This window comes from Amblyomma maculatum, chromosome 3, assembly GCF_055883805.1.
Source record: "Amblyomma maculatum isolate TAMU_Amacu chromosome 3, ASM5588380v1, whole genome shotgun sequence".
In the NCBI taxonomy this organism is placed as follows: domain Eukaryota; kingdom Metazoa; phylum Arthropoda; class Arachnida; order Ixodida; family Ixodidae; genus Amblyomma; species Amblyomma maculatum.
Window position 1 is genome coordinate 163,908,994 of NC_139346.1, and position 142,434 is coordinate 164,051,427.

At 45.3% G+C, this 142,434-nt stretch overlaps 8 protein-coding genes across 12 annotated transcripts in view; 5 read left to right on the forward strand and 3 right to left on the reverse strand.

Moving 5' to 3' along the window:
• Window positions 1-17,946: 17,946 nt before the first annotated feature.
• On the forward strand, window positions 17,947-45,643 carry Rev1 (Rev1 DNA directed polymerase). Its single transcript, XM_084598467.1, has 16 exons — window positions 17,947-18,198; window positions 18,338-18,476; window positions 18,814-18,979; window positions 19,079-19,617; window positions 20,414-20,681; window positions 25,089-25,243; window positions 26,260-26,379; window positions 28,319-28,539; window positions 29,210-29,311; window positions 30,966-31,139; window positions 33,998-34,177; window positions 36,344-36,438; window positions 41,050-41,239; window positions 41,669-41,777; window positions 42,719-42,824; window positions 44,522-45,643. The coding sequence occupies exons 1-16, from the start codon at window positions 18,136-18,138 to the stop codon at window positions 44,637-44,639; spliced, it is 2,745 nt and encodes a 914-aa protein (XP_084454593.1). The 5' UTR covers window positions 17,947-18,135; the 3' UTR covers window positions 44,640-45,643.
• Window positions 45,644-48,308: 2,665 nt separating this feature from the next.
• On the reverse strand, window positions 48,309-55,021 carry LOC146196699 (ubiquitin-conjugating enzyme E2 J2-like). 4 transcript variants are annotated; one of them, XM_084598472.1, is made up of 8 exons: window positions 54,810-55,021; window positions 54,186-54,316; window positions 53,652-53,692; window positions 52,853-53,046; window positions 51,378-51,425; window positions 51,059-51,139; window positions 49,461-49,561; window positions 48,309-48,474 (listed from the first exon to the last, which is right to left on the reverse strand). In XM_084598472.1, the coding sequence occupies exons 2-8, from the start codon at window positions 54,299-54,301 to the stop codon at window positions 48,471-48,473; spliced, it is 585 nt and encodes a 194-aa protein (XP_084454598.1). In that variant the 5' UTR covers window positions 54,302-54,316; window positions 54,810-55,021; the 3' UTR covers window positions 48,309-48,470. The 4 variants fall into 4 exon arrangements, with proteins under 4 accessions (XP_084454598.1, XP_084454597.1, XP_084454594.1 ...); XM_084598471.1 differs by having other exon boundaries at window positions 49,386-49,561; XM_084598468.1 differs by lacking the exon at window positions 48,309-48,474 and having other exon boundaries at window positions 48,839-49,561.
• Window positions 55,022-55,180: 159 nt separating this feature from the next.
• Window positions 55,181-60,257, forward strand: LOC146196700 (beta-1,3-galactosyltransferase 6-like). The gene has a single exon (XM_084598473.1). The coding sequence runs from the start codon at window positions 55,399-55,401 to the stop codon at window positions 56,479-56,481; it is 1,083 nt and encodes a 360-aa protein (XP_084454599.1). The 5' UTR covers window positions 55,181-55,398; the 3' UTR covers window positions 56,482-60,257.
• A 1,962-nt stretch (window positions 60,258-62,219) lies between these two features.
• LOC146196701 (beta-1,3-galactosyltransferase 6-like) lies at window positions 62,220-65,402 on the forward strand. Its single transcript, XM_084598474.1, has one exon. The coding sequence runs from the start codon at window positions 62,786-62,788 to the stop codon at window positions 63,839-63,841; it is 1,056 nt and encodes a 351-aa protein (XP_084454600.1). The 5' UTR covers window positions 62,220-62,785; the 3' UTR covers window positions 63,842-65,402.
• Window positions 65,403-73,674: 8,272 nt separating this feature from the next.
• Window positions 73,675-84,151, reverse strand: LOC146196702 (NECAP-like protein CG9132). Of its 2 annotated transcripts, none has more exons than XM_084598476.1 (7): window positions 83,999-84,151; window positions 82,944-83,044; window positions 82,609-82,713; window positions 79,619-79,700; window positions 79,283-79,394; window positions 77,585-77,973; window positions 73,675-74,408 (listed from the first exon to the last, which is right to left on the reverse strand). In XM_084598476.1, exons 1-7 carry the CDS (start codon window positions 84,082-84,084, stop codon window positions 74,345-74,347), a joined length of 939 nt encoding a protein of 312 aa, XP_084454602.1. In that variant the 5' UTR covers window positions 84,085-84,151; the 3' UTR covers window positions 73,675-74,344. The 2 variants fall into 2 exon arrangements, with proteins under 2 accessions (XP_084454602.1, XP_084454601.1); XM_084598475.1 differs by having other exon boundaries at window positions 77,561-77,973.
• A 3,845-nt stretch (window positions 84,152-87,996) lies between these two features.
• LOC146196703 (high-affinity choline transporter 1-like) lies at window positions 87,997-105,535 on the forward strand. The gene is made up of 9 exons (XM_084597058.1): window positions 87,997-88,216; window positions 88,853-88,960; window positions 90,729-90,884; window positions 92,207-92,355; window positions 93,460-93,609; window positions 96,060-96,189; window positions 100,114-100,331; window positions 101,814-102,012; window positions 104,958-105,535. The coding sequence occupies exons 1-9, from the start codon at window positions 87,997-87,999 to the stop codon at window positions 105,533-105,535; spliced, it is 1,908 nt and encodes a 635-aa protein (XP_084453184.1).
• Window positions 105,536-117,590: 12,055 nt separating this feature from the next.
• On the forward strand, window positions 117,591-126,226 carry LOC146196704 (uncharacterized). The gene is made up of 7 exons (XM_084597059.1): window positions 117,591-117,638; window positions 117,783-117,840; window positions 119,294-119,388; window positions 122,287-122,421; window positions 124,282-124,323; window positions 124,463-124,516; window positions 125,756-126,226. Exons 1-7 carry the CDS (start codon window positions 117,591-117,593, stop codon window positions 126,224-126,226), a joined length of 903 nt encoding a protein of 300 aa, XP_084453185.1.
• A 2,098-nt stretch (window positions 126,227-128,324) lies between these two features.
• LOC146196705 (uncharacterized) overlaps window positions 128,325-142,434 on the reverse strand; it is a 16,131-nt gene continuing 2,021 nt past the window's right edge. The window contains exons 3-8 of the mRNA XM_084597061.1: window positions 141,399-141,490; window positions 140,782-140,808; window positions 135,554-135,658; window positions 135,011-135,058; window positions 130,788-130,841; window positions 128,325-128,534 (exon numbers count right to left, since the gene is read on the reverse strand). Of these exons, the coding sequence (XP_084453187.1) occupies window positions 128,379-128,534; window positions 130,788-130,841; window positions 135,011-135,058; window positions 135,554-135,658; window positions 140,782-140,808; window positions 141,399-141,490 (482 nt within the window). The 3' untranslated portion in view covers window positions 128,325-128,378. The remainder of the gene's footprint in view (window positions 128,535-130,787; window positions 130,842-135,010; window positions 135,059-135,553; window positions 135,659-140,781; window positions 140,809-141,398; window positions 141,491-142,434) is intronic.

A 142,434-nucleotide genomic window follows, 5' to 3' on the forward strand; every position in this document is an offset into this window, starting at 1 on the left:
GACAGCTCCTGACAAACATAATGTCAAGCCACCCACGACCAATCAGTGCGTAGCCATTTCTGCTGCCAGCTACCACCTGCCAGCGCCATGTTCGCGATGTTTACATCCCAACGCCGACAACGACGCCGACAAAGCCGACGCCGGATTTTCCGGGGAACGGGGCATTTAACGCTATCGTGTTAAAAATAGAGTTGGTCTCTACCTACACGCTACCGTATTACAGTCACAAAGAAAACACATTCACCAAAGGTGGAGCTCTTATATGACCGAAAAGAACAGAAATTTAAATTGAATGTTTCACAACCAGCGTCCCATTTCGCTTGTAAACCGTGGCGCGGGGACACAAATATTTTGCGCACGGATCTCAGGGGCCAGGTTACGCCGCCACTCACTTCAAAACGGCTGTCTAGGAGTCGGACCCCTTCTTTTGTTCTTTTGTTCGTTCGTTCGTTCGTTCGTTTGTTTGTTTGTTTGTTTGTTTGTTTGTTTGTTTGTTTGTTTGTTTGTTTGTTTGTTTGTTTGTTTGTTTGTTTGTTTGTTTGTTTGTTTGTTTGTTTGTTTGTTTGTTTGTTTGTTTGTTTGTTTGTTTGTTTGTTTCGGTGTAGACGCCACGAGCTGAAACCCTATAGCGAAAAATCTTTAAATGCAACTGTATCAAAAATAAATTCGCTTTTTGATATATTGTACAAAAATAAATATTCCCTGAAGGGACCACGTAACTAATATTTCGTTAGAAAATTTAGTGGAGTTATCCTAGGCGTTCCTTTAAGACATTAACGGTCCGCGGCAAAACTACGCGCATCAGGATGCATGGTACGGAGAAAACAGCACGCGAAAGCGGCTTGAGTTAATCTACTCTGATTGACTTTTGTATATTATATGTTCTAGCGCAATAAATCAGGCGGGCATAAACGTAGAGGTGTTTTAAAATGTAGCCAGACGATGAAACATACTGATCGTAACTGAGAGAAACACATTCCCTCCATGCTTTCACCCACTGCGTAGTTCAAGTGTCCATAGTATTGTGAACTAGAATATATTCTAGTTCACTATAGTTCATACAGAATAAGACGAATGTATACAGCACCTTTCCTGCCCTTATAGCCAGTTTTATAAATTACTAATACGCGATGTACCAAGAGGCGAATATAGGCGACAGGGCACAGAACTTCATCTAATCTAACTCTAAGGAAATGATGCATATGAAGATTATGTAGAAAGGAAGAAAAGAATTTAACAATATACACAACGAACAGCTATCACAGAGAGAGTTAAGTTGGAAGGGGAAGTGCCATGTCTTGTCGGTCATGCTCGTATTTCAGTATTGCTGTTTTTGCTCATGCCACAGTTATGAAGCTGTTGTGGAACCGGCCATTCGCAACGTAAGGTATATCTCATCTTTCCTTTTGCTGTTGCACCACTACGTCTCTTTACTGGTTTTCCGATTGGACTTTCTTCCGGTAGCAGTGGAACTGCAACAGTGTCGAAGGTGGACAGAAGGTGGACAGATGGTGCCCTCCACCTTGGGTTTACGTATTTTGCGGGAAAATAGAAACAGACTGCAAAATAATTTTACTTGCCATACGACCGGACCGTGAATTTGACCTTCACTTGATCGAAAGCGACGGCGTCCTTTAGCATGATCTTGTCGCACAGACCGACAGGAAAAGGACCATCGTATGTAGCCCCAATGGAACACATGACGTCCAGTTTCTCTGGTAGGGCATGACCTGAAGATAAAAGTGAAAGTACCATGAATCCGCATCAGCCGTCACCAGTGATTTCTTTTTTTCCTCGCTCATAAAACTCGGTGGAATACTAGACCTTGGTGACCCGACGGACCCATTGCACTCATGGATAGGCATCACTCTCATATTCAACGGCATACGCGGCTCAAGCTTCTTAACACTAGACACAGTGCACATAACATACACCCCGCCCCACTTTCCAATGTCTACTTCAGATAATTTTATTTCCTACCACAGACCTCGTTGCAACTCTTTTCGATGATGACACACGAGGCATCCTGTCACGTGGTCTTTGACGTCTTGCCGCGGAACGTAACTGCCAAGTGAACTGCCAAGTGAACTGCGACGTCTGGGAACGTACGAATGGAGCCTCTACTCGTAACACACTATAACTCGTGAACACATCACCTGATTATAGCTGTGCAAAAGCCCCGCCCGAAAGCCTGTTGTAGTTATGTCACTGCCAATGTGGCCAGTAATGCTCCGAATAACATAGCACGAATCGTAGTCCGATAAACGAAAAAATTAAGCTCATTTGTTGAAAGCACTCACTTGCTTCGTAGAACGAATGTACATTTAAGGGCAACATTTAAAAATTTATAGGCGACTGCAACATTTTTTATTATTCCATGACACTAAAGGATTCAAACCCTCCAGTGTTTGTAAAGTTTATGTAAAACATGCCAAGGTTCCTTTCTTTTTTTTTTTTTGCGGTAGCATTCAAAATAATGACGTTTTACATGAATAAAACTTAGCAATGAAGTAGTGCTTGTTTTTATTGCTTGTTCGTTTTTATTTAATCAACTCAATATTTTAAATGCTAGAATACTAGAAACGTACCAGTACCGGACGTTACATTATCTTGCACCCATCAGCATGTGCTGTGCTCTTCAGAAAAGTCTTCAGAATATGATGACATAATTGGCATATGCGTCGTCATTTAAAATGCTAGCCCAAAAATACTTCCCGTGTTTCGCCCGCAAGTTGCACACATTCGGCCCATTCATGCTCGTCGAACTCTTAATACTGCAGTTGCTCTTTAAGGCTGCAAGTCACTACTTGGAAAGTAAAACACTCCATCTAAATGGTAACGACACAAAACAGCTGTCGCGGTCGCACACGTTACAGTTTCTAACAATGCCAAATCGTTTTTTTTTTTTTTGTCATTCGAAGGCACGCACCTATAACATTTGCGTATTACATTGTCAAATACCCCTCTTGGATGTTACTTGAATGAAGAGCTCTTTACAGGAAAGTTCGTCACTCCTTACAGGGAATTCTGCAGCGGCCAGAGCTTGCCGCCACTGAACCTTCTTTCGCAATAAACAGCGTTTAACCTATGATCGCTCTGCAAAACACGGGTAGCTATTTCTTTTTCTACTAGTCTGCCTTCCTCGATGCAATATGGGGTCGTTAACTACAGTAATACGGACTAACCAAAAGCGTTTCGACAGCAAATGACCCTACAAAACACCATGCATCGAGACAATGGCCCCACAAGGCGCCAGGCCGTGCTACCCGCCCTCCCCCCCCCCCCCCCCCCCTTACCCTCTTTCACGTTTATACGTACTTCGCACTTCCAAGGCAATGAAACGAAAGCAACGAGCGCGAGGGGATAATGGTCCCACAAGTGTGTCGCCCATATTTTACTATGGGCTTAAACTTCCCTTATTGGCCGCTATATCTATGTGTACGTATGGTTCGCGTGCTTACCTATCGCCTTGTAACTGATAGTTCCAGTCGGAGATGTGAGGTTGATGATATCTGGTGCGGTGTCATGCTGGCTTGTCTCGAACCTGCGCCTTCTCGTCGATACCTTCACAATGGTCTTACTGAGTAGGTCTGTCCTTGGAGACGCTGGCACAACTGAGACATTTCTGCTCTCACTTAGTGGCGAACTGGTGTAGCTTTCCGAGTCAGAGTCTGAACGACTACGGGAATGTGCATTGCTTTTGCTACCTTTTTGGGTGGTGTTTCCCACTGCATCGGCAAAATGTGTTGTCATCGTTTCAGTCATGGTAGTACTAGTTACTTCAGTCACAGTATTCGGCTTGTGGTTTTCCGCCAAAGGTCTGAGCTCAGTGACCTGGTCCCCTGTACTCGGCACCGCCGTTACCCGAATCATGGTTGCATCATTAGAAGTACCACTTTGAAGTTCTCTTCCACGGCCGTGGGGAGACAAATTAAGGTCTGAAGATGAAGATCGTGCTGAGTGATCACGGGTCTCGACGCTTTCTTTCGCCGCGGTTTGCGCATAAGTTGAGCTTGTCTCTATTTGTCCATCTGTTGGGGGTCGACCAGAGAGATTGTTCAAACCGAGCGAAACCGAACGCAAGTCCCCGATTGGCGTAACCTCAGCCAAAATCGTGCTGGTTTGGTCAAGTGCACCATCTTTCACGTTACTGCTTACATTGAGCTCCTGGGGGGCGTCTCCGAGGTAAGGTGAGGGCTCTGAACTTCTGTTAACAGCGGCCAAGCCCTCATTTCCCGTGGCATGTAAGTGTGTTTCTACCGTAGTTTCCTTCTCCAACGTTTCGGGAAGCGGTCGGTTAAAGGCAGCCACATTCTTCTCACTGCTCCTACGGTTCCGTCGAGATGTGCCAGACAGAGCTCCTTGAGGCTTAGTAAACGTATGGAAAAGACCGCTGCGTACATAGACGCCTTGCTTGCTTCTGTCTGCGGCGGTGTCATCATTGTCTTCAGTGTCGTCATCATCATCTTCTTCTTCCTCTATGTCGTCTTCGTCGTCGTCATAATTCTCATATCCTCCGTGGCCAACCGCAAGATCCAAATTTCGGCTCAAATTTTTGTCTCCATTTTCAGCGTTGGGGAAAAGCGATGGAGACTCGCTAGCGGATCCAAAAAACTCTATCTCACTGACTTGCGTTTCGTTGTTCGCTTCCAGAGGATATTCGTGCTCGCTGGGGGGAAACTTCGCTGCAGGAAGATCGTTTTCTGAAGGCTTACCAGCGTCAAGTTTCTCGGTGCTTTCTTTTGAATGTGAAACGGCCACTGATGGGGCTAGGGATGATGACAAGCCACCACTCAGCGTGGATGTGCTAGTTTCGTCACTCAAGTACAACCTACTCTCAGGTATGCTTATGCGGTCTTCATTGCTGGGTGCGCTCTCACCTTTCGGAGCATGATTTGAAAACTTGCGGAAGGTCTCATCATCAGAGATGTTGACGGCCAAGGGAAATTCTGGTGGCGTGCATGCAGCCTTCGTTTCAAAAATTTGTTCGGGGACTCTGGAGAAGCGGTCTGGTGAGCGTCGTTCACTTTCCGGGACAGCAATCTCAGTTACACTTCCGTCTCCGAAAGTCATTGCTGCTGGCAAACGTTGTGGTGTTATGTCGCTAGTGTACACTTCAGCGTTTACAGGGTGTATCGCCTGGCTGCCCTCAGTACCACGAGGTTGTGCCTCACTCCTCCCTTTCAAAATTACTTTACGCGACCATCTATTGTTCACTCCGTGAGCGAACAACCAGTCGAAAAGGTCCAATGTTGTGGTGTCGGCCTCTATAGTCTTTGTCAGTCCTTTATCGATCCCTGCTTTTCTGATACCGTTTTCGGCACGCGTTGAAACAGAGAGAGATTCCGGAGAATGCAATAATGTCGACGCTACCGGTTCCATTTCTTCGCTTCTCCCTGCTCTGCGTGAACCGCCTCCGCCATCGTGGGAAGGCGTTCCGCAATGCGATGGATTGAAGCACGACTCGTTCATTGATCGAATATAGACCCCCGTATGCAGGTCTTTTGGAGACGATCGTGCCGACCAGGTAGGTGCTAGGCTCGTTCGACGAGCATCCTCGATGCGACCGGTAGGCATTTCCGGCCTCTTTGCAATGATCTCCCACACATGTTCGGCCAGCTTCTTGCTTTCATATCGTTTGCGTGCATCCTGGTCGCCTTTACTGACCACAGGTCTTCCAATTCCGGTTAGGCTCGTGGACTTCGCCGAAGTCTCTCTGCTGATTGCCGTGGTCGTTGTGCGGCGTTTCCTCACTAGACGTCTCGCGAGGCGCTTTCCCTTAGGCCCTGTCAGTCCCGGGAGCAGTTCGAAAGGGCCACCTGTCCGCTCTGATACACGCGGTGGCTCTGGTTCTAGTTTTCGCGTTGCTCGAGTTACTGGAGCCGGGCTGGTCCAGTGACCCTGTGGCCTCTTGCGGCGGCGCTCTCCTTGTGCGTGCTGCTCCTTGAAGTAACGCCGGTGTTCGTGGTGGGTAGCGGCTCTGGAATTGTGCGAGGCCTTCTTCGTGACGACGCCGTGGTGTCCGAAAGACTGCGGCGCATTTTGATGCTTCGCAGCGACGACGACCTCGTCTTCGTTGGCGGTGGCTGGCGGCACTCTGGGCGAGCTCGAAGTCGCGCTCGGAGTTTCGGAGCTCGGTGAGTTCTCGGACTCCGTTACCCCGAAATGCGTCGACGCCGCGATATGCGATCTCACTGCAGAGAAAAATAAAAGGCGCCCAATCTGTAGCTAATCATGCTCAGTGGTTGCATAATTAATTGTTATTCGTACGAAAACATTACACTACGTGACGCTTAATCCAAACTTAAGTTTGTGTGTTCCCTAATTGTCCTTGAATAGCAACAGTCAAACGAGGAGAAAGGAGCCATCAGAGTGAATTCGAATCCAGGTATTTTTCGCGGGGAAGTAACCGCTCCGCGTGTTCTACTGAGCTGTGAATTTCATGTCTTCATCGACTTCTAAACACAAAGCAAAAAAAAAAATGTGAGCTGACAAGGCTAAGCACATGCTTTTAAAAGCATGTGCTTAGCCTTGTCGGCTAAGCATCCATTTTGTTTTTTAATATATCGTCGTCGCCAACCCCTCTCAAGACTAGGCCTGCATTTGTGATAACGCGACGACCATCAGGGCTTCAATAGGAAGCTGTAGCGCCACCATAAGTTAAACGTATGATACAGCAGAGTTTAGAAATTTTAACATAGCGCGATGGGTGATTCGTACCCGTGAGCCCGCTCGGAGCATACGCGCTTATTGATCCCTACGCGGCAGGTCTGTGGCCGATTTCTAGCATGTGGCGCCATCAAATACGTCAAGGCGATCTGGACATGCGCAGTGTAACGTGCTGTGGCGGATCACAGTAATAGATCGCGGATCACGCTACGTAACATTCTCTATTAAAGATGATCCAAGAACATAACAGGCTGGCCACCCCGTGCCAGCCATCGGATCAAGACAACGATATAGCCAGGATAGAATATGGGACGACCCCCCTGCGTAGAAAAAAGAGCATCATGCCGGCGATGCAGCCCCCGAACTATTTGAACTTACAGGGCGACGCAGAAGAGACCACCATGAAGAAGAGCGGCAGGCAGCCGATGATCAACAAAAGGAGAGGTAGGTTTGCAAAGATTAGTCTGCCATCAGGGTTGTCATGCGGGGGAGAAACAAAAAAGAAAGAGTCAGCAGAACGAAATGGCCTGCTGCCAAGACTAGTCCAGAAATGTCGCGTTAACTCTTGCACAGTGCTTACTCCAAATAGGCGCAGTGGCCCAGCTTATGTTACATATCGATCGCCCTTAAAGAGCTATTTTTCATTAACAGACACGTCAATGCAAGGGGGAACAGCGCAATCTACACACGGACAAAAGGGGAGGACGAGACACACACAGCGCTTACTTACAACTGAAGGGAGCAGTTCCTGTCCGGCTGCTGCACCCTAGAGGCCCAAAAGGTCTTAACGCAGCGCACCCGGGCTGCGGCAAACGCCAATGGAGTGCCTGTCTAGGCATCCCACCTAGTGTATATACCTCTATGTATTATAATAAATGTTTTCACCACCACCACAACCTTCGGGAAAAAAGTATTGGAGACCTTTATTTTGACGGCGCTAGGAAGCTGTTGGGGCACGTGCGTGCGCTCAAAATGCGGGCAATGCATGCAGTGTTTTTTCTGAGCAGAACTGTTTACTTTCAGATGCACTGCAGGAGAGCCACTCCAGGGACCCGCCAAAGGTCTCGACAGATCTGAGGAGTGCCACCTTAGACGGCTCCAAACCGGGTGTTTTCTAAATCTCGCCATACTAAAACACATGGGCCCGACATTCACGGGTAGGTACAAATTCTGCGGGCAGTACGCTGACCTATACCACATGGTGTAGGCCTGCCAGCAAAATACAAAAATAAAAGCTATAAAACAGCCAACTAGGGAGGGCTAGGAGGTGGCCCAGTCCAGCTCGGACCGGAGGCCCAGTGTGTCCCTGTCCAGAGAGCTCGGGCAGCGGCGGCGGCCAATGGCGTCCCGGAATAGGGTCTGACACTCAGCTCCACAACCAAACGCACCTCCCTTCCCAAATCCAATCATCGTAAATAAATGTTTTCTCCTCCTCCTCCTTACGCCTACAGTAAATGTCTCATAATAATCTGTCTCAGATTTCGTTTTTTTTTTTTTTCTTCTGCGCAATGCAGTGCTTCGTATATATACTTACTTTCTTAGACGGCTCCTGTACGTCTTCCACACAGGTTCTAAACAAGCCGAAAAGAGATTTCTCGTTTACAAACACGAATGGGCGATATTTTACTGCTAGCCCTACGACTGACAAAACGAAATTTGGAAACTACAAATGTCGGGGAGTTCGAGAAGCTAAACGATCTGCCTCGCGCAAGCGCTTTAATCCAAGCGAATTTCCGCGAAGGTCCACTCCGCAACACTGTGACATTGGAATACGTGCGCACTCAGTAAGCAGTATTGAAGTAATTCAGGACACGCATGCATATATAACATTTAGTTTCATTTTCGTTTAATTTGGTCCTGTGCTATTTTTAGCTGCTCCTGGTGACGTTACGTATGCCCTGGGGAATGACGTCACACTGGTTGTGGAAGAAACACGCCCGTGGTTCCGTTTGCTTATACCATAAACGCACCGTATATATATGACCAAGCAACAGCGGTGAACCGTCGCCATCACCGGCGGTTCAGAGAACGCGCCCTAATTCCATTTTATAAGAAAGGTGCAGTCGTTGCGTCACAAATTGTCAGAGAGCATTAACTATGATTGGTCTCTTCTTTCCCAACCTATAAATTTGTTTTAGAAACAACTTATGCCATGATAAAACGAAATGAAACGTTACATGTTAGAATCTCTGATTCTTCAAGCGCTTGGGGAAACACACAGCAAGCTGATATGAAGCACAAGTAAACAAAAACAACAAGTTTACTATTTGAAGTGTAACAGTAAACTAGGTTAGTTATTTACCTCTTGTAAATAAAGCATTGTTATCTACAACTCAACCAGTGAAAGTTTGCGATCAACTGGATAAGCACCGCATTTCTGCCAATAGAATTTTCTTTGCAAATAATAAAAAATCTTGCTCGGCTTTTTGTTGTCCCAATTTTTTTAATGGCTTTGCGCGTTAGTGTCTGCAACATTGTGCGAATGTGTGCATCACGCAAACAAAAGACAATAATATAGTTATGATGTTCACTATGATAGAGAACTGTTTCAATTGCGATAATCGCCGTACTACTACTATACTCCGCTGTACAGAACCAAAACTGAGCACTTTGTACGGGATTGTTAAACAAAAATTTTAGCAGGTAATGAACGTACCTTGTGTGTCAGCTTGGTTACTTCCACCTCGCTGAGCGTCGACTTCTGAAGTAGAGATAAAAATCCCCGTCACTAATATACGTCGAGCGACGGTTAAAAAACGCTTACACTTCATACTGCAATTCTTGTGCCAGCGGTTCATTTCTCAGACGTCACTTCTCCGGCATCTATAATTAGCCTCTCTAAATGTGCTTTCTTTAAGAGCTATACTAAACCCATATTCAATTTTTCAATATGTTATCTATGCTAGCGTTTAATACTACCCCTACACTTTGTGTACCCAATGGGGCAGGTCGTAAATATCATGGTGAGTTCGTGGGGCCCTCCTGCCTTATATTTCCTATTCATTACGACCTCTGTGACCACATTCTATTCCACATTCACCTTGACGTTTGTGTTTTTTACTCAGGATCTCAAATTATGCTCTTAAATACTCGCGTCGCCTGCCAATCATGGTTTGTCGAGTGTTGTTGGTATAATTGGCAGGGGACATCCGGGCATTGATTGGCCGGCAACTTGCGTGACGTCATGAGACCACATGACCCTTGGGTGCCTAGTCGGACAGGCAATCCGTGTAGGCCACGCAGGTACGTTAAGTACGGCCTGGTTGGAGCGGGGCTTTATATCTATGTCGAGGGGTTTACGACTGTATGTTAATGAGTATGTGCGAGATAACAAGGGCGCAAACTAAGAGAATAATGATTACAGAGTAGGAAAGGGCATGTCTGTGAACGGCAGGCGTGCGAGAACGAACATCTGCAAGAGAAGCCGCGGAGAGGAAGCCATTAAATTAGTTGCATTATGCCCTTAAAGGCGAAGCGTAAGAGTCCCCCAAATTTTTGCTGCACGTTTGCGAATTTTTCCCTATTTCAAAAAGCTTGAGTAAAATTTTATTACAACAAATTTTTTGCGGAGCTTCGGGAAATCATCTTGGGTTGGTGCAGTGTTTTCAAGCATGCTGCAGGGTAAAATTTTCTGTAACTGATAATTTTAGGTATAATTGAGATGATTATAATTTACGGCTTGAAACATTACTGTGCAGGGATGTCTGTTCTTGTCTGGCAGTCAGCAACGGCGTTTACCATCGCGTATTAGTGCAGTTGCTCTGCCAACCCATCGGCGTCTCAAAAGGCATTACATTTAATCGTCTGACCTTATCATAGTTCTCCTCTCTGAAGCCAAACACAGAGAAAGCATCGGTCGCTATTATGGCCTTCGTCAAAACGTAGTGCGCCCCATCCACCGGCCCAAGGCACATACGGCATGATTTATGGTCCCGCACCCGAACTACCGTTGGGAAGATTGCGATGACTTTGCAGACAGCGAACAGCACCATATCGTTTAAGTAACGTATACTCACGGCTTAATTTCATATTCGGAAAACCGACTGGGCTGGTGTACGCGCGCTGTGATGGGCTCCGCTGCCTTCTTCTTCTCTTCTTCTTGTTCTTCTTCTCTGAACGGACATTGTGTCGTCGACGTCACATGAAAGTTGGGCACATGCGCATGAGCCGCGGTGGGGGTAGTTATAACGTTCTTCAATGCAAAAGTGACCGTGTGCTGTACAATATCAATGAATGTTAAAGAATCCTAAATTGCCGACATGAATCCAGTGACCTCCATTGCGGTGCATCTGTACTTGCTTTCAGTCCGTCCTTTATTATTAAAGTGAAAGCCTTATGTGGCTCACAAAGCTTAATATAAAATATAATGTGAAAATAAAATAAAAGAACTGATGATACGTCTAGTAAATGTCCCAACAACAGCAGCAACGTTCACAATTTCACATTTCTCTAGTGCGGGTTCTGCAAGGTTCTCGGTGTTTTTAACGTGCGATTCAGCTGCCCACTGAGGAGTGAACAAATTACTGCGCATTTCCTTTTCCCATAACCCAACATGTGCAAAAAAAAAAGGTAGCAAAAGAGAACCCTCATTTATTTCTTATTACGATCTCAAATGGAAGGAATCCTTAAGTAAAATCAGGCTCGTTGTATTCTTCAGTTCTTCTGCACCCTTCGAGGTGCTCGTTTATTTGTTAGGCGACGTGTAGTTCACACGCAAAGAGACGGAATTTTGTCCTTCGTTCAGGACGAAGGGCTTTTCTATTCGCAACGGCACCTCCTATCCCTCCCGAATCGGATCTAGCGTTCAGCACTACACAAGCCCAGACTTGGCTCTCTCAAAATGCGTTCAAGAAAGCCGCTGGACTAATACCACTCACTCATTATAGGCAGTGATCTATACATTTTATGCGCCGAACTCTCTATCTCCTCCCTCACCAACCCAAACGCAATCAGGCCTGCGTGGTGGATTGGGATCGATTTAGCCGCATCTGGCAAAAAGGCCCCAGACAGCATTGCAGACCTGGAGGCCTGGGTGGCTTCACTCACACAGAATGTGGAGTCAGCGACATCCACTATCCGGTCAATAAAGAAAAAAAAAATCCACTATCCTGGAACCAGAGGACACTTCGACTGTGGATAGTCGCCTTCTCCGCATGTGGGAAGCACACACTAGCCTTCAGAAACGCTGGCTGTCCCAAAAGCATAATCGCCGCCTCAAACGCCGAATTTCCCGCCTTGTGAAAGAAATTGAAGCTCATACAAGAGACCTCACTCACCAGCACTGGGGGAAGGTCTGTGACCGCGTGAGCGGTAATCTAGGCCTTAAAGACACCTGGTAGCTTTACGCTACCTCCTTGATCCTGGGTACACCAAGGCCATGCAGCGTAAGAATATCACCCGCATTATTCATCAGCTTCCACTAGATGATGACGCCCTTCTTCAGGCCTTAAAAGACCAGTACATCACTACAATACCTTCCACCCCCCTCCCTTCCTACACCGGTTCTCCCAACTCTGCCCTTGATGAGGAAATCTCCTCAGCTGAAGTCAAGGCGGCGATGCACCGCCTCAGGACATCAGCTTCGGGGCGGACCGAGTCACAAATAAGATGCTTCGTAACTTGGATGACCCGTCTGTCGATGCGGTCACGGACCTCTTCAACCAATGCTGGTGCACGGGAACCCTTCCGGCCCAGTGGACGCACGGCAGTATAACATTTATCCCTAAACCTGGCGAACCACTCGACATCAAGAATCTCCGACCCATATCTCTCACTTCTTGTCTTGGCAAACTCTTTGAACATGTTGTGCTCGCACGCCTCCAGAACCACATAAACGACCACAACCTCTTCCCTGACACAATGGTCGGCTTCCGGTCACATCTTTCCACGCAGGATGTTATGCTGCAGCTGTCAGAAGACGTCCTTCAGCCCCGCCATGCAAAGCACACCTGAGCAATTCTTGCTCTAGACCTCACAAAGGCCTTTGATAATGTCCGTCACGCAGCCATTTTAGATGCTCTTTCATCGCTTCAAGTCGACTCGCATGTCCACCAGTACATATCCGCCTTTATTTGTCACCGCACAGCAAAAATCACAATCGGCTCCCTCTCATCTCCATCTTTCAAGCTCGGTAGCATTGGCACCCCACAGGGCTCTGTCCTCTCTCCACTGCTTTTTAATACTAACCTTATCCCCATGGCACACGCCTTCAACCAAATCCCTGGCCTGTCCCCTTATACGCCGATGATATTACACTGTGGACCACCACAGGTAACATATTGGCGCCATAGAAGATACATTACAGGCCGGAGCAGACATTGTTGAATCGTTTACCGCAAATGTCGGCTTGGCTTGTTCCCCTACCAAATGGGAGCTTCTCATACTCCGACCTCCTAGATGTCGGACAGACAGAGGCCCTCCTCCCCCCATCTTCGTGACAGTTGAAATTAACACCCGGAACCCGGATACCAGAAGTGAACAACATCCGGATTCTTGGTATCCTGATACAAAACAACGGCAAGAATACTGCAACCATCACTAAGCCGACGGTGATGGTTTATCAAACAATCCGTCTCATTCGCCGCATAGCCAACTGCCATCGTGGCATGCGCGAGCATGACCTCAGGCGCCTGGTACAGGCATTTGTCCTGAACCGTGTTGTGTACTCGCTCCCCTACCTCTTCCTCACGCGGGCGGAGGAAGGCAAGGTTAACACCCTTATCCGACAGGCATACATAGGCCGCCCTCAAGTTACCCCGCTACACCTCCAATGAACTTCTTCTTCCCATGGGTATCCATAGCCCCCTGGCTGAGCTCACGGAAGCCCAGTTGGAGCGACTATCATCTACCCTCACCGGCCGCAACATACTTGCTCGCATCCATCTCTCACCTCCTGGTCACTGCTCTACACAACATACACTTCCCCCTGCAAATATGCATCCTGGGTACCATGTCGCTCGCCGCGAGGCACGCACAGTATCTATTTACAAATACTATGGCTTCCAGCCAGAGACCGTTTACGTAGACGCTGCCTCATACCCATCCCGCCCTGTGTTCGCCCTCAGCGCTGTCTCCAACTCTTTGCAACTGGTGGAGGCCGGTACAATTTTGCCTCCACTTCCCTGGAGGCGGCGGTTGCCTTCGCCATAGCTACTACCCGAGCCACCACCATCTTTAGCGACTCTAAATCCGCCGTACGGAACTTCGCCCGCGGTCGGATCTCTGGCCCAGCCTTCCGGTTCCTATATAACCATAGCTATAACCACCCGTCAGTGTCATGTCCGTGGTTTTCCGCTCCCAATGCCGACGCCGCATTTTCTGCGTAACGTGGATTTTACCGGCATCGCGTTGAAATGCTGCTATACACAGTCTGCTTTGAAGCATCGTATCACCCTAGCAGTAACAATTAGGGCAACTAGTGAGACACAAGTAATTACTTTTTTTTCTGCTGGACTATGACGATCATATGAGTGCGTTTACACAAAAAGCACAGTGCAGGCAATCATGTTCAGAATTGCTGGACTGTGAAGGAATACGTGGGAATTTCCTCAGCTCAACCTTTTTCGCGACCCTAAGCGCGATCGAGTTAGATGTATAGACCGTATTCAAAAAATGCTGCCAACTACCCAAAGAAAATGTAAACGAGCAAGCGACGCCATTTAGGAGGACTGGGATCACAGAATTGCTGGTGCAGAACATGTCGGCGGCTTTCTCGGCTTGGCGGTCCTTTTACGTCAACATTTTTAGAGAAGCTATGTGAGTGACCCATAGGGCCATTCCGCGTTGTCTACATTGCCGAGCGACTTTCACCGGCAGCGAAGAAATTCCCGATGTTCTCGTATGTCAGCCTGTCGACAGGAAGTGCACTGGGCAAGATTAAGATTTTTCGTTATGAAATGTCACACTGGAGCCTTATCTGCACTTGGGCTCTATTCGTATGCGGTCTTTTTGGGTAGACGATTATATCGTTGCGGTAAAGGCCATTGCGGGGCACGCATTGCATGGACGATGCCATGCCACGACCCCATGCTCAATTAATTATGAGTACGCCTTGGTGAAACTCGCAGATTGATAATGTGTTTAAGACTGTCCAATGGCGTACTGCTGTATTCTAGTTCACTATACATACTACTGAGCCAAAGGACACGGCCGTTTTTCTGATGGTGTAAAACGGAAACACCTTTGTGACGAGATTTCGGGACATGTTCAAGATCCGTAAGTCCTCAAAATTTTAATTCTTAGCCCTTCACCACTTAGCGTTTCATAGTCTCAATGTAGTTTCGGAAAGTTAAAAAAAAAGAAAAAAGCAAATGACCTAATAATTTGCGTTCCTGCTCGCATTCCTGGGCGTGCTGCATGATAGCGGGCATTCGGCAGAGTCACGGTCGATCCATCACTGCCGATGCTGCACTGGTGTACGCCATCGTTTGGACTATTCGTCTTGGAAAATTCGATCTTCGCAAAGCATGCCAAGAGCGAACAGGCGACCACGAGCGGTAGATGACCAACTTACGCGGTCTACTGATACTCCGTGGGGTTAAGTATAGGGAGCTTGCATAAAGTGATGCATGCTGGGTAATCCGCCATGATGTTGTCGTTGGCAGCAGACGACGCAGCACGGCCCTGCCGCACAGCCTCGTCTGTATAGATGGTCGTGTAGTGCGCGCTGACGATGCTGGCGCGATCGGGCAGCCGACTGCGAGTTCTTCATGATTCCAAAAATACGTCTGCACGAGGGCGAGAAGGCAAGGGATTCCTCTAAAGACGCCGACGCGAATGGCTTGCATGGGCCAACACACGCGAGATCAACGTCAACGGGCAAGTAGTCGACGGGCGGCCAGGTCCAGATGCATAGTGCAATCAGTCGTTCTCGCGTAGCTTGAACGGGTCCGCGTCATACTGCTTTGGATTTCTTCATAGCGAGCCCGATTTTTCGGGAACAGCGTTGACGCGTACGTTTCTCAGGAGTCTGCCGACAATTGCACGCACGAAAAGCCGCATATTTGCTCGGTGGACCGTCGAAAACGACAAGGCACTTGCGAAAATTCAGCCTGGCTGCACTGCCTGCTGTCTGCTGTCAGCGACATCATCATGGCGAATTACCCAGCATGCATCGCTTCACCCGTTCGCCTGTGACACTTCGCAAACGAAAGAACACAGGAAACTTGCATAAAAATCAACCGAACGTTAAGGATAAAAAACGTGCACATTAAGCCGAGCGCCAGACGAAAATACAAAATAAGAAACAGCTCACTTTCGGCTTTTTCTGCGATCTATTACCTCTCGAAATTAACCGGCGTGCGACTCGCTTCACATTCTCGCTCCGAACGTGATTTGAGGGAGCAGCCGACTTTCGTGCCTTTTCTATTTCGCTTTCTACAACACTTGAGGTCGATCAGAAGGATAAGGCCACGCGCCATGGATGAGAGCAAAAGCGAAAACAAATTTGTTGCGGCAATATATTTTAATCCACCACGCAAATTTGACCACACCAAACAAATATGGCGAAAACGAGATAAGTGGAAAAACAGGAGTTAAGAAGCGTACTTGAAAGCGCGAAACATGTCGGATTAGCATCAGATTCACGCGTGAAACTGCCGAAACTGCTCGTGAGTAGCAAAAAGTTTGATTATCGTAGTTCAAATTCAAGATAAAGATAACTTTATTGCCGTCGATTTAGAGGCCCCTCCGCCCCTTCAGGAAGACCCTAGGGGGCCTCCAAGGGAGAGGGAGAGGGGGACGTCTTTCGCAAAGCGTTCCGTGCCAGACGGATTACTCGAGCTTGCTGCTCCGGAGCCCGGCTCCGGAGGAGGGCATTCCAGATTTCTTTCTCTCTGATTCCATCAATATGGCCGGGAGAATCGGGGCATTCCCAAATGATATGATCCTGATTGGCTATTATCCCGCATTTGGTGCAGAACTATGGAGGTTCCTCTCCCTCCCCGTATAGATAAGATGGAAAGAATCGGTTTGTTTGCAATTTTCTCCAGTCTCTGCACTCGTTAGGTGTGAGAAACCGATCTGAAGGTGGGAGGTGTAATCTTTCATTCCTGTATGCAGCCGTGGTTTCCGTGTACGTGATGAGCGGATCTTTTGACCCGAGTTATGGTGATTTCATGGCCGCCTGGGTGTATATATCTCGGGCGAGACTGTTAGCAGCCTCATTGCCTGGAATCCCCTCTTGAGCCGGGACTCACATGATGGAGATCTCTCTGTCCAAAACCGATTGTCCAAGTATACTAACAGCTTCTTTAGAAACGATCCCCTTATTGAAGTTTCTTACTGCTATCTTGCTGTCGCAAAGTATGAATTTGGCTTTGGTGCTCCTGCAGGCTAACGTCAGAGACACAGTGGTCAGAGCCAACGTTATCAGAGCAGTGAGTGAGTGAGTGAGTGAGTGAGTGAGTGAGTGAGTGAGTGAGTGAGTGAGTGAGTGAGTGAGTGAGTGAGTGAGTGAGTGAGTGAGTGAGTGAGTGAGTGAGTGAGTGAGTGAGTGAGTGAGTGAGTGAGTGAGTGAGTGAGTGAGTGAGTGAGTGAGTGAGTGAGTGAGAAGACTTTATTTACACCGACATGGACCTCGGGCCAGGGGCTCAGCCAGGGGGAAGTCTCCTTGCCGGCTCTCCTGCGCCGTGGCCGCAGAGAAGGTCTTGGAGTAAGCCTCCTCCGCCAGGCGCAGGACGATCTTTTGTTCATCCACATTTGGGCTGCGGATGTAGGACTCCCAGGTAATTTGATCAAGGGGATCAGTTTCTTTAGCTCCCGGAGAATCGGGGCATTGCCAGATTAGGTGATATTGACTCAGAGGTACGTTGCAGAGATGCAACCCTCTGGGTCCCCTGTCAACTCATTATGCAGAGTAACATGAGGAAACAAGCGATTGACCTGAAGTTTTCGCCAGGCCCTGCATTCTGGGGGTATTAGGGACCTATCTGGTGGTGGATAGATCCTTTTGTTTAGTCTGGGAGTCTCAGCGAGCTCCTTGTAGGTGATGAGGGGGTCTTTGTCTCCGGGTAGCGGGGTCTCTATGGCCCCTCGGGTGTATACATCTCGAGCGAGGCGATGAGCAGTCTCATTGCCTGGTAGACCCTCGTGAGCTGGAACCCAGATGACTGAAACCTCCCGGTTTAGCGGGTGCTTTCTCTGTAGACTGGCCGCCTGCTTGGAAATTAGGCCTTTGCCGAAGTTCCTAACCAAAATGCGTTGGTCTATTTTCAAGTCTCGCGCCACGTACATTTCCGCCTCCAGAAGGCGCAACCATCCCAGCTGGTTCCTGTTTCCTGTGTGGCAGACAAATGTGCGGACTGGAAGGATGCGGAAAGGCATGCGGGGGAATCTGCGCGCTCGGCGATGTAGTGAGGTGTTGAAGTGTCTCCAAAATGCAAAAGCGGCCGCGAGCCGGATAGAGCGCACGCCCATTGCGCGAAACTTGGGAGATGGTCCGCCTGCTTCGATGAGTGACCCCCGGTGATGGCAGCGATGGGCAAGCGATCGAGACGAAAGCGATTCGGCCCCACGGGGTTCGAGGAATTTGTGAGAAGCGCACCTACTCTTTGCATTCAGCTGATTTTATGGCTTTACAAACTCGTATATGCTACCTTCGAAATTTATAATTTTCTATTTCTCTGTGGTCCCTAATGCGTGAACCGTATTTGCATTTCTTTTTCTGCAGGGTGGTTACATGTCCGCTAAAGTACACAAGTTGGAGCAGCAATTTATCCACGATGCACTGAATGAAGGCGACTCGTCTCAAGAAGCGCAATCAACCGCTATATTCAGAGGAATTAGTGTCTTCGTGAACGGCTACACGGGTAAGTGTCCTGCGACCGTGTTCGCGTTTGCCGTGAATGCACACGTTTGATTTCGTGCGAAGAACTGAACCCATGAAGACGTCACAATAGTTTCTTTGTGCTTGCTTTATGAACGGCCTTGATGTGATTCCTTTTTCATGCTCATTCCTGTCCGTGCATGTAGGCCCTTGGAAGCAGTTTAACGATTCTTGCTATTACGTTGCGTTTGAAAGATGGCCGTAATTTGCAAGCGAGAAAAAAATCCCGCGCGTTTTTCTAACCGTTGTGCTACCAAGAAACTTTCAGACAATAGCCTCGCCTAGGAAGTTTCTTTGACGTGCTGATTTTTTTTTTTCAGACCCTGCGGCCGAAGAAATCAAGAGGATAATGATGCAGCATGGGGGCACATACCAGCATTATTACAAACGTCAACCTAATTGCTACATGATTGCGACAAATCTCCCGCCAGCGAAGCTGATAGACCTAAAGGATTATGTCGTCAAGCCCAGCTGGATTTCTGATAGGTACTAGGACTTTGTATGCTTACAGAGTGCAGTGAATTATGCTGACGTACATTTTTCATTCAGAGTCTGTTTTGTTTTCTCGTATTTCATTTCTTTTAGTGTACGAGCTGGAAAGCTTCTACCTGTTCAAGACTATATGTTATATTCACCTGACCTAAAAAATGGCCAGCAGAAGCTCAATCTGGTGAGGTACGAGAAACCGTCAACTTCATCTGCAACACCACAGGCTTCGACTAGTCACAGCAACGACCATGACAGTTGGCTTTCGTCTGAGAACAGTCATGACGAAGACGAACGTTCACGATGCCATGATGAAAGCGGTGTACATACGCAGTCTACAAAGGACAGCTCTGAGCGCAGACCCACAGCAGGTGACCCGAGGTTCCTCGAAGAGTTTTATGGCAGGTCACGGCTACATCACATATCAACTGCGAGTATCAAGCTTAGAGACTATGTTACTCAGAAGCGGGCAGCCAGCAATGGCGTGTTTGTTGGTATTGAAGAACTGAAAGAGCATTTGGCACAGAAAGACTCGAGAGAGCAAACATCACCTGTGAGCAGAGACACTGTCATTATGCATATTGACATGGACTGCTTTTTCGTCTCTGTTGGCCTTCGTTCAAGGCCACACTTGAAAGGTGAGAGTAGTTTTTCTGCATTGTGTGAGCACCAGTGCAGAAGGTGTTGTTGCAGCAAAGCATCGCTTTCTTGCCTTTTTGTACACTGAATGCATGACAGGGAGTTGGCAGAGTAAATATTGGTTTGCGTTGTGGTCCTTAAAAATTTATGAACACATATCTCATATAATGTGAAAAATATGCATCAGCAGAAAAGAGTTTTAAGGTAGGCACATGCTAATATTTTTGTTAAATGTCGAGGTCGCGAGTGAAATGTTCGTGCCTAATGTGTTAACAGTTCATCACCACTATACTTCGTAATGGAACGTGAATCATGCTGCTGCTATATACGTTGACAGCCATGAAGTTCAGTTCCATGCTTGACCTATTTGCTGATTACTATTTGTCAATTTCTTTGAATTGTTAAAGTTGAAGTTAATTATGAAGTTGTAACAGCCAGACATGCGTGGCTTTGAAGCAACTGCTAGTTCTACCAAATGCTATGACTGCCACTTCTGGCAAAATTATGGCACCCATCTTGTCAGGACTTCTTCCCTCGGCATTTAGTGAACTAGCTTTATAAAGGTAATAAAATAGAATTGCTTCCTTTTTAATGGAACAGTCAGCATTGGCATTTAACTGGGTGAACCTTCATTTAGGGCTGTTTTTCTTGATGTCAGTACATTTATTACACTTCCATACTTGGTCGCTGTGACATATAGTTATTGTATTGTTTGCGTCATTACTAGCTGTGCTTGCAGCTATTGCAGTCTCATCCATAATTCGCACGGAGCCTTTTTGCTTTTCTTCTTAACAGGAAAGCCTGTAGCTGTATGCCATGGGAAAACATCTGACACATCAGCTGCATCAACCAGTTCGGCTTCGTTGGCTTCTCAGGCTGAGGGGAGCGACTTGATATCCCGGTCTGAAGTAGCCAGCTGCAGTTACGAAGCACGGAGAGCTGGTGTCAAGAGCCGCATGTATTTAGGGCAGGCTAGGAAACTGTGTCCAGAACTTGTAGCCATACCATATGAATTCGAAAGCTATGACGAGGTCTCCAAGCTGTTGTACGATATTGTAGCAAGGTAAGTTGCAGTTTGGTTGGATTAGCAATTGGTAGCTCTATTTTTCTTTTACTTTGTGGTTGGGCAGCCCTTTGTATTGCACATAGGGACTAATTGTGGGGGATGCATTTACACCTTTGAATGCATCCCCTTCACAGACTGTCTGCCGGCACTAACAAAAATGTTGTTTGGTGACGTGTTTGTGTATTGCCATGTTTTGTCAGTGTTGCCTGTGTTTCAGCTGGTACTTTACTCATTTGGATGTGTTTGACACTTCATTTTTGATGTAGGTGAAGTAATCAATCACTACAGAAAACCGCCTGCACATTGTAGTTTATTTTATCTGAACAAAGCTAACACATTGTCAATCTGCTTGTGACCCAGTACCAAATACTGCCATTTTGTAAAGTTTGAGCACAAGTACGGTACTCTAGATATGCCTTGAGCAGGGGTGGAAGTGCTGCTCCATTTGCTCCATTCTGCTCCAAACTGCTTTTCCTGCTCCATCCTGCTCCAAAATGTAATATTGCTCCAAAACTACTCCAAGCAGGCTGCCTCAATGTTTTGCCATCAAATTTAACGGAACATGGTTTTGCCACTCACTGGGCCATTGATCGTATTTCATACAAAAAATGTGATTCAGTGCAGTTAGCGATTTTCAGATACAGCAGAGTGATGGCATGTTGTGTGTTGCGTATACACGGTATAGGGGCCGCCATGGTCAAAATGATAGCAGCTCATCAGTGGCAGCGGTATATAATGCATCTTGCAGTGAGCCTAATACAAAATTTTCCTAAACTAGAAAAGCATGGAGCATAAGGAATGTTTGTTCATGAATAAATTAAAAAAAGTAATTGGACGGAATTGATTGTAAAGGAAATGCTCTGTGCACATGACATAGCACTTTCTCTCTGCATTTAAATCACTGCTGGTGAGCAAGGCAGACCCCGCAAACTATTACAAGTCGTTAGGAAACTTGTCGGGCTGCAAATAACTACACGAATTCTAATGGTTCTGCTGTGAAGACAAGCAGGTAATTCATCATTGAGCCTGTTATGCCTACACCAGACAAAAGCATACTTGAGCTGCTATGGGGTGATGCGACTTGGACGCCACTCATTAAAAGTGTTCTCAGTTGGAAAGCTATACAGGGCCTGTTGCCAGCATGTCGAAATTATGGAAACCCCAGCGTAACTTAAGCGATAATGCAAGCAGCCACTGGCAGAAGGTCGTGAGGTAAAGAACCTGAAGGAAGAAAAGGCTACCCTTCAGTGCCGCCTGCTCTCTCTGAAGGCAGAACTGTACAGTGCCCATAAATTTACCCGCACAGGCAAACGATCAAAATGGATATGCACCAGATAGCAGAAGTGTGCTGCTCATCAGTGTGAATTCTGAACATAGTGGCAGTGCTTGAGTGCATCAATGTGGTAGATTCTACCTCTAAACCTATCTGGTCAAAATAGTGAAAAGCTTTTAATTGAGCGATGTTCAAGTTATGAAGTGTAAAAGGAAGCATTCTGTTCGCTGCTAGTCTATTCCAAATTGTTGCTCAGGTGAGCTGTGTTAATTTAAAGATATGTACAGTCTTTGTCAATAATATACAGCGTAAGGTGTTTGCTTCTAAACCCTGTAACGAGGCTCCTGTAAGCAATACTGGAATATATTAGACAAGCTAGAGAAGAGTTCGGACAAGATTTGTCATCTACGAGGTTTCAAACGCTGGAGATGTGCAACGAGCTCAGATACGGCGCTTAGAATCAAAACCCGTGGGCCGTATACTTTTGACAAAGACTGTACATATTTTGGCTGTTTTGTCTTTCTTGTCAGAGATGCGTGCATAGTCAGCAAAGCAATGATCGTTGAATAAAAAGTAATCAGATTGGATTTTTTTAATATATATGCTGTTAACAAAAACGATTGAGCCTAGAAACATGTTCCAAAAAGTAGTTCGAGGGCTCCAAAACTCTGGTCCAAAAGGGCGTTATTACTGCTCACTGAGTTGTCAAAAATGCTTGAGTCTGCTTCCACCCTTGCTAGAGGTACAAATGAGGTCGAAAGGAATAGACAGTATTGTGATGAAAAGTGCAGGCATATGCTTGGAATGTTGCCTTCATTGCCTCACTGAGTGAAACTGTAAGCAGCACTTCCATTATCATGAAAACAGCATTCCATGATCTAGTGCTGATGCGGAATGCTGAGCCACGATAATGCAGTGAACAAAAGGTGGCTACGTGTTGAGCGTCTCAAATTGCTAATGGAAGCTGCATAATTAAGACGAAAGCCTTTAATAGCTCATCGCTGTCGTAAGCGAAAGTGTCACGCTTTTGCGGCAGCTCTGATACTTAAAAAATTAATTAATTAATAAACCTTGTCTCCCACCAGGGAATCGAACCTCCATCCCTTGGATCCCCAGCCCAGCGCTTTACCACTGCGCCACGCCCCGGATTGTGAAGCGCTCTTCATAATTCCCCTTGTCTACAGTGAGAATGATAGCGAGATTCCGCGAGTGACAGACACTGCGCCTTTCCCTTCCTGTAGACAAATTATGGAATGCCTGTGAACTTTAATAATGCCTGTGAACTTTAATGCGTTCAATGAAATGCTGGTTGTGTTCGACAAGGGGCACGCAATGTACCGTCACGACAGGCCATGTCGTCGCAAGGCGATTAGTGCACATACGAAGCTGACCCCACCGGGCGACCGATCCAGGCGTCCGCTCACCCTTTCATTTGCCGCTTCCTCGAACGCCGCACCACACAACAAACAAAAGCAGACCCAGATGTCTAGGAGGCATTAGTGCAGCAGGCATCAGCAGCGTTTGAAATTGATTTACAGGATAGAAAAGGCTCAGTATCTGTCACAATTCTCTGCGTACGCATGTACCATGCCATAAAGGAAGGGAGGAATGTGAATAGTAGTCACCCTTTTTACTCAAAGCAGCATTCACCACCAAATTCGTAACAAATGCGTAGCAAAATGAGGCACTCAGGCATTCGTCTTTCACCACTTTAGTCGCCAAAGTGTCTCGCAATTTTTTTGTGCACTTCCTGGAGTGCCTGCGGGCAGCCAAACACCCAATTTAGTTTTCATGACAGCCAGGACACCCATATTTTTGTAATCGTTTAATTTTTTTGTGCACATGATCATGCTTGGTACACAAGGGGTTTAAAAGTTTAGCTGTGATAACAGGAGCGAGGCCAGTGTATGCTTAAGAGACAAAACATGAAGCAACATTTGCTTGTTTTTAGTTATCAGGCCAGCATCTTGCACAGTGAAGTCACTGGTTGCCAGCAACACATTATATCAAGCAGCTGAAAGCAAATTCTGTGTTTGACTTTGGCTATATTTGAAAGCTTGGCAATGCTAACATTCTCATTGGTTCTAATCTGGGAGTCACTTTAGGCATTTGCTCTGAGATTTAACATCTGCAGATCACAGTGTCAGTACGTCGCCCCACACTCCTCTTCTTTGGTTTACCGCTGGTTATGGCACATTGTCACAGAAACTGGACTTTAAATTTCAGCCTTTATGCTTGTCAAGTGTGAAGAATCACGTGATAGCAATTTAACTCCATACATTGTCATTGAGCCATATGAGCAATGTTGATATGTGGATAGCCTCATGTAGACAGCTTTCAGTTTCGTGAGCATCACTATTTTAACTGTATGCACTGCACTAACACATGTCAACAGCATTAATCAGGAACTCTGTACACAACTGGGCATATAGCAAACCTGCATTTTTTACTGTGAGCTTTCTAAAAAACTTGTCTCTGTGTTTTTTTTTTTTTTTTTTCAGGTGAATTTAGCATTCTTCATATCGCAAATAGTGTGCTTTCTTGCACCAGCTTACGAATGCAGCAAATATTTTATTTTTTTAACATGTTAGCTTGGTAGCGATTCTTTAGCCATATTCATGTGGACATATTTAGTGACCAGTTGTAATGTTTTCTTTTCCTGAAATTCTGCCATTATGTGCGTCTAAAACAAGAAGTGATTCAACAATCCCTTGGGTGTTGATGAATTCTGGCATAATGATGTAGCAGTTTCCAGTCATCGTAACATTTTAATTGGGGCATTTAGTGTAAATTTTCGTATGCACCAAAAAAACAAAAGTGTTTTGCATTAGAAAACTAGCTAAAAAAGCTTTCTTGTGGCATGAAAGTTCCATAAAAAAATCTGCATAAGAATCTGCATTCAAGCTGCATAAAAATCAACTTTTGATTTTTATGAAGCTTTTATAGGGTTTGAGTACATGTCAACTTAAAAGGGCTTTTAGCTCTGTGTTATAAAAAATGCTTCATAGATTCATTGCCTCAGAGTTGCACAGTGTTTCCGTTTCTTTTTAGATGCAGTGTGATTAGGCAACGTGTACGTGAATTCTCTGTCAAGCTTTAAAGGTAATGCGAAAGTATGAATGTATACGCAGTTTTACCACGGACATCGAAGCTATCAGCTGTGATGAGCTTTATGCTGATGTTACAAAGGTGCTGCAAGAAGCCGGCTGCACGCCGAATGAATTTGCTGAATTTTTGCGAAAGAAGATTGAAGAGAAAACTCTGTGCACTGCATCTGTGGGCCTTGGTACGTGAACTTACCATTCGCTTCATCCTAGATTATGCGCTTTTAATTACAGCATGAAAGCTGTGGACAACGCATGCACGGTCAACGTTAGTTTTTTTTGCTTCACTGCTGTTGTGCACTAAACGTGCTGCTGCTCATATGCCTGCACGAAGCAGCAAGACTTGGAGGCAGAGCAGCAGATTTTCAGTATTAGTGTACTTGGTTGCAGCCTCTTCAGCATTCAGTCATGTTGCATTCAAATATTCCAATGCAACAGTTCACTGCATCTGAAGACCAAGTCAGCAGAGACATTATTTCCAGTCAGAAAATGATTCACTTACAAAGAGGATTGGAAATCGCATACCCGCTAGGCTTTCACTACTGGCTACTCTTATGAGCAACTTAAGTTTCTGGCGTTGCTTATAACTATGAATTCTTGCCTCTTGCGATATGTGTTTTTCATGCTGACCGGTATAGAATAACTATACTTGTTGTATATTGTTATTCCAGTTTGCACGCTGTCTAGTCTTTAGAGAATGGAAATGTGCAAAAGCAAAGGATATAAACCTCTTAATACTGCTATGAAAGCTTTGTTGTGCTGGAAATCTAATTGTTTTGGAAATTACCACATTGAAAGCTAATCACTTAACCAGTGATGGTTTATTACCTTTGTTGTCTAGCTTGAGTGAACATGGCTGGTGGAGATGGTTTGTGTTGCAGTTTTTTTATCTCTTGCTTCACAGCTTGGAAATCACATACCCACTAGGCTTTCACTACAGTTTTTTTTATCTCTTGCTTCACAGCTTGATTTAAAAAAATCACCAAGATGCTTAGCAATGTGCAGAAGCATAGTTTAGACTGCATTTGTCCCAGGCAGTATGTGCAGCATTAGTGTGATTGCATCTTTCAGGAGGTGCACACGTCACGTTAAGGCATTGGCCGTCACTGTGACTGATGCACAATAGCTTTTGAATTGGTGGTGGTGATACTAACATGAGGTGCTAAGTACACTCATTAATCTTCACCCTTTATTCAAGGGCCCAACATGCTGGCTGCCAGAGTTGCTAATCGGTTTGCCAAACCAAATGGTCATCATTTTGTGGACAGCAGCAATCTGCAGACATTTTTCGAAAATGTCAGTGTGAAAGATCTTCCAGGTGAGTGAAAAAGAACTCCCATATACGTAGATAGGTTTAGGGAGGCCAGTTACAGCATGTGTCAGATATGTGAGCATAGTACACGTTTAGTAATAGTTCGTTCATGAAGCACCTTTCATACAGTTACGTAATGCTTCACAATAATGGCTTTGCAGCCTGGTTTTAGAAAATGTTATTTCTACATTTTCTGATCAGCAATTATTGGAAGTCAGCTTCACAGTCATGTTTGAACGCATAGAAACTAAATTGTCTTCAGAAAAACTGTATTCCGTAATTTTGTGTCAGTGGAGCATATTGTGACACAGCGTTCATAAATGTGCAAAGGTAAACAAATAAAATATTAAGTGACGAATTCACTCCTTTCTTTCTTTCTTTATTTGTTCCTTAGACATTTGCCTAAAAGGAGGCTCTTGTGCTCTCTTTCGTGTCCTTAGTGCTTGATTCTGTGCCATTCTTCATGTGCTTAGGAACATGTTACTTTGCTTTGCATTTAACGTGCATACATGCTGAAAGTAGACAGGAGTACGAAGGTAAGCAAACTTGCTTATAGCACATCACCAGCCCTCTGTATGATGCAAAACAAATAATGAATATCTTTAGCGGATGCATGTTGGGTTTCAGAGATAATGTTTGCGCTAAAGCAAAGCTGCATAGACACAAGCGATAAAAGACCAAGCATTGTGCATTGCTCTGTACGTCTCTCTTCTAAGTGAGAGACCAGACATAGTTTTATGTCGAATTTGAATGATTATGATTTTTATACCTTTGCACTTTCCTCGGCCGTGGGGCACTTTTGATGTTCACTGCGTCTGAGTGAAAATAACCGAGTAAAAATAGCCCTGGAGTGAAAGTACCTCAGGGTATGAATTGCAAAGAATATTGATGACCTAGACAGGAAAAGCAGAAGGTAGGCCTAAAAATCAATATGCAGAAGGCTAAGGTAATGTTCAATAGCCTCTGGAAGGAACAGCAGTTTACAATAGGTAGCGAAGCACTGGAAGTGGTAGGCATATAGTATGTCTACTTAGGACAGGTAGTAGCCACAGATTCGGACCACGAAAGGGAAATAACTAGGAGCATAACATTGGGATGGAGCGCATTTGGCAAGTACTCGCCAATTATGATTAACAGCTTACGGGTATCGGTCAAGAGGAAAGTATAGTATAACAATTGCATCTTAACAGTACTCATTTATGGGACTGAAACATAGAGGCTAACGATAAGTGTTCTACTTAAGTTGTGGACAACAGAGGGAGCTGTGGCACGAAAAATTATAGGTGTAATTAATGTTGAGATAGGAAGCGTGCAAAGTGGATCAGGGAAATAACTTGAGTTACTGACATTATAGTAGAAATCAAGAGGAAGAAATCAACACGGACAGAGCATGTAATGCGAAGAATAGATAACCGACGGTTGATAAGGGTGGCAAATTGGATACTCAGGAAAGGAAAGTGTAGCAAGGGGCGGCAGAAAGTCAGTCGAGTGGATGAGTTCAACAAGTTTGCAGGGGTCAAGTGGATGCAGCTAACACAAGACGGGAGTGACATTCACCTAGCAGTAAGTATAGTCCGGCTGATGATGGTGATGATGGTGATGATGATAGTGAGATGGCGGTGGTATTGAAATGGACATGGGTGTCATAACGGGCATTCTTGCCTCCCATCTTTCTCCCCATCTGCCTCTTTTGACTACTGGACAATAATTGAGAGGAGGTTGTCATTGTCACCCACAATGCAAGACAAGTGACATCTGATCTAGTTTATTTTGTCAGCTACACTTTGTTATGATAGAACACGCAGCAGAATAGGTAACAACACATAGAAGCGGCGCACATATGCGTATTTCATCATGTCTGACCAACTAGCTCGACGTTCTGATGTGCACTGTGTTACCTTCCAAATTTTATGATTTCGCTTCTTGGTTTCTGCTTTGGGTGCAGGTGTTGGCTACAGACTGCAGACTCAGTTGGCCGAACTGGGTGTGGAGACGTGCCGGCAACTCCAGGCTGTGCCTCTGGACACGCTCAAGGCAAAGTTTGGTGTCAAGACGTCGTCTCTCTTGTACCACTATGCCAGGGGTGTTGACAACCGCGTCCTGCAGTTCGACAAGCTGCGGAAGTCTGTGTCAGCAGAGGTCAACTATGGCATTCGTTTCAAAGAGGTAGGGTAAAGCCCGTGAACTCGATTTACGAAGGTTGAAGCACTCGGTCAACTTAATTAGCTGGTACAAACCGTTCCAAATGCAGCAGCATGTTCAAGTCGACAGCTACCAATAGCTCGATGAGCAGTGGTTGGGTGTTTGCTAATGAGCTAGAGAAACGAGATTCAATCCAGGCTGCTACACTGCCACATTCCAGGGGAAGTAAAAACAAAAACCACCCGTATGCCATATGATGTCGCCATACATGAAAGACCTCTAGGGGGTGCAAATTAATCTGAAGCCCTGCATATTAGCGGCCCATGTGTAAATTTTGGGTGTTAAACCCCACAATCCAAATTCACAGCTGTCACAGTATTTTCATTATGTTGAGTTAGTGAGCAAGCACTTTGTGTGTTGCTCTTTGGGTGACGTTTTGCTGTAGTTAAAAAAAAAATGGAATTTTTAATTTAAATTTAATTTTACATAACAGACCTTGCAGTGAAAATTTTGATTTATATGACAAAAAAAAAATGGTACAAGGCTAAAGTGATTTGCACTCAAACTGAGCTGAATTTGGACACTATAAAAATTTGCTATATCAGCAAGGTTGTATTGCTGTATTAACGCAGATTCAGTGAGTTGAGTGGAGAAAGAGGCGCAGGAGTGCTCTATTTGTATTGTTTTTTTCCAGTCTACTGATATGCTCAAGTTCATCGGCCAGCTTTCCACAGAGGTGGAGAAGCGACTAATCGAAGCTGGAGTTCAAGGTCGCACCATTACTCTGAAAGTTAAGGTGAGCATTGTGCATGTGTGTGTGTGTGTGCGTGCGAGCGAGCATGCATTTGTGTCTATGCTTGTGCAGTATGTGTGATTGGGTGTGAGTGAGTTTGGCAGTGATAGGCCAGTGGCTCAGCGTATTTAGGACTTTTTGTTTGTTGAGATTATGGGCTTCCAAGACTGATAAAAGTGTTACCTTTAGTTTAGGGACTTGTCCAACTTTATGTAGTTCTAATCTTCCTTTAGTGGTATTCATTTCTTGAAGGCATAGTCGCCACATCATGGTCTATAATAATTGGTAAACCAGGGTGTACGATGTCCTTTATTCTTTCTTTGTGTTTTTCTTCACCGCTTTTGTTCCAAAATTCGCTAGCACTTGATAGGTGTGCCACGTTCAGTTTTAAACAGCTTCCAGGATTAGCAGAACATAAAATTTGGAAACGTGTCTTTGTTGTTGTTCTGGAGATGAGTGGTATAAAAAGAGATGATGATGTGGGTTTTTGACTGCAGGTGTTCGATGCTGCAGGGAAATGAAATTCCATTAGCTAGATGTTCTATGCTGTGCACTATACTATTATGTTATGCATATGAACTTCGGAGATCTTGCATAGTGCAGCCTTATATTTCAGTTTAGGCAGTCTTGGATGGTGGTACTATGCTAATAATAGGTATACAGAATTGTGATGTGTTGGCATCAGTGGGAGCTACAGAGCTTGAACATTTTATATTCTTTCACCGTAATTAAAAGCAGGGTGTATAACTTGAAATTTTGCTTGCAGTAGTTAGCGCGTTAGCTTTCTCATTGAAGTGCGGTATGTTTCATTAGGAAGAAATGCAGCAGCTGCCTACAGGGAGTATTTTCATGTTCCGCATTCATGCATCTGAGCAGAACTCAAGTGGACTTCTCTTTTTTTACATTCCATTTCATCCCTTTTTGCCATTTCACATAGTTAGTGTATAACTTGAAATTTTGCTTGCAGTAGTTAGCGCGTTAGCTTTCTCATTGAAGTGCGGTATGTTTCATTACGAAGAAATGCAGCAGCTGCCTACAGGGAGTATTTTCATGTTCCCCATTCATGCATCTGAGTAGAACTCAAGTGGACTTCTCCTTTTTTACATTCACAGCATTTCATCCCTTTTTGCCATTTCACATAGTAACCATCCAATGTCAGTCTCTAACGCTCCTTGGCCTCAGATGCCCTTGTGCCAGTAAACGTTACCAATCAATCAATCAATCAAGTTTAGCCAGTGTTTGAATGTGCATTTTAGTACTATGTGAATATGCCTGCTGATAAGTCTCTCCCATTCTGCCTCCAAATATGTGGTTATTGCTTTGTCCTAGCCAGGAGTTTCCTAAGGATCTCAGATTATGGAGAGGGGTGTCTGTTTCAGTAGGGGAGGGAGAGGGGGGGGGGGGGGGGGGGGGAGTTAAGGGTAGAGGAGAAGTGTTAGTCATTTTTAGTAGTCTTCAGTGCAAAGAAAGAAATTCACGAATTAAGAGGATGCCTGCAGAAAAGTGAAGGCCATGCATACCCTCAAAAGGGATGTGCAAGGAAATTGCTGGTCTTAGCACTGCCCCTTCTTATGCAAGGCCTGTGCTAGAAAGCTTGCCAAGGGGGCTTGAGAGTGCCTTGTGACGTGTGCATGAGTTGTGAAATCGGTGTGCACAGGTGCGACAGAAGGATGCCCCCTTGAATCCGCCCAAGTACATGGGCCACGGGCTGTGCGACAACCTGACCAAGTCTTCCCACCTACTGGCTGCCACCGCCAACAAGGCCGTCATCTCCAAGGAGTGCTGCAGTCTTGCAATGCAGATGCACTTGGTAGCTCCCGATATCCGAGGGGTGAGAACACGCCTGGTGTGCTACTGTCGGGCCTAGCTAACGGGGATATACTGTATAAACACATGTAAGGGCCGCACATCTTTTTTTTTTTTTTTCAGATTCGAGGTTAATTTTTGGGGTGTGGTTCATACATGCGACATATGAAAAAAAAATTTTTTTTTTTCAAGTAAAAACCAACCTTACCCTATTCTTGTGACTGCTCACGCTGACCTCGCACCGCGTGTGACTTTGTGTGTGCTGTGCTGTTGAGATTTGGCAACATGCTTTTCTTGTCGGGCGACTTGTTTGGAGGTCGCGCTGTGCGAAGTGTCAGTGTATGCGCGAATGGTGGGCACTATGCCAAAGCTTAGTCAACTTAAGTATCGTGTACTGATTGCTAAGAAGTTGGACGTCATTCATTCTATAGAAAATGAAACCACAAAGAGTGCTTTAGCGCGTGCGTGGAACTTGCCCTTGACAACAGTCTGCGGCATATGGAATGCTCGGGAGAAACTGAAAAGTGGGGCCGCATTGAATATGAAAAGGTGCCGCTTGAGTGGTTCTGCTTTTCCTGATGTTGAAAAAGCTTTGATGTTGTGGCTAAAAAAAGCTAGATCACAAAACTTGCCGGTCACCAAACCTCTTCTTACCGAAAAAACGGAAGCGTTTGTAGCCCAGCTGAACTGCGAAGATTTTTCTTGCAGCAACGATTGGTTGGCACACTTTAAAGCTCGCTACAATATAAGTTCAAGGGTGGTGGGTTGAGAGGTAGCACACGCGGACAAGGAGGATGTCCAAGAATGGCAAAATGGGCTGCTGCAACAAGAGTTAGCACACTACGCCGCGGAAGACGTTGTCAACTTGGATGAGTCGGCACTTTTCTACCGACTTCTGCCCAGCAGAATGCTAGCATTCAAGCTGGAAAACTGCACCGGTGGCAAACCTGCTAAAGAATGAATATCGGTTGTTTATACGGTCAACATGACCGGTAACCAGAAGTTGTCACTCCTTGTGATTGGACGCTACGGCAAGCCAAGGTGCTTCAAAGGCGGTCGATTGCTATCGGGCGTTATTTACAGGAGTAATTAGAAAGCATGGATGACTGCCAAGCTTTTTGAAGAATACATCCAGCTGTTGGATCAGCGTTTCATGGCAGAAAGAAGAAAAATCCTGTTAGTGCTTGACAATGCATCGTCCCATTTCGAATTGGAAAACTTGGGTGTAATCAAGCTCCTCTTCTTGCCGCCCAACACCACGGCACTTGCGCAGCCTTTCAACCAAGGCATCATTCGTTCGGCCAAGTAACCATACAGAAAGAATCTTCTAAGCAGAATACTTCTGGCGATGGAAAGCGAGAAGACGTACCTTATCGATCTGCTGGGTGCGGTGCACCTCCTAGCATTCTCGTGGCAACAAGTTGACCCCGTTACAGTACAAAATTGCTTCGTGCGGGCGAATTTCATAGTGCGTGCAAGCGATGCCCGCAGTCGACGATCCCGCGGTCAGCGATCCCTCCAATGAATGTGACGCCTTGCTAGCGGAGGTGTTGGAGCGACACGACGGTGCAGAGACTGTGAACTTCAAAATGGTCTGCGTGGTCGACAGCTAGGTTTCAACGTCTCCGGGCTGATCGGACAGCGAGATAGTTGCCGCTGTTGCCGCTGATGATGACATTGAGAATGAGGACAGCGGCGACGAGTTGGGAACGGAAGACTTCAGTCCTTCCGTGGCGGAAGCTTCTCAAGCATTGATGGTTATGAGGGCGTTTGCCAAGAAGAGGGGCCTCATGAAAAAGCTTGCCCCCAGTCTCGCCGTTTTTGAGACTGCTGTTGTCGCCGCACGACCTCACTCGGCTATGGGCAGCAGTTGGACGCCTGGCAGTGAAATGTCAACAAGGTTTCCGTGAAGCAGTCGAAGCTTACTGATTGTGGGTTTCTATACCTTCAAATAAGTGAAAATTTCAAGCTATTTGCACCTCAGTAAAATTTCTTAAGTTGATCTTGTTTCCTTTCTTGTTTCGGCTTAGACCAGTTAAGCCAATTATCGATTATAACTGACATTTTCTTGGCACTTCGATATTGTTATAAATGGGTTTGACTGTAATTCAAAATTTTTCTTATTTTTTCTAACTCGGTATTAGCAAATTTATTTAGTTGGCCAGCAGTGTAGCATTGACTTGAAGGTGCACTGTCGTTTTCAGCTTTTGCTACTTATGTAAATGGAGATGGAGAAGCATCATGTTTTTCTCGCAACCATGGAATGTGCTGGCAGTCTGTGTGCTAGCATACTTTGTGCCTTTCACCAGTGCCTCACCTGACCAGTGATGTGGAGATCTTGTTCAGAGAGCATCATCAGCCTTTCTGTGCTTATGGCAGATACATGCATTTTGACAGGATACATACATACGTTCAACTGCACAGGAAGAGTTAGAAAGTGGAGAGGTGTAGAAAGGCTGCATAAAACGTCACACCGTTAGGCCACGAGCAAAAGACCATCTCTCTGGTATTTTTTTTACCTGTGAAACCTTTGACTCATTTGCTCATTGTGGTTTTGTAAGCATTTTCCTCCCACAAAAATAGGGGAAAATGAGTTAATGTTGCAATATGTATTTGGAGGCCTATGCCTTTAGCCGCGGTTACGTGAATGCGGCATGTTGCACGTTGCATTATATTGTAAATAATAATAATGATGCAGTAAGATTTGCGATGCATTAAGGTCACATTCACACAAGCACAGCTCATAGATGTACTGCTTGTACCGCTTGACGACACTGGAAGCTTGTCAGATTCAAGTGTCTTGTGACGTTGCATGCCACTGGAACTAAGTCGCACATAGTGGAGTCAGTTTCCTGAGCAATGGCACTGTGCTTTTCTTTGCAGGTTGGAATTCAAGTTGGGAGGCTAGAGCCCCTGCCATCGGGGCAAGGGAGTGGGGTAAAGACCATGTTGGACTTCCTTACAACATCTGCAGTAGCAGACCCAAGCTCAGCACAATCAGCAACAACGAATGGTACAGCAGAGTCACTACCCAAGGCCGTCAGTCTGCCAGCCTTTTCAGAGGTAGGCCAACATGCATACAATTTACAGAAGGCTTTTTTTTTTTCAGACAAACTCAGAGGGACCAAAAAACTTGTTCGTCTGTTGAGAAGCTTGTCTTATCAAAAGTGCCTCTAAAGAAAAGATATGTAAGCGTGATAGGTATGTCCCAACATATCTTGCATGAACACCATCAATACCCTTCTAGGGAGAAGATTAATTACAAATAAAGATATTTTTTTCACTAAGGTGCACAGAAGCTGTCCTGCCGACAATCTCTTCAATCTCTTTTGTGCGGTGTTTTCTGGCTAGGAACATTCTTACTGCGAGAGTAGTACAAGCGGCACCCGGCTAAGACACCGTCGTTATTGGTGTTGGGGTTTTTTATAATTGCCTTTCTTTTCATGGCGAAGGCTATTATACAGCATTCACCCTGGGCCTTAGCGAGAGTAAAAACCATTGAATTTGGCAAGGCCCCAGAGAGTCGCCGACCATATTTTCGGACTTGCGGGACCCGGGAAATGGTCCAAAAAATCTGTGACCTTGAAAATAAAATCACTTTTCTGCGAAAAATCAGCTTTAAAAATTATGAACTTCGCTTCTCCTATTTTGTTTATATGCCGATAACAGGGAGTTATAGCTTAGCGCGATCTGCTATCGTGATCGGTTTCCATGCGCCACCCATGTGCACGCGTTCGCGTGATTCGATATGGCGGGCTCGGTCGCCAGTGCGCTCGTTGCTGGCTGGTGCAGACACTGCAGGTGTGCGCGCCGCCGGGCAGCATGCGACAGTAGCCAAGACCGCGAGATGGAATTCGCGGGGAAACAGCAAGCGGAATGAGAGCCGCCATGAATCACGAATGCACTGGACCCCTCCACTTTCCCACAGGTGGCAGCGGGCGGCGTCGGAGCGCGTGCCACAGCGGACGGTGCCCATGTTCCATTTTCAATCTGATTGCGCGCTCTTTGTAGTCTGCCGCGATGAAAAAGTTGAGCATTCACTTATTGCTACTGCCTCAAAAGGCGACTATGAACAAAGATCCAAGCTAGTCCTTCCAAATAACTGCTTCGCCTAGCTTTCAGGGCCGCCCAGTTGTTTGCGAAAACGACGCCCGCTGGCGTCCAAGTGATGCCGAGAAAATGAGCCTTCGGTCAAAAGACCGTCTACACAGTATTGCTCGCGCCAAATTTGGTCCGAAAATCGGAACTTTTGGACACCATATGGTTCAAAATATCTGTCATGAAAATGTACAAGCTCCTATGGGCCGCGTGACAGTTCCTGCATAATGTCCGAAATATTGCGCAAGTTCGAATGATTGGAATCCGAAAAACCGGTCAGCTACTGTGTCACCAAAGTGTGCAAGGCAGTTACCCTGATTCGCTGTGGCCTGCTACGGGCAGTCTGGATGTAGGCTTCACAGTTTGGCAGGTGTCCAGGCAGTGCTTGGAAGTCGCACAGAAAAAAATTTTAGAGCTGAGCTTAACCACCTCAGCTTATCAGTAAGTAGAGGCTGGTTGACATTAGCGGCAGAGAGGTATGGAGTGGTAGGCTCGTTTTGGTGCCTCTATGCTGACATCCATACTCGGCCTTGTTCTGCGCGCAGTCTTCGGTTCGATCGCGTTGCTATCAGGTAAAGTCTGCGTAGCGGAAGCAAGCAGTTACAGTAGTAGCACCGTCGAAACGGTCTAAAGAAATAGGGTGGGCACTCAAGCTCCGCCTTCAAGTGTATGATGTGACAGCGTTAATGGCTTCCACTTGCGAGCTCCCCTTCTGGTTCGTCATTCACGTACATGCACTTTCCTTCAAAACGGGACGGACACTTAAGGCGCCCTCTGAATAGGCACTCTCTGAGTTACTGTGCCTTCTCTGATTGAATTTTGCTGTTCTTGCATGTATTTGCTACGAATTTTTGCATTACGAATTATGGATAGAGCGAACTATTTTCAGACTTTTTAACTGTTCATTATAACGAGGTTTCACTGTACAGTGAAACCTCGTTATATATGCGTGTTCGGTATATCGAGGTTTGACTGTACAAACTTGCTTATTTGTCACTCGTACGAGTTTTATTGATGCCAAGAAATGACCAAAATATTTCTATTTCTTGCGGCTGCTTCATACATGTGAAGCTGTTAATGTGGATGCTCTGATGCTTATTCTCCACAAACCTTTGTGCCTGCACTTTTCAGATTGATCCAGCTGTGCTAGACAGCTTACCTCCCGACATCAAGAACGAGGTGCTCACTATGTACAGGGAAAGCCGGAGGAATCCTCTGCGACCAAGGTGAGAAGTTGGTGCTAGACGTAGCCGTTCATTCACTGCCGTGGCCTTGTGGCACGCGTGCAAATCCTTTATTTATTTATTTGTTTATTTAAGAAATACGGCAGGTATACCAGGCCCAAGCAGGAGAGATCAAATACAATCACTGTTATGCTGGCTCAAAAATAATAAGGAATGTCACACAGCGCTGAACTGATAACACGGGGAAGTCTGCGCACAATAGAACATATTACACCTAAATTGCGAGGCGATAAAAACAGCCAGTTAATCGATGTGATGTTCCAGCCTGCGATTGTCCGTTGAAAAACGAGAATTTGTACATATTGGTTCTGGCAAATATAGATGATAAGGCAGGCAAGACAGCGCTTAGCAAGCTCCAAGGCAGTATTCCTTTTCGAAAAGGAATTTTGAAAAATAAAAAAGGAACAACTGAACAAGGGCGCTCAGCTCCTGTGCCCAACGATGCAGGATCGAATCCCGGACGCGGCAGGCGCTTTTCAATGGAGGCGAAAAAGCAAGGCGCCCACGGTGTGCTGTGCGATGTCAATGCACGTTAAAGAACCCACGTGATCGAAGTTTCCGTAGCCTTCCACTATGGCGTCTCTCATACCCCGAGTTGGTTTGGGACGAGAAACGCCATGAACCAAACCAAACCATTTTAGCCGATACATTATAGCCCTGTAAGCAAGGTCCCACTAAAGCAGCTGTGACACTTTGTACAGAGGCACAAAAAAGCCTCTCCTTGCTTGATGTTAAGCCTAACGTGCTTGTTGCCCGCAGAAATAGCAAGTAATTGCAGATTTCAATTTATTGCGAGTAATTATTTGAAAGGTGGAAGACAATTTCTTTTGGCTGCAAAGTGACAGATAGCCTTCCCAAACATTTGTCGCATATCTTGGCGATACAGTCTTGGCACTCCTCCATTTCACATGCTTGGATTACGTGCGCACGCATCCTTTCGTGTGTGCAAGTTTTGTGTTTGTTTTCAGTTTTTATTTTGTTCTGAAACTCTGGGAGGAAAAATTGTGCAACGTTCCTTTCTTTTCTTTGCACGCAATCAATTTATTCAACAAAAAATGTTTTATAATATTGCTGTTTCCAGGTAATTTTTTAATCCAGACAATTTTCTATGCATGCTCATTTTCGTGCCAGGTAGGAAGGAGATGCATTATTTTTCATGCTCATTTTTTGACAACTCGAAAATGGTGAGTCGCACTAAAATATTGTAAAGTGGCATTAATTTTTTCTGCCTTCCTCACTTATCATCTTTTACATAGCACTTTCATATCTGTGCAAGACATGCCTACTTTTGTTTGAGCCGTGCTAAAATATTTTGTCACTGTTGCAACTGTCATTCTAAACACGTAGGAGCCTTGAAGCTGACGTTAACACGAGTAGCAGTATGAGTAACAAGACATCATTTCAATAGTCGTGTTTTGGCCTCTCTCTGTTATTCCCAAATAAAGCTATGCATCGAATAAACAGCATTAAAGCAGTTTTAAAAGCATCGTTTAACCGAGACCACCCTTTTGGAGTTGGCACTAGATATTCGCTATATTTTGTGAGGACTCCAGCTTTGTGCTTCAGATAAGGGGCATTGTCCAGATCCCAGAAGTCAGATTCTCGGGTAGAAATCGTGCTTAACCTGATCGTTAAAAGGTCTTTGTGGTGGAGATTAGGATGAATCCAAGATCGTTCTCTCACCGGTCGGTTCATGTCGCCGAATCCAGTGTCATGATGGACGCTGCGGAGATGCGGCTGTAGGCGCAGTGCGGAGACGCGAAGTCATTCTCCTTTTCTTGCATGCTTCTATGCTTGGGACCTGAAGATGGCTAGCATGAACGAAAACCTCCAAGCGAGGTAGACATGGAGCGCAAGTGAAAACGCTCTTTTTACATCTTCCTGCCGCACTTCTCTTTCCTCTTCCTCCCCTCGTGCTACGAACACATTAGTACAGTCGAACCCGGATATATCGAACTCGAAGGGGATCGCGAAATAGTTCGATATATCGATAATTCGATATACAAAAATCGGCTTGTGACGGCACTTACGATGCGAAAAAACGATACCGTATTTGTTGCGTAATCGACCCACTCGCATAATGAACGCACCCTCCACTTTTGCACCCGAGAATTTGAAAAAAAAAAAAAAATAAAATTGCGTTAAGGCCAGCTCGCTCATATGCAAGCGACTGAGCGATCTCAGCGACGAGCGGCAGCGACAGAGCGAAAATTTTCAAACTTGTTGCAACTGCGTCCCTCTCGCCGCTCGAGCCACCGCGGCAGCTCAAAACAAGGTTTCTGTGTGGCCGCGGCGGCAGAATCGCAAGCATTTTCGCTTGCATGTCGATGGCGCGCGTCAGTCCGTTTCGGTCGTCTCATCCACAGCTCATTGGCAGCGTGCCAAGATGCTGCGCAGCGATAACGTCGGGGCGCGTTTATCTTGATAGCTCCTGCGGTGGCGGGGAGCGAACTTGGCAGAGTGCCCGTGATGGCTCGATTGCACAAGCCTGGTTCGATTTATCACGCCGCGCTTGGGGCGGGCGTCATAATCGCAGCAGCTGATCGCGTGCTTTCGCCGATTCATACATGCAAGGATAAACGATAAAAAAAAAAAGTAAACATCCCCGCAAAAACCAAAAAAAAAAAAACACCTGCCGCTTCTTAACGTCCGCAGCCGCCATATCTTACGCTACGTCGCGCGTACAGCACAACGATAAAAAAGGATGACTCGCAAAAAAAAAAAAAAAGAGAGAGAGAGAGCTGCCGCTTCTTAACATCCGCAGGCGCCATAGCCACGTCCGCCGCCGCGCCGCACGCAGAGGGTTCGCAACACACTCTGGGGAAAGCGTCCGACGTCTGTCTGAAAACAGGCTGAGCTGGCTTGGCGCATGCGTTGCGCGTGCTGAAGGAGAGAGATAGCTCAGCAAAAGAATGGGCACACCCACGCACATGGCTTGCAAACGTCATGTGTTGGCGCGCGGGAAACAACTGCAGATGCGCGCGCCTTTGGGGAATGGGCGCGGCGCTGCCCAGACCGGCCGTCGCCGAACTGTCCCCTCTCATTCCTTCCGCGCGTGGCTTGAAAACGTCACGCGGCAAATGGCCAAGGGTGATGCGATCGTCTTTAGGGAAGGCACACTTTCCAGTGCGTGGTGCGCAGTTCGATATATCGAACGACCGGTGAAATTGAGTTCGATATAGGACGCAGCTTTCCTATACTTTTACATGGGATTTTCAAGGGGATATTTCGTGAGTTCGATATAACCAAAATTCGATATATCCGGGTTCGATATAACCGGGTTCGACTGTATTTACATTTGCCGGTCTTGTTTGGGGTGCAAAAAATCGGGTGGAAAACAAAGGACTCTGTGTATAAATGTCATTCTTCAATAAAAATAAGCTGGCCAGTGCAGCGGTAGCATGTTTTTTTGTTTTCTGACTGTTCTGTGGTGGTCCATTTCATGCCCTTGCAATATGCTTAACCAGTAGCATCTTGCCCAGTTCTTGGTTCTACTAATTTGCCTTTGTACTGGAACGAGGCAAAAAGTCTGCAAATTTGCTGAATTCAAGTGTATCTCAATCACATTCTAAATCTAGGCATATAGAAATGCAACTGAACCGTTAGTAGAAGATGAATGCCTAGTGTAGTAATAGCTGATGAAGATGGCAGCGTGTAATCAAGTTTTGCTGGGCACCTAGCCACGGAGACGTCAGAGGTGATGAACAAGTTGCATGCATGTGATGCATGTGCCGCAGTCATTCGCAAGGTTAAAGTACAAAATATGAACACATGAATATACCACACAAAAAATACAAAGGAAATTGGGAGCAAAATGGCAGGCTTCATGAAACACCGAAGTAAACAACTGTGTCAAACTTTCGCTGAGGAACGAAGGTCATGCAGTTATCAAAAACTTTTCATCAAGGTAATTTTATGTCATCTTCGCATTGGCACGTTGGACCCACACATCCGACATACAACTTCATCCTCAAGAAAGAAGATAAACCAATATGTGAAGGGTGCGGAGATAAGCTCAGGGTAAACTACATTTCATTGTCATGTAAAAGGCTTGAACAAGCAAGTAAGACATTTTACCCAGTTTTACGTCGAACAGATACTACCATTCCATCCCTCACTTCTCCTAGGAGATAACGCAATTGTTGATATTTCCTGTTTTTAATTGCTTATATGAAATAATGTTATTGAACAAGCTCCGACATGATATTTAATTCTCCATGAAGACACAATGTACCTTGTGTGTAGTTCATGATAGCCTTAGTCACTTATGCACTATAACACCCAGCACAACATTTAAGTCTATCTATACTCTCATACTGCCAGTGACTGCATTACGGCAAGCCATGGTGGCATTGAAGAGCATGTATTGAGTCTGCCACAGGCTCCACTCACAGTTACATTGTGACCATTCTGGAAATCAGCATTCCTACTTAGCAGTCTTTAATACTGGCACAGCTGTCGCCAAGTTTTGCAAGCATGTCACCAAGCAGTAAGGGTAAGCTGCAAACCAACTTGACCGGTAGAGAAGTCAAGTTTGCTTGCGAGACAGGTTTGGATTTGCTTCTCAGTGATATTTTTCTTTCATTTGCGCAGGGATGTAGCAGCTAGTACGAGTGGTGTAGGTGGCATTAAGAGTTCAAGTAGCAACCACCGAGCCTTGGCGGCGGCTGGTGCAAAGCCCAAACTGCAGCCCACGGGGAGGAGAAGAGGTCGCCCGCCAAAGAGTGCCATCAGCCCCCAGAAAGCACGGCTCATGGCATGCCATTCGCTCAAGGAGTATATGGTGAGCAACATCCTTGAGAAATTCATAAGGTGTGGGATCTTTTCAGTATTCTTTTTGTTTTGTGCTTCATTAGGGCACTCTTTATTATTCCATTCTGCTCTCATGTAACTTGACAAAAGTAATGCATGTATTACAGAAACTAGATTAAACCGTGGAGCTTTATGTTTTTGTTCAGTGCTCTTGCACATAATGTGATAGCTTACAACTGTGTCCTTATGAGTAAATGTGAGATAATAGGGGCAGAAATTTGGGGGCTATTGTTTAGGTATGTGCGTACCGAAGTGCATTTATTGCACGCGTTTTTTACCTTTTACCTTGCTTTGCGAAAACTTGAGTGAAAAAGAGGTTCTACAAATGGTTGTGGCTGTTTGTCACAGTAGCTAGAGAAGATAGAAACTGTTCCTTGACAAAGCTTTTCCACTACTGTAGACCAAACCTGTCCAGACAGCTGTGGAGACGTTTGAGTCCGTAATCGATTCCGAGAAGAAGATGGAGCAAGTGAAAGCTTTGTTGCAGCAGTGGGTGAATGCAACCAGTGGTATGTGGTTCTGTATTTTCATCAAGTATTCCTTGCGTGTCCTGATTACTGTTAGAAATATTGTGCCTTGAATGTTAGCGGAAATATGCAGATGCTCTTTTGAATATGTGAATGCAATTAATTTATATATTTTGCTGTTGGGGATAAACTCGGCAGCTTTCTCCGCCTAAATTTATACTCGTGCGCTTGAGAAGTTTCGTGCAGAATAGGCACTACTCTCATTTCAAGATCTGCATACTATATCAAAACGTACAGAATGTACAGGTGCCCGCAAAAATTGTCGGAAAACTGCACCCAGGCATTCGGGGCCAGCTAGAACATAGGAACCTCGACGTAAGGAAACTCGCGATTTAACGAAATTTTCGGCTGCAAATAGGACTTCGTTCAAGGTTCAACTGTATTTGCTTCTCGTCCAATTATTCATCCAAGATGAACAATCGTGCGAAACATTGAAGCACCAATGGTATCGTTGCAGTAAAGTGCTGTAACTTACGGAGTTAAAAGCGATAGCTGTTGAGGTAAGAAACGCAAACCTCCATCATGGGGCGACGACACAAAGTCAATATAGTATTAAGTCTATCATTATCCAGCTATGGATGTGGGATTAACTCTGTCATTATCCAGCTATGGATGTGGGAAAATTACCTTTTCCTACTGACAACAGAACAGAATGAACCAAGGGCCCTTATCAAAACAGTTTGATTCATTCATATAATCAACTAGGAGCATATTTGATTCGCTACTCAAATTTTTTTTAATATTCGCACACTCCTAAATGTAACCAACTAGCACAGTTTGAAACTCTTAGCATTATTAGTGCCACATTTCAAATCCCCACCGTGCTTAGCTAGGTTCTGTTGTAAATGAGTCAAACCCTGTAAAAATGTTTAACGGTAGCATCATAGAAGTTCTTTTCATCGTTCCATTTGCATTCTTTGCAGATACTGTTTTGAATTCGGATGTGGTAGCGTGGACTAATGTCCTGTGCAGCATTGTCCATGAAAGAAACCTGGAAATGCTCGACGTTCTTCTCAAATTTTTTCACAGGTGAGCTCTCTGAAAAGTGATGTAATTAATGTTATAGTAGTATAACAGTAGTTTTACTAATCAGCAGAGGAGAGACTCTTATGTGTGTACATTTAAACCTCTCTGTGGTGAAGCATTCCAAACGGAATGCTGGGTCAAAAAAGGGAATGCCATTCCTTTTGGAACCGTGAAGTGGGGGTGGATTATAGGTTATAAACGTAATAAACCTGTTGCATTTTGTATTGCTTGCAAACACTGTATATAAAAAACACTTATGTTAAAACATGTAAAGAACAACACTCATCAGGAAATCATTATTGATGTGGTTAGGTAATAAAAAATAGAACATACTATACAATACTGGAAGTACTTTTATGATTAATCTTATTTTACAGCACATCGAAGCCAGTGTTGATGGGATTGGTTAATGAGAAGTCTTAATTAGAGTGTGCAAAATCAGTTTGTATGCATAAATTGCAAAATCTGCTCACAACTTTGCATGCTTTGATCACTTAAGAGCATACTGCAATGAAAATAATTGCTGGTTTGGTTTGTGGGGTTTAATGTCCCAAAGCGGCTCAGGCTATGAGACGCCACAGTGATGGACTCCGGAAATTTTGACCACCTGGGGTTCTTAATGTGCACTGACTATCCGCATTAGTTGCCAAGCTGTTGTCCTTGTACACTTGAAATAGTTGGGAATTCATGTTGTGAGAAAATGAGCAATAAGTGAATGGAGACAAGGTACAACTTGGGATTTTCAAATTTTGATCCAAAAAAATGAAGCTTCATGGATAGGTAGAAGACGGGCAGTAGATTTTGAAAACATTAATTCCAATACACTGTTCTCATTTCTTGTTTTTGCAATTTTTCTGCCCGAAAAACCCCATCTCATTTGAGCTATTTGTGGTGATATTTACGTAGGTGCACTTTTTGGCTGAAGCAGCACTATTAGGTTGGATGGAATAAATTTGTAGGCAGGCAGATCTCTTTGTTGTGGATTTGGCCTCACCTTTCGAGCTCAGTGCAGGGCACAGGCAACTGAGCATGCGCCCGATCTTCTTGCTTCTCTTCTCACCGTCTTCCGAATCTTCATGCTGCATCTGACTGGCTTCTTCTTCTGTACATAAACAGCTTTACCTCATGTAACCATCATAAATGAAGCTTTCGCTTACACACTAGGTTTATTCAAGCTAAACCATCAGCATTTTTTTTGCAGCAGCAGCAGCACTCCGACATTGCCCTTTCCGTAAGCTCGAAATTCGGCCTTGGTTAAGTTGACCTTCGCACCCTGTTGCAGCATCCAGAACCAATTTTAGAGTTTGAACTTGGTGCGTGCATGCAGCAAAAGTGCACTGTGCTGGTTGTATTGAGTGGCAACATGTATAATGTAGAATTAGCACCCCTAAAACTGCCCTGGAGCTGAATTACGCTATGATCACAGCACGAAACCTGTTACCAACCTGTCAGTCAGCCCTCCTCCTATTAGTCAACAGGTCCGCTGTTCGGAATCAACTAATAGAAGCGGGGATAGCCAATCGATTTGCGATGGATTTGCGACAGTTTTTGTAATGCGATCGTAGCGTAATTCGGCCCCCGAGCTTCCAAACTTTATGTCTTAAACACTTAAACTAATGCTTTGAAGCGGTTGATACCATCCGATTTGCTCGAACTTAGAACCTAATGTTTCTCCATTTGCGTGGCTTCTGCTTTTCTAGGACCGTCCAAAAAAATGGAGCCCAGCTTTGGCAAGACACGTACATGAAAGTGGTCAACACCGTACAAGGCGAGGTCCTGCAGACATTTGGGCATTTCATGAAAGTGCTGATATTTTAGAGCAGCCGTTTTACCATTTGCCAGTTTTGAGCCATCTGTGAAATACCTTCTCTTTTTGTTTTATGCGCACTTTTTGCACTGTTGAAAGCATTTATAAGCAGGTTTTGCTGCTTAAGGATATGCTGTGTCGGAAGAATGCATGCCAGCTAAGAGACTTGTTATATCAACTTTTAATGTCTGGAAATATTGAGAGCTTTTTTTTTTTGTTTGTTTTTGTTCACGCAAGGCATACATGTTGAGCTTTTTGACCATGTAGTCTAGACGAAGGTTGCTGCGTGAAAAACGGGTATTGTTCGTCATTTCTTCTATATCAAATGTATAAGGAACAGGCTAGAAAGCTCTGCCACAAAGCATTCCAAGCAGAGGTAATTGTTTTCTTTTGTGGGGGCCTTAGGTAGGCAAGATGCTTCATGGCCGGTGCAGATGGCCAATTTTTGGGGGTGGACCAATTTTTGCGGTAGTGGCCACCGCCGCCCCTGGCGCCGTCATTGTTCGGGGGAGTGCGACTGTTAACTTTGCCCTAAAATGAATCGTGGAATGTGTGTTATGCGGTGCGATGAAACAGTGCTTCCTTCACTGAAGCCACGTTAATCACATAGTGCTGAACCGGTAATGTCAAGAATCCAGTTAATGGCATTGAACTAGTTATTTGCCTAGTACTTTGCCCAGAAGATGCCAAGAACATGGTTATAGCTTTTACAGATGAATTGCCAGTTGTTGCACCCAAAAGAATGAAAGCTGGCTAGGGTCCCAGTGTAGTGGGTTTTCGTATTGTTTTTGTACTCTACATGCAAATGAACGACTTCATGTGCAGTCCTGCAGTGCTATAAGACTGCATGCCACAAAGCTCAACAGAGATATTTCTTTAATTTGATAATTTTTTACATTAACTTGAAAATGTTTTTTGAAAATGTTTTTAATATTTTTTTCTGTCTTTGTGGTGATGAGTTACATTGTGCGACATTGTATATTTATTCGTATAGAATTTATAATGGCACTTTTTATGGCTATGGAGCTTTTACTTTTTTTTTTTTTTTTTTTGTGAAATAAAATGGTTTTGTGACTGCCTGAAACTTTATTTGGAAGTGTCATGATTTTTGGGTGTCCTAGAATACAGGCGTGTTCATTTGTTGAATCCACTTGCAACAGATACTAAAGTGATCAACTGATTTGGTTGCTCATATGTGCCATGCTCTTGCAGCGAAAGTTTGCTCATTCGAATGGACTACATGGCCTTGCCATGCTCCTTAGGTCTTAAAAAAGAGCTAAAAAAAAAAAAGAAAAAGTTGCATGCGAGTTGCTTCTGGCACTGATCAAATTTCTTAACCCTTACCAAATTCCCTGCCTACAAACAGCTACTTTTTCCACCTTTTCAGATATGCTCCAATGCCCTAATCTCTCTCCGCTCCACATTACATATGCCCTGTCCACATCCAGTTCATATAGGACTGCTGATAACAAATGCGTGGTTTCGTGGCACATTGAATGAGAGTAAGAACACCTCAACGCAGAAATCTGGGAACGTTTGTAAGAATACTTATTACAAAAAGTAGAAGAACAGCCAACCTACGCAAAATATTGCCTTGCCAATTGCAACAATTTAATGCGCAGATGGAGGAAAGAAGCAATGGCACAATATGCAAGAAAACGCTTATAGAATAACTCAGCCACATTATGCTGGCCTCATATACTACACTGTTCTTATTAACAAGATAGTGTAACAGGTTGCAACACTTCGACGTTTAGTTTTTAGAGCTCCCACTGTTGTGCCTTTGGGTGAGCTGTCTACATTGGCTTTTCACTTCAAGAACCAATGAAAGCTTCGCAATCACGGTGTCTTGGCTGCTCAGTGGAGACGCGCTTGTACCTGGCGAGTCTCCATTGAGTGGCCATGACAGTGTTCATTCATTTCAACCCTTCAGGTTCGAAACATCATCTGACAGCTGCATGTTTTAATGATGTAGAGATTTATACCTCTGGCACAGCTAGCAATCAAAAAGACAAACTGTAGCAGGATACATAAGAAATAAATGAGAAATTATATGCATCCCTTTGTCTCCCAGGCATGCTTGTGGTGCAAACACATTTTTTTTCTATTTCTTTGACCAGAGGCCGTATTATGCAACCAAATGTCCTACCCACACATCCCCCAATGGTGTTTTTCAGTTAGTCAAATGAGTCGCAACTAGATCAGTTAGCCCCGCTCCTAGAGGTCACTTGTGACCGGCATATCAATAGAAACATGGTTGAACCGACAGATTGGTGACAGTTTTTGTGATGTGACCGTTGCGTAATTTGACCCTAGGTGACCTTTGAACTTGAACAAGCCAGCTCCTTTCATGGCTGTTGACTCTCAGTGACTGGATAGAACAATTCTATTGTTACGACTACCAATTTGCACAGACTAGCAGGCTTATGACAGTGTAATGCACATCAAAGGAACAGGTGCAAGACGCTGGTAATAACCCGTCAATGTCAAGACGTAACTGCCGACACAGCCAATGTGCACTATATTTGGAACAATACTTCCTTCGTATTTGTAATAAGCAGCACAGCTCTGTTGCCGTCATTACTATGCAACAAGAGCTTTAATTTCAAAATATGGTTAAATCAACTGGCAATGCGATCCTGGAAAAAGCCTATGGCATCGGACACTCGGATGCTATGGGCCTAGTACCAGTTAGTTTAAATGGGTTCCAGAAAGGTGCTACAAATTGCTAGCATGATCAGGGTTCAATCATAAGAGTCCTACTCAAACTTGAAATGTACACTGCAGAGTAGCCAATGCACCTTGCATGTGCATGCAACAGAGACCCTGTAGTCGAGAACTAGAAGACTTTTTTAAGCCCAACTACATAGTTTCGGTTTCAGATTTCGGCCAACCAAGACCAGCTGCACGCAGTTTTGAATGCTGACTAGCGTGCCATCTTTTTTCTCTCACCACTTCTCCCCCTCGCTTTAGTCCATGTTACTTCTACTTAGCAAAACCTACGCACTCACGTTGTTTGCATTTGTATGTATGGTAAACCACCCTCATACACTTAACCGTAGAGAAGGAACTCGCCATTTACAGCAAATATGCTTGGACTCTCCCAACTGTGCACAGCACAGACTATAACAAAATAGCTGCTGTCGCACAGTTCTCATCTCGAAAAGCAGGGGCCACTCGCTGCCTAGTTTTTCACCAAATAAATTTACTGTGAAACAAGTGACCCTTCTCAGTTTTCAGGGGGTACTTTGATCCGACCTTAGCGACATTAAGATATATTTACTGTTGCACAAGCCATCGTCAGTTTTAGCGGTGGTAATTTGATAACTACCTTAGGCATCACTCAAACAGATACGGCAATTTGATAACTCTACCTTAGGCATCACTCAAACAGATACGTCGGTCCCTTGAAATTCAAATGAACAAACTTTCACTGCATTTATACAGAATGCAGCAATAGTATTGCAAAGAAAAAGCAGAGGCCTCTTCATGTGCAATATTCGAGTGATGTCCCCAAAACGTATTTCCCACGATATTCCCAACAAGTAGATGCAACAGCTGATGATTTCACTGCATACAGCAAACGTTTCTAATCACTGAATGACACAAAACGAAAAAGCTGTAGTGAAGGGTTTCATGGTGAAGAGCAGCTTTCCACCACACCTAAACTACTGAGCACGTGAAAACTTGATCCTGGAAGTTTACTTCAAGACACAAAGGCAGCAGTCAATTTATGCACTCATAGGAAACTTCTTGACGCTTTGTCTGCACAATTTTAATATGGTACATGCATTCAACAAGATGCAGGAATGAGCCTTTTGACATCCCGGATCCGGCTTCTTTCATCTGCAAAACATGGACCTCTTTGTCACAACACAGCAAGCCTTTGCTCATTAAGCAACTGGTTACTGTATGCAATACGCTCCCCTACCCCAACCTCACAACAGCATAACCACATATGATTCACATTTCTTTTGCAATGAATCACACATTTCGAACCAACACACAGGACTACTTAAACTTTTAAAAAATTTTCAGCGCGCACCTATCGAAATGCTATTGGCTCTGGTATCATTACAAAAAAAAAAAAAAAAAAACACACAAAAAAACAAAAACAAATTGCACAGTCTTCTTGTTCTTGAAAGCACCCTTGAGCTCTGTAAACATGATTCTGGTAGAACAAAACTTCCAAAGCAAGTAACAAGAAGCGATGAAAAAAAAAAAAAACTTTAACAATCACTTGTTGAACACAAAATTACATTAACATTGATGAAGTGTTTCCAACAACAGGTTTGCAGGCATCTGTCGGTGAAACCCTGCTCTGCGAGCTCCGCTACAATAGTTCAAAACCACTCTGCCCTCTAAGCCACCTCAATGAGCACAATTTAATTGCTGAACACCAACTGCCGGAATTCTGAACCAGCCCCCCTTCCCTCCCTTGCCTTAGGCTGCAATCTGCACACATCTCCCCACTTATTCCCTGGAAGAATGTGTTCCCTCAGTTTTATCGAAAGGTGCCAAACCGGACCAGCACTCGCCGTTGAAGGAAGTCGTCGTTTCAGTAGAAATGCGCACGCGGCTATGTACACAATGCTAGTCGGTGGCGGCGGTAGCAGTGACGACACGCACTGCCCCTTTCCTCCTCCTCCAGTTGTTTTGAGTCCCGTACTATATATTCCGCACGCGTAACGTCCTGGAGTCTCCTTGTGCGCGCGGTGGCGGCCCGCAGTCACTTGGCGCTGAACGTCAGCACGTACTTCACCGTGTAGGCGAACGCAGCAAAGCCGACGATAACAAAGATGTTGGTCAGTGTGCTTCCCAGCAGGCCGTACCCTTGGTCGCCCAGGCTCGTGCCCGAGATACTGCGCTCGGCAAGGTAGGCGTTCTGTGCCTCCACTTCCGTTTTCCTCTTCTGGATCTGCTCTTTGATCTCCTGCACCACAGCAGCAAGGAAATGGCACATCTGCATCGCAACTGTAACACCCATGTGATGGTGTAATGCACTAACTCAGTAAAAGATGAAGCTACCTCACTGCCAGCAGTACTGTATACAACAGACCACTGTTAGAGAGAATGTGCGATCGCGTGGCCTATATACTTTCCAAAGTGCTGCCACTGACAAATGGCAAGAATGAGCAGCACCATGCGCCGCATGCTCATATAAACAGCCCGCCGTGCTTACAGCATATGCACCTTGCGTGATCATTGGTCACCAGCTTTCTCAGGAGGACTTTGCGAAGCGCGACAGCCATGCCGTCTTATGTTCCCTTTAACAGTAAACCGTACTGTACCTTGCCCTCTGTACAATGCAACAGTGTACAAGACATACCTGTTTTGTCGGTCAGCATTATGAAATCACATTTATCGTGTTGGTAGACAATGTAATTAAAATACATGCTTGCAGTGGCCACAGTACGCAATCCTCGAGCTTTGGTCTATGCACCTTTATCCCGCAATCTGCCCATACTCATGGCTTTACTGACTGGAGCATACTTGTGCCTTTGCACTAATTTATGAACAACCTTTCGTGCACCTAAGTGCCTGCCTGTTGCCCAGTTCCCATCCTCCAGCACATGTTCAATGGCACGTAGCTCGAATTTTGCGTCATACCTCATTCTCCTCGTAAGCAGCGTCACAACATGCGGCAGCAACTGCGCCGAAGGACAATGAGGCGAACAGAGGTGACGCCAAAGAAGCAGATGCAGAGGTTTAAATTTCCCCAAAACACATGATTCTACCCATACAAAAACTTTTACTCCTAGATCTTCTTTTCAAACATGGTTATCGAGTAGAGGAAACGTTAATGCACTGATGCACATCACTTTATGGTGCATACAAGTTGCGTTGTGCATGAGACGTACACACAAACCCTTCAGAAAAAAAAATGCTTTATACACTGGAAGATACTCTAAACATAAACATGAAATAAGAGAGATTTCACATGGTACGATGCCAGTGACTAGAAAAACCATCTAGTCACCACCAGGCAAAATATATCCAGAGCAGAACGAAGCACTCTTCTACTTAACTCCAGTCAATTGTTCTGCAGCAGCAGCGAGCATACTGCAACAAACTTCCCAGTTTCACATGCCTATATGACTCTGAGCAAACTCCAGCAATGTTTGCCTCCTTTAGAATTCGCTCCATTGCCCTCCTCTGCTGTGTATTTTATGTCCTCTTTTTTTATTTTATTTTTCAGCTATGATGTCATTAACCTAGGGGGAGAGAACAAAGAAGGTGTCATTCTAGGTCAAATAATGACCTTACGAATGCTCCTTTCCTCCCTACCTGTCTCTTAACATGACCTCCATCATTTTCCTCCTCATAACTTGCTGCACTGTCCACGATTTCGTTCTAGGCCTTCTACATTGGCACTCAAAAACTCTGTAATATGCGAGTGAACCACTCGTAGCAGCCCTTTAATTCTCACCTCAACCAGGTCTGGAAAGAGTTCACAGAACACTTCATCCTTCAGGTTGAACTCTAGGCTTTCCCTTGCAAGCTGCCTTTTCTGAAACAAAAAGGGAAGAGATAAACTTACACACAGCCGCATTCAGAAGGCATCCACACGCAGGTACTATCGCACTCACTATGACCTGCAGTGCACGCCAGATTACGGTAGAGGCTCACGTCATGCATTCGCTCGCTATCCAGAAGGTGGCCACCAGAGTGCTACAAGTCATACTGAGCATGACTGTAGGTGGCTTCCTTGAATCACACAATGGATAAAGGCAGGTTGCCAAGCTCACCTCCCTGTCAGTTGTGTCAATACTTCCCAATGTTGGGTTCTTTTCCACCTGCAAGCAACAAAGCCGTCACTGAGGGTTCACCATGTGCTGATTTGTGGAGTTTAACACGCTAACAAAACTTCACCAGGAGCCATTTACCAATGAGCACAATAGGGCTAATATCACAGGCTTCATTTTCTTTGCGCCTTCTCAAACAGAATTTGAGCAACTAACAAAAACACAAATTTTTAAAAGTAACATTCAAAACAGCAGACTTGGACCTCAGCGAAAGTATTTAATATAAAACACAGGCAATGACTTCAAAGCACGCTAAGACATCCACGTACGGAGGCATTCGTCTTCCACCAACAAGTGCCACGGGGCGCACCTAACATGCATTGTTTTCCGACCTACACTGATGTGCACTGAATGGAAGTAGCAGATTTTATTCTCCTGACGCACACTAGACCATAGCAAGTGCAGCTCGCTGCAACAGAAGAGAATACAGGCAACACTTCTCCCTACCTCTCCATCACCAGCATCCGCAATAGGAAGCATCCTCGTAGAGTTAATCAAGTGAATATAACTCAGGCCACATTAAAAATATACACATGCATATACAAGCATGCTGCATTTTTCGGGAGTACTATAAGCATGCATTTTAAAGATTATCCCCAAGGAGCTGTAAATCTTGGAAGAAGAATGTGACAACGAAAAAAAATTTGAGGGTCTGCTAAATTTGAGATCGATCTATGGCTGCCTTCTTAAGGCTGGTTCACATGCAAGCGATTGAGCGAACTGAGCGGCGAGCGGCTGCGACAAGAGCGAAAAATTTCCAACGAGTTGGAAACACGTCGCTCTCGCCGCTGTGACAGCTCAGAACAGGTTTTTGCGTCGCCGTGGCAGAAATCGCTAGCGTTTTCGCTTGCATGTGAACCAGGCTTTAGATGTTCTTCCAATCAGCCAATATGCAACTTTTGTGCAGGGTTTCAAAATTAGTAAACGAATGTTTTAGCATTTTTTTCACATAAAATTGGGTAAGTTTGGCGCATTGAGAAAGCTTCAATAGACTTCACCTTACGGAGTACAATTTACAAAATTATTTTCTTCTCAGAGATAGATTCTGGAGCAAACCCACAAACTGTACTGAGAAGTTAATCTGCTGTGGTGTACAATTGGCTAGGCGTGGTCCTTCAAATTACAGGATCTAAAAAATACTGTGGGCTGTCATGCCAAGCCTTCGAACTGTTTAGAAAGGATGTTGGGGACTATTCCGGCCAATTTTTGTATTTGGAACTCCAAGGATGTTCTTGCAAATTTTTGTTCTTCAGTCTCTCTTCACTTTGTCATTTAAATTTAGTACTAACCAACACGGGTCAATTTCAATTTGTGCCAAGTGTGTTTTTAGCATCTCCATTCATTCAAGCATTTTTTTTTGTCTTTTTCTAGCATGCCGCTAGGAAAAAAGCAGAATCTGCATTCAAAGTTGCTTTTACCATGAAGCTCAGCAAGCCTGTCAGTATGGTGGCGACAGACCATGCCGGGTTCCAGCTGTCAGGATGAAAGTCCGAGATGCTGAGACAAAGTCTTGTGTTGCATTTGAAGCGGCCGCTGGGCGTGATCATTAGAATGCTGGGTGGCTTGAATGGGAACTCGGCCGGAAACATGAGCTTCCCATGGTAGATGCCATCTGTAGCAGAGAATACCACCAACAAAGCATTAATTTCGGTGCTTTACATTTATATTTACATGTGTCTACTACGAGAGTTTTCCCAGGGAGGAATGATTCTCAAATGAGAAAGTAATGATCAATCCAAGTAATGATTGCCAACATCCCCAAAGCTCAGTGATAAGCATATAAAGGAAACTGCTGCAGCCTTCTCCAAGATTTAAGAGGACAACTTTCCTGGTAATGGGAATCGATCCAAGGACCTCTGCAATATCAGTCCAGTTGGTCTGCCAACTGAAGTAACTATCACTGTTAGCAGAGGCAAAGGTGGGGGTGAATTATAGTTTAACTTTATATGTCAAACAATAAAGTCAACGGTAATTCACCTTAACACAGAAAAAAAAAAAAGTAAAAGCATTTTTTCTACTACTTCTACACCACTGCAAGCACCGGGAAGGATCACGCACTGGAGAGGAAATAGCATTTTGTTCTTATTCAAATCACCCTTCAGAATGGGCTAAATAAACCCACAAACATTTTAGAAACTGGACAATGCAGCTACAATGCTACTGTGAGCACATGCAGAAATTTATGAAGCGCATTCAAATGGTGTGAAATGAGCATACCTTCATAGGGTGTATTCTCTGGCCCTCGTACAACATAATGCCTACAACAAAAGATACGAAGTTAAAAAACCAATGGCAGCACCTTCAGGGTCACTCAAACACAGTATTATGCACTCAGCAAGGAAATATAAGAGGTCATTTATAAAACAAAAACTTACCAATCATGTGTGCGCCCTGCTGACTGAATACTGACATTAATGAGGGTGCTGTTTGTAATCAAGCACTTACCAATCATGTGTGCGCCCTGCTGACTGAATACTGGCATTAATGAGGGTACTGTTTGTAATGAGTGCGCGTTTCACTAACAAAGCCTCAATTAGAGATTAAATTGAGGTATAGTTTAAAAATGTACGAGATAAAAAAAAAGCTATTCAAGCAATCTGACAGTGGCACCAAGCATGCACTGCAATTGACAGAGCGCGTTACTTTGACAGCTAGCAAGCCGTTTGGGCTTATTTGATAGCACCATGACGTGTCGAACACTTGCAACGAAGGCATTTAGCACCATGAAATAACTTCTAGCTCAGAGCTTACCACTCGAGAATGTTGGAAGGCAGCGGGTGAGCTATGATGTAGGGTACCGGGTCTCTGACGAGCCGCAGGTAATCTTGACGAAGTCTTTGGGCGGCCGTGTTGTACTTCTTATTCATCCCAGCTGTCGCGACCTGCGTGACCCAATCAGCGACGGCTGAAATGTAACAGAATGGCAGCGCGATGACGCACATTTTGTTTCTGCTATAAACAAGAATGATGCGATCTCCGTGCTCTATTTTTTTTTTTCTTCATTGCAACAATAAAAGAAGTATGTTCGCGCTTGCAGTAGACGACACCCTAGTGCGCTAGGGTTGAGTAAAAAATGTGAGCAATAAGTTTCTCGTTCGGCTCAAGCATTACAGATATCTGTATGGTACCAGTTAAGCTATTTGTCCTTACTGCTGCTTCGAGAGCACGATCTAGGAGAGAGGCCAGCGATGGGTCGACACACGGTACTCTCCACGGTCCTCAAGAACGTTGAATCGAGGTCTTTGAAAGTGTCTCCCTGCCTTGAGCATTCCACTATGCCGTTGCAGAACGTGCGATGTCGCAATAAACAAGAAAACAAGCTGCTCGCCATCCACGCGAAGGCTAAACGGGGCCAGCAAAAATGCACTGCCATACCTTGCGGTTTGTACGGAGCAGAACCTTAGGCGAGAGCAGGTGTCACTGAACGCAGTATCCAGCCTTAGCGTGCTGCGCAAGCCTACACATCGAAGATGTTTCCGCGCTGCCGTAGAGCCGAGAACAAACGATTTACACGTCATGAAGTTTGACAAATGCACAGTAACAGCTACACAGCACACCGTACGCCATGTTCTGTAGCAAGTTATCAAAAGGTGATGTGGCAAGGCCAGCAAGTCCGCAAAAATGAATACTATGCAGAATTGAATAGTAAACAAACTTCTTAATACATAAATATAGTACATTTTATTTAGTTATTCACTTAGTAAAACATTTTTTTATTTCTTCAGTTCTAAAAAGAAGCTTCATCAGCCGAAGAGGAGGCAAGGAGATTCGAATCGGCGCACGAAAACGCTTTCAAGCACTGTGCTTACAACAAGCTACTTGCCTTTCTGCAAAGCTGCAGCGGTTGAATCAATTTTGTGGATATCAACGCTGTTAAGCTGCGTCATTCTGGCATGACCACAGTATTTAATGCGAACTCCTCTTAACGGAGCACTGCCACGGTCTGTTGTCGCAGCATACGATCATGATCACACGCCCAAAAAAGCGTGCCGGTCAGTGCCTCAGGCTGTCTAGAGCACTTTACTTTATCTTTGGGTTCGCCTGCGGTTGGCTCATATGGTTCGGCCCCTGGTTTGGCCTCCCTGCACAGCTGGGAATGATAGCGAACACTGCGCCAGGTGAGATGTTCATAGCCGATCTCTTAATTGGCAAAAAAGCACTATCGCAGAGCGCGTTCCTTTTCGTGGCTGTGATGTCGTCGCAAGGAAATGAAGCGCTACGCTACGCTGCACGTCGCACATGGCTCAAACTGGGTCGCAGATCTGGTAAACCGGTAGTCCACCGCTTCTTTGTGGGCTCCCTCAACGTTTCGGGCGACCGGCGGGCTGCCTTAGAACAAGAAGCCTCTTTGAATCGCGATTTAGTGCTCCTGGAGAACGTCCCCGATGCTTACAGCAATAGGACGTACAAAGTCTTGCAGGCGTTCGTCTGGCTGGTGGACAATTTCTGGTTTGAGTACGTGCTGAAACTTAACGACGACTCTTTCGCGAGATTGGACGTCATTGTCTCCGAGCTGATGCTCATCGGGAAACCCTTGATGGCCTGGTATCGAAACGAGCCGTTTCTCCACTGGGGTTTCTTCGCGGGTCACGCACCAGTGGTGCGTACCGGCCCATGGGCTGAGCCAACGTGGTACCTTAGCGACCAGCACCTGCCCTATGCGTGCGGCGGTGGTTACGTCCTCTCGTATCCGCCAGTTCAATACTTGCATTACAGCTGGGAGCGCCTGGAGTTGTACGCCAATGACGATGTCTCGGTGGGCGTCTGGCTGGCTCCATGGCGCCTGAACAGAACCCACGACAGGCGATTTAACACCGAAAACGAGTCCCGGGGCTGTTTTAATTCGTACCTGGTCACGCATAAGGAGACCAAGACCACGATGGAAGACAAGTACCAGAGCTTGGAGAAAGACGGCGTCCTCTGCCGCAAGGAGGTGCAGCTCAGGATGTCGTACGTGTATGACCACGAAGCTCGTCCATCCCAGTGCTGCATTCGCAATATCAGTGACATATCGCAGCCTAGGCAAAGCAATGGCCGTGGCTTATGAGACCTTACTTGAAGGCCCGTGCTTTCTCGGCATGAGTCTCGAAGGATGTATGTCCACAAGTCTTCAGTCCAGACTACTGTGATGTGTAGGGCACAGGCGATTTAACACCGAAAACGAGTCCCGGGGCTGTTTTAATTCGTACCTGGTCACGCATAAGGAGACCAAGACCACGATGGAAGACAAGTACCAGAGCCTGGAGAAAGACTGCGTCCTCTGCCGCAAGGAGGTGCAGCTCAGGATGTCGTACGTGTATGACCACGAAGCTCGTCCATCCCAGTGCTGCATTCGCAATATCAGTGACATATCGCAACCTAGGCAAAGCAATGGCCGTGGCTTATGAGACCTTACTTGAAGGCTCGTGCTTTCTCGGCATGAGTCTCGAAGGATGTATGTCCACAAGTCTTCAGTCCAGACCACTGTGATGTGTAGGGCACAGGCAATTTAACACCGAAAACGAGTCCCGGGGCTGTTTTAATTTGTACCTGGTCACGCATAAGGAGACCAAGACCACGATGGAAGACAAGTACCAGAGCCTGGAGAAAGACGGCGTCCTCTGCCGCAAGGAGGTGCAGCTCAGGATGTCGTACGTGTATGACCACGAAGCTCGTCCATCCCAGTGCTGCATTCGCAATATTAGTGACATATCGCAGCTTAGGCAAAGCAATGGCCGTGGCTTATGAGACCTTACTTGAAGGCCCGTGCTTTCTCGGCATGAGTCTCGAAGGATGTATGTCCACAAGTCTTCAGTCCAGACTACTGTGATGTGTGGGGCACCACGTGAGCTAGCACTTAAATCATAGTGGCCAAAGGTACCACAAGACGAGTATTAACTGGCATGACTACTTGTCACCAGAGGTCTACTCAGCTGTGGTGCGTATGGAATGGAAGGGCAGACAGAGTAATTTGCTCAACTGCAGGTGCCTCTTGCATGTTGTGATTCAGCATGTATTGCATTTACCCTGTATGCTTAAGTTATTTCAATTAGGCATCACTTATCTGAAATGTCCTCACAAAATGACTTGTTGATTTTGCCAAGTGCTTCTGATGGAATCATCTGTTCACTGTGCGTTTTATACTAGTCATGTACTCACTGCTGTGAATGCTCTAGCTTATTGAACAAGTGCAGCTTGTTTTGGTGTCGCAGCTGTAATGAACATCATACATAAAGCCCTCATCTTAAAGAGAAACAGGCCCATTCAAGCTCAAGCGTTTTTTTTTCGTCGTCGTAGGTTCTAGTATCCCTGTTGCCGTACAAACTGCATATTCGAACCTTCCTAATGTAACCCATATATCAAGCTTATATATATATATGCCATGATGATTAAGCTTGGACTATTTGCATGCCATCTCAAGCCTTGAGTGCCTTGTAGCGTTCCAAATACGGCGCTGTGTATGTGGCATTTCTACACCACCCGCAAAAAAATTGGTGGTGGCTTAGCTTGGTTAAACCTGGATATCAGAAGCAAAAAGCTTCGGCGACGCCATGGCTTAGCTTGTGGTTCCTTGGCGTAGTTGTGGCTTACCTTGTTGTTCACGGTTGCACCTTATAGATATTCCATGGATTATCATCGTGGTGAAACACTGATTACACTGATTACAGGCGTACATCACATAAGATTAAACTTTATTCCGTAAAGGTTGCGGCGGCAGCAACGGCTCTCCTGTGTTGTCACGTGGTTTGCGCATGCGCAGCTGTGGCTTTTATTGGTCCCCTGGCAGAAGCTGCCAACTTGGGTCTCTCGTTTCACATGGGATGGTTATGTCAGACTCAGCCTGTCAGGACCCTTGAATTCACGTTACCCCTATAGGCCACTAAGGCATGTTCATACGGCTTGGTTAAAGCAGGGCTTTATGTGTTTCTAATGACGGAGCACACGCGAGACTCTGAGTTGACTAGCCTCGTGAAGCTTTTCGCTTCAAAATCCTTTGTTTCCTGCTTGATATTCTTTTTCATTGCTGCTCCTCTTCCTGCAGTATGTGTGTGGTGTGCCTTTTTCATGGCCGAATCAGCAGGCAGGTGTACCATTCAATGAATGCGAACCACGATATCGATGCAGCATCACTTGATACATTTCATGGTTCGTTGTCATTGTCATTGCTTGGAACATAAAGCTACATCATCGCAGCTGCCTACTACATCATCTTCAGAAAGTTGCGACCTAATCACATGATCAAGTACTCTTCCTACCATTTTGCTGCGGACTTCCCACTGCTTCCTCTTCAAACACTCTCAACTGCTAGGCATATATGTACGTGCTTATGAGAATGCTTACTATGATACCATAATCTGTTGTGTCTAGTGATAATTACAAAGCTGTTCAATATGCTCAGTTCATTGCAAACCCTGCTAAAGGCGCCTGGTTATACTTGATTTAGGTCCCTCAAAGGGGAGACAAAGAAGGTGCTTTGGCTGAAGAACATTTAGAACTGTTGTTAAAATGTTGATAGAGCCATATGCACTCTAACATCAGTGCCTCATTTGGCACCAGGCTATGAACCATTTGTGTGCCCATTATGTTGTACCATTCAATCATATGTGGTTTGACCTGTGAAAGTGATTGCTATCCCATGCATCAAGCTGCATGAGGTGCTGTGCAAAATCCTTTTGCTAGCCTGTGTAAGATTTTGAAGAGCTGGAATGGACTAAATCGGCTAAAGTTTATCTGTCTCGCAATACTACAGAGGCAGCAGTTATAGTAGACTGTGTGAGTGTTTGGTCTCTTCCTAATGTCAGAAGACTCATGCCTCCAAGGCCTATTGTTGCTACCATGCCGTGCATAGTGCTCTGCATGTTGACTTGTGGCCTTGCCCAAATACTTGGACGTGCCTTGTGGGTGTAATTAGCGAATAAAATACAACATGGATGCTCCAAAGTACAGTGCTGTTTCCTGAACATTGCTTGGTGTGGCCAGCAACTTCCTGCGTCCTGCTGAGGTCTCTGAACCTATACATTACAGTAACGGCTATGCCGACCTAATTCACTGTGGCCTCTCATTATTTTTATGGCTGTGTCTTTTGCCTTGACTAGTCTTTAACGCCAGAGCATTAGTACCCCTACATTGGAAGAATTGTCCGGCAGCATCGGCGTCGACTACATTGATATTGCTACGACAGTATAAATTGTTCAGAAATTAGCATTTGATGTCGCTGTCATTTCTCTGCATAGGCGATAATGTAATCGTATAGCATGCTATAGAAAAGTAACATACACTTGCGCATATATGCTACATGTATCTTTTTGTCTGTGGTTTTCTTCTATTCCTGGATTGGGGAAAAACAACAGTAGGATCACGCACACGTATGTTACAGTTTGTATGCTGGTTTGCAAATCCATCTGCATACCCTCTATGGTGCTCACTGTACTGAACTTTCTTCTTGTTGGCCTTGTGGCTATTTTAGGAGTGGTATTTGCAGTAATGGTTGCAGACAGTGCCATGATCACCAATATTTGAATGCACCTTATGACTGGTGCATTGTAGCATGATGTTGAAGCAACAAAATAAAAGGAAATTTCATGTTCTCTGTACAGTACTCTTCATGATTATGCACAGCCTATTATACTTGGCTTTCAAGCCAAGAACTGTGCAGGAATTTTGAGATCACTTTGCACTACTACAGCTAGACGATTGTGGGAAAATCATTTTGATAATGAACAGTTAAGGCAATGACATTCTGGATGCTGCCTTTATGCACAGTGCACTTCTGACAGGCTTTTTGAAAATTCGCTCCAGTGAAGCTTTGTTGTGAAAAGCGGCCATTTAAAAAGAAACGTCAAACAGAAATGGCCCAGATGTTGGAATAAATTCTGGTGGTATTTGCAGTTTGAGTAAGTACTTCATATACTAGCTACATCTATTTCCCTCTATAATGTGGGCGATAAGCAATGTTTGAGGAAGCTCGAGTTTGGCGAGCTATGAAAACTTTGCTTTTACTGGGGTAAATTCCAAAACAAGCATCAAGTATAGCTGTGGGTAAATAGATCATTGCAACTAACTCCTGGATGCATTCTAAATAAACTTCTTTTAAATTGGTTCAACACAAGTTCACGAAAGTAAACACAACACAAAAATTCGGGTACATTCTGCCCTGCTGCTATGAGACTAGCAGGAATGTATTAATACTTTCTGCGCTAGGCCGACCAGGCTATTAGAGGTGGAAGGTTGCTTTTAGATAGAAACGAAGTGCATTTAAAAGACGTCTGTATCGTCTGTGTCACAGTAGTCTGTGTTCTGTGAGTGAGTGAGAAGACTATTTACACCGACATGGACCTCGGGCCAGGGACTCAGCCAGGGGGAAGTCTCCTTGCCGGCTCTCCTGCGCCGTGGCCGCAGAGAAGGTCTTGGAGTAAGCCTCCTCCGCCTGGCACAGGGCGATCTTTTGTTCATCCACATTTGGGCTGCCGATGTAGGACTCCCAGGTAATTTGATCAAGGGGATCAGTTTCTTTAGCTCCCGGAGAATCGGGGCATTGCCAGATTAGGTGATATTGACTCAGAGGTACGTTGCAGAGATTGCAAGCCTCTGGGTCCCCTGTCAACTCATTATGCAGAGTAACATGAGGAAACAAGCGATTGACCTGAAGTTTTCGCCAGGCCCTGCATTCTGAGGGTATTAGGGACCTACCTGGTGGTGGATAGATCCTTTTGTTTAGTCTGGGAGTCTCAGCGAGCTCCTTGTAGGTGATGAGGGGGTCTTTGTCTCCGGGTAGCGGGGTCTCTATGGCCCCTCGGGTGTATACATCTCGAGCGAGGCGATGAGCAGTCTCATTGCCTGGTAGACCCTCGTGAGCTGGAACCCAGATGACTGAAACCTCCCGGTTTAGCGGTTGCTTTCTCAGTAGACTGGCCGCCTGCTTAGAAATTAGGCCTTTGCCGAAGTTCCTAACAGCCGCCTTATTATCTGAAAGGATAGTTCTGGCTTTAGTGCCTGTACATGCTAGCGCTAGCTATCGCAGCCTCTTTAGCTATTAAAGCGTTACGCGTATTAATAGATCCAATTACTTTCTGGGAGTGGTTCCCATCTACCACTGCTATGACCGCGGCCCCTTCTAGCCCGCAGGCAGCATCGCAATAGGCTGATTCCTCAGCAGAGTCGTTTATTAGTTTGCTTTGAATGAATTTTGCTCTATGCTGTCTTCGTTCCGTGTCATGAATCGGGTGCATATTCTTAGGGATAGGTGCAATTTTGAGTTTCCGCGTCTCAAGCTCCAGGAGTTTAGCGACATAGGGTGGCTCACTTGACTGAAGCTGTAGTTCTTGCAGTATTTTTCGGCCCACAACAGTGGAGTTGAGCCGCCAAATATGGGCCTCCCTGGCCGCTTTAGCAAACTCTTCCCAGGTATTATGCATTCCCATAGCTAGAAGCTTCTCTGTCGACGAGTTGGGGGGGAGGGGGGAGGGATGCCTAAAGCCCTTTTGAATGACGTTCTGATCATTTTTTCTAACTTCCCTATTTCACCAGGGGGTGGCATAAGCTATCCTGCTGATTACAAGTGTTCTCTGAGGCCTTTGTTCCTGATAGAGATTCGCCTGAATATCCCCGTTACCTGGCCTCGACATACGTCTGCAGCTTTTTCAGGATGGTGGTGTTTTTCCTATTCTGCTGTAGGAAATACCCCAGGATCCTAATGGTACTGACTCTCAGTGTTCTGTGCGATGCCGATTAACGCACGAATCGAATTTTCGCGCCTTTAGTTCCTTGACGTCATTTTGAGTGCTTAATAGTTTTATGCGAGTTTTCTACGGACCCTGGGTTTTATAATGAGAAATGTAGTTTACAGCGTTTGGTATAAACAACCGTATTTCTTTTCTTCTATTTTGCGTGTCTTGTCTCGACCCGGCGCGAAGCAGCCGAATGGCCGAAGTCCTGTAGTAGGCAAGAACTTGAAAGAAGCCGCGAGGCGTAAAAACGTCCCTCGCAAGGCCTTGCCCATCGTCTGACAGTTGTCCGTCCGTACATAGTCCGTACGGATGCCAATGCTGTCGATAAATTGACTTTTCTGCCATTTGTGGATGGTCATCTTCAAAAACGACTGTTCCGTGTGTCGTACGTTTACGGATGTATGGAAGCAGCAATGGGTAGCGGATCTACGCTATGTGTATGTGGGTGCACGTGAAGTTGGTGGCGATGCCAGCGATGTACTGTGGTCTGCAAGAGTGCGGAGTGGAACCGTACTACGCATGCTGCACATGCTTCATAGTGAAAGTGTCTGCGTGACAAGCAAGTGGCGCGAGAGACAAGTTTGTGGTGGTCTGTCCCACCACTCATAGTGTTGCGACTGTCACCGTGCGAATTTCAGAATCGCCATGAGCCGAAATCGGACGCGCAATTTTGACGATTTTGAGCCGAACATTCGTGACTGCATGCTGGCAGGGATGTGGTTCATGCTTGGTTTAGTTTTCGCTATTTGGTTTAACTACTTCATTTCAGTAATCTACGGCACTGATAGCCGCAGTAATCTCAACGAAGAAAACAGCAGGGGTGACAAAACATTCCTGTTTGTGGCAGTATTGTCTTCCCACAAGACTAAGCATCTGCGCAATGCAGCGCGCCAGACATGGTTGAAGCTGGCAGCTAAGACAAACCACCGCATTGTTTACAGATTTTTCGTAGGCTTGCTTACCTTGCCGGAGCCGTGGTGTGAAGCCCTTGAGGAAGAATCGCGTGAATTTAACGACATGGTTCTGCATAAATACGCGGTTGACTCGTACGATGGGTTGACGGAAAAGCTACTTGACACCATCGATTGGCTCATCGACGACGACCTCTCTTTCGATTTCTTGCTAAAGCTCGACGACGATTCGTTCGCCAGACTTGATGCCATTGCCGACGACCTGGCGGCTTGGAAGAGAGACAGGCCGGGCAGGGAACTTTACTGGGGTTTCTTCTCTGGCAACGCGCCAGTCTTCAAGTCTGGGAAATGGGCCGAACCTGTGTGGTATCTACGAGACGGGTATTACTTGCCTTATGCCCGCGGCGGCGGCTATGTGTTGTCTTATGGGGCAGTAAATTTTATACGAATGTTTAGGTTTCGCTTTGACAAATATTTCAGCGAAGACGTTTCGGTAGGCGTGTGGATGGCACCACTGAAGTTGGACCGCAGGCATGATCGACGCTTTGACACTGAATACCGCTCTCGTGGCTGCTTTAACTCGTACCTCGTCACTCACAAGCAGACGGCTTCAATGATGCTCACGAAGTATGAAACCCTCATGCGTTATGGTGTGTTGTGTGAAAGGGAAGTGCGCTCAAGGCTGACCTATGAGTACAACTGGAACGTCCTGCCATCCGCATGCTGCATCCGCAACATGACAGATGCATCCCTAGGACGGAAGACCAAACATTGGCAACACACCCTATGATAGGACCTGGATGGGCGTTCTGTGCTGGTCCTTAAAAACCACTAATTCTCCTCTTTGCCAACAACCGGTACCACGGTGTCAATGGCATACATATAACATGCTATAGCTGTCACGAGTGTCTAAGGGAGTGTGGTAGCAGAAGTTACTAAAAATGTGGCTGTATGGCAGTCGCCTTGCCTTACGATAACTAAACATTGCTGCAAGTTAAATGTATCAATGTCGCTAAAGAACAAGTGCTTTGCAAGGGCTGCTTTAAGTAAACCACATCATATTCATCCTGTGCACCCCTAAGTTTTGGGTTTACATAAGTATGCAGAAGTGAAAAAACTTGCAACAGGTCACCATTCTGTCAACATCTGTGGACCAAATATCTTCTGGAAATGCAAAATTCAAATCAGCTGGCATACAAGTTAAAAGATGTATTAAAAGATTTGTGAGTTCTCTGTGAATGCATACAGTTATGTTCATTTTCAACAGGGTTAGTAGAACTGTTGTCCTAACCATTGCCCATACCCTGTAATTATTTGTATGTCATTTAAAATTCAATAGTTCTGCATAAAAAAGTATGACAGCTGTCAGGACAGTCCAACATATTTGGTACAGAAATTGTGAATGCCTAGATGCATGATCTTAGGCTACTGCCTGCAGGTTTTAAACCACAAGTGTCACTAGTCTTGAACAAAGTCTCAGTATTATATAGGCAAGAAAGAAGAAAAATCAAATGGCACTTCATATTCTTTTTTTTTTTTTTTTTCTGTTACAGTGCTACTTGTGACCTTGTTTGTTTGTTTTTGAAGGCAAGTTCAACCTTGCTGATTTTATTGTTAAAATGAGCTGGGGGGGGCTCTTCCAAGATGTGCTGCCATGCATGGGAAGAAAAAGCCTCACAAAACCGCTTATTCTTCTTTTCAGTAATGATTGGTAATGACAGCAGTTTATAATGTGCGCCAAATAATTCTCTTGTAGCAGTACTTTTTGTTGTGCACAACACCTTTGCTTATGATTACCGGGTGCCAACATTTTTGTTCCTTTATGTGAGCCTTGAGCTACTCTGTGCTTGTTGCGTCATTAGTGTGTGATTTGAGAAGTGAACCCTATGCTGATAATCGTATTAAACTCTTGAAAATGCCTTTAACTCAGAATTCAAGAACAAAACCATATTTCAACGAAAAAATAATTTATTTTGGCTTTAGGCAAGTGTTCATACTTTTTCAGCTGACCCATGGAAACTTTTTAGGTTCATTTGTACCAGTACCTTAGCTTGAAAATTTTTGAAATTAAAAAACACCTTGAACATTATATTATTTTGAATAAGATGCTTTATATGTTATCTTGGACGATCACTGATAGCATATAAAAGTTGGCCTAGATCAGTAGGGTACTGCAATCTAATAGCAATGACCACTGTCTCCAAAAACGAAGCTTTTATAAACTTGAAAAATAAAAATGAACGACAGGTATTGTCATCATCAGCCAATTTCGCAGGTAAAAATGCATGTGTACACATCAGTTGTTTGGTTTTTGGTGATGATCTCGCAGGTCACATTAAACTGCCATTTACTTTGAAATGATGACAATCCGTCTCTTACTGTAAGATGTACAATTTCGTATAGACTCCGGGAAGATTTTTAGATCCAATTTTCTGGGGATAAAAGCATCTTTTGCAGAAAGATAGGTGTAACCATTTCCAGAAATAATAAATATATATAATTGGTTCACAGGAAGGGAAAGGCACAGTGTTTGTCACACTTGTTTCTGTGGACACCTGAACCATGTCGTGAGGGAAGGGAGGAAGGTGAGAGTGAAAGTGGAAAGAGAGAAAGAGGAGCCATATTGGAGGGCTACGGTGTAATTTCAACCACCTGGGGATCTTTAGCGTGCACTGACATCACACAGCACACGGACGCCGGCGATCGGGTTCGAACCCGAGTACTCCGGTACAATAGTTGGGCATCTCAACCATGCACCATCGTGGTAAAGCTCGCCAGAAGAAGCAGATTATCAATTTTTCCAAGAGCAATAATTCGACTTTGTCCTGAATGTTCCTTTAAATGGAAAAGCCTGTCACATATATGTAGCCATGCATGGAAAAGAAAATTTCTGGTTTTCAGCGCTAGGAAATAAAAAAAGGTTACTACTGGATAAGAAAATATTCAGTTCTCAATGCAAAAAGAAGGAAAAGAAGGCTGCCACTAAAAGGGGTGCTTCAGCATGCTTGTACTCTGTCTACTGTAGCCAAAGCCAAAAAATGCATGCTGAAATTATGCTCATGCCTAGATTCCATCAAAAACCAGTGCACCTACATGGATGATTTTCATTTGGCGGCACTACATATATCTGTTTGGTTTCTTTGTATTTTATTTACACTTAAATAGTACTCTAATTGATTGTGAGTCCCACCGAGGTGTTAGTGATTAGGGCACTCGACTACTGTGCCCAGTGGCGCGAGATCGAATCCCAGCCATGGCGGCCACTTTTTGGTGGAGGCAAAAAGCTAGGCACCCTTGTGCTGCCGATGTCGGTGCACGTTAAAGGCCCACTGTCCACCCTCCAGTCGAAAATATTTTCTTCCCCGGTGACTGTGAGGCTTCGCCCCTGGAACGCAAGGCCGCAAAATGTTTTTGAAAAGAGTAACTAATAACGCAGTTACAGCCACCGCAATCACCCGATTCTGTCATGCCTCTCTCCTTCCGTTCCCTCGCAAAGGTTTTTCACTCTCCTGCCCGAGGTCGTTTAGCCTCCGCAATACAAATTCCCCTTCCTCCTCCGCGTTTGGCGGGAGGTGGGGCGTGGCTCTCCGCGAGCGCGAAAAAAAAAAAAAAAAGCGGTCGAGGGAGTGCGCGCCGCTGGATTCAGTCTGGCCGTGGCGAGGGAAAAGCGCGCTGCGAGCGGTAGACACCCATCCTTCTTCCGTCAGTCAGCGAGACGGACCAATGGACGTCGTTCCCGGTACGTACGTCATTATCGGGGCCCGTCGGGCCAGCGCAGGAAGCGGTGAAGCTGGCTTCTCAAAGGAGAGCATGAGGGAGCTTTGAATTGTATTTTCGATGCTTTGCGGCGCGCGTGTCGCTGTAGAATTTTGCACAGACTATCTCCGGTACCTGATCGAAACACTGGGCTCCTTTTCTTAAAATGGCCTTCCCTGGACAGTGGCCCTTTAAAGAACCCCAGGTAATCGAAATTTCCAGAACCCTCCATTACAGCTTCTCTCATAGCCTGAGTCGCTTTGGGATGTTAAACTCCATAAACTAACTAGTTGATTCTTAGATCATCATTCATATCGCATCAGTTTGACAAAGTTCTGTCTTGTCCTGAAGTCGAAACATCTCACTTAGCTTAGACACTTTGATACTCTACTTGAAGGGCTATAGACAATTCATTTTTGGGTTTGTGTACTATCATTTGTAATGATGCCTAGGACATTACTGTACACGGGTCACCACGTCACATTCGCCTACGACTGCTGAATAATATATAATCAATCTTCTTTTCTCACCTGTTTCGGTTTCAAGAGCCGAGCGATGGCTGTGACGTCACAGTCAAGTCTAGGTCATGCGAGGGATGAAAATACAGCGATATAATCATTGCTGTGTCATTTAAATTCACTGCAATGATAAAGCCAGCCTACCTCAAGAACAGAAATCATTACAAGTGAAGAATGAGAGATTATATTGCTGTTCTTTCATGCTGCGCATCAAGACATGATTGTGATGTCACAGCCGTCTCTCGGATATTGAAACAGAAACTGGTGAGAAAATAAAATTCAATTATAAATTATTTAGTGGTCGTAAGCGAAAACTGCGTGCGGATCGATATACAGGAATGACTTACGCATCATTAACAAGAAGGAAATTTCCACCAAATTTTGGTGTCTATAGTCCTTTGTATCATGCTATGTCGGTCAGCTCTGATACCACAGCTACAAAAATATCTTTGCAGTTATTCCTTCTTACTAACGCATTTTTGTGTCCGTTGCACAACATGAACCACTTTACACTTATTCTGACCTTTTCTTTCATCAGCGCTGCCAACTTGGGCATAAGTTCAGGAAATCAGATGCGTCGAGCAATTGTGTGATCTAAGAGTGGATTGCGCCCTCAGACATGCCCGGAAGGCTCTGACCTCCTCTTGCCTCAGAGTGCTTTCTGTTTCTCCATGCCTCCTCTTCTAACAGGTAATGATGACAACACTGTAAAAGCTAGGAAGTGAGCACTTATTGACTGTACTGTGAAGACAGCACATGTATCGGCAATCAAAAAGCCACGTTTGTACGCTTTCTTCATTTTTTATGCCTGTTATTACTTGAATTCCGGAAAGCTGTCAAGTGCCAATCTTTGTCCAGTTTTTAAGTTTAGTTATGCTTCTGTCAAAATGCATTACCTTTGTAGCCAGTTTTTTTAAGAATTCATCATTTCATCACCAACCAGTTCTGCCTGTATTCATCAAAAAGTCCCTAATCACATTAAGAAATATTAGACAAACAGGCTTAATTCTTGTTTTAGTTTTGGCAGTTACAATTGTCTTTTCCAAATATTAGACCTGCACATACTCCCTATAGGGAAAGCCAGTGTCTCTCTTTTTTTTTTTATGGTACCCAAATAATCTCATCACTTAACACCTCCCTGAGTGACAGTGCTTAAAGTCTGACTCCATCGGAGGGGGGCCTCTGGTAGTTTGACCAGTGGTGGAAAAGGAAATACAGAGGGAGAGAGAAAGCGGCTGATGGCCTGCCTTGCTCAACTTGTTATACAAATTTAAGGAGAGAAATAATATTTCTCCTTCTTGAGTTCTAGAAAATATGTTCTTCTTATCAAGCTTACTGAGAAATTGCCGGAGCAACAGAGAAGGAATGTTCTGACAACCACTGACAAGAGAAAAAGATGGCAGCCTCCTTCGTATTCATGCAGTCCTTATACAATATTTGAGTGCGGAGGGGTCTCAGACCTCTCTTAAATGCTGGTGTAGGGTCTCAGACCCCAGGAGACACCCCTGACTTCAAGCCCTGCTGAGTGATGAGTGGTATGTTTCCCTGGCATCATGTTACTTTTTCACTGTTATGTCCGAATCTGAATAAGTGCACAATTCCGCTTTGATTTTGTGTCTAAGGCCTTTGTTTTTTTTTGTTTAAATATCATATTTTTATTAACTTTATTCGCTTGTGTCTGTTTTCTGTTGGGGCCTCATCATGTGTGCCTGAGCGCGTTGCTTGCAGCGTTATATATGTTGATGTTACATAGTTGTGATGATACTCGCATTATAATTACACTGGTCTATAGTATTGCCATAGTCTAAAGCTCTTTTGAGATGTATTCATGCTCAAGCATATATAGCCAAGTGCACTATTGCGACTTGCTGTGTTCAGTTGTCGATGTACCCATGACAATGCAGATAGGACACAATTTATTTTTACTTAGCATTATGCTTCCCCATAGTGAGAAAGAGTTCTAGAGGCTAGTTCTTACTATGTGCAATAAAAAAAAAAAAAAAAAGCATTCAGGAGAAGTTTGGCGAAACTCCTTAAGTGCAGAGGCCGTAACTGTTATCATTCTTTGCAGGAGATATTTGTGGGGGTACATTTCTTGGATAATACCTCGTAACAAAGCCTAGCAAATTTTTCAACCAGAGGGTACTTGGTGACCACTTAAAGTCCTACTTAATGCAGTTCTATTTTTGGTCTTACTGAATGCACATTCTCAATAGTCATGATCACATCTTTCAAACTTTCTTTGGTTGAATGTGGCAATCTAAGTGTTTCTGCAGGCTTCCTTCTCTCCTTGCCAGTCTGTGAATTATTTAAACAATGTTTTTTTTGTTGGTCTGTAGTTGTGTTCTCACCATTAGATTGCTTCAAGCTGCTGTGTACGTAATGCTGCCCCCACAATAACTTCAGGGTTCATATTTACTGTGAAGTCACACACTGCAGTGATCTTGTGTGTCGTATCTGCCTAATCTTGAAACATGTAACTTACACCACTTCTGTTCCTGTTATTGTGAGTAAAGGTCATACTCCATTATTCTCTAACTTTCTCTCTGGTTCCGTTTGTTATTGCTATGTAACCCCATTCAAGATCCTTCAATAGAATTGGAAGCTATTAGAAGTAAAAGCAAAAATGATCCTAACATGGTGCTTGTTTACTCTACTGAGCTACTGAAAAGGAACTGATGAAAATTAATTTCTGAACCTTTTTTTATTGAGCCTTGGTCCATTAACCATGCACTCGAATCAGTACTGTAGTTAAGAGCATAAAACAAAAGGGAAGCTCCTGTAACAGCATTCATGGAGAGATTACCATCAATCTGTAGCTACAGCAAGAAAATAAAAATGGCAATCCATTGCCCACGAGAACTGTGTAATTCACATCACCAATATACGCTTGAATTTGAGCTAAGCCACGTCATCATCATCAACAACCGGGCTACACCCACTGCAGGGCGAAGGCCTCTCCTGTATTCTTCCAATTAATCCGGTCCTGTGCTAGCTACATCCACTTGACCCCTGCGAACTTATTAACCTCATATGCCCACATAACTTTCTGCCACCTCCTGCTACACTTTCTTCCCTTGGAATCCAATTTGTTACCCTAAGCGAACATCGGTTGTCCTCTCTACGCACTGCATGTCCATTTCTTCTTCATGATTTCCACTAGAATGTCATTCACTCGAGTTATTTCTCTGACGCACTCTGCACGCTTCTTATCTCTTAACGTTACACCTACCATTTTTCTTTCCATAGCCCTCTGCATTATCCTCAACTTATGTAGAACCCTTTTCGTTAGCCTCCACGTTTCAGCCCCATAGGTGAGTACAGCTAATATGCAACTGTTGTTTACTTTCCTCTTGAGCAATAACGATAAGTTGCTAGTCATAATCTGCGAATACTTGCCAAATGTGCTCTATCTCAATCTTATTCTCCTAGTTTTTTCCCTTTCATGGTCTGGATCAGCGGTTACCACCTGTCCTAAGTAGATATATTCACCTACCACTTCCAGCACTTCGCTATCTATAATGAACTGCTGTTCCTTCCCAAGGCTGTTGAACATTACCTTAGTCTTCTGCACACTGATTTTCAAGCCTACCTTTCTACTTTTCCTGTCTAGGTCATCAGTCATTCTTTGCAGTCCATCACCTGAGTTACTGAAGAAGACAATGTCATCAGCGAATCACAGATTACTGAGGTATTCTCCATCTACCCTTATCCCTAACTGCTCCCATTCCAAGTCTCTGAATATTTCCTCTAAGCAAGCTGTGAATAGTACTAAGGAGATCGTGTCTCCTTGCCTAACACCTTTCTTTATGGGAATTTTGTTACTTTCTTTGCGCAGAACTATGGCTGCTGTGCAGCCACTATACATAAATATCTTCCAATACTTTCACATACGGCTCGTTTACACTCTGATTTTGCAATGCCTGCATGAGTGCTGAGGATGTCAGGATCTTGCAATATAGGTTATCTGGGACATATATATCGAGTATTGAATGAAAACCCAAACAGATCGAGTATGGTGCAGGAAGAAAAATTAAGTAATTTGTTTGTTACAACCTTGCAACATTAATTTTTCAGAGGACAACAGTGACAGGAATGACCAAGTCATACAGGAATGCAGAAAACATCTAAACCTCAATATACAATATACAGTAGACACCCTTTAAGGCGGACTTAGTTAAGATGAATTCTTGATAATAAGACAATATAGTCTGTTTCCCATTGACTCAATGTAAACTGTTATGCATGTTCTTCAATTAAGACAAAGTTTTGCACAGATCGCTACCTGTGGACTCCACACAATGGTACTTTTGCAACATCTGCGAGGCACTCTCATAAAAAGCTTGAGAGAAAAACATCAGAACGTCTTCCTCACCAGAAAACATACCCCACACCTTTCGCTCACCTCTGCAAGAAAACTTCTTTGCGCAAAGGTGCCAAGAAGTGTTTTTGCGGGTGTAGGTGGGAGAAGGCACCTCCGTGCTGTGTAGCGATCCCAGACTATGGCGTCACGTGCCGCACGTTGCCTTTGGGGAAAAAAAGATGCATACACGCAACTAGAGTAGCCGAATTTCATACCGATGTGGCATTGTGCACAGGTTTTATGCATAGACCCGGCAGGGTCTCATGTCAGCATCTAGTCTGCATCTCCTGCAGTGGATGGAAAGACAGAAGTGCACCTGCTCACACCGTTGGTAACAATCAGGCTGCCGAAGGAATGGGATGTGAAATAAGATTGTTGTATTGTTCAGAGTACGCCGAAAAAACTTTCTCCCAGCCTAACTTTTCGCTTGTTTGGAGCAAAATTATATACAGAGGAGGCATTAATAATAATAATAATAATAATAATAATTGGTTCAAGGAAAGAAAAAAGTTGCAGCATCTGTCACACTTGTCATGTGGACACCTGAACTGCACAGCAAGGGAAGGGAGGAAAGTGGGAGTGAAAGCGGAAAGAGAGAAAGGGGTGCCATAGTGGAGGGCTCAGTGGAGGGCATAAGTGGGAGTGAAAGCAGAAAGAGAGAAAGGGGTGCCATAGTGGAGGGCTCCGGAGTAATTTTGACCACCTAGGGATCTTACAGATGCAGCATTCAGTGAAAGCAACTAACTCTTGCAGCAGCGCTACCAGTAGCCTATGTCGCGTCCATCAGACATAAGACTATTCTACCATGGAGGCTGCGAAGAGCTAACTCATTCCTCTTCAAGCGCAAGATGAAGTTGCTGGCGACACTGTTTTGGTTTGCCATCAATGCACCCAACAAGGATTTAATTATTAATTCTGCATCAAGCGACTACCCTATCCAAGCATAGCATGAAAAAATGCCACCTGCGTGCAGAGCCAGGACAAGTGAACGGTTAGGCAGGAACTTTCTCCGGTATGCTCTGAGCAACAAAATAGAAGATGGTTAGAGCTTGCATGTTAAGTTCATGTTATATATATATATATATATATATATATATAACACTATCTCTGCCATTACCTCATAACTGCCACTATATTTTATTATTTTATGCAACAGATACTTCGGCACAGCCAGTACACATTATCCTTTTTCAGGACCCTCCTAATAGCAGAAAAATGGTCCCATCAAGTTTGTCTGAAAGGAAGTCTGCAGTATACGGTGAAGGAAATGTAATGCAGTACCGAAGAGCATTGCAAAGCAATTTCGGCACTGCTTTAAACTTGTTACAAGGTCTGACCGTTTAGATGTTGTATTCCAGCTTATGCATAATCTCGGCAAAGCTCTCCCTTTTTTGCTACCTTAGGTGAAGCAGTCCAGCAACCCTGCTTGATCTTCAAGTGACCGTGACAGATACTGCGCCCTTGCTTTCTTTAAACCAATTTACAAGTGAGTGAACACTAGGCTAGGTAGAACACTAAATTTGACCAAGTCACCTTGACCAAATTAAGTGTGGATGTCTTCAATTCCTTGTTGCCGACCCAAATCTATACTACGCCTTCCTTTCCTGAATACCTAACTAAGCAGCCCTGGGTTGTGCGATGCACATTAAAAAGCCCCAGAGTTGGCCTAATTACTCCGTGGCCTTCCACTACAGGAACTCTCCCTCAGCTTCCACTCCCATGTCTGGCAGATACTGTGCCTTTCCTTTCTTATGAACCAATGTACAATTTATAAGAAAAACTATAAAAGCGTGATCTTCACCTGGTTAGGCGCAGGTGTCCACCCAAAAGTATAAGGCATCTTCCTTTGCCCAAAGCCTAACTTAAAGAAAAATTATGAAAAAAAAAAAAAAGACATTGAAAAGGCTGTTATGTTCATGCCACGCTTAAAAGCCCACAATGTGCTTTTTAGCAGTCTGCAGAGGTAGAAAATGAAGACTCTGAATGTTCATTTGCAAACATTTTACTTTCTTTTTTTGCATTCATGCCACCACTTGTGTGACAGTTGCGCAAGAAACAGGTTTCCTCCCTCATCAACAGCATCAATACATATCCTAATTCAGGCACAAACATGGAATTCCATCTTCTAACGAGCAGCACGCCTATCTAAGTATGAAGACACCTTTCTTTTTGTAAGCACGTGGGGAGGGGGCAACAAGAACCAGAAATCTTACACATGCAAAATCCCCCCCATCCCAAAAAAAACAAAAGAACAAAAATAATAAAAACAACAGGCTGCACCATTGAGGCCATTGTGTGCCTCACCGTGCATATCACATCCTTTTTTTTTCCCGTGACAAAATGTGTAAGAAAATAAACTCCTAATCTAGGTTTTAAGCAAGAGTGAAATCTAAGCACGCATGTGTGTACACATGTATATATTATAAATATTTATAACTTATGTACAAAAAACAGCCACCCATAGGAGGATGGAGTGCTGGGGCTTTTCGCTTTTTTTTTTTTCTCCTCTCTTTTCCTTTCACAGCTGAACACTTGGGGGAAGAGGTTGGGCGAGAAGGGACACATGGAGAGCAAGAGCGAGAGGAAAATGGAATGTGCCTTGTAACTGCATCTTCTTCCTTATTCACTAGGAGTCTGCGGGAGTGCTTGGAATGACTCAGAACTGAATCCAGGCTCCCTGGCTAGGAGCCTGTTCTGACGATGCGTTGCTTGCTGGGGGCCTATTGAGAAGGGGGAAAAAAAAACACACAAAAATTTTCAGAGTTCAGTATTGCAACAGTATTACACACAAGCTGTCTTAACTTACACGTCAATAAGATGCCAAGCCAAACAAGCAAACAATATGTTACATGTGCAACAACAGTGAAATCTCGTTATAACAAACAGTAAAAAATCTGAAAATAGTTCGCTCTATCCATAATTCGTAATATAAAATTTCATAGAAAATCCATGCAAGAGCAGCAAAATTCAATCAGAGAAGACACAGCAACTCGGAGGGTGCCTTTTTGGGTCACGTCCGTTTATTTACGCGCAAAGAACTACGTTATCGCGGCCTGCTTTTTTGTGTTGATCGCGTTCCGTATCACGCCCTGTTCCACAGTTTGCAAACGCTCAACAAGGGCAAACCCACTGCTCTCAATAGCACTGTAGTGGCGGCGCAGTAAATCCAATGCAGCAAGCGCTTCTTGTGAAGTCTGAATGTTCTCATCATTTGCACGATCAGCCTGAGCTTCGTCTGCGGGATGTTCAGAAACTTCCACAGCAATTTCGGCGTCCGTCAGTGCAGCCGTGGTCGCCGCAATGTCGTCGCCGCCTACAAAGTCCTCTACAGTCATTGTTGTGGGCATGTCACCTCATCGAGCTCGCGGAGCTCTGCTTCTGCTTCGTCCCCATCGTCACTTGATGCGCGGGCCTCTGCTGGAACAAAATCTGCGTGCTGAAAGCAGTTGGCAATCGTTTCGCCTTCAACGCTGTCCTATGCCGCTTTAATGCTCCCAACAAGTCGATCTTCAAGTCCTGCTTCATAAGAAGCTTCACGAGAAGAGTGTCAATCAGTCTCCTCTTGTAAACTGCCTTTATCTTGAGCTTGGTCTTTAACGTCAGTTCTGCTTTTTTTTTTCACGTTCACCGCCACCACAGCACTACGCACACCCGCGCACCACACTCGACACGACCGACGCAGCCTCCGCCGAACGCTACGACGGCCCGGCCACGCCGCTGCTAATACTAAAACCAAAAAACGCGAATGGCGCAGAAACCAAAAAAGCAAGTTGTTTCCTTCCTCCGTTCAAAAAGGCAAAAAACAACATTCGATCGTGCCGCTGCCGCTGAAGCAGCGCTGTCGGCGATTGTGAGATGCAAACGATTTCTTATGGCCTCAGAGATCACCTCCGTACGCACAAACAGGCACGCGGAGGTAATCTCCGAGGCCATAGATTTCTTCGGCTGTCAACTCCCAATGCCGTCGTGGCATCTGTGGCGCTGTCAGCGCCTGCGAGGTAATCCTGAACGTTTGCTGCACCACATAACACACATGTAGTGCAACGAAGCCTGCCTCCTGCTATTAAAGTGAGGTAGTGCTTGGCGTCGCGAAGTTCGTAATATCAGTTTTATGCCGAACCGCGTTCGCTATGGGAAGTTAAAAATACATGTGTTTGACAAAAATATTTCGGAAGAGTTCGCTATATTCAATAATTTGTTATATGTGTGTTCGTTATATCGAGGTTTGACTGTAAAACAAAGCCAAGCAATTCTTTGCGGGGCCGGACAGAGGCATAAAGGAGACAGAGGATAAAAATACACTAACTGCTTGAACCTGCAAGCACCCTGCTGACAAGACAAGAGTGGTCCAGGCAGACAAGTGCATAGACCACTCGGTAAGGTAGCATATGCTAACCAAAGACTACAAATCCGGACCTAGCCAGACAATACTATTGCAATAAAAAGAAGCAACAGTCACTGGCATATGGGTAATGCAAGAATCCTCACATTTTAAAATATCTACATCTTTCCTAGAATGTGATGAGGTCATGTCCTTAATAAACTACAGAGGTGACAGCAACTTTTCTTATGCGCATGTATGTACAGGGTCGTCCATTTCTAGCCGTAACACGGCCACTGTGTTCAAAGCGCCATTACGTCACATCCGGTCATGCAATAAAACTAAATGGTAAGCCGTCCAAAGCACCACCTTCGAGCCCCTCTGTGCTTGTATCGCTTTGCTTCGATATGCGCCTGCATCAGATGCAATTTTTGCTTTGAAAGCAGTGACCGTGTTAAAGCTAGAAGTGGATGACCTTGTACCTCACGTTACATTAATCATCATCATCATCAGCCTGATTATACCCACTGCAGGGCGAAGGCCTCTCCCATATTTCTCCACTTAACCCGGTTCTGTGCTAGCTGCATCCACTTGACCCCTGCGAACTTCTCATCCGCCCACCTAACTTTCTGCCGCCCCCTGCTACGCTTTCCTTCCCTTGGAATCCAGTTTGTTACCCTCAGCGACCATCGGTTATCCTCTCTTCGTACTATACATGTGCTGCCCATGTCCACTTCTTCTTCTTAATTTCTACTAGAATGTCGGTAACTTGAGTTATTTCTCTGACCCACTCTGCACGCTTTCTATCTCTTAATGTTACCCCTACCACTTTTCGTTCCATAGCCCTCTGGGTTGTCCTCAAATTAAGTAGAACTCTCTTGGTTAGCCTCCACGTTTCAGCCCCATAGGTGAGTACAAGCAAGATGACACTGTTGTATACTTTCCTCTTGAGCGATACCGGTAAGCTGCTAGTCATAATCTGCGAGTTCTTGCCAAATGCGCTCCATCCCAATCTTATTCTTCTTGTTATTTCCTTTTCATGGTCCGGATCTGCGGTTACCACCTGTCCTAAGTAGACATATTTGCCTACTACTTCCAGTATTTCGCTACCTAATGTAAACTGCTGTTCCTTCCCGAGGCTGTTGAACATTACCTTAGTCTTCTGCACATTGATTTTCAAGCCTACCTTTCTACTTTTCCCGTCTAGGTCATCAATCATTATTTGCAGTTCATCCCCCGAGTTGCTTAGCAAGGCAATGTCATCAGCAAATCGCAGATTACTGAGGTATTCTCCATCTACCCTTATCCCTAACTGCTCCCATTCCAAGTCTCTGAATACTTCCTCTAAACAAGCTGTGAATAGTACTGGGGAGATTGTGTCTCCTTGCCTAACACCTTTCTAGGCAAGGAGACACAATCTCCCCAGTACTATTAATAGTTACATTAATAAAGCCCATTTATCAATCACTATACAAAACCATTTCCGCTTCGTATGTTTTGTCATGCTCGTCCTGCACGCATATTATTAAATTCCACATGTGGAAAACAAACCAGCTGGGCGAGATGGCGACTGACCCGGCAGGGGCACTGGCAAAGTCACCCCACGGATCAGCGGAGGTGGCCGCTGCCGGTGCCGCCGGTGCCCCATTGCCTGCAGGGCCATCGCCAGACAGGAGCGAAGGTGCAGCCTCCTTGGGTGGACTAAGGTCCAGCAGATTTCCCACCGCGCCTCCACCCGCGGCCACAGAGGGCGGCGAAGGTGTTGAGTTTCCGCCACCACTCTCCGGTGTCTGGGCTGTGGCCGGACTCGACGGAGGTGGCCGGAGTCCGCTGCTCAGCTGAGAGGAGGCAGGTGGTGGCAGCTTCACGCCGCCGGGTGGCGGTGGCAGCAGGCCGATTCCTCCTCCGCCACTGCTTCCAGACATGGCCGCCCTCGGTCTGTTTTTCCCTGAGCCAGACTTGTGCTGAGAAAGCAAGGGTGGCGCGTGCCTCTGTCAGCAACAGCTCCACACACAAAACAACAGACACAGAAGACAACATCTATTGCATAAAAAATTGTCAGCACACAATGACTCCAGTTTACACGACAGCCAAGAGTAGGTCTAAACATGGAATATTTGAAGCCGATAGTTTAGCACCATCGGACAACACACAAAGCACACTTGGGAAGCAATGTCTTGATCTGGATGGAGCCTTTCTCAAAGTCCATGCTCCTATATTGACTTCTTCAAACTTGTGGAATCGATAACTATACCCGGCGCCAGGAAATAAAGGGAAGACGACAGCCATTGCTCTGCCTTGGAAAAAGGGTTAATTTTTCTGGGTAAGGTTGCGAAAGGGTGAAAGGAGGAAGTTGGAAAAAGAGGTTTTTAGGTCCGAGTTTAGCTCCCGCTACGCGGAGAGGGAACAATGGCCCGTCTTATTTCCTTTCCTGCCTAGCTTTGGCCACTTTGCCATAAAAAGTTGTGCTTGAGTATAGGCATACATTCATAACAATGTGAATAAAGCTGTCTGAAATAGAAAAAAAAAAATCCCCATGCTTGGATGATAAAGGCATCCATAATATAGTTAGTGCGAAAGTAGTAGGTGCACCATCAAAGAGAAATTAAACATGAAAACTAAGCTCAGAAAGCAAAACTTTTTTGTTGGTGCGGGTTCGAGACACGCGTAGTTGCTCCCCACAGACAATGAGGGATGTGTCTGCCTTTTAGGTGAACTTGCCGTTTAACCTCAATGCGACAATATCTTTTCACTATGCATTCATTTGCACAATCCTGTTCACATTCCACTCGTTATGAGTATGCATAAACAATGGTGTGGTTACCGAGACCACCTTTGCTCATCTCGGCAAACAACAAACAGCCAAAATCACTGGTTTGGTTAGTTTATGGGATTTATCATACCAAAGCAACTCAGGCTATGAGAGACACAGTAGCGGAGGGCTCTGGAAATTTCGGCTACCTGGGTTCTTTAACGTGCATCGACATCACATAGCAGATGGGTGCCTTGCTTTTCGGCTCCTTTGAAAAAACGGCCGGCGTGGCCTGGATTCAATCCAGTGTTCTTGCATACAGCAGTTGAGTGCTGCCCTAACCACATCATCACCACCATGTTATTAAAATAGATAAAAATTAATAAAAAAAGTCATGTTAATAAAATTCGTGCAATTTCCATGTCCAGTTGTTAATCATGTGATGGGCCATACATAAAGCATCCACGCAGAAATGCAGCCACGAATACCATTAGCAAAGGCATGTTGTCACAAATGCTTACACCAATGTTCATGCTGATCTTGATGGTCTGGCCTTCCTTGAAGCTTAGGTCAAGCTGCGGCTGACTGGGATCACTGGCACCTTTTTCCAACTCCTCGCTTTTCTCGAGCCACCTAGACGGTGCATAGGACACGCTCAAATAAGTGCCATCACAAGCACATTTCATTGAATATGCATCCGTCACACGCAAATAGTTGCAGCAAATTATCCCAATAAAAGCTTTTGTCATGCATTGCTACTGCACTAAAGAGAAGTACCTGGCGTTTTTTTTGTGGCGAGCAACAAAGAGTTTCAGCAAAACTGCAGAAACTGATTCAACAATCATGAGAGTACTTACTTGAAATGATCTTGAAGTGCAACATTCAAGTCAAAAGAATCACCTCGGTCAGCAAAACCGATTCCGATAAATGCCGCACGGCCTGCAATAGAAAATAATGTACAGCTGTTTATACAAACAAAGGACATGGGGAGACATGGCAAGAGAAACAAAAGAGCATATGAAATTTGGGAGACACTTAAGCTCCACCTTTGAAGGGCCATTGCACTGTCCAGGGTATGGCATTCAAAGCTTCGATCAGATACCTGAGATAATACTACAGCGATGCACGTGCCGGGAAGCAGCAAAAACAAAAATCAAAGCTCTCTCATGTTTTCGTTCGCAAAGCCAACATCCTCATTCTCTATGCTGGCCAGACGAACCATGGGGATAACGTCAAACCAGAGACAGTTTGATGGCATCCATTGGTCTCTCTCTCTGACTGAAGGGTGGGAGTAGGTCGCTAACTGTGTCAGCTGCTCGCTACATGCTTTTCTGTCGTGCCTTTTGTTCTTGCACCAGCCATGCGACCATGCAAAAAGGCTTTCCGCTCATTTTCCTAGTCCATGCATGCATCAGAGTGCTCTGTGTGCTGTGCCAATCATACGCTCCCCGAACACAGAAAAGGCAGAAGCACAGACGTACGCGCGCACACACAGACACGCATAAGTGCGCACCCGCTTGCTTTTCTAAGAAATGCTGGAGAGAGCCCAATGAGAGGGCAAGAGAGATCCCTTCTTGGTTTTCGAACAAAAGGTCACCTGGGGGTACCCCTGCATGTTGGGACATGGCCCAACGTGCATGAGACAAAAAAAGAAAAAGGCTGGGCCACGACGTGTGCATGCAACATACTCTACCAGACACCAACCTTCCTACCAGATGCAGAGGAGGAAGGGGAATTTGGCTTGCGGAGGCTAGATGGCCAGGCAGGAGAGCGAAAAACCTCCAAAAAGGAACAGAAGGAGAGGAACATGGCAAAATCTGTTGATTGCGGTGGCTGCAGCTAAGCTGTTAATTAGTCTTAAAAAAATGTTTGTGGCCTTGCAATCTGGGGGTAAAGCCTCACAGTCATCACGGAAAAAAATAGTAATGACTCCTGTCTACAGCTACCGTTGCGTATCCTTGTTTGCATACGCACGCACTTTGCCGCTCTCCTAATCACAAATCCGTAATTTTCCATCTCTAGTATCATACACATGCTCATTAGCATTCAGTCGTAAGCTACCACATTATGTGAAGGACCAGCCAGCAGATATAAGGAACTGCTTTAACCAAGCTGCGTGACGTTCCTACATGGCCTGGGGGTAGTGCATCTGGCTCTGGGTTCAAAGGTCACGGGTTCAATTCTCATCACAGAGGAGCTGCTCGCGTACACAGCTCCAGCCAATTAGGTGTCATGCAGTCTCATGACGTCTCACAACCCGCCAACCAATCAGTGCACAAGCCATTTCATCCGCCAGAGGCATTCTCATGATTTTTTGCTACCAAAGCCACTAATGACAACATCAGCTTTTCTTGCACGATGGGACCCTTAACGCTGCGCTGTAACGCTAAAAACTGAGGTTGATAAAAGTGAGCCCTTCATAGGTTTTAGGCTTCAGAACCTGCTGCCTCGCATTCCCTTTACCAGGAATGTCAGGTGGTTGCGTGAAGCATGGTAGCACAAGCTACAGGTATAGAGCTACATCTTGTACACTGCAGAGATTTCAGAATCCTTCTCTCCTCGTTCAATTTCTTTGATAAGTTGCAGTTTCTGTGAAAATAAAAAATTCTGCCATTTTGCAATGGTCATCGCGCGCACACAGAGATGACAAAAACCTCTCAAAATTCCCCAGTGGCAGCCCAACGCACCATACGAGCATACTGCGCGACAATTTGGGCACCAAAGGTGCAATGTGCCAAAAATGCACATTGGCTGGCTATGCACAGGCTGCCTAAATTAATGAAAAAAAAAAAAAAAGTGCCATTATTGGGTGCCTACGATAGCACTGCAGCACCTGCTGGTTCATGCAGCAAAGCTAACCTCTGGAGACATGCTGGGGAAGGCCAGCTTTTGAGTTGCGTGGTGTTGTCCAAAGTTCGATCTACTGGATGTAATCGCTAATTTTTGTAAAATGCAGCCATTAATCTTCCTATATAATCACATTGTAGATTTATGGTGCTCAAAAATTTTGATATAATTGGTTTGGTTTGTGGGGTTTAACGTCCCAAAGCGACTCAGGCTATGAGACACGCCGTAGTGGAGGACTCCGGAAATTTCGACCACCTGGGGTTCTTTAATGTGCACTGACATCGCACAACACACAGGCACCTTGCTTTTCACCTCCATGGAAAAGCGGCTGCCGAGGCCGGGATTCGATCCCGCGTCCTTGGGAAAAGTAGTCGAGCGCCGTAACCACTGCGCCACCCCGGCGGGGTCTAGATGCCTCAACTGTATGCTTAATGCTATGAAGTATTAAGATTGAGTTACTTAATCTTCTATATTCATATATTCATATTCTGAAATTCAGAACTTGATTCTTTTCATTGTTTACTGGGAAAGACAGATTATTCAAGAATGTTAGAGATAATTAGCTTTTGCAAACTAAGCAGTGGTTTGGGCAAACTTTGGTACAAAAATGCCTAATTAATATTGCTCACCAAGCTCCCGGCATTCTGATCCCAATAGATGAGACATCAGTACAATCATGTTTAGTTTCACGGTGATTTCTCAGGTTTATGATGTTTTTGCTTGTTGGTTTTAATTTAGTTTACACTGATAAGTACTGCTGAAGACTGAGACCACAAGTAGGTTTAAAAACTAACTAAAACTAACCAGCAATGAACAAACAAAAACTTAGAGCCAAAAGGGCTAATCAGGTTTACAAACCATTTGTGATTTGCAAGAACTGCTAACCACACAGCTACAAAAAGGAATCGTAGAAATGTCTGACAAACCGCAAAGGAGCGGTATCAATATTGTGCAGAAAACGTTTTTTTTTTTTCTAGTCACACAGAAACTGTAGTCATACCAGAGTCATCCTGCAGTCTAATGACGAAGTAGCGACTTGAATCCATTACGGCCTCAACCGCAATGCCAGGGTACTTGTCTATGGGACACTTGGCAAACAATTCACCTGGAATCAAAGTTTTCAAGCTTTTAAGAGCAAATTGGTGGGAATAAGCTACTCAATACATCACATTCGTTCAAACTAGGAGTGGATGACCCTATACGTTGGACACTATTCAAGGCCAAGAGAAGTGAACAAGCAGATTGTATAACGAAATAAAACCAACAAGTGGACTGTGGTTTTAATGTGTAATGTTAAGATGCTAAAAAGAAAAAAGAACAGCTGAAAATTCTTACCCGAAACCTTGTCCTCTAATTTCAAGATACATTCCTTGCCTTTTGTGACCAGTCTCATGCGTCCTTTCCATTCTGGTGCGTCAAGTTTCCAGTCAGCAGCCCTGTTCAAAAGGAAAATACACGGTTCAACTTCTATGCTTGCTTGCCTCTACACAGGCTGCATAAGCATACGACTTGAGCACCCAGGAAGCTAAAAGGTCTGAATTTTTTAGTCATGGAGCAGGACTTTGGTATAAGACTGTACCGGTGCATGAAACTGTGATAGCACCTATGGAAGCCGCCATTTTCAATAACTTTACTGGCGTCGTATATCCCTAAAGAGTCTCTCGTGAGTATGCACGCTCAAATTCCAATAGAAAAATCGACAAGCGCAACTACAAAAGTGCACCGCTACAGGTGTTCATTAATTTTGGCACTTGCAAATGTTGCCACGATGTATGAGTAAACAAAGCTCTCACAAACCACATTTTTCGCTGAGAAACTCTACGAGCATACTCCTTACCCACACTCGCACAAATAAGTCTTTATTCTCCTTCTGTATTGTAAATAAACAACATATTCATCCGGTGGGCGGAAGGAAGCATCGGCATGAATCACAGACCTGCTTTGTTTCAAGAGCGCCCCGACTGTAGCGCGATCAAAACACAAGGACACCGAGTTAGGAAAGCGCAAAGGAGGAGACAAAAACGAGGAAATAAACCGACAAAGGCCCCTTTCCTGAAAAGAGTAATTCGTGAGCGACTGCTTTGTAAACTAAGAAGGTACCATGCTCAGCCAAAAACTGCGGCTGTCACTGCGCTTTTCGCGACGAAGTTTCGCCTGAAGCCAACAATTTGAGAGTGTCATACTAAACAAGAACGCAAAAGCAAGCAGCGATAGTGATGAGCCGTTTCTATTCTGCGAGTAATTTGCACGCAAAACATCTGTCCCCGCATCTGAAAAAGACACCCCCCATAGGAGCCGCTTGCGACGCGCGCAATCAGGTAGCCCAGCAGGTTCCTGCGTAAAGTTTTTATGAAAAGAGGGTGCCTTAATATAGCGTACGTGAGACTGACCTGTAACCCCTGTTCGTTGCCCTGGGTGGTATTTTGTAGACGAAAACTTCGTTTTTAACGAGCAAAATGCTCTCGTAGTCTTCCATACTGGCAGCGATGGCAGTGACCCCTCGCGGTGGCTCTTGCGTACTATCTGCAAGGCGAAAAAAAAATAGCGAAGCGGCAGCGCGGCACGCGGCACGCCCTGATGCGGGATGCGGGTATGCTCCCAGTCCAGCGGCTTTCGCGCGCGCAGTAATTATGGAGGCCTGATAATCTTTGCCATGACTTTGCTACGCAGCAGGACCTGGAAGAGCAGAATACCGTAGACAACACCTCGAAGATGCCAGCCCTTCAAGAAATCTCTAATAGAGAGGAAATGCATAATAAAAATGAACTGCGCTTTAGTTTCACTGTAACACAGTTACCATTATCAGTCCCTGTTTCGAATTGTCCAGTGTGCTAACTTATGTTCACCTTGGAATATTTTAAGGGACTCAAGGACTCAAGGGGCCTTCAGCAGCACGGTTAGCTCGGTGGAAGAAAAAGCCGTGTTCAGCAGTCTGCTTCACCATAAAGTGATAAAGTCATCAATGATTATATCCATCTTTTAGCCGAACAAAAATTTATCCTCTAAGCCCTTTAGCGAGAAAAATTGTGGTGCTTTTTTTTTTTTTTTCTGCACAAAATGCAAACAGCGCATTACGCAACGAAAGCCACAGGAAAACCATGTCTGCTGATGATGTGTCGTAGTGATTATGGCTGATACGCGCCAAATTCAAACAGCCTGATTTACTCTGCCGTGTCATGTACAGGGTTTTGAATATTTGGGGGCTGGGTTTTAAAAAAATCCTATGCAAAATCTACAACCCCATTCGAGCTGAAATTACGTTCACAAAGTAGCAAAATATGGTCTACGTTATCTCATAAGTGATTCAACATCGGTACTTGCCTAGATTTCTCGAAATCGAGAAAAAACTGTTCTCGGTGGCGTGCACAATTTTCGCAGAAGACAGTCGAAAAGCTATTTTAACATGATGCGCCATCTGTCGAGCAGTGAGACAAGCTCCATCCCGGCCGTTGGCGCGCTTGCCTCGCTGCCCGACAGATGACGCACCATGTTAAAATAGCTTTTCGACTCTCTTCTGCGAAAATTGTGCACGCCGCCGAGAGCAGTTTTTTCTCGATTTCGGAAAATCTAGGCAAGTACGGATGCTGAATCACTTATCAGATAACGTAGACGATATTTTGCTACTTTGTGAACGTTATTTCAGCTCGAATGGTGTAGTAGATTTTGCATAGAAATGTTTTAAATCCCAACCCCCAAATATTCAAAACCCTGTACTTCCTTTTGCTGCGCACGTCGCTCTCGAAAAAGGAGAACCATGCTGTTGACAATAACTGCTGTTTTCCTTGTACTAAGCAGCAAAGCAAGGGTATCTCAACCAGTTCTAATTGGACGCCGTCTAGCCGATGTAGTTTCCACCGAGCGCCCTATGCCATCTGCTTCTTCTTGCCCATTCACTAGTTTTCAAACCCTATGCATAAATGTGGGAGATCCCGCCATCCAAAAAAGATTCTATAACAGTGTTTGTTTTAACACGACACTTCGCCATATCCACGGGCGATAAACAAAATTTTACGCAGGGCTTGCTCCGACTGCAGACCCCAAGACCGAAAGCGCAAAAAAAAAAAGTATAGAAAGCGGGAGGAACACACGATTAAAGCATCGCCAATGATGGCTCCGACGTACTGCGTGGCGGAGCCACTCTTTTACCGACCAGTTTCTGTTTAGAGACGCCTACGGAGGTTTGAATAATTTCTGATGTGGAACAAGCAGCCGCCTAATTTCGCTCTCATTTTACAATGCAGCTTGTGCATCCGAACGCTCCCCCCCCTCCCCCCCCCCCCCTCCCCTCCCCCTTCCCCCTTATACCACCGAATCAAAGCATGCACTGTAAATTGAATAAATTGAGTGGTTATGAAAATGTATTTGTTAATTAGCCGTCACAGTGAGCAGTCACGCGTGTTTGAGGCTCTTTGGATTTAAAAACCTTTAAAGGTAAGTGCTAATTTTGAAACACCTAAAGTGAGCCATCTTTTTATTGCGATTTGGTGGAGCCAAAAACAGAACAGCCGGCATTAAAACACCGCTGCTTGCTTCATGGCTTTGAGTGGGTAGACAGTTTCACAGGGAATTTATGATTACACCGATTGAATTGTGTGCCTCAATTAAGCTCTCTGGTATGATATTTTGATGGTTCTGCATGAAGGAAGATTTTTTTTTTATTTTTTTGCATTAATTTGGTTTTTGTTCAATGCTCTGTCAACAGCAGGCGCAATTCCATTGATGGCTTGCAATTAAACCTTGCTAGAAGGCATATCCTTGCGCCATGAAACAAATATTTAGCGCAGATAATGACGGGAACTTGGAGGCAGCTCTCAAAATTTTGTGCCCGAGCCCCTTTTAGCTTGCGACTACATCAAGAGCAAGATTTAATGTGTCTCAGTGGCGCTACGCAGGAGATGAATCACTCAGTAAGGCAGACAGTACGTCGTTTGGCGACGGATTAATTAAAACGGACACTTTTTCCCCAACTCTTCCTGTACTCCATCATGCTCTCGGGCGACTATAGACATTTGCATCGGGCGAGGAAGTTGTAGAAGCTCCTCCTTTCTGGACAGTCGGACAGCCTCCACGGAGCTTACACGGGATGCACTCGACAGTCCAGTAAACAATATGGCAACGCCACCTGCAAATTATGCAAACACACTAAAGTGGATGTCTCTCGATCACCGTGCTCTCGATCATATATACTCAGGGCTTGTCCATAGTCGAATGCCCTCATTTCTGAGACTGGATGACTAGGAGAGATGATAGGCCATGCTGCACCCCTCACAGCCAAAGCCTCAGCTCCGGATTGTGACTTGGGCCACAGAGGTCGCCAAAGCACACGGAGGGCCCACCTCTCTCATGCAATCCCATCGCTCCCCACCCTCATTGACTTTCTGTTATTTATTTATTTATTTATTTATTTATTTATTTATTTATTTATTTATTTATTTATTTATTTATTTATTTATTTATTTATTTATTTATCTTTTAACTATTTATTTATTATTTATTTATTCCATATACCTACATCGCCACGAGAGGCATTATTGTAGGGGGTTTACTACATCAAAAACATAACCAAAAACACAACAAAATGTGACCTATATAGCAGTCCCTTCTCTAGAGCGGTGAGAGGCCAGCTCAGATCCATTGACGGAAGTTCGGGCCACTGAGTGCCCTCATTTGTGGGACTGGATGACCAGGAGAGATGATAGGCCATGCTGCACCCCTCACAGCCAAAGCCTCAGCTCCGGATTGTGACTTGAACCACAGAGGTCGCCAAAGCCCACGGACTTCTGAGGGCCCACCTCTCTCATGCAATCCCATCGCTCCCCACCCTCAATGATTTCCTGTTATTTATTTATTTATTCCACATACCTACATTGCCACGAAAGGCATTATTGTAGGGGGTTTACTACATCAAAAACATAACTAAAATCACAACAAAAAGTGACCTACATAGCAGTCCCTTCTCTAGAGCGGTGAGAGGATATACTGGCCAGCTCAGATACATTGACGGAAGTTCGGGCCAGAGTGGGTTATAAGGTCGCCGAGAGCCACGGACTCCATATCTAAGTGTAGTGCCCACATATCGTTCAGTGCTGACAATAAACGTTTTCCAATCTAAATATTTAGATGTCAGTACGGTCTTTGCTTATAGCCACACTTTGTCCTCTGGCTCATTGAAGGTCAGGCGTGAGCTGTCACTGACCTTGACCCGAGGTGAGGTATGTGAAGCTTTCGCTTCGAAAGAAAACGAAGTGGTTATGCGATTTTATTAGGGCGCAGTTTTTCTCTTTTTCTTTCTTGCACACCAGATGGCGCAGCGGCAATCGTGCTCACTGCACGTGTCACCCGAGGCGCGTGCACGAGGTGGTTCGGTCAGCGCTCGACGGCAGCCGCCATGGCTTCGGCGAACATAGCGGCCGTGCTGGTCATCATTTTGTACTACTTCGCCGTAATGTACGTGGGCGTCTGGGGCGGGCGCAAGGTGCACATTGCCGAATACCATCGCCGCATACACGATTCGAAGCGGAGGCAATATGAGGAGAAGGACTTCCTGCTCAAGCTGTTTGTCGCCAAGAGGGATGTGCCTCTGCTCATGGGTGTGGGCTCAATGACTGGTGAGCACTGCCGCCCACAAACGTGCGTTACGTGGCACGGTGGGCTTTATGTGTGACGGATATGTACGGCGTGTGGTGAGGGGCAGGGATATAACTCGCTAACTCTTCCTCAACGATTTTTTCGCCATTAAGTTATCATAGAATACCGTTCTTTCAGTGTTACATTCATGTGCTGTGTTACATTCATGGGGTTAGTTGCGTCGGTGCATTTCTATCGTATGGGTGCTGTACGCTGGTACTCTTACCTATCAACGAGAGCAAGTATTTAGGGTGCATTGTAATAGCTATTTCAATCATTCACAGTTACTTCACCTTCAAGAGAAAACCGTGCAATGAGAGGTGAACTGATATTCCTCCACCGGTTAATCAGGCAACAGAAGTTTGCACATTGACGGCTTCTGGCCTGACTACTCTGTATAGCACGGGCACTTGTAACTATAGAGAGCATTCTGTTTCTAGCACCTAGACGGTGCATGGGAGGAATGCCCCTTGGCGACCTCTTGAGAATTATTAATACGGCCCCTTTTAAATACATAGCTATCGGAGATGACGACGAAAGAAGAGCTTCATTTGATTTTCTCGGATAGAGGAGACCGAGCAACAGTCCCGATAATTCATGTTCTTCCTCTTTTTCAGCAACCTGGGTTGGAGGCGGCTATCTGAGCGGCACTGCCGAGGCAGTCTACAAGTACGGCATCGTCAACTGCCATGCTCCGATCGGTTACGCCATGAGCCTATTTCTGGGTGAGCTAAACAACCCGCTCCTTCCCATTTGCAGACACCCCTTCCGAACGCTGCATATGAAATGCTTTCTTAAGAGTGCTAGGTTCTCATGTGGTTATGCTGGATATTTGTGCCGTTATTGCAGCCTCTCTAAGTTCCTCGAAAGTGTTGCGCACACCGAGTTAAAGGAGTCGGGCATTAGATGTGCCGGGGGGAAGTCGTAGAGCTGTTTTCGTGCAACTTCGTAGGAGCGCGTTCACCCGGTCTCTGTCCTTTTGTTTGAGTGGGAGGTATGGGAGGGCATATGCGGCACGACTTATAATTTAAGCCTGGGTGAGGCGAAGTGTGTTTCGCGCCCGTAAGCCAGACCGGCGGTTGGCTATGCAGCCTAAGCCCAGTTATACACCCCATTGACGGTGTCCCCCTTTCTCTTAAACTCCGCTCTAATCTCATCATACCTCCCATCCCTAAAAACATGCACCCTGGTCGAGACCAGGGCCGCAGAATAGCCAGGGCTCACGCCCTTGACAGACAATATAGCAAGGACCGAGAGGTTGTCTACGTGGACGCAGCGGAATATACATCAGGCTCCCATATGGTCCTGGGTGTAGCATGTAAGCAAGCTGTAAGCTGGCTGGCTGTAAGCAAAGCTGCTTACTTCCAGCTCTATAATCACCAATTATACCACAGAGGCAGAGGAAGCAGCCATTGCGCTTGCTCATCTCCACATCTGCCACAAAAATTATCTCAGATTCCAAATCTGCGATTCTAAATTATGCCAACGGCTATATATCCCGCACCGCTGCTCGCATATTACGCTTCTGGCAGCCCCGGCACCCCATAAGCCTCATCTGGACGGCAGCACATGCTGGCCTCCCTTGCAACGAGGAAGTTAATTCCCTAGCCCGAGGTCTTACTTTCCGGGCTAGAGGAATGGAGCCCCCTATACAGGCCGAGGAGCGCCTGCTCTCCTTCCGTGATGTTCTCTCGTATTACTGGGACAAACGAAGGGAATATAAACCCCCAGCCCCCTCTCTCACCATAGCGCAGGCCGCACACTGGCGAAGCTTGCAGACTCGGACTGCTCCATTCCCTACACTTCTACATGCCCGATACGCAGACCAGTTTTCCTCATCATGTAGACTCTGCGGTAAACCAGGACACTTCCTACACATTCTTCTTAAATGTCCCACCTTTCCTCATCCCCCATCACCGAACGTCGCAGAGTGCTACTGGGAGTCTCTCATGAAGAGCACTTCAAGTCAAGACCAACGGAAGATCATTTCCAGTGCTATGAGAAGGATTGCTCTTCAAGGAAGGACTTTCTTTGCCTTATAAGGGTGTCTCCCGCGTAGTAAGGAAGCACCCAAGGGTCATGCAGGGGGCTTCGGCCCCACTATTTGTTCCAATGGCAACAAAATGTTTCTGCCACCACCATTCCATGTGGTCGAAACTATTCCACAGCCCTCCCCTACGTCACTCTCTTTCTTTCTTTCCTTCTTTCTTTCAATCCCACATTCCTTTTTTCCCTCACGATGTGGTTTAGGCGCCCACCGGGAGATGAGATAGTTGCTGTGTCTTTCAAAATTTCCTCAAATCCGTAAGGTGCATCCTGGATTTTCATATACGACATGATACTCCCGCATATTTGCCTTTCGAAATCACAGCTGCATATCGCTGTAAAGTGATATGGACGGAACAAAAAATCAGGGAGCACTTTGGCTCACTAAAGTGCTTCAAGTCGTAATTAGAGACTGATTCCAGCGTTGGCGGCCGCATGTGCACGCAGGTGGCACATTCTTCGCGTCCAAGATGCGGAACACCGATTCGCTCACCATGCTGGACCCATTCCAGCAGCACTACGGACGTTGGATGGGCCTCTTGCTCTGCGTGCCAGCGGTTCTGGCCGAACTGTTCTGGACTGCCGCCATATTGGCGGCTCTGGGCAAGTGCCACTCTGCTACATACGCAAGTGCTGGAAAATAACGCCTTTGAAAGCCACGTTGTCGTCATCAGTGCTCTTGGCACTCGATGCAAACGAAGTGTATGCTACTTCCTGTCGAGTAACATGAGTTTTAATGAGGCTATACGGGGACATGGCGCTAAAAGCGAAAATTCCTAAACTGCAGGCGGTGTTAGTAGTTGCCGCGTATAATACGAGGAAGCCCGAGCGATTCCATCGCTTTCTTGGCCCGGAACGTTGTACAGCCGCTGCAAAATTGTTCATGGACTCTTTCTCTGCATTCAAAGGTAATGTTCATTGACGCGGGGTCATTCGAGCAATCGCAATACAATTATCGCAATTATATATATTTCAGGATGCATGCAAAGACTGCAATACAACATTTCTCCAGATATTGCTCTCCATAATCTCTTGGTGGTGGGTTTACTAATTTCGGAGATCTGAGATTTTCACGAACAAAGCTAAGGCTACTAGGTGAAAAAGAGACGTGGAAGAAAAAATGTAGGAAAGGAGAGGAGATATATGGAGAAAAGAGGCAAGTAGAAAAAAAAGAAAGCTATGGTTTGGCATTATTGTCACCATTTTTAAAACTCACCAAGGTCAAAGTTCTCCCTGGTACATAAAGAAGCAACTTATCCACATCGTCCCAAAATCACTGTAGCGCCTGGAACCCACAGACCGTAAAAACGTGTGTGTTAGCTAGGGCATGGCCTCCGAGATCACCCTCGCGGAGGTGATCTCGGAGGCCATGGCTAGGGTGCCTTGATGCGCGCGCCCACCGCCACGCGTCGAGGGAGCGCGCATCGAGGCACCCCTAGGCACCCCAGCGCTAGCGGATACGCAGCTACGTTGACTTGGTGGCAACGAACAGGTCCCTCCACACGAAAGGGAACAGTTTGGGAATTCAGTTAATAATTGCTCCATCGCTGTGCTGCAATCGAGCTTACTTTTGCTTGTTTTATTTTCTTCGCGGTGTATAATATTCGGAACTAATGTTCTAACCTTTTTAGAGAAATAACCAAAACTTTCGCCATTTTGTGCAAACTGGTTGTATTAATATTAGAGGTGCCTGTACGTCGATAGCAGGGCGCATGTCTCGAACTCCCATACTAGCGGCGATTTGGAACCCTAGTTTGTGACGACAGATGTTTTTTCTTTGCTTAATTGCTTTTTTCGTATTTTGTGCAAATCGAGGTAGCACGGTTTTCCTGTGAGGAATCGTGTATACTTGGTCCATCCTTGAGCTTCTTCACAAAACTCACGACGATAGCAAAAAAGGCTTATTGCTTTATTTTTTTTTGCAGGCGACACGGCGAGCGTGATAATGAGGGTTAACTCTTCTTACTTCATCATCATCTCCGCGGTGGTCATCTTCTTTTACACCGCACTTGGCGGCTTCTACTCGGTCACGTACACGGACGCCTTCCAGGTGCTCACTACCGCTGTACTGCTGGTGAGAGCTTGACGGAGCGGCCGCGTTGCTTTGCTATAGACAGGGTGATATAATTGACTTACTGCACGATAGGCAGCTCCCCTCATAATAGTAATGCCTTTAGGACAAAAAAATTCAAACCATATTGGGCTAATTTCGTATTCTATTCTCTGTTTCACCACTTTTCTTAAAGAATATAGTTGCAGCTATATCTTTAAAAGATATTCTTCTTGGTGCCCCAGTCTTGCATGTAGAGTAGCTTTTTCCAGTGACTTTCAGATGCATATGGAATTTCTACCAGAAAACTTTGCATGTGTGACCGCACACGTTATATAGGCGCCGTAAGAATATTTTAACAGACACGGAACTAACCGGGAGGTGGCTATACCAGGCTGCGCTCGCAACGGTAGTCTTTTTTATGTAGTCTAGAGTAAAGAGAATGATTTAGCGTAGTGCAATCCGCAATCCGTTACCATCATCTTATTCCACGTGGTCCCGGCTTCGCCTAAGTACTTCTAGTTCACTGTAGCCTAAGCAGTCGCGGGCACACATCTCTTGGCGCTGCCTGCTACGGCGGGGCGCTGCAGGTTACCGACACTGTCGTAGGCCCGATGACGACCCAACCGAAATGGGTTCAGGAGCGGTCCGCGGCGCGGGAGTCCGTCCTTCAGTGGAACTTAGCTAGTGGGAAGGGGCTCAGCCTCGGCGATTCCATCTAAGCCCGATGGATACTGTTTGGCGATCGAGCTAAAACGTTGCGCTGACAGGCCGGTGATTGTCTCCGTCATCAGGAAATCTTAAGTCTGACCCGTGCCGCAGAAGCCCATATGTGGCTCGTCAGCGCAACATTTTTTGGTCACCGGCCCTTTTCCCAAGAATTTAAATCCAGAAGAGGCGAGTACCAGGCCGGGGGAAACGTTTTAACCACTGAAAAATCGGTGGGTACCCGGCGGCACCAGGGATCGAACCATGATGCCTCCTGAATGCGAGGAGGATGCTTTATACCACAAGGCCACCGCCTCTGTAGCGGATCGCAGGTCGCGCTATGGCCAGTCTCTCTAATAAACGCTCGCTTGCGGTACACCAGCATTGACTACATCTCCCGGGGCCACCTATGGTGCGCAGTGGTCGTGCGTCCCTTCTTGCTGGTCCAACAATGCGTTTGGCACAGTCCCGCCGCCTGACAACGACTGGGTCGGCACAGTCGCCAGCGAGGACGTCAGCCAACTCGCGGACTTCTTCCTCATGACGGCGCTTGGAGGTATCCCGTGGCAGGTACAAAATGTTGCGCAAATTTTATCATAATTGCGCAATCCAGCCTTTGTGTAGACTCCCGTGACACGGCTGACACCCAGAAGAGAGTAGGAGTGCAGTCGTTCTCAACACACAAAATGAGGTGATATTCAAAGGAAGCTTCGCGTACTTAGTCAGCTGTTCCCTCTTTGTAGGAAGTATACTATAGGGTGCTTTCAGTTTTCTTGCGCTTTAGGCTTGCCAAATCTACAGCCTTCAGCACAAATATACAGCTCGAGATGTTAGCTTCTAACCCGTCTGACAAGTCTCTCTAGCGTATAATAATAATAATAATAATAATAATAATAATAATAATAATAATAATAATAATAATAATAATAATAATAATAATAATAATAATAATAATAATAATAATAATAATAATAATAATAATAATATAATAATAATAATAATAATTGGTTCACAGAAAAGAAAATGCGTAGTATCTATCATACTTGTTCGGTGGACACCTCAACCGCGGCGTAAGGTAAGAGAGGAGGAGGATGAAAAACAAGAATTTGAGGCACATAGGCCTCCTAGGTCTCTGCACGACCCCATCGCGATCTAAACGTTCATGTGATGTTGGTCCATGACGTCGGCCGGAAGGTGAGAGAGAAAGTGGAAGGAGAAAAAGAGGGGGCCGTTATGGACGGCTCAGCAGTAATTTCGTCCACCTGGAAATCTTTCATTAACGTGCACTGACATCGTACAGCACACTGACACCTCTTCGTTTTCGAAACACAGCCGCCGGCTCTTTAGCACACCTCGAAACTAAATTTCGGTGGGTAGTGGTGGTGAAAACTTTTATTCTCCGGAAGGGGTGACACCGGAGTTCCGGTACCGCTCGCGGACGTCCAGGGAGCCCGATGTCACCCTGGCAGGGGTTAGTAGACGAAGCGGCTTGCCGCTTTCCTAGAACCGCGTTTATTGAAGGAAGAAAAGAGAAGTAAGGCTTGTACTTCTGACTGTAGTTCCATTAGGTCTCATTCGTATGTGAACCGCCGCGTTTAGCGTTGACATGGATCTGTTCACGGAGAGCAATCTCGCGGCGGGACGAGCAAACAGCATCGGCGTGTGGTTTTGTTTCTCTCTCTTTCTTTCTTTAGCGCAAAACTATGCGCAATGGCTTATTTGCTAAACATTGGAAACCTCGCCAGCCCCACGTGCTGTCTGCTAAACATATCAGGTTTTTACAGCGGCTTTTTGAAGTGTTCGTGTCTGCCAAAAGGCAGCCGGTGTGCTCTCAATCGAATCGCGAGAGACCACTTCGGCATGTGGGCGTCTCGCACCTGCTTACTCGTGCCGTAATTTACTCAATCTGCAAGTCGTGCAGCGTCAACCGGGAAACAAGAGCGCATTTCCGCTGCTTGAAAGAGGTCCACTGTGCAACACTGGTATTAAACATGCCTGTTCTTTACAATTAGGTCACCTTACCTGGGCATTCTTGCGATACATAATTATGGAGAGTAATTACAAAAGACATGCGCCAGTGAAATGGCATGTACCAAATAAATTACGAACTCATGCACGCGGCAACGACAGCTACACAAGCTATATCGTCCGCTAAATGAAATCGTTTGCTGAGGACTGAGGCTAATACGGCCGTTCCCTTTTGCAGAGAGAAATCATTAGGTTGTAAATTTAAGAAACGGAAAAATATAAAAATAAAATATAAAACCTTTTATACGTAATGTTTGTCCATCTTCAGAGATGATGATGATTATGATGTTGATGATGGTGATGGCGGTCCTTACCCCTTTATATGGGGAACTGCCGCCACACGACGCACTAGCCGCACTAGCCAGTATATTCTAGGCACTGTAGCAGAGTGCATGTAAGCCAACCAAGATACCCAATGGAGCTGCAGATATAAAAGATAAAGCGAACCAAGTCGCATTTATCTTAGCCGATTAAGTCGGAAGCTATTTTTTTTTAATATATTGCAATATATAATGGAGGCCACAAAGGCATGGCTGTTCCTTCTGAACATGCTACTGAAAAGAGTACAACACAACGCCGTGACGGCGAAACCTGACGATGGTTACGCCCGCAGCTAACCAAGATGTCATGATCTGACCTTGAAGTTAACCGAGAATATGGTGGTGCTTGTGGACTGAGGGTGCGCGTCGGCGTCCGTTTTCGAAAAACGGAACGCCGAAAATGTCTCTTCTGCGACATGGAAACAAGAACTGCACAGCGCTCTGGCACCCGATGCCGCGAGCTTACGTCAATGGTGTCGCAGCGAGCGCGGCGTACGTAGGCGTACGGCGGTGCTTGTGGCGATGTACTACTCCCGAGGTCGCCGCTGGGACTGTATGCTGTCATGCGTCGCAGCGACAGCGCACGCAGCTGTGAACTCTCGCTACCAAGTTTAAGCCGACCGTGTGACTGACGTATTAAACGCAGCGTTTATCCCGTGCTGTGCGATGCAGGTTTACTTCCAGCGAGTCCTGGGCTGCCCTAGCGCGGTGGAGGCCAAGATTCTGTCGTTCTTGGCTGCCGTGGGCTGCATATTCTTCGCTGTGCCGCCCGCAATAATCGGAATCGTCGCCAAAAATACCAGTGCGGCTCTCTGCTTTTCTTGCGGTTTGCTTACTTCGCTAAGTCGTGTGGCGCCGCCCCACAATTGAAATTATTTTAAACATCTCTTACATATGCAATTTTCTCCGATCACGCGAATTTTAGTACCGGGTTCAGTCAGCGCAGCGGTCTCGTTAACAGCACTCGTCGAGCAAACGAAAACGATTCGCACTATTATAGAAACACGTTTCAATCTGTTTGCCATCCTGGAACTCTCAGCATCGAGGAACACAAAGCATAATTTACTGTACGAAGAAGTAATCAAAATTAAATCAGCGCTTTCTATCTCCAAAATAACCGTCACTGTTAGTCGTTTTAGCAGCGTTTTGGCCGGAGGTGCTCGATTATGAGGGCTTTTTGCGAACTAAATCGAATAAGAATAGCGTAGCTATATTATAGAATCGAGTACTAATTGAATAGTAATGCACCGAAATGAATACGAATGGAATATTTGCACTAATATTGGCTTCTTTTACGAAAACTCATACAAAACTTTTAAGTACCAGTGACGATGGCGCTTCATTCAGGCTCTAACCCAGGTAGCACAAAGTGGGCTCTGAAGGGTGGGCCCCGGTGGGCCCGATGTAGGCAATGCAGGACAGCCCCGGTGGGCTCAATGTGGGTGCTGCAAGAGGGGCCGACGTAGGCCCGAAGGGGGCTGTCGACAAAGCCCCAATGGGCCCCACTAGGGGCCGATGCAGGCAGCCTTTGCGGGACTGCCCACATTTTTCCGGCATTGTTAAAAGGGCACATCCCGCCAACTCACCGCGATGGTCCTACTTTGGACCGATTTGGGCAGCCGCTTTGAAGGAACTTTTTTTTTATTTAAGTTAGCCCCTCATATAATGACATAGGACCAATGCGGGTTCTATAGCGCTAGCCGCACTTGGGCTTGCCCACATTATTCTCATAGGGGTCCGACGTAGGAAATTGATGGAAAGCCCTAACCCACGTTTTCCCAATCAATATTTATGCACATAATTAGGTAATTATTTTATACATGTCTGCACTTTCTAAACAGCCACAATAAATTTTACAATAAGTCATAACATTCATCTAGCCGAAATGACTTCATGTACATCTTGTTCAGGCTATGGAGATGTGTGTTCTGAACAGTAATATTGTGCTGCGAGTTGCAGGCTGTCCAAAGCAACCACATAAGAGGCAACAGTTAGCAATCAGTTTGTTTTAGTGTTTGTAGCGCAATTTGTATGAGCGCGAGAATTAAAGCCATGTAAATTTCTAATCGACTAAACATGGCAACAACTGTTATACAAATCATCTATAATAATAATTTAGGGCAACATCTAATGCAAACAAAAGGTTGGAAACAATGATTACGCAATTGCACGCACGCCTTCTAGCCCCATTACGGCCGATGTGGGACCTACAGCGGTTTTGTGTGGGCAGCCACAATTGGGCTGGGTGTTGGTTTTGAACCTAAAGCCCACTTGCTGCTGCACGCGCCCTCAAATTTCCCACAAGGGACCAATTTTGGCATCATGCGGGCCCTCCCGCCTTCCAGCCCCATTACGGCCCATGTGGGATATAAAGCAGTTTTATGTGGGCAGCCCCAATTGGGCTAGAGGTTGCTTTTGAACCTAGACCCCACCTGCTGTTGCACGTGCCTTCAAAGTCCCCACAAAGGACCGATTTTGGTACCATGCGGGCACGCCCGCCTTCCAGCCCCATTACAGCCTATGTGGGACCTAAAGCGGTTTAACTAAGGCTGCCTCATTTGGGCTTCACGAGGGCTTGCCCAAATTGAGCCCTTATTCATATTTCACCTGCCCTCAAGTAACCTACATGGGGCCGATTGAGGCAGCATGTGGGTATGTCCGTTTTCTTGCCCCACTACAGCCGATGTTGGTCCCACAAAGATTTAATGGGGGCGGCCTCACTTCGGATCTATGAGGGCTTTCCCATAAAAAGCCCACATTTAGGTTGGATTGCCCTCAAATATCCGGCAAGGGACCCTTGTGGTCTGGATGCAGGAATGTGCTCTGCATTAGCCCAAGAAACGCCGCTATGGGACCCATGCAGGAGGAGCAGGGGCAAGCCCAAATGGGGCTTGCCCACTTTCGCCCCATCGGGGACCGATGCAGGTTTTATGATGGTTGCCCCAGCCCCACTTGCCTACATCGGACCTACTGGGGCCCCACATTCTGTGCTACCTGGGTAACTTGTGGATTTAAAGCCACATCTGTTAAACGACGCACTCCTAAAATGGACTAAGATGCCGCAACAAGAATTCAGCATACTGACTCTAAGAGCGTCAAGTCATGCGTGCAGAACCATTACCATTAGATGATGAAAAAGGAATAAACTATAGCGCCACACCCAAGGACATGAAACGAGCACGGTCTCCATGCTCTTTCATGGTCTCCGAAAGTGGACATCAAGGCAAGGTTACTAAATTTGCCTAAGCCACGTGGCGTCGTCCAATCTAGAGGCCATGTATGAGCATTCTGAATGCTGCCACATGACTGGGCCACGTAACGGCACTCGACACTTCACCCTGCACATACTGAGCCCGTACTAAGAGTTGACGTCATTTTCAGAGGTGTTGCTTTCCCCCGAACTCAAGTCATATGATTGTTGTAAACGCCGGAACCGGAAATGAAGCCAATTCTGCTTCCAACTTTTTCACTAATTAGATGACGAACTCCACTTGCGGTCCCGGCGTGTCGTTATCTCCCATAACTTTTTTGTTTTATTTCGCAAATTTTCCATAATGCATGCTATAGAAAATAATGTAAAGTGTTTTCTTCCAGAAACCGGAGAAGGCTCTTCCTCTTACTGTTCGTTTGCCTCTCGGAGATATCTCCCCCCTCTTCGCCGGCAGTACTACTTCCTAAAGAATCCGTGTCCTTAACGCCCTTGTTCCTGCACAAGTTCACAGCAGGTAGCGAACATCCACCTCTGCAGCCGACGTAAAACACTTCGGGTGGGCAGGTGGTTGTTCCTATGCCTTGAGAGCGCCATCGGCATCTTACCGACGGGGTAAGGGCCGCACCAGCCCTTATCCATCTAAGGGATGCCCCCTCTAGTCTAGGTATGAGGGGATGAGGGCACGTGTACATTTCCGCAGAGGATGCTAGGATGGGGACAACGGAATTGGTTGCCCCTTCTGGTTCCAGCGTTTTCACCAATCAAGTGACTCGAGCTTCTCTTCTGGTTCCGGCGTTTCCACCAGTCAGATGACTCGAGCTCGGGGAAATAACGATACCGCTGAAGACTACGCAAACTCGAATACCGGCCCTAGTCACTGAAGGCCTATATATACAAAACGTCGCGTATTTTAGAACAGGAGGATTTGTTGCTGAGCTAGTTGGTAGAACATGACGTGCGTTCCTTTTTCTGTGGCGTTTTTTTGCAGCAGTCATCGAAGAAAAATACTGCGGCGAGCCCTATTCAAACCATATGTCAATTACTCGAAGTGCATTCGAAAGGTCTGCATCACATTCAGTTTGGTTCGACTAACTTTTTGAATACACTCTGATTCGCTCGAATAATCGAATACGTGAATAATCCATTCGCTATGTAAATATATATATATATATATATATATATATATATATATATATATATATATATATATATATATATATATATATATATATATATATATATATATATATATATATATAATATGTGTATATATATATGAAGGAAAGAAGCCAACAGTCAGCGAGGCCAAAGAAAGGATTGGGGATTGTACTTTATGGTCTTCTTATTTTTTTTTTAATTTTTACTTCGGTAATCACATAAATTAGTAATGTAATCGATTTAGGGGAAAGATAATTAAGCACAAAGTGTATATATATATATATATATATATATATATATATATATATATATATATATATATATACATTTTGCTTGTGTGTGGGCCCTTTTGCACAGACTTTACGGTCGTCGGCTACCCCGGTGCCTTCCGGCTGAACGAGGATGATAGCTCCAAGGTTCTGCCTTTCACAATATTCTACCTCACATCGGGCCTTACCTCCATCTTCGGCCTAATCAGCATTGTGGCCGCCGTCATGTCGTCAGCGGACTCCTCCATGCTCAGCGCCGCCACCTTGGTCACCAGGAACGTCTACCACTGCCTCATCCGACCGCACGTACGTCTAATAGCACCTGACATCATCTCCCGCGTCATCACTCTACCAGTTTATTTTCTATTCACTTCAAGTGCTACATGGCAAAAGCAATGATTTTCACAAAACAGCTTGCGGCTGAATTTTTGCGAGGAAGAACGAAAGACGCCATGAGTGCTATGACTTTCTTTTTGTCCTTGTCTGTGTGCACTTAATCATTTCCTCAAAAACCAATTTTATTCGGAAGCATTTGAAATGTTACCTATAGTATTTAGCTTGTCGGCTGCGCAACATGAGACGGAAGGCACATGTTTCACAGATACCTAACGAAAATTACAACATCTGCCAAAAGTAACTAGGCTGTATGGTTTGCTTTTTAAATTTCAAAGGTCGAACATATATTTTTAAAGCCAGGGTGAGGGGTCTCCTTTGCATGCAAGGGATGTAGAACTGGAGTGGTGCCATAAACGCTGCATCCTAAGAAGCGAATTTTGTAGCATATTGGCAAAGACGGTGCCCAGGGTTAGTTGTATACTGTCTCCTGTAGGCCATTATTGGTTCAAACCCAGGATAATAGGTTTATAACTGCCCAGTCAGCTGTCGTTGAAAGTACAACGGGGTATGGTCGCGGTCTGTTTGCAATGAGACGTTTGCAGACAGCCACGTCTCAATGACTAAACCAGTGAATAAAATTGTTGGGCCCTTACAGCATAAAAAAAAACTTAAAAAATAGCGTTCAGTCACAGGCATAGAGGATGTGAAATAGTCTTTTTAATTGCTTCTCATACTGCCTGCCGTTTTGACCAGCATTACATATATATTGTGTTGGTGTGAAACGAATGCACCCCTCCCTGTCTTTCGTTCATTTCGCGAATAACAAGGGTGCCTTAACGTTCACGACGACTTATAATTAGCACCTTAATAATAGGAGTCGTCTGTTATTTTTTAGCAGTGTTCTTTCAGTATTTTGTGCAATGAATTCTAGTTGAGGTATTTTGCCACGGTATAGTGAGGCTCTGGGAAGTAGACGTTTTATTCTTTGGACTGTTTTGGCCACAGTCATTTATTGTTACACAAAAGGTTGCGCAATTAACTCAATATTTCTGGCTGCTAAATTATTTAATTACTGTTAAATGCATTCGCTACTGAAAACCGAAAAGTTCTACGGGGCAATAACCTCACACAATCTCATCAAATCACATAGACTCTCATACGGTGCACATCATTATCATAAAATATCTTCCATAATTTATGTTAATGTAGAAGAAACTGTGAGATCTTACGCAGATATATGCGACTTAATGTGATTTCTTACGTGATTTGAGTGAGACTGTGTGAGAAAATGTGAGGTTATTGCCTCATACAATTTTTTCAGCAGGGTTGGACTTCTGAAAGGCTAATGGAAGCTAGCACAAGAGCTGCAGTTGAGTAACTATTTCTACAGCCTAGCTGCGAACGACAATTGTCCCAGGAACTCCGCGCGTCTCGAACCGTTTTCGAACGCAGGCCACGGACATGGAGGTGGTTATTGCTCTGCGCACCCTAGTGTGCACACTGGGCGCCTTCGCCTCGTACATGGCGCTGTCGGTGAGGTCTGTGTTCGAGTTGTGGACTCTGTGCTCGGACATCGCCTACGTGCTCCTGTTCCCGCAGTTGCTCTGCGTCTTCTACTTCAAGGACACCAACGCATACGGCTCGGTCCTGGGTGAGTTCTCGTCCCAAACAATTTGTTGCCTTGAAATCGGTTCAACTCACCCCGCGCCTTAAACCACCGGTAAGCTCTTTGTAGAATTTAAGTGGCAAAAAAATTCTTGGTAAACTAGTAAGCTCCGCCTGACGGGACAGCCTAATGGATCCCGTTTGCGGGTCGCATTGCGAATCTTCACATTGCGAATCTTCACTAATCCGTTAATCCGCCCTTTCATCGCACGCAGCTGCTATGCGCAGGCACGTTCCTCTTCAGATTGAAAAGCCCAGCTGCGCATGCGCAGTTTCTGGCCTCCTTGATTGGCGCATCCGGAGCTGATCGCGGAGGCCACGCACAGTTCATATTCATGGCAGGCGTATGCGACAGATGGCGGTTACTGTCAAGTACGCACATCGCCACCTCGCATGCGTCTGCGTCGTCTGCGTCTCCGAAGCAGGTTTTCAACCAGTAGCAGACAATTTTCAACCACTCGCCAGAGGGCACCACATCTAGTGAAAAAAGCGGATTCATATCGCTATTATATCATACACTAAATGCAGTCTTCACTTCACTTCCTTTATTAACTTAAAGACCCCACATTGGGGGTATTACATAAGGGGTGGGAGTACAAACATTGATTGAATATGATTGCCTACATGATATTTATGAAGTACATATTTAAACTGTTAACAAAACTTGATGGGCAAGTGATGGCATCAACATCGTAGGGAAGGCCATTCGTCTTTTGCAGTGCGAAGAAAGAATGATGAAGAAAAAGTGACGGTGCGGGCGCGCTGGCATGAAACTACTAGTGGATGGCCGGTGCGATGAGATATGCGAGCTGGCGGTGTGATGTAGGGTTGTTGGCCGAGGGAGCTGTAAAAAAACCTATGGAACAGATTAATAGAAGCAATGCGACGACGATGGGCAAGAGTTGATAAACCTGATTGCCGTTTAAGTGACGATACAATGATGCCATACGAATAGGCAGAATGAACGAACCTCGTGGCGCGATTTTGGACAGATTCTAGTGAACTGATGAGATATGCTTCTAGCGGGCTCCAGATAGCAGATGCGTATTCTAGTTTGGGTCGGATGAGCGATTGGTAGGCGAGAAGTTTAATACTTTGAGGGGCGTGCCGTAAATGGCGTTTCAAAAAAACCCAATGATCGGTTAGCTGATGCGACGATGTTCGTTACATGTGGGCGCCAGGAGAGATCCTGGCACAAGGTGACGCCTAAGTACTTGTATGAGCATACAGATTCTAGTGGAGTGTTAGCAACCGAGTAAGTGAAAATGTGGGGGTTACGCCGGCGGTGAAAAGATACAAGTTTACATTTATTAGGATCAAGCGACATTAGCCAGTCATCGCACCAGGCATGTATTGCGTCAATGTCGTTTTGGAGCTGTGATTGATCAGAGGTGTTGGAAATTGTGCGGTAAATAACGCAGTCATCTGCAAACAGACGAACATTGCAAACCAGGTTTGAGGGTAAGTCGTTTATATAGATTAAGAATAGGAGGGGAGCTAATACAGAACCTTGGGGTACGCCTGATGTTACTGGAAGAGGGTTAGAACTGTGTCCATTAACGAGAACAAACTGGGAGTGGTTAGAAAGGAATTCTTCGATCCATAATAAGACGTTAGGATGCAAATTTAGCATGGTTAGTTTCAGCAGTAAACGCCTGTGGGGAACTTTCTCAAATGCTTTAGCGAAGTCCAGAAAAATAGCGTCAGTTTGTTAGGTCGAGGTTGGAGTGAACGTCATGAAGAAAGATGGTCATTTGAGTTTCACATGACAGACCCTTGCGAAACCCTTGCTGTGAGGGATGAAAGAAGTTGTTACTGTCAAGAAAGTTCATGATTTGAGAATAGATGACGTGAACTATACTTAAATATAGGTAGGATCGCCCGACATAAAAGCTTTTTAGCTTTTTGGAGAAGTACTTGCATAGACGTATACCGGTTTGCCAGAGGGCTCCTGCGCACGCGTAGTGACAGGAGGCAAGCTGTGCCCACTGCGCGTGGTAGGAGGCTTTTGGTTAACGGGTGCACGCATCCATTAGTACGTCTCCGCTAAGCTAAGTCTGTAATATATTCCCCGCTTTAACTGAGCCCCGTAATCGTGCCTGCGAGACCTATTGGGATAGCGTGTTTGACTCGAAATACAAGAGTTCTGGGGCCGTATTCCGAGTTTTCGTCGTTTACAGGAGTATCGTTATCTCCCTGACCTCGAATCATCTTGATTGGTGGAAACGCCGGAACGGGAATTGGTAGCAACCAAACTGACATCCTCCCGCCGCGGTGGTGCTGTGGTTAGGATGCTCGACTACTGTGCAGGAGTACCCGGGTTAAATCCCGACCACCGACGGCTGTGTTTCGATGGAGGCGAAACGTTGTGGCGTCCGTGGGCTGTGCGATGTCAGTGCATTTTAAAGAACCTCAGGCGGTCGCAATTTCTGGAGTCCTCCACTACGGCGTCTCTCATAGCCCGAGTCGCTCTGGTACGTTAAACCATACAAACCAAACCAAACCAAACCGAAGTGACATCCGGTTCCACTTTTTGCATCACTTAGAGGATTCGGGGTTAGCGAGGTAACGACACTTTTGAAAACGAGACGCAAACTAGGAATACAGACCCCGTCTGTCGATTGCCATCTACTGCCAACTTTTATCAGCTTGGTCGTGTCTTATCATGTCGAACGTTGTCTCGTGACGTCACACCAATCAGTGCCTATAGTAGTGGCATCTGCTGACTGCCAGAGGCAACACATGTGATTTTGCGACACCAGGTCTTCTGCTGATCGAGGCCCTTAAATATGTCGCTTTAAAATGCTTACAGCTGGGAACACCGAAGTCATACCCGAGACTACGCAATGTATAAGAAGGAACTAATGATTACCTGCACTTTTCCTCCGGGTGTATGTACTACATTGGATACCCCTGCGCTTTCGCACGCAGCGTTCATTGTGGGCGCCGTGTTTCGGTGCTTGTGCGGCGAGCCTGTGATGAACGTGCCGGTAGTCGTCAAGCTGCCCCTGTACGACCCGGTTGCGGGCCAGCGGTTCCCCTTCCGCTTCCTGTGCATGTCACTCGGTGTATGCACTCTCATCCTGGGCTCTAACATCGCCGCCACATTCTTCCGCCGGGGATGGCTGCCGTCTGGCTTCGACGTATTCCGCGTTTTTTACGAGCCGCCAGAGCTTGCACAGCAGTCGACCGTCGTCGGAGCAGAGGCCGACACGACCGAAGCGCAACCTACAGACCAGGAAGGGAAGAAGCCTCCTGAAGCCAAGGTCCGGAGGCGCAGTGACGTATCCGAGGCACAGGTGTCGTCGCAGGCTGCGCCCGCCGCTGAGGCCGGTACCGAGTCGAAAATATCGCGCAGGAGCTTCGCGTCAACCGGTTCCAGAAGTAGCGCTGCGCAAAAAACGCAGCGCAGTAAGTCTGTTCAGTCAGGCTCCGACGGACGATCTGGGGCGCGAGCTCAAGTCTCGAAGCGTGCGGCCAGTGTTTCCCGCCCTGCCAATCAAGAGTGAACTAGTCTTCATTTGTTTCTTTTACCGTTTAGCTTTCCTTATCACTGAATTGATGCGTTTTTTCCTTCCCTTTTTCTGCCTATATATGTGTGTTTTACAGGTAGTATAGCAATTCGTTTTCTAAATGACGTGCTAAAGGCTGCTTGGATATCGCAGTTAAGCATCAAATGCGTCAGTGGCGACTGTTCTCTTCAAAGCGTGCGTGCCTGCTTAGATTTTCGAAAGTCGCAGTGTCGTCGCCTCCAACATGGTGGTGGACTTCGCAGCTGCATGGCATCGCAGCTTGCTTGCAACGCGTTGGAACCTCGCCATGTCACTTCGCAATGTGTCGATGTGCGTGCATCGATGTGTCAATGTGCGTGCATCCAGGAAACATTCGTTCACAACCGGAGGTTCATCACAATTGTGAAAACAAAATGCTTCTTATTGCTTTTTTCTTCACGAACATCTCTACGCCATTGACGTTAAGATTTACCAATAAATTAGTGAATTTGCATTATGCCTTGCCACATTCGCATGTTGTTTGCCCCGGCTCCGAGTACTTACCGTTATGTTAAACGGGTGTATTAGGCTTTTGTTAGGACGGAGCTGAGGCCTAATAAGATCTTTGGTGCAACTTCGTGAGAGCTGATCAAGACGTCGACATCCAAAGCGAAGCGTGGAAGACTGGCAGCGTAGGACGTGACGCCAAGAGCTATGGGGGGATGGTGCAGTGGCTAACGAAGCTCATCCCGGGCTCGAAACCAGCCGGTGGCGGTTGCTCGAAAGAGGCTTCACAGCTACTTCAACGAAAGGCGAGAATGTGGGTAGGGATATGCCTTTGCCTTACAATTCTGAGCTAAGTCGAACAGACACACCTCGCATGAGCCGTCTCTTTTTTAGCATACTCTTCACAAGGCACGACCTGTAAGCCCTGCGTGACCGTTTCCGTTGGTCGAAAATTTTAAATCGGGCGTGATTGGGCTGAGCTGCTGCGACTGCCTCGCCCGGACCTTTCGCTATATAGTGCTATGACTTCCAAACACAGTCCAACCTGTTCAACGACATTGGAAGCTCGGAATCGGTGAGAATCGAATATGAATAGATGACACGCCCTCACAGTATGATGGATGCCACATTTTTAAGTGGCATCCATCATACGCGCTTGCTATACGGGGCCTCTCCAAACGTTTCGACAGTGTCCGTTTGATCTTACACCTGCGGCAGAGGCCGGCCGTTGGCATATATATGCATTCGCGTATTCTGAACTTACGGATACGAGAAGAAGAGTAAATTTATTCAGTGGAGAATACCCGAAGGTCCGTAATGTATATGCAGTGCCCACACAGAGAAATACTGCAACGTGGACGATGGTGAAGACTGCGGCGTCGTTCAATGTTATACTCCATAATGTATGTTCTGGGATGAGTCTGCCAACTTTGAACGTCTTTACTTAAACGTGGTCGATGTATGCATGTCTATGCAGGGGCCGCTGCTATTAATCAAAACATCTCAAACGGTTGAAGAGAGGCTGGCGAAGTTGCTGTCTTTGGAGGCCCCAGCCTGAACAGAAGCTGGCCGGTGGTGTTCATAAAGAGAGCAGGACGCCAGCCACAAGCTTAACCTTTACTGCGATGCCCAAGAAGAGCTGGAAAGGGCGCGGAAGTGTATACCATAGTTTTACGAAAATGCCAGTTTTACTAGGCCTGCGCACAGCGGCGCACTACGTATACTGCCAACCTTCGTATCTCAAAGCCCCGACGAGGCCTCTTTAGTGCCTAGAGGCTCAAGGTTAAAGAACGCTTTATAGAAGCTGGAACATGGGACCTAGAAGCTTAATTCCGTTCTATCAACGGTAGGTCCCGCCACTTCTTTCTCCTCACTGGTAGTCTCTCGGCAAGTTAAACGGCGATTGTTTCTGAGAGGTGTGTGTCTGAACGCAACCCTAAGCCTAACACACACTTACTGAAGGCAGGAAATGATTACGGTGAAGGTAATTGCATAGTGTAACCGTTGCCATACCGTCACCTCATGGATCTCTTCAGAGAGGTGTGTGTGTGAACGCAACCCTAAGTCTAACACACACTTACTGAAGGCAGGAAATGATTACGGTGAAGGTAATTGCATAGTGTAACCGTTGCCATACCGTCACCTCATGGATCTCTTCAGAGCTGGTTTTGCGGCTATTAATAATAAACCACATAATGCAACCTGAAGGGGAATTCACATCGCACGAAAGACTTTAGTTACTTATTTGAATGCTGTGAAATAAAACAAATAAAAAAATCGCTTTCAGAGGATTTGAATAGTAGTATTCCATTGCGCGACGGAAACGACGGAAAGTGGGGCGGGAGGCTCTGACTGTCCTCTTATTCGTTTTGATAACCCGCTATTTGTCACCAGAGGACGCTGCTAAGAGGACCCAACCGTTAAGAGAACGGAATCGCACCACCCAGAGTCGACCCGATTGAACCACGGGAGCCTATGAAAGCCACGGTACATTTATAGGCACAATCATGTATACTTGTATCTTCAAGGTTACTGTCCGCTACGCTCTCAACAACCTTGAAGCAGGACAGCGGAGCAATGACGGCATTCCGAAGCAAAATCGAACAAGCGGATGCATGCAGGGAAACGTACGTATACTGACCAAAGTTTTCACGCGAGATCAAGCAGTCTTGCCGAATCGTTAGTTCACGATCAAACTGCGGCTTCGCTTCCTCTTGCTCGGTAATTCCCGGACGAAGTTATTCAGCTTAGCTTTCAGAATGCTTTCCTGAGCTACGCACTGGTCTGGTTGTCCCTCGCTGCGGGATTTCTTGCTTTATTGGAGCTGCGTAAAGTCGCGTTCCAGCAAGTCGTGCACGAAAATGACAAAGCGACATGGAGAGCATCAGGTTGGTGGAAGGCGAGCGGCACTGTGTAGAAGCAGGGCTGCTTTTGTCTGTGCTCTGCCTTACAAGCTGAAAAAGGAGGGACTCCATTATTTATATGGATTTAAGATGGACGAGTTCGGTGTAGAGTCTAGAGCAAGAGAGTTTCTACACTCGTATACAAAGAATTTTAGGTTTGCAGTTATGGTTTTCACTCAGCTCAGAATGTGAGAAATAAACCACAAAAGTTTATCACGGTCGGCTGTTCTGCATCTGCATAACATATTCGCGTGGAAGCAACCAGTGATACATGACTAACGAAACTCCAAACATAACTAACGAAACTCCAAAAGAAGGTAAAAGTGCCAGGAGGTGGCATGAGTTCAAGTGTAAGGTTAAGATTATGAAATTGTTGGACGTAAGGCAGACTTCAGCGGGCGCAGGGTAGGCATCTGCCTTGTAGTGGACATGGTTACGCTAATGCTGTGGTCTAAGCCACCAAAATTGAGCCAATAAGTTACGCTAGGGCCGCCACTGAAATTCGATAGCGGCAGTAGGTATCAGTACATGTTCGTGGTTGATGTGAACAGAGTAGTAAAGTTTGCCTACGTACCGTCTTTGTTAAAAGTAACCAGGCTGCGTGTTTTGCTTCTCACTTGTATTATAAAGCCTCACTTCTTGACTAGTTTTTTTTTATAGTGGCAATCCTTACGTAAGGATTCCCACTATAGAAAAACTAGTCAAGAAGTGAGGACAGGTGCTCAACTTTGCATCGCAGAGATTTAGAGCTTCAGAAGTGGTATGAATCTGCTACCACATGACTGAGAAGCAGATCCTGCAGCCTGGTTACTTTTGGCAAAGACGGTACGTTCTGCAGCAATGAGGTTGGTGTCGTTACTACTATTATTATTGTGGAGCCATACCGATCACGTTGACGGGCGCTATGCAAATTAAGCCGCAGTCACCTGTTTGTTCAGACTGCTATTGCATTCGTTGCCAGCAGGCATATTTTGTTCCGCCTGAAGACAAGGCAGCTGCCTTTCGGCCTCCCTGCGCCACAGCACTTTCTGTCATAATTCAGCGTGATCTTCCTTATAGTCCCGCGTGTTACGCAGCCTATAGTTGCAATGCGAGTTTTGCAATTACAGAAGAAGCAACGGTTTACAAATACCAAACGCTGCCAAGGCTGGACACAAGTCGCGCCACAGTGACAACGGAAAGGCGAGCGAAGTGCACAATATGTGGTGTGCTATATTAACGATGTTGGCAAGCGGCAGCAGGGTTTCCGCGGACAGACGATTGGGGATCGGTAAGGTTGAGATAGCCTATTCTTCTCCGGTCGGGAACAAAATGCTGTCGCCTTTCCTATCCTCATGGTTGAAAAATAGCGTTCTAGGGACCAGGGAGCAGAAGAGAGACAGACACAGGACGAGCGCTGAGAACTCCTGAACTCGCAACTAGGCCTTTTTTTTTTTTTTTTTTTTTTTTATAAAACCCGTGGTATGTAAAGGAAGAAAAGCATGGTACGTGGAAACTAGGAAAACATAAGGCGTGCACGAAGCTCAGTAACCGCCTAGAAACCAAGCCCCTTGTGAGATAAAACTATGAAAGGTTTGCTAACGCAGTCGCGTTTCTCTGTCGCGATAAAATATGCTTCTGCCAATTCCGGCGTGGTCTGGTCCTTGTGGGCGTGTAACACTTGTGCCTCACTTAATAAGGCCAGTGCACGTATTCCTCTCCTTTCTCATCACTTCTCTGACAGTGAGTGACAAGACTTTCATTGCCGTTTACCAGTTTATTTTGGTGCTCTTGCAAACGCATGTTCAAGCAGCGACCAGTCTGGCCAATGTCATGGGCTCTGCAAGAGAGAGGAATGCTGTAAACAACGCCTGTGCGGCAGCTGACGAACGGATCACTCGGGCACAGGTGTTATACCTCAGACAGGCACATGTGTTATCCGCCCACAAAGAAATGTAGGCCACGCGGGAAGACAGAGCAACACGGCTGCGCAAGCACACCTTTTTCGCTTTTACATGGCAAGGAACTCGTGTTTCTTGGATGGCTTTGAGCATTGCCTCATGTTCTGTTGTTTTCCTCGTTTTGCCGTGACAGCGACCGGGACCGACTACTTAGCTATAAAGACATCACGCAACACTATAGATTAAGTCGAGCGGTATACCCGTTTGTTTGTCATATCACTAAACAAAGGCAGGATAATATTTGGAGACTTATACTTGAACATATCACAACTTGTGTGGCGCACAGATGTTTTACAGGATCACACACCTCGTTAACAGTTGTGATACAGAGAGGCGTGCAATACAGAGAGGCATGCAACAAGCTACAAAAACACGGCTGAAGTGGTTCACATGATCTGGACATGCCCGAAAATAACGCAAACATGTCAGGATGAAAGAGCAGAGGCCCTAGGAGGCTCTGATGCTCATCTCGGACCCGACAACACAGCTTGCTCTCATCCAACTGGCTGGAGACATCGGCCAGACCCAATCCATCCTACTCTGTTGGAAAATAGTAATTCAATCATTCAGTCAATTACGTGTAATGCTTTTCTTTATATATATTCCGTAAGTTATGAGTTCAACGCTCGTCCTCTCTTTCTTCTGGTCCCTAGCCTTTGCGCGCTCTTTTTCCAACCGTGAGCCTATACCAACTCGTCCAACTGAATGCTTTACTTTCTTATCCTGCCTTACTTGTCCCTGTGGTTAAAAAATTGCGAAACTGCTCATTTCCACACCACTCTATTTGTAGCAAGCACACGTATGTTTCACAGGATTTGAATGCTTGAATGAATGGAGATCGTAAATCTTTCAACGATGTCACGTCATATTCTTAAAAAGCGTAGCCTAACGTCCTCCCGTTCAAAACTACGCTACCGTATGCGTTGAATCTCACGGGAACTCACGGTAACGAATCGCCAGACCTTTGCTTTGTTGCTGTGCAGGGGCAGACAGCACTTGCGTGACATGGTGCACCATGCGCTATGGGCGCTGTTGATACAGGTACCTATCACACACATACGACCGCGTAGAACTATCAGAATTAGGTGACAGGGCAGACCAATCTCAATGAAAACACGCGCCAGTACAGCCGGCGTACTCGGCGTGCTTTCAGATGGCTGCATCGTCGTCAATTTTTCCCTGGTACACAAAGTGACAGTAGGAGAAATCGGCAGGAGATGAAAAAAAAAAAAAAAATCGCCGCTGCGAACGTCGGCAATTCGTGCAGGGACACATGAGTAGCGGCGACTCGTATCCCGGAAGGACTTTCCAAAGCGACCGCTAGGGCGTAATAGGCGTACGCGACGGGCCACAACTGCCACACCAAGTGCACCTACACAAAACAGCCGTGCCACGAGTGTAGCTGTGACCGCCCTATCCTCAAAGACTTCTTGTAGCCCCATCCACCCATCTGGCTTTCTGCTGCGTCACGCTACGCTTTGACTCCCTTAGGAACGACTTCTGCGCTGATCAGTGACCGTCGGTCATCATCTTCCACCTTACGAGCTCCTTCAATAAGTACGCAGATAGCCTCAGTTGTACACAGTGCCTATAGTATACTCTTCTTTTTATTATGGGCAGTATGACTTCGTGGCGCCTTGCTATTAGGCGCATTTCACGCATCCTGCGCGCTGTCACCACCACCGGTGTCTTTCTCGGCGCTATTGCGTGCCAGGTTTCGCAGTGCGCATTGTTGCCATTGGCATGAATGTGCTAGTACGGATGGAGCATACACACATAGTGCAATGATGATGATAATGATGACCTCCGATATAATGGCACATACCCACGGCGGGGGATTGGCCAGGGTACATACATCGTAGATTGTGAATATATATTATGGTCAAGTACTAGAGTTTTCAGATAAATATGGGTGTTTAACTAGAATTTGGAAAAAAATATCAAAAGGGAAGTCTTACCCAGCATAGGAATCTGCGTGTTGAAATTATGTAATCATGAATACAATCGCACACTGGTTTCAAGGCATATCTCTTGACGCTTGCCCGAAGGAGAGGAGAACTGGAATGGTTAGAGGAAGGCTTATTCTCGAAAGGGGAGTCGCTGTAAATTTCTGCAGAGATGCGAACCACCGGCAGAAGAGAAAAAAAAAATGATCTATGGATTCAATTTCTTTGCAGGACTCACAGAGGTTAGTAACGGATAGCCCCGAACGGCATAAATACAGATTTAGTTCCGGTAATCTGCAGCGCAAGAGAGTCATCGCCTAGAACTACAGATGCGTCCATGCCAAGGCCATCTGAGGTGTTGGTAATTCGGTCCAGAAAGAAAGGCTCATGACTGAGGTAATGCAGACGTTGGGAATTTTGAAATCGTGCTAGAGTTAAGTAAAAGGTATTAGATATGCACGGAACTAGAGGTACACCAAGGGCGGAGTTCGCTAAAAAAAAAAAAAATCTGTTCTTTCATTAGATGTAATACCACAGCGGCCAGGGACCCAGTGAAAAAGCAATTCTGCAATGTGAGGAGGAATAAAACAAAAAAGGGGGAACGGCAAAGCAGAGTGTCCCTCGAATTTTCGAGCGATGCCAACACGGATAGGCTGTCAGAAAGAAAAATAACATTTGCAATATTACTAGAGATATTTGTCAAGGCTAACTCAATGGCCAGAAACTCAGCAGCGAAAATTCGCGTATAGTCAGGGACCTGAAATGAATAACTCCACTCAAGAGCCTGGGAGTATATGCCAATAGCTGCTTTTCCATTCTGCTGGGCGGCATCTGTAAAAATGGCAATATGGCTCGGAAAATTGTCTAGATAATCCTCTACAAGGGCATTTAATACATAGGCAGACACATTTTTAGCATTCTCTGGGAGGGTGTCATCAAATGGGATTATAGTATCAGGCCGCCGGTGGTTAACTTGTACTAGAGTTTATTGATACGGAAAGTTTCGACACCAGGGAATTAGTAAACACAACCTGAGGGAGCTTGTACCTAGACCAAATATTATCAAAGAGAATGATGGGATCGAAGTAAATATGGGGTTAGCCAATCCTGGCACCGGCTCGCAAGACCTTAAATATGTTCGCACAGTGAGAAGCTGAAACCCTGAATTTAGCTTAGGTATCCGAGCTTCCAAGTAAAGCAAAGCATTGGCCACTGATTTGGGCAGACCTAAACAAAGGCGCATAGCTCGCCGTTCCAAAACAAACAAGGGTTCAAGCTTGTACTTTGGGCACCCAGAAAAAAGAATGAAGCCTAATTAAATTATTGGCCGTACATAGGTTTTATAAAGCAAGAACAGTGTCCCGATGCATAACATATATTTTATTGCCGATTCTTGTCAACCAACTAAGGGCACGTTCACCTTTAAGCACAAGACTTCTGATTTGGGGCCTCCAGTCTAACTGTGGGTCGTATATATACCCAAATATTTAACAGAATCAACCTGCGGGATTAGGACAGAATGATAAGACAAGTAAATGTTAACAGAGGTTGTCTGCGGGAATACGAGGACAGCACATTTGTTGTCACTTAAAGTTAGCCTTAGGATGTCCAGCCAGACTTAGAGCATTTAGATAATCTTGCAACAAACGATATAGGTTGTGAATATTTGTGGCAGAAGCAAAAAAAAAAAAAGAAAGCAATATTGTCTGCATACACATAAACTCTGATGGCCGGGTGAATAGGAATATCACGCATTAGTATATTGAACAATAACGGTGAAAGGACTGCGCCTTGTTGTAAACCTCTTGACAGGGGGTAAGTGTTGGAATGTAATGCACCCTTTGTGCAAAATAATGATCTATCCTTTAAAAATTCCCTTATCCGCGCAAGGATGTATAACGGAGGATGTAAACTAGCTAGTTTATGAAGCAAAATGCTGTATTCTACACTGTCGTACACATTGACAATATCTAAGGTAGCTAGCACTGAAACCTCTTTTTGCCTCATGGCAACCTTAATACGGCTCTCAAAGTCTACGTGTGCGCTCCAAATCGAGCATCCCTGTCGGAATCCAATCTGAGCCTCGCTAAAGCCATGAAAGAAAGAACATGATCCGTGAGACGAGAGTAGGCTAACCGTTCTATAAGCTTAACTAAATTTGAAGTGATAGCAATCGGCCGAATATTGTCGAGATCAAAACCCTTCCCCTGGTCTTTCAGTAATAAAATTATTTTCGATGTTTCCCAAGCTTGTGGAAACCAAGCTTTTTCCAAAGACCAATTCACAATCTGTAATAGGTCCGAGGCAAAGTCTTTCAATAGTATTTTCAGTATGACAACTGATACTCTGTCAACACCAGGGGCAGCCGACTGCAGGCAATTAACTACTGATAATAATTAAGATTTCAATACCTTAGTAAAGTTAGTGCCAAACTGCAATCGGGCTGAAGAAAAGGTATTGCGAGCTTGAAAGAGCGTCGCAAGGCCTTGGGCAATGGATTCCAATTGATGTAATTAATCTTGTGTGGACAAAACCGCGGACTGGGTGGTATGAAACGAGGGCAAAACTTCTGTACGCTACATGCATCCATAGAGAGATTTCCGGTTGACTGGGTTAGACAAATAGGTGTTCAGATTCGCAATATATTCCTCCTTAGCCTTGGACATTGTTATTTTAAACGAAGCTGCAAAGAATTTGTAATTATTCCATTTGTTTGGGCACAGGTTATGGGCTAGGCGCTTCCATGCGGCTTTCCTCAGACGATAGGCTTTTTCACACTCTTTATTCCACGAGTTCGAAGGAGTCTTGGTTTTAGGGGCAGACTGAACAATAAACCGTGATCACCGAGTTGCGTCTAACACTGAAGACAATACTTGAGGACCGCGATTTGATTTATCAGAAGGGGCAGATGATCTGAAGACCTCCCTAGAAATTTCTTGAATACTGAAATGTTGACAAATTTACGTGATGTACCAGTTGGCCTAATCGAACTACATGCAATGTTGAAAGTGAATGGGTAGTGGTCACTTGACGTACCGTAGTCTATTGTAGACCACGACGATACTCCAATACCATTTATAGCTAATGTTAAATCAATAGCTGAATGAGAATTTGCTCTCATATAAGTATAGGCGCGACTATATAACAATCTACATCATTTATTGACATCCAAAACCAAACTGCCCACTATAGTCTGTTCTGAAACCCCTTATGACATGATAAGAATTGAAGTCCCCAGCCAAAACTACATTTCAATTAATTCTCAGCAAAGCTTCTAAACAGTCTGTCCTACGGACTCCTGTGGGAAAGTAGATATTTGAAATTATGACGGGGACACACTGCGAGGCAATAAACTCAACGGCAAGTATCCCACAATCAGGCCCAATAAATTCATGAACCACTTTAGCGCGATGAACCAGATTGGTTGAAATAAATGTTAGCCTCCGCCCCTGCCGTGTGGGCGATCAGCTCTAAAAACACGGTAATTTTCACCTGCGAAAGGACTGTTAGGAGAGAACCAGGTTTCTTGCAGTAATATAATATCAGGGATAATTTTACGGATAAGGTGCTGCAGGTCGTCGAAAGATGATAAGATAGAGTGACAATTCCACTGGAGCACAGAGATTCCCGCCATGATTAATGGTGTCACTAAAGTTGCGACGCTCGTGGGGAAAACCAAAGCTCGAGCAAGAATCACGCTGGGCGCCAGATAAAGGCCTCACCTTGAGAAAAGGGGTCCGCGAGCCATGGTCTCGCCTGACGAGTGACAATTATTTCCAGTCTCTTTTAAAAACACCGGTTTATTTCTGGATAAACGCAAAATTCAATAAGAGGAGCAACAAACAAAAGAAACGCCGCTGCGCTGGAGACATGCTGTCGACGAGCACGACAATACACAGCCAAGGATAAAACCTAACGAGGGTCAGGGCTTCACTGCGACAAACAAAACACCCTGCGGCGCGAACAGGGCGAGCGTAAGGGCCAAAGCACTAACGGCGGTGCAAGAAACATTGCTCCTCGCGTGAGTTGCGCCTCGCGTGGCAGCAACTCACGCGAATACGCCTAGGCCGTTTCTGCAGGCACTCCTTCCATATTCGTGTCGCAGGTCTTCTTTCCGTTGTCTGTGCACACCCCGCTGGCCCGTGACGCTCGCTGGCCGCCTCGCGCTGGCCTCCCCGCCGGGGCAAAAGGCCCCGCGCCTTGCTTCCGACGCGCTTATCTACCACCGTCTTCTCGCCGCTAACATCCCGCCCCCAAGATTGGCTGCTCGCTCATGCGCACTCGCGCTGCCCGCGCAAACACAATACAAATAGGAAAACGCGCGCGATTTAAAACATTTACAGGGGCTGAAGAGCCCCACACAACAAATAATTTCCGCGCAGGCTGCAAGTTGCATCGCTGAATCTATTTATTAAAATCAAGTATCCCGGCAACAGCCTTCTGTACAGAACCAACAACCGACTTTGTTAAACTCGTTTCAAGAATGTCTAAGACACTCTGCTCATCGGCCCTTTTTGGACAAATGGGATCATCAGCTGTGTGACTGCATTGGCAAAGACAGCAGCTAATAGTCTCACATGTGCAGTGATCCGAAGCATGATCACCGCTGCAAACGCGCCAGCGCGTTGCCGACTTGCAAGCTTTGGCACTGTGTCCAAAACACCAGCAATTTTTACATTGTAATGGCCAAGGACGGGCAAGAGGACCCTGCAAATGTGGCAATAACTGACTCGGTTGGTACGCGTGAGCCTCCAGCCTCACTGATACAGCGGTAAACTGAAAGGATACCAACACCGCCCTCATGAAGGTCCTCAATAACCTCTGCTAGCATAGCGGACGAATCGACACCGCGGATTATTCCTTTCACGCATGCAAGTTGCTCTGGAATAAATGCCTTCACAGGCAATGAAGTAAATGATGTGCAATGCAATAAGTCAGCAAAGCAATCTAAGACATCAGATTTGAATAATAAACCTCTTCTACCAAATGCTCGCACCTCCGAAATCTGCAGGCATCGGCTGGTTGCAGTTTTCAGTTGATCTTGGATTAGACGAGGATTTTTTTTTATTTTAATTACGCTATCTCCTACAGGAATAAGTGCCACAGGGATATGCTTGACACCATTGGCAGAAAAGCATTTTAGTGGCATGCTATCAGCCGGCAAACTGACGAACAAGTTTACCGGACCTGAGCCAGGGGAAGACAACGTCATGGTCCTGCTTTGTCGCCTAGCTTGCCGCGCGTGCGGGCTACGGAAGACGAAGAAGAACAAGAAGACATGATCGAGTCAAGGAAGGATGCCATGTACCTCATCGGCATTCACATGGTAAGCGTGGCCGGCGCTTGTCCATTGCGGCTCAACATTGCCTATCTTTATGTAGTCTGCTACCGCTAAGCAACATAGAGCGGGAAACCGAGCAGTGAGGGGTTTGAAACGCTAAAAGATGCGCATCTCTGGCTGCCCTCCCAGGTGCCCAACCTCGTCGGCATCGTGCGCTTTTCGTACGGCTTTCACCGAACGGGGGCACGTAAGTGTGTGTTCCGCTGCGCCACGGGTCAATCGTCGTCATTTCGTGTGGTAGTGCACTACAGCGTCTTCGGTGCCGTGCACAAAGCGAATAGTAATGAAAGGTGCATATACGTTGCACACAAATCGTGTAAGCAACTAAAGGAACGTGCACACAGGTTGCTGCAGATAAGCTCAGTATCTTTAGGTGGTGTAGATTTCCAGCTTGTTTATTGTTACTGCGGACACGAACTTCTTATTGTATACAAGAGATAATGCATATGTTATATATATATATATATATATATATATATATATATATATATATATATATATATATATATATATATATATATATATATATATATATATATATATTATTTCTGATTCATAAGAAAGGGGACGCTAAGGACATTAAAAATTACAGACCAACCAGCCTACTGTCTGTTACGTATAAGGTATTTACTAAGGCAATCACTAATAGAATCAGGACAACCTTAGACTGTAATCAAGCAAATGATCAAGCAGGTTTTCGGAAACGGTACTTCTACTATCGATCATATTCATACCATCAACCAGGTAATAGAAAAATTCTCGGAATATAACCAGCCCTTATACATAGCATTCATTTATTACAAAAAAGTATTTGACTAAGTTGAAACTTCGGCGGTGATGCAGGCATTGCGAAATCAGGGGGTAGACGAGCCATACGTGAAAGTGATGGAAGATAAATATAGTGGCTGCACAGCAACCATAGTTCTGCATAAAGAAAGTAACAAAATTCCCATAAAGATAGGTGTTAGGACAGGAGACACGATCTCCCCAGTACTATTCACAGCTTGCTTAGAGGAAGTATTCAGAGACTTGGAATGGGAGCAGTTAGGGATAAAGGTAGATGGAGAATACCTCAGTAATCTGCGATTTGCTGATGACATTGCCTTGCTAAGTAACTTCGGGGATGATCTGCAAATAATGATTGGTGACCTATAGACAGGAAAAGTAGAAAGGTAGGCTTGAAAATCAGTATGCAGAAGACTAAGGTAATGTTCAACAGCCTCGGGAAGAAACAGCAGTTTACGTTAGGTAGCGAAATACTGGAAGTAGTAGGCGAATATGTCTACTTAGGGCAGGTAGTAACCGCAGATCCGGACCACGAAAAGGAAATAACAAGAATAATAAGATTGGGATGGAGCGCATTTGGCAAGCACTCGCAGATTATGACTAGCAGCTTACCGGTATCGCTCAGGAGGAAGATATATAACAGTTGCATCTTACCTGTACTCACCTATGGGGCTGAAACGTGGAGGCTAACCAAAAGGGTTCTTCTTAAGTTGAGGACAACGCAGAGGGCTATGGAACGAAAAATGGTAGGGGTAACATTAAGAAATAGGAAGCGTGCAGTTGATGTGCGTGATTTGGTGTCGCACGGAGCTGAAGGGAGAAACATATCTCACCAAATGTCTCTCCTTCCCCAGCCGTCGACGGTTTCCTGTTCGACACGACGCTCGGTGTCGAATGCGTGCTGAACGTCATCAGCGACGCACTGGTCATCCTACTTCTTTGGAAGACGGTAAGCGCATCGCCTTGATTTTGCACCTCCTGTGTTATTGTAGCACTCGGCGGACATTGCGTTGTGTCAAGTCCAGCTTTCTTGGAAATGTTTTAATTTTGAAACAACTGTGGAATATTGTGGGATAGTGTGATGCAAATGTTGAAGGCAATGGTCTAATATTGTGATGAGGAGCAGAATTTTACTTCTCATGTTTGTCCTGTGCTCACAACGAGTAATTAAGACTGCTATATGGGTAACCAATTTGGTGCAGTTTTGAAAGTGACGAACAAAATCCAGAAGCCTGCTGAAACATAACATGCGGGTATATTGATTGTTATTATGTAGTTATACAATATTGTTACGAAGCGGCAAGCCGATAAAAACAGGAGAACAAAAGACAGAGAGAAGATGTTGGATGACCGTGAGATGACGTTTAATGAATATGTTAGCGGGCCTAGCGCGAGCGCTCCTGTCCGCGCCACTGCCCGCTTCTTTGTTGCTCGTGTTACTGTCCAAAATTTCCGGGTGCGAGAGCTGAGGAAAGGCAGACATATAGACCGCGGCTTCTGCATCTTGGACTGTTCCTGCGGCTGCACTCGCGATAGAGGCAACTTCGGACTGAAGCTCTTTTGCTACTCAGCGCACCACTCGTTTTCTTCAAAAAACAAACAAAAATAAACATTGTCATGCACTGAAGCTATATACGTTCACTATATGTTTGATGAACGTGGAAACTGCAAGTGTAATGAGCTAAACAGCGCTGCGATTCGGTTAAAAATTTAGCATCAAGATTTAGCCGCCTCTACTGAGCAGTGGAATAAGAATGGGTCGTGTTCTAGGGTAGTTAGTGGGTGTGGAAAGAGCGCAGGAAGCGGTATGCTGGGTCATTTCGTTGCTTCTACGCGATGCCCTCTACAGCATTAAATGAGGAGCAAGCAAATGCAGCTATAGTTAGCTATTCAGCTGCTTTGTTAGATGACGGTCATGAGCTATCTTCTGTAATTTATAGCGCCCCGATTTAAGTGATGCCCTTTTATCCTTACGGGGTATAAGAGACCACTGCAGAAACTGAATTAGGAGAATGAAAAAGCATTGGTGTTGGCTCGACGTGGGTTGCTCCTAGTCGACTTCTTTCTACACATATACGTACCCACTCCGTTAAGATCCGTCCGCCACTCTTGGCTTCCGATGCTACCACTCGGCACGGCCCAGCAGTTTTTATCATCCATGAGTCGCGTAACTGATGACTCGTTACTCACGAATTACATGACTCCACCTTTCTGTCACATCACTTATAAGTCATAACATATGAATCGTTGGTGATACAGCACTTCTTTATATAATGACTTACAACTCTCATTCAGTCATTAACTGATGATGTCACGAGGAGACCAACTTCCGGCAACACATTTTGCGGACACTACCGACGCCAATATAATCTACTAAAGCTTTCGCATCAACAAAGTGTGACGATGACACCCATGTCGCTTACGTCACAGATAATAACCCGCACAGCTGTCGCTTTTAAAGTTTTCAAATAGTGTGGATCAGTGCACAGGGTGCTTAATTGGCACATATATTAAAATGAAGTCTCTTTTTTTCTGCGCAACTCAACTAGTGAGTACTGTTCTTTTCAAATTCGCGTATTTATAGTGCTTGTACATATTGTTGAAGCTCAAAGAGTCCCCTTACTTGGAATCAACGGTGCTTGAAATCTGTCTTCGTTGAAGGCAGTTCCTGTGTGTCGTAACTGTTGTGACAAGAGAGGAAGCGATAACAGAGGGGAAAGCTGTGTTACTAAGAGACTGGAAAGGATGTCAGTTAGAAAACCCGAATTACGTTTCTCAGTCAGTGGCACAAGATGACATTGCATAATGCTGTCTTCCAGACATCAAGAGCGCCTGAGTGTAAATACCTTCTTTGACTTCGCCTTTCTGAACAATCCCCTAAAGTTGAAAGCAACTTACTTATTTTGCTAATTGATATGTGCTGTTGTTTTTTCCTGACATAACAATGGAAGAGCTCTTTTGTTGCACTGTTGTTTTGTTTATCTTTCTTCTGCGTTAAAACAATGTAGGACACGGCGAGCAGACGCGCCACCCTGGACCCTGTGAGTTAAACTATTACCTTGCTTTTGAGTGCAACCCGCAGTATATATGGTGTTTGCTGCGACCTTTGCGGCGTTTTGTTCGCACATACTTCGCGCTTAGTAGAGCAATATGTTGCGCGAAAGCTTTAGGCAGACAGGCTTGGCTTCCTAGTGCAGACAAGCTGCACAAATTATGTGACGAAGTAAAGACAAACATCCACAGTTGCTGTATCTAAATTCGACGTAAATTCATAACACCAAAAAAGGATTTACTACAAACGCCCCTGGTATCTGCCCTCCCATGTATGCTAAAGCATGAAAGAACAACAGATAAGCTAAAAAATACTCATGAAATGGTCGCATTATAAACTCACATGGACATCATGCGGGTATTGAGGAAGCTATGGTTCATTTTATGGCGAAACTCAGAACTCCGCTCAACGATACTGCGTAAAGGTGTGTTTTGTGTGACTTATAGTTCGTATGGGGGGTGGGGGGGGGGGGGGCACAGAAGGTCCCATAGTGACTCAGGTTACGAGAGGCGCCATAGTGTTTGACTCTAGAAATTTTGACCACGTGGGGTTCTTTAATGTGCACTGACATCGCACAGCACACGGGCGCCTAGTTTTTCGTCTCCATCGAAAAGCGGCCGCCGCGGCCGGGACTCGTTATTACGGGCTTGAGCTTAGCTTGGCCAGCTAAGGCATAATTACCTTGATGATATTGTTCTCTATCTTAACGTGCGCCTTGAAATTTCTTCTCTTGCAAGCTCTCTCCGCTGTCTTTTATAAGTGGCTGATATTCAGATGCCGTTAAAGCGAAGAAAGCTGATATCAAGCCCACCGCGCTCAATGCAGGCAGCAGTTTCCCGTCTGCTGGGCGTGTTCGTTATGTGGAACACCGTGGCACTTCTATTCTGCTGTGGCGCCAACCTCGCCGGGCTCCGCTACCCGCCCAAGTGGGTTAGTATATACGGTGCATCATTTCAACGAGGCGTGTCAGCCATGGCTGACAATTACGCCATGCTCACTGTACTTACCCTCAGCGGATTCAGGCTTAGCTAGCTTACAAGTTTGTGTGTCCTTTAAATGAACACTGGTCACAACTTCACTCATTCAATGCTTACTATGAATGTCGATTCTATGTCTCTTTCTCGGTATATATGTTAATACTTTACCAGCAGAAAAAAAAAAAGAACCTTGCTGAGAAAAGTGATTTTAAAAATTTTCCTGCGCCTCAATTTAAACCATGGGATTTCCACAGCAAGGAAGTTTGATCGTCGTCATTTTAAATTGCGCAATAGGATAGCATAGCCTTCAATGTCCACGCCCCGCATTCAGTGTCAACGCAGTTCCCTTGCGACATCAACCACTGGCAGCGACACCTGTATTGTGTTTTGGAGTTCTTGTATAAATAATTAACATAGGCTGTGTTTTCTGTGATTATTTGATCGATACGGGCCGACATCCATTTATCCTCGGCGACTTTTCTATAAGATGCAGGTGGTAGAAATTGCAATAATTTCTTTTTAATTCGCGATAGTAAAAGAAATTAACACTTTCTCGCAGCATTGCAAACCTCGTTTTCCGAAAAAAAAAAAAGAAGTGGGCCTCACCTGCCAGGAATGAAAGCCATGCAAAACAATCTGTCGCTAACCTAACCTAAACTTGCCAGCAGTGCCACCTGAAGAGGCCCCGAAACGATAACACCATTAATATTGAAATGAAAGAAATTCGTAGAGATGGTCAGAAACGAGAGGGCAGAGGCAAGGAGACAGCACAGGGCGGTTGTCTCCTTGCTTCCCGTCAACTGGCCTGCAATCACACTGTGAGTATTCGAGTCAAATTTAGAAGCTCTACGTGAAGCATATAATTTACGAATGACCTTTTTAAAAGTACTCCTGGCGACCGCTGGCAGCCGATTATGGTGATACCTTGCCGCGCATTCCTTTCCCGATGACGTCATATGGGTTTCTGGTTGCGCCCACTCATTGGACGCTCCCAAGTGAAGCGGGCGGGACGTGGTGGGGTAAGCTCCGCCCGTCGCGACTTCTTTACTTTTTCTTGCTCGCCAGCGTGCGCTGAGTAGAGGGAGGGGAGGGGGGGGGGGGTAGGGCGACTTTCAATCGCCGATATTCAAATATAATGAAGGCTGATGGAATGCATATTGCTCGCGCACATTTTTATAGTTTCAGCAAATAGCTTTTCATGTGTCTTGGAAAATTTCGTGACCGTACCGTTGCATCCGTGTGAAGTGAGATCAACGTCAAATTTCATGCTGATGTGTACTTAAGTGAATTAGGCCCAAAAGTTGTTCGTTATTTTTTCTGGCATATCCTTGTGAAGGAAGACAATTTTTGAAATCTCTTACGTCTCATTGATACTGGTTACTGGTTTCTTGATCGCAAAAATATAAAGGTTTGATCTTTAGGCTTAAGTTAATCGTGTTTTTAACCGACAGCCAAACGCATAAAACTTTTAAATCAAATAATAGACATCTATGATATCTTGCAGCCAGCTGTTACTTGCGCGCAGTTGGTTAGCTTTGGGATTATCGATGCCCAGCTGTCGACTATAATGACGAACTGTGAAGTTCGGAGTGGCTATAGCTTCTATGCAGTTTTCATTGGAAAGCACGCGCGTTCAGGCTTCGCCATTTCATTTGCTTTGTTTGCTTGAGGCAATCATCTAACTGCTTAGACTAGTTGGCTGTAAAAGGAATATATTGCCAATATTGACATTTTTAACGTGAAGGTCGCTTTGAATAATGAGCGAACTGGCCGAAGTTAGCAACCTGAGTGATCCTACCTTGTTTTCTCTCAGTACACAGGACAGAACGCAGAGACGATTACCATCAGAAAACAGGTAAGCACAGAAATAAACCAACTTGCAGATTAATACCTGCGACGCATTTCTTGCTGTCGCTGTTTCAATGTTAACGCCTCGCCAGATCGGCAACGTTATAGGAATACACACTAAGTTCACATGTCTCTCACATGCACAGATGACTGTGGTTACGTTCTGGGCGCCTTGGATCATCCTATCCGCACACTGGAAGGTAAAAACATTTGATTGAAATGAAAAGAAGGTCGACGTACATATGGGTAGGCTACATTCCATCCACCGTTTCTACCGTCCCCCACACCTCTTCAAACTCGTCATCTCAACCTATAGTATCGCCTTCATATCTTGAAAAAGGCAGCGTGAATTCCACGATATTGGCCGGCAATCCCAGGCTGCTCACCACAACGATACAGACACGGTATGTGTGTTGTCTAAGCTCCCAATGTCCCCAATCCTATTCCCTATGTATACGTATGAACAATTAAGAAACCCCGCAAAGGAAGGAGTATCGCAAGGAAAAGACGAAGGAAAATAGTATATCACGTGCATGTGAATAACTACTAGTTATAGCTGTTTAATTAACAAAATAAAAGGACAGGCTCGCTGCAACTGCATTGCAATGAATTTACAGCGCGTCTTTTCTTTTATCGGGGGATCACGGTCCCCACATCTTAACAGCAATCTTTTCAGGAACCATGTTAACGGCGATCGTTTTGTGCTCTGAGACGCATAGCAGGACTGACTACGCAAAAAGGAAGAAACATAAGAAACGGCATGAGACACGAAGCGTTTCGTGTTTCGTGTCATCTCTTGTGTTCCCCTTTTTGTGTTATCTTTAATTTTTAGCACCGCAACCCTATAGCTGCTGTGCAAAAAAGCAAATAATAGCCAGTTTTAAAACATTGCTCTGAGGGATAATTGAACAGATATATCCACGCATTTTTTTCAGTTTATATAACAGCAAAACGATTTCATGACGTTATTGCAAATATACTGATTAAAACGTTCAGGCTGGATCTATTTATTGGGATAAAAGGGGGTGGGATGGTTGGAGGTATGTATAACGCTAGCTTTAAATGAGAGTGGAAGCATGTATTGCGCCTTATGACGCTTAGACTGCACTTTAAATCCCCAACTAAAATCACTTTAGGTTCACCAACACCTTGATATTGAAGCCATGACCACCAGAGATATGCCCGCCCTAGTGAAAAACATCATATGAGTCACAATAACCTCATACAGATTTCTCATACTAAATTCATACAAATCTCATTAATTCTCATATACTTCTCATATGATGAATGAGTTTAGTATGAGATCATATGAGATTATATGAGATTTGTATGAGATTAGTATGAGTTCTGTATGAGAATTTGTATGAGGTTAATGTGACTCATAGGGTTTTTCACTAGGGCGTTGACAGCATATGTTTGAGGTGCATCGTCTTTCACAGCTGTACTACACCAGCCTCCTCTATGAGTTCTACAAGCTCTACGCGGCAACCAATGGCAAGGCATTCGACGAAGAAAACCTCGTCCACGTGACGACTGGCGATGACGCGATGGGCGCTGGTCCGTCGTCCTTACCACCAATGTACCCAGCCCCACCGGCCTCCTGGCCAAGGCCCGTCATCGCGTCAGCACCCCCGCCAATCTTTATGGATCCGACTCCGATCATCGGTCTGAGTCCGGCGTTTGGCGTCAGTCCGTACGCGCTGTCACCCGGCATGCCGTGGCCTCCAGCCTTGACTGCCGGACCTCACGGTCAGCCACCAAACCCATCGGGGCCGAGTCGTCGCCCAGACCCTACGTCTACGGGTGCCGTAGTCGCATATAGTGCGGCGCCAGTCTGCTCGGCATGCCCCGGAGACCTCAAAGCCCCGAGACCGCGGCCTCCGAAATCCGGAGGACGCAAGAAGCAGTGATGATATGTAGTGCGTGAGCCGCGGCGCTGTGACTGCAATGTTCGCGCCTCTGCGGGTACATGGCTGGTGCTATCCGATCGTGGATAGACGTGAATTTCCCTCTGGGTATATCTGCATCGAACGCTGATTCGCTTCAATATGACGTCATACAAGCGGTAGCAAATGAAATACGATCCTAACAGTGCGACAGCTTTGGCTCAATAAACGCCCTCCAGGTGGCATTGGAAAGAATACGTGCCACGCCCTTGCTTTTTTCCACCACCAAAATAAATTTTCTGCATTATTTTACGACTTTAATGCGTTCTAGTAGATCTTCAGGTATCTTTTCTCTAGCGTCAAGTTTCTCCCGTGCAGGTTTCTCTGCGAACGTGCCTTGTGCTTGGCTTGCTATGAAAGCCATTTACATCCAGTTTCCTTTGTGTTTCTGAGACAGCACAAAATAAGCTTTTGTCGGGACCACAGTAGGGGATGATGCAAAAATGTTACTTGCTTTTCATTGAAAAACTAATTTTGGTTTAGCTCTGGTTAACCCTAGCTGAATTGCGAAAGCAACGGCGGAAGCTTCTTTTGCCTGATACATTATTCCCCTATTAAGCCTTATCAGTGTAAGGTGCTATATTATTGGGTACAGTTAAGCTCATCTTTTAAGAGTGTGACGCGAAAGTGTAAGCTACCAGCCCACATATAAAGTCACGCTTCAACCAAGCCGTATGCACGTGTCTGCGTGTCGTAAGGATAACGAGAATGCAAACAGTTCTGGCAGGCTGATTCTGATATCACCCTCCCACATGAAAGGAGCGATCCGAGTTGGCAGCTCCTGACCGTGGCATAGGGGTAACGTGAATTCAAGTATCATGACAGGCTAATCTTTTTGTGTGGAGACCATAGCTACGCCTCTTCACGGCGTAGCTGCAGCCACCCGAAGTCTCGCTCTGGCTGTCGTAGTGTTGCTTTTGCAATTATAAAAAAAAAAAATGAATGTAGTCCTAAGGTACAGGGCTTAATCAAGTGTAATATTTTATGAGCCCTCTAGTAGCATAAATCATTTATCGAAGCTTACAGCATAGCTCCTACACAGATACTGTAATTAAAGAACATAACCGATGCAGGCGGTGTACTGTATTTCGTATAATGATGTAATCTACACCTGTATGTGATATGGATTAAACAGCTCTCTGTTGGTCTGTGTGACATATTCAACGTATTTTATAAACATAATTCTAGGAGTAGCCGCAGTGTTCTCCACTGTCTCAATATCAAATCAAAAGAAAAAAAAGTATTTACAAATTTGCGAACAGCTTGTCCCTCTAACATCTCTTCGCACAAGATGAGATTAAGCTGTCTATGTTCAATAGCCGGTGACAGATGATTCGGAGATGTTGCGCCTGCGAGTGGCGGATGTGGCAGATGGCGAGCTCCAGTTATTAATACTTAACTGCACGCTAAGCAGCGATGTAAGTAAATGAGCACCATATTGATCTTTATTTTCACATATATGGTTATTGCGTTCCCTTGCAAGTGGACATCGCAGCTTGTGAATTCACCGTTATGAAAATCGTACCAAAGTAATACACAAAACAACATAAATAAATAAATAAATACATTTTATTTCTGCCTCAAAGATATATGGGCAGAGGAGCTGCAGAAAAAGCTGTAAAAATACAGCTTGACAAAGCCGCAGCCCCCATTTTACAGGCAACAGCAGAAGACAAACAACGACTCAACTTCTGGTGTCGTATAAACGAAACAAAAGAACAAAAATGTAATGCTATACATCGCAAGATCACTTCAAGCGTACTGAGTAAACACAGGGATAAAATGATTGTTATTACATATCACACTCTCATACATAAAATATAAGATACAGAAGCAAAGACTTATTTTGGCACAACTGAGGATGAAAATTGTTCGGAGCTACCTTCTATATACATCCTACGCAATACCTTATGAGTACAAGTGAATAAGTCAAAATGTGCAGATGTATAAGCGTTCAGAAGGGAAGGGAGCGTGAATTGCAAACGTTCTTGTCCGGAGTTTAGGCGTGCTGTTGGCACCATCCATTGTTCGATGCCAACATGACACAAAATATCCGTGCATTACAAATTTTTAATCGCGTTATAGTACATAAACAATTCGCTAACATTTGCGGTCTTTAGCCTGTTTGTGCCGCCGACTGTGGTTTCAGGCCGACAAAAACGACGGGCTGTCTGAGGCCGGCTAGTGGGTTTAAAAAGACAACAATGCCTTGTGTGGGCGGGTTGTCCTTGAGTTCCATGTAGTAGCCGTACATGTTGTACAGGATGAACGCCTGTGGTGTATACAAGAAGTAAAGAAAAAAGCAGGATAATGTGTCATCAATATCATAAATATCGCCCATGCATACTTATTCTCGCACTAGAAAGCGACGTATAATGTACCGTATACGAATTTGCAGAGCTATAGTTGCTGTTGTGCGTAATGACTTCAGCAATGATGCGCCAAGAAAATGACCTTAGAGCGTGGTCATCCGCTGGATGCAAATATAAGAATGTACATCGTCAATCACAATGTGAACACGGATCCGCGTTTCTATGCATGTGCCTCGCGCCATTGCACATAATGAGGTCCCGAGTCAATGAAGAGTGACGTATGAGTACGGAAATTTCGAAGTGGCACAAAGCGCAGTGAGCCATTTTGCGTCAATTTGCTGCTGGCTTGGACGTAGTGATGCTCCGCACGTGCGCAGCCACGTGTACTTTGCACCACTCGAACTGAACCCTCTTGCAGACTCAGAAATCCTCAGTAGTAGTGTTCATCTGACGTTAAAGTAGTAACCAAACCGCTGTCTGTACCGCTTGATAGTGGAGCGCATTTTGTGTCGCGGTGAGGACACACTATAACCTTTAGTTGGGCCATTTTTTTTTTCCCCTGGAAACACTGCTCCGACTTATGCAACTGTCTTTCACGAGTAAATTTGCGGGCAACTATGACATGCCAGAAACCACATGAGGCACGAACATTTGTGTCATGGGTGCTCGTCCATATTCCAGAGGACGTGCCCGCGAGCAAAGCCAGCAAAACGAAATTCTACAGAAGAAAACGTACACGTTCCCGAAATGACGTTACTGTTCTGTCCAGTTTAATATATACAGTCCCCACTAAAAGTACACAGCGCTAGGCGTTTGCTTCCATGCTGTTTAGCGGGGCTCTCAATCCTGAGGTCGGAGGGATTCAGGATACGAATTCCTCTCCATTTCTAGAGATTATGGTCGCTGATGATACAAAACAAGACACACTGCAAATCTCTTGCACTGTATACTTTTGACGGGGGTTGTAAATACGTGTGTGGAAGGCGGCAAAATCTGGCAAATGAAATAAAAGAGGAAAGGCAGAGGTCAGCATTTGCTTTTAAATGACCGCGCAAAAGCGGTGCGTAAAACGCCCTGATGGACGATTACAAGAACTCGACATCTGCTGAGAGCTGATTGAAGATGTGTCTTCACTGACCGCGTCTTAAACAGAGCTTGGCGACAAAGAAAAAGTATTAAAAGAAAAAAAGAACAGAACGTTTTCTGGCTTGCAATCGCAAGCCAAGTGACGACGTGTTCGGTTGTCACTTTTCCTTCACCCACAGACTCTGAGAGCAGCAGCCTGAAGAGCAGAAGCAGGCTCTGCAGGGAAACCGCTTCCAATCACTTTTAACTATAGCTTCAGCATCGAGCTATCGTCATGTGACCCAATTAAGATCCTCTATTTAGTACATAATGTGTTATCTTTATTTTAAATCCACTTATTGCTCCCGCCAATATGATAGAGAAAAACGTTGGAGTATAAAATTGTCAATTACTCTATAATTAGGCGAGATGCGGACGCTTTATGCTGTCTTCACTCTAGTTTTCCACTTGGCGTACGATATTAAAAAGCCATTTTCAGATTTAGAGAAACAGCCAATGAAGTCGACTTTTGCGAAAAATCATTGTTTCCTTTCACACGTTTGAGGGGCCTGCGCGAAAACTGACTAGCATAAAAAGCTTAAGAGTATTTGGATAAACGTACATCCTTAACAGGTATGCAGTCCAGGAGCAGATCTCACCACGTCATCAAGAAAGAGGGGGTAGTCCCCTCTGAAGGTGAACACGCGCTCTCTTTCAAGCGCCGTTATGTCCGACACTGCCGGAGGGCACTGGAGGTGCTGGTTCACATGGGGTGTATATTTGCGTTGTTGCACGACTTCCGAGAGAGCGGCCACGCGCTGACCTGTTCAACCTAAATGAGGACAACACTGTACATGCACGGTGCAGTTGCGGCAAGGTTCGTGTGGGGCCTGTTTTCAAAAATGTGATTCGTAATATTACGTATGCCGTTGTCACAAGTCTCAAGACCGGTGCCTGCAGGCAACAGGTAAGCTGTCTGAAATGCAAAGATCGAGCACTTCCAGCAATGCAAAGCTGTTCTCGCCCCAGCAGGGTACATGTGCTTTTAACTTCTGTCATCGCATTTTGGGGAGTATAACACGCGCTCTTTAGACAACTGGGATGAAGGTCGTATGCTGCAGTTTCCAGTAACAGTAAGATGCGCTCACCTTCACTGCTGCCAGCAGCATGTAGAATAGAGCCAGCTGCTGAAATACCGCGTTCTGTGAAAGCAGGAAAGAAAAAAACAACAAAAAAACATGGTCTCTCAAGATATCTCTTAAGAGGTGAAAGACGAAAGCCTAGTAGGAGTTGTAGTAGTCATTAGTAGTAATTGTAGGCATTACTCTCATTACTAAGCATTTTTAATCATTTCTAATTAATTGTAGCTATCACATATCGTCGTTAGACATATTGTTCATTACAAGTTATTAGTAGTTATATTAGTCGTTACTACTCATTACTAAGCATTTTAGTAATTTCTAATTAAATATAGTAGTTACAAGTCTTTAGACTGGTCATTACAAGTCATTAGGCCATTTTAGTCATTACTTCTCATTGCTAAGCACTTTTAGTGATTTCTAATAAACTGTCGTTACAAGTCGCCTTTATACATACTGGTAATTACAGGTCATTAGGTCATTTTAGTCATTACTACTATAACACTATTTTAGTCATTGCTAATCAATGGTAGTTGTTACAAGACATCCTTAAATATATCGGTCTTAACAAGCCATTATTAGTCATAACCTTTACCAATTTTTATTTTAACCTCTAATATTATTATCACCAGTTATAAATCATTTTTTTTTCTTTAATCTGTATTCATATGGCGGACATTTCCTGATGACGCATCCGGCGGTCACGTCCGGCGGTCACTTTCTGCCGACGCACCCCATGAGCCGCCTAAAAAACGCGGTATGATGCATAGACTTCTTTGCATCCAGTTATGTGCCGTAATATAACAGTTATTTTTCCCACTCATTTATCCTCTATAAATCGGTGCTACTGCTAGTAAAATCCGACCTTCAACTGATCATCGCCTTTGTTTTCATCATCATCAGTTTGTGTGCATACTCAAGCCTCTTCTACGGAACCTTTTCCTTATACTTCGGCCCTTTCATACTGCAACTATCCGCAGTCCATAATACCGCAATATATATACATGCCAGCCCAACGCATCAAAGTTCACCGGCGTTCAATAATTGGTTTACAGTAAAGGTAAGGCGCAGTACCTGCCACTCACGTAACCTCGCTGACACATCTCGTAGGACAAATCTCGCCGACGCGAGATTTTCATCATGAGCTTAGAAATACTTTCGCCTTAATATATGTCGCTGTCTGCGACAGGAAGGCGACGCTATACCGATGCCACGAGATATATTACATCTAATTCGCCGCATATTTCCGCGTGCATATCAACCTGAAGCTTGCATATTGGAGCAAATAAGCTGCAAGCAGCAGGTCAACACAATATCATACTTAGGAGCAACCTTGAAAAGGTATTTTAACTGGCGCCAGTACATTGATTTCCTGTAAAAAAAATCTGTAAACGTTCTGAGACTAATTAAAAACATTATAATTCAGTTTGTTTCAATCGCATCCTGGATTATGTACTCATAGACCGATCAAGTTCGTAGCACCTAGAGCTCCTTAGCGGCCTTTGTTTATGTGAAATAACATTTTGCTACTAAGTAACTTAATAGACTGTCCTTTAGCAATTTTTGTAAATATTTTTATTTGAAACCGTATCACCTTTCCTTTAGTTCCGTACAAGTCCTCCCCATCCAGTTATCGTTCAGCCGCACATGAAAAGCACTTACTTCCAATCTATAACAATCGTAATGGTGATCGATTTCTAAGTTTTTGTGGATATTAAGACCTGGAATTATATCAGAGTTTCAGTCATATCTTCGCCTAATGCATTTAGAGCACCTGAGTAAATTTTCCCTGATAGATAAGCGTCTTTATTAAGCGAGTCTGTTTGCCTTATCTGTGCTCTGATATAATATTATTCTTAATCTATCGTGAACATGTCTATTTGAATGTAGAATGACTTCTCTTTCCTTGCCTATAATTTTATCGTATGATGGTATTTGAGTTTGTACAATTCCGTTTTGCACTGCAGTTATTTCATTCCGCACTGTTCAATACGTCCATCTTTTTTTTTTTTCTTGCGGTTCTAAATCTTCAGTAGAGATATTTGTATCCAATTTGTGATCCCCGACTAGTCTCTGCAACTAAGGGTCTATGAGTGTCGTTATGCAACAACTTGTGTTGTTTGAAAGACAAATAAAAGAGAGAAAAGAGTGAATAATAAAAAAAGAACAATCGCTGCAATATGCACACCCTTGTCTTCAGCTTTGGCTAAGGAAAGGGCACATATACATAAATCGTCGTTACTGCAAGGCAGCAAGGAATAAAAAAAAAAAGCATTCGACGTTTTCTTCACAGCCGTGATGACATTCAGAGTAGCCAAGTCCGCATTCAAGAGAAACTTTGCACGCATTAAAGCCCGAATATCATGGCCACATGCGAGAGCAAGCTAATTTTAGTGTCCTTTGAGTCGCCTAAGTTATAGGCTTCCGAGAAAGCTTCCTACCAAAATACTTTCAGCCAACCCTTAAATAAATCCTAGTGGGGCTCTGCCAGTCCTCCTAGAGACAGTTTCCAATAACACCACCTAGTCTAGAAAACGTCGCAGCCACGTGGGACGCCATATGGCGCCCTGAAGAAAAAAATTACAATGTTTACCTAAGCCTCCTTACGTATGCGGAAATGCAAAAACATTGTCACTTGCGCGCCCAGTTCCACTACGAGCTCCTTCTGCGTTTCTTTGTTTTTCAACGTGTGCAGCTTTACTGTTTTTATCATTTCGTTTTCTAAATTTTCCGTTTTCTCTTTTTCCTTTATTTTGATTCCTCATTTCATTTTTTCTTGGTTTTTATTTTGTCTTTTTTTTTTTAATTTTTATTTACTATCGCTGTCGTCCCTTTCCTCAGCGCCCTCCGGCGTACTTGTACGCTACGAGAGAATTACGGATTCGTTCTCAGGAAGCCGGCGTAGAGTATATGTTTAGCGCGCTCGGCTGGGGAACGGAACGGTGGTGGTTGGAGCCCTGACGTGGACACGATTCACTCATTTTTCTTATTTCCATCTTCGCGAGGACACGCCGTGACGACTGCTCGTGTAAACAGGCAATAAATGCTTGCGCATTGAAAGCCACCTCCTTCCGGCTCTTCTGCTTGCACTAGGGGCGGACAACCGTATACACTGTACGAAATACTACTACAAATAAATTTCATTCATTAACGTGTTTCATGCACCGCTTCGAACGTTCAAGGTGCGGTTCTTTATGCATCTTGGATGCTTCAAAACTATCGTTTCTGACTAATTTATTAAGCTGTCCCGAAAATATAACCTCGCAGCTACTTGTCTATCAATTTGGAAAGTGATAATCTGTACTTGAAACATAACTATTTTCCTCTTTATTTCGGAGTTTTCGGATAAGCAAGACTACGCGCGTGATATGAATCGGTGTCTCCCATAGTCTAATTCGCTTTTCGGCCTTAAACCACATAAATCGAAACGTTTTTGACCTTTTGTTACCGTGCCCACTTTTATTTTTCCAACTGGCTTTTTTCACAAAATTAAATAATTTTGGCCAAATGGGCCCTGTTCATTTAATTTTGATTGGTTTAAGTCTGTTATTGCTCAGCAGGAGGCTCTTTCTCACTCCACTTTATTTCTGATGTTATTTTTCTGATCGTAAGTGAGAATGAGACTTCGATTGGGGCGCAATAAGCGGAGGCCTTCGTTGCACCTCACGGAAGCCCTGTATTATTCAAAATTTTGAGAACATAGTGTCCTGACAAACGCTAATGGTAAGAAATGTCGCCTGAGTGAGCCCTAATAAGTCTCCTTACATTGTTCGAAGTGCTCGCAACCGCTCGTACGTCCAGCGTGAAAGATGCGTATTATTAGGAAGGACATGCACGGCGTATACTGGCGGACCGTTCAACCTAGCCTGGAGCAATGTCGAATTGCCCTAGCAAAAAAGCTGCGAGATATCTCAAATAACTCATACGCAGTTTCTCGTACCTAACTTGTACAAATTTCATATAATCTCATAAAAATATTCTACGTATGAGAAATATATGAGATTGTATGACATTTGTATAAGTTTGATATGAGAAAATTTGTGAGCTGCCAGCTACCGCCTGCCAGCGTCATGCTCGTAATCCTTCGCTCACAGCGCCAACGCCAACGCCGGTCTCCGACGCCGGATTTTCGGTGAACACTCCCGCTTAGAAAACCCGGCCAGGACATTGAGAGGGGACCAGTACGAGCGGTCCAGTAGGTAGCGTTAGGGCCTGACTACATTTATACTTACACGTGTGGACTCGACTTCCACGACGTCGTTTGCACCAGGCACACGAACCTGGAATGAAGCAATCATTAACTTAAGACAGCTATCAGCGTCCAAAGTAAGCGTGGGACGTGCTTGAGTAAAAGAGACAAAAGAAATTCCCCAATCGAGATTGTATGAAGATAACCGTGACTTGTATACAGGTAACCTTATACGGCAAATTAGACCTATATCGCAGCCTAAGGAGAGCACTCGCAGGCCGGCCTTGCTGGAAAGGGTATTTCTTCTTGGTGTAAAGGGTATAGAATTCGGCCTCTTTCAGCTGCCTTGCCACGGTAAAAATCCCTTCAAGAATTTTTCGCTCCCATATCGTGTTGTTCCATTACGTGCAAGAACTTGGAGCAACAGCGACAGTTGCAAACTACACTCGGTTGCTTTCGGCACAGCAGTTGTGATAATGAACACGGGGCGAATGGCAAGTGACTATGACGACCCAGAATTTTGACACTTTGTTTGAATACAGAGGGCATAGAATAGCGCAAAGTATTATGAAATACAGATACTTACTTTGCGAGACACGTAGTGGGAAGCACCTATGTGGACTACGCAACAGAACACGATGGTTCCGCTGTTCACCACAATGAACTTTTGGAACACATCCACCACCTTCGCCTGCAATTATCAAATAGACGGTGCTCAGTTATAGCGGACCCAGAGATGCTAGGAGTGCTAACATATTTTCAATATTAAACCTTCTCTTGCATGAGCTCTACACCCTGATAATATTATATGGGAGTATAGGTTCCACAGCTTAATCCTCTGAGCGCGCTCCTCCTCCAGTTCGACGTTTATCGTGTTGCCAACAGTCCTGTTTGTGAAAAGGCATGCCTAATTGGAGCCAGGAGGTATGACATCTGTATATTTTGCTGAATTTTAGCAGGAAAACTTTCCGGAAAACAAAAAGCGTGCCTGCACTATCATGAACACACTTGTGCGTGCGTAATCGTCTGGGGAACAGAAAGCAACCAAGAAAGAATACCTCCAGACGTCATTGCGCTGTTAAGAAGCCACAAAGTATAGTGACTTTGAAAACTTCTCAGGTCATCATATTTAAACTGCGACCTAGACTCACAGCGAGGCACCTGATGCGGTCAAGCAGGAGCCCAAATTACTTTGTAATCGACACGGGAAACTTATTCGCGTGTAATCGTGAACTTTCTAAGTGTTAGCAGCTTAATTATTGACTGTGTCCATATTCTGCACGCTTGCATCATGCGTCGACAGTAACACACGAAATCTAGCAACTTAAAAAAACAAACACTGTAAACACTGCAGTGGATTTCTAAGTTGCAGGAAGTAGTTCGAGGGGTGTCTAGCATGCGTGCACACATGAGCCATCTCCCTAGACCGGTCCACGAAATTACGCTGACCCTCCAGGCTTTGGCTTGACGATTGGGTCTCGTCTCCCACCGCTTTTTGGTTAGGTCTTTGGTGGTGAACGGTACCACGTGGTCCCTTGCATCCACAAATCATATGTTGTTGGGAGTTTGGCATATTACATAATGTGAATTCATATCTGTAAGTGGTGGGCGAGATCCTGTGTAGTAAGGTGCCGTGGATGTTACTGCTGCATTGGATTTTTCGGAGGGTGACTGCTGCTCTGGTTAGTTTCGGATGGGGCGGAGAATATTTTCTTCTGACAAGCCTGTAATGAATGTGAGTATATTTTTAGGTATATCCCGGGTTCTCCGAAATCTCTGCCAGTGGCGCGAGGTTATCGCACTCTCGGACTGAGACGTTGGATGGATTCGACATATACAGACCTTGGCACATAACAGCGAAAAACATGACTCGCAACTGCTGAGCACACATGTTCAGAAAGGGGAGTAAAGCCCAAAACACAACGCGCTTTTGACCAACAGCGCTGCGGGCTTCTCTTGTGAGCCGGCGCAGGTCTTGAGCAGAAGTGCTGGCCAGAAGCGACTCCCAGTAAGACTGTACCGTGCTCGGTGATGTGGGATGATGGAAGGTGGGGAAACAGAATCAGAATTTATTCAACGAGCAATGATTGAATAGAAAGATTTTGATTAATACAGGAGAAGATCCCAAAGCCAATGGCTGCACAGGGGACCTCATGCGGAGAGCGATTAGGAAGTCTCCCGGTTTGCCAAAAAGTTTGAATGAGGAGGGGAATCGGTCTGGGTATTGGGCATGTAGTAGCAGGAGGTATGGAGCAGTCCGAACTTGTGATCGTCGCCAGCGTGAAGCCTGCGCTATGTGAGAGTTGGGGCTGAGGGTGTGTATTCCCTTCGTTTGACCAGCGCTAGTACGACAGAATAGCACGGAAAGAGAGCAAGTTCTCCCTGGCCCGTAGACGAGCTAGAATCTTCTTGCCCAGGACCTCGGGCCAGGGAATGAGCCTCCTTGTTACCAGGGTGGCCGGCACGTCCTGGCGTCTATACTGGGGTCATGTGGCGCCAGGTTGCCTTCTGAGAAGCGAAGTAAGCGATCAGTGGTTCAGGATATGTGGCGATTAGCATAGTTGAGAATGGTAGATTCAGTGTCAGAGATAATTGTGGTAGAAGATGTAGAAATGGGGGCAAGTGCGATGGCTGCCTCTTCCGCCCATGTGTTTAAACTGGTGACGACTGAGGTGGAGGATTAAAGCTTGCTTTATTGTCGGCCACCGCCGGGGCCATACTCGATTGAGCCTAATGTAGATATTTCTGCGTTCAAGTAGACCACTTTATGGTCCTTGCTGTACTATTTGTGGAGGGTTCGAGCCCTTGTATTGTGCGTTCCTCGTCTCACCCAGGGTGAATCTTCTCGGGGACAGAGTATGCTGCTATTAGAACTGAGAATAAGGGAGACCATCTCGGTAGGATGAGCATTTGGGCTTAGGCTTAACTGGGCTGAGAGTGTGGCCTGCCTCTCTTTTGGATAGACGGGATACTTGTGCCGTAAAAGGGACTTCTGTAGGTTCTCCAGGAATGTTGTGGACACCAAGTTTGAAGAGTTGGACGTTAGATCTGCTAGAGAGAAGGCGCAGAATTGTGTTCGTGCGACTCCGTAAGAGTGCCTTAAGCAGCTTCTCTCCTTCCGTTGGAGGGGTATGTATGGGAGGGCATATATGGTGCAGCTTATGATGCACGCCAGCATGAGGTAAGCGTAGCGTGTTTCGCTCGCGCAGGCCAGCTCGACGGTTCGATATGCGGCGAAGTCAACTGGTCTGTTGGGCATGCGCTTGGAGAGTTTTTGACTTCCCCATGCTCGTTATAGGAGTGGAGGAGTGTTACTAGCACGAGGATTTGGATACTAGTTGCATAGGACAGGCGCCTAAAGTAAAAACATGGGATGATTGCCTGAATCGTATTGCTTGGGGCGGTAGAGAAAGTTTTAATTTTGAAGTGGAGCACGTCGGGCCATATATCTGTACATATGTGCTAATGGTAGTTAATGCAAGTTGTAGGTATTGTTCTATTTCGGCATCACTACCGTGGTCGGTTTGCCTAAGCAGTGATGTCGCCGGTGTAGTGGCTGGAATGGAGGTCAAGGATTTGCGCTAGTTGTTAGGGAAGGCGAAGTGCCATTATTGCTAAATAGAATAGGCGAGAGGACGGCTCCATGGGGCTTCCTACTCCCAACGTGATGCCTGCGAAGCTGTAGTCACCGAAGGTATGTGTGGCTGTACGGTGGCTGAAGAAGTCTCGTATGTAGTTGCACACCCTGTCACCAATTTCCAATGTTGTATTGTTCTGTAGTATAGCTGAGCCTGTGACGTTATCAAAAGCCTTAGTGAGATCCACAACTAGGTTATATTTGGTGTCGTAGATACGGAAGTCGAGCACGTGATGTTTTAGCTGAAGAATACGTACTCTGTCGAAAGCCCAGGACCAAATCTAAAATAAAAATAATTACGAAATCGTTGCATTCGAGGTACTGGGAAAGCCAGGTCTAGAGTACATGCTCCTCGAGTTTGCCGACAGAAGAGGTGAGGGAGATGATTCTGAGGTCAGAAGTGAGCAGAGGCTTCGCAAATTTGGGTATGAAGACGTCGTTGGCATCTTTTCATTGCTGTAGAAGGTTTACAATTTTTTAGCGCTCGTTAAAGTATTTAGTAAGGCGCAATGAATTGGGCGTTGAGATTCTGGAGCGCCTTGTGTACCCTGTATCGCATCCTATGTGGCGCTGCCGGGCCCTCGCATCTACGGCACGGGTGACGTGATCAGTATCTGTGCCACACATAAAACGCGGTGGTGAGGGGAGACACCCTTTCCACTTAAGTGTATACATACACGGCTGTTGAATAAATGGGTGTTGTTACGCTCCCACTGCTCACAGCCTCTGGTCATGTCTCGTCGACGGGACACAAATATACATGGTGTCGGAAGTTGGATTAGTACACACGCCCACATCCGCCTGCGCCGGGGGTGGAAGAGGTGTCAGGTCTCCAGTGCTTTACTTGGTCCTCTGCTTCTCTTAGGGGATTAGTCGAGGAGGTATTAATAAAAAAAAAAGGGGGGCGGGGGGGCTGAATAGGCGGTGTGTGTCGCAGGAGGGTATGCGAAGTATTGATTTCTAAATATTGTGTTTTTCGGTGGTCTTAGATTTAATGGCATTTAATAACTGCCTAAAGAGATTCCAGGCATGCGGTGGACCCGTAGTGGCGTCTAGCTTGTCGCGTTTCGATTACCAGTCTTGTGGTGAAAAATTCGCTTCGTGCGTCTGTATTCGTCTGGACGAGTGAGGCGGCGTCTAAGTGTATGATTCTAACGCTGCCTCTGCAAGCGTCGTTCTAGTATTCCCATAAATGTTACAAATGGTTACAAAACACAGATTCGAAGCTCGTCTATTAAACCTGTAACCATATAAGGGAGGTTAGCAGTTGGTGGTGCCGCCTGTAATCCTGGATTTCAGCTATTGGTGGCACTCGACAGTTTGCATTTCTCTGCTGCGTTCGAGTTTTCAGCTCCGCTGAGTAGTTCTTCTGGACTATGCAGATGGCCTGACAATACGCCAACGTCCGAGTTTTGGCTCAATCACACCGAAAAATCTCATAGCGTATGAGACGTATGGGGAGTTTCGAAAGTACTAGTGTTCATGAAGAGGCCCGGGTTGCCTTAGGTGTGAGAATAACGTTCCGATTGGCCAGCCCATTAATAAGGGAGTTTTCGACCACTGGCTTGCTCCAGGGGGGACATGGTCAAAAAGCTCTCGAAACAATAATCGTTCCAAAGCTTTACTGAACTTGTGCTCCGCAACGTTACAGCACAGAAAATAAAAAATGGACAGGGTTCGACCCGGCTGAGCCTAGTAAACGACCCTGTAGGCCTCGCGCTGAGCTACATTAGCAGAATTGTCTGATTCAGCCTGACGTCTAATTGCGACGGAGTGCAGACATCGACGGACCACGCATCGCGTCATCCATCGCTAGACTGAGGAAGCTGTCATGTGGCGGCAACAGCACCGGTTCAAACCAGTGGCGAGGCGGAGGAGGAGCGCACGGAGCAGCTGATAGTCACATGGTTGCAAGGCTGACGTCACTCGCTGTTCGGCCGGTGGCGAGCCGAAAGAGCGAGTTCGCAGCGCAGATGAAGCTGGCGCATGCGTATATGATTGATCTTGCAGAAAGGTAGCAGAAGATCTACTCTCTAATAATAGATAGTTATCATATCAAGGATATTCCAGCGCAGGCGTGTACTTCACCAACAGAAACCCAGGTCTGCTGTGACAAAGCACTGAATACATAGTAATCGTACAAGGTGTATATATTTAGTTGTGTTATCTGTACTTACATGCGGAGGTGCCGTAAGTGGGTTTTCCTGCGAAATTAAGAAGGAATGTGATCAATGCTGAAACTGATTTCTCTCACTTAGCGCAACCGACGCACTTTTTTTTTTGTCTGCTGCCGCCAAGAGAAGTCATGAGAAGCCACAAACGCCGCCGAAAACGGGAATCGATTTGAATCTAGTAAGAAGTTTTTACGACATGCGAATAAAATTCACATATTCAAAAGTATATCATGAGGCTACAAGCGCCCGGAATCAGAGTTGGATTCGCAATGCACTAAGGACAAAGATAAGGCGCACAAAAAACAATCAGTTTTTCATGGGCGCACATTAATCAATAGAAACGCCTCGCGCTGTGCTCGTCCTGCGCAAATTATCTAAGCGTTAGGTTATTGTTATGTCAATTATGGCGTTAGAAGGTGTGATGAGCTGTTAACCACGGGACTGTGATTTATGATATCTCAAGCCGAGATTTTGTTTTCGCTTGGTCATGCTTTCGAGCTGCGCTGCTTATCAGCTGGGTATTTAGAAGTCTCCAAAGCATGCACAAGGCTTCCTTCCGCCCAACGATGATATAAGTATGATGTTCTGGTTAAAAACGTTGAACGTTCGGTAGCTCATACCGAAACGTAGAGCACATTGAGGAGCGCCACGTCGGATACCGCGTCGATGCCAGCCTCCAAGCCGAGCAGAACGTCGTAGATGAAGCCATCAGCTGCGTAAATTCGAGAATGACAATATTAAAAAAAAAAGCACCAGTATAACGGGCAGCAACAAGGTGAAATATAAATAAGGAAGTCAGCAATTTAAAATGACGTTCGAATGTGGGGAGAAATGGTAGGCAGTGAAAAGTCGGTCGCCCCGTGTACCCTAAAATGTATATGCGCGCAATAAAACGCAGTTTTATGTACCTTCTACATATGGCATGGATCGCAACGACGACCCTTTTGTAGCGAAAGCTACACTACGCAAGGTTTTCAAGCCGCCGGCGTGTCACCGTGGCACCGCGTCGCGCCACGCCGTTGCCTAGCAACTGTCACGTGGTATATACCGAGAGCTTTGACTGGAGTTAGAGGAGGAAAGACGAAGAAGAGAAAGAAGAAAGGAAAGAAAAAGAAGTAAAAGAAGAAGAACAACAACTCGGTAGTTGGTAGAGGCGAACGACAACAGCGAGTGTACGGCGGCACATTAAATCCAGGTGTCAGAGGAAAACTTCGCTGCAACACTCACAGCTTTCGCTCTATCACTAGGTTAAAGCCTTGATTACTCCTCCCCCCCCCCCTTTCCCCCCCGCCTTTTTTTCACCTCACTTGACTTATTTAGACGCCACAAAGTTCCATTTTATGAATCGGAGATTAGAAATCTCACACAAGCCGTAATATTTGGCACGAAATAGACGCTGTGTGCGTGACTGCACAGCTTCTGTACGTCACTACTGGAATGTAACCAGATCAAGTCAGGTAACATTTAAAACCTGTCAGAAACAAAGACCAGACGCTAAGAAAAAAATATGACCGCGGTGTTATACTACATGATTGACAGACCGCGGGGAATGTATTTCGAGATATAAGTGCTATGTGCCTTTATTTTCAAAAGTTCAGTCTTCTGTTCTTCTCACAGAGACCTTAAACAACGTCTAGAAAAAAAAAATTGCTACGA

Bases quoted from the DNA above. Each gene is read 5' to 3' on its own strand.
- Rev1 (XM_084598467.1), top strand. From the start codon at position 18,136: ATGGCAGCGATGGGCAAGCGATCGAGACGAAAGCGATTCGGCCCCACG. The intron at 20,682-25,088 runs GTAAGTTGCAGT...ATGTATACGCAG, and splicing joins TTGTACGATATTGTAGCAAG to TTTTACCACGGACATCGAAG. The intron at 31,140-33,997 runs GTGAGAACACGC...TTTTCTTTGCAG, and splicing joins TAGCTCCCGATATCCGAGGG to GTTGGAATTCAAGTTGGGAG.
- LOC146196699 (XM_084598468.1), bottom strand. From the start codon at position 54,301: ATGAATAAGAAGTACAACACGGCCGCCCAAAGACTTCGTCAAGATTAC. The intron at 53,047-53,651 runs GTATGCTCATTT...TCTCTGCTACAG, and splicing joins AGAGAATACACCCTATGAAG to ATGGCATCTACCATGGGAAG. The intron at 51,426-52,852 runs GTAAAAGCAACT...TGTTGCTTGCAG, and splicing joins CAGGCTTGCTGAGCTTCATG to GTGGAAAAGAACCCAACATT.
- LOC146196700 (XM_084598473.1), top strand. From the start codon at position 55,399: ATGATCACACGCCCAAAAAAGCGTGCCGGTCAGTGCCTCAGGCTGTCT.
- LOC146196701 (XM_084598474.1), top strand. From the start codon at position 62,786: ATGAGCCGAAATCGGACGCGCAATTTTGACGATTTTGAGCCGAACATT.
- LOC146196702 (XM_084598475.1), bottom strand. From the start codon at position 84,084: ATGGAAGACTACGAGAGCATTTTGCTCGTTAAAAACGAAGTTTTCGTC. The intron at 83,045-83,998 runs GTCAGTCTCACG...CCTTTTGAACAG, and splicing joins GCAACGAACAGGGGTTACAG to GGCTGCTGACTGGAAACTTG. The intron at 74,409-77,560 runs GTTTGTTTTCCA...CCTTCTCAATAG, and splicing joins GTCGCCATCTCGCCCAGCTG to GCCCCCAGCAAGCAACGCAT.
- LOC146196703 (XM_084597058.1), top strand. From the start codon at position 87,997: ATGGCTTCGGCGAACATAGCGGCCGTGCTGGTCATCATTTTGTACTAC. The intron at 90,885-92,206 runs GCAAGTGCCACT...TTTTTTTTGCAG, and splicing joins CGCCATATTGGCGGCTCTGG to GCGACACGGCGAGCGTGATA. The intron at 100,332-101,813 runs GTACGTCTAATA...TTTCGAACGCAG, and splicing joins ACTGCCTCATCCGACCGCAC to GCCACGGACATGGAGGTGGT.
- LOC146196704 (XM_084597059.1), top strand. From the start codon at position 117,591: ATGATCGAGTCAAGGAAGGATGCCATGTACCTCATCGGCATTCACATG. The intron at 117,639-117,782 runs GTAAGCGTGGCC...CTGCCCTCCCAG, and splicing joins ACCTCATCGGCATTCACATG to GTGCCCAACCTCGTCGGCAT. The intron at 124,517-125,755 runs GTAAAAACATTT...CGTCTTTCACAG, and splicing joins TCCTATCCGCACACTGGAAG to CTGTACTACACCAGCCTCCT.